The sequence below is a fragment of the Brassica napus genome, chromosome C8 (genome assembly GCF_020379485.1).
Source record: "Brassica napus cultivar Da-Ae chromosome C8, Da-Ae, whole genome shotgun sequence".
Classification (NCBI taxonomy): Eukaryota; Viridiplantae; Streptophyta; class Magnoliopsida; order Brassicales; family Brassicaceae; genus Brassica; species Brassica napus.
The window spans coordinates 35,745,367-35,889,545 of record NC_063451.1 but is presented as its reverse complement, the minus strand read 5'-3'; the positions used below and the strand labels follow the sequence as shown (position 1 = coordinate 35,889,545).

Genomic DNA, 144,179 nt, shown 5'->3' with positions numbered 1-144,179 from the left:
ATTTTTATTACCAAAGGTGCACCTATGAATTAAATGGTCTAGTTTGCCTCTGTATAAAAGACGTTGAACAGGAGAAAAAAGACCCTATAAAAGACCTATAACTTGCTTAGAAGCTCAATTCGTTATGTTGCATCAAGGTCAGCTCAAGCATTAACACTCGGGGTGGATCTTATATTCATATGGTTACTAGATATAACTTCGATACTTTCTTTTGGTTATAGTTAGATAATATCATAAAATGCATTCAAGGTATGCGAGAAGTTAATTTTTTTTTTATTTTGCTAACTTATGCGAAAAATTACTTCTTCAAACATTTTCCCTTTTGATTAAATTTGCTGCTACGTCTTCAAACTTTACATGATTAATGTTTCAGACATATACAAGGACGCTTATAAAATCCAATGATATTTTACTTTTCACTCTTAAATAGAATTTACAATAAATATGTTCCAGTGATATTCTATTTTCATTTTATAATAGAGAGAAAATTGAATTTACTATATATTTTCTTTCTGTTCATCATTATATTTTTTTCTTTAAAATAAAGTGTCCCTGAATATAATTCAATTCTATTATAAAATTAATCTATTTTAAAATCACAATACTAGAAGCACAATATACTCAATGGTGAGGCTGCTACGTCCTCAAAAAAAAATTAGCCAATGAAGAACATTTAAATGGACACGTCAGACAGGTCTTCGATTTTTTTAATAATGAGGGGGCCCACGTTTTTCGGTCTGGCTGGTCATTAAGTGTGTTTGGTTTGACAATTTACGCCACCTGATTTCGGTACCCTGATTATTAAGTCAACTTGGTTTTAAAAGAAAGTTGTTTATTAAACTAAACTCTGCGTTTTATCTGAAACCAAACTTTATGTTTTGTGTTTTACTAGATTAGGGCTGATCATTGTTATCGTTCTTGACTATGCAACTTTGCCGCCTCCGCTAATCTTACTCTGCAACACACAATGGTTTTTCCTATCAACGCTTGGTTTTCCCCATCGTTCAACATATTCATCTTAATTCCACCAATAAATGTTATTCTCATTTAACCCAATAACGATGCCGACCTATCGGTTTCCTTCACATCAAACCTATACATAAGAGAGGGTTGAGAGTAGGATGAGTCCTCACAACCCGTCTTTGCCATTGACGAAGGTAAAGACGAAGCTCCTTAATGATGGTGATGATGATCTCGTGGTCTCTGCTCCTCTCGGGTGCGGGAAAACCACATTGGCTACTCAGCTTTGCCATGATGAAGAGATCAAAGGTTTTGAAAGTCTTCTTTTTTTTTCACTATTTCTCTTGAATTTGTATTTCTGGTTTCTCATTTAGTTTCCATTAATTTGCAGAGAAGTTCGTGTATATCTTCTTCTGCGTCGTTTTAAGTGTTCTACCTTTAGGACCATTGTACAGACTTTACTCCATCACGGCGGTTACGAAGCACCAGAAGGATTCTGAAGCAGTTGATGGCTTAAGGAAGCTGATTGTGGAAGTTAAAGAAGATGGCCCTATATTGTTGTGCTGGATGATGTGTGGCTAGGAGCAGATTCCTTTCTTCAGAAGTTTCAGATTAACATACAGGATTTCAAGATTTTGGTGATTTCTAGGTTTGAGTTCCCGAGTTTTGGTCCCGCTTATCATTTTGAAACCTTTGGGAGAGGTGTTAGGTCCCTTCTCATTGAGTGGGCATCTCCACGTTTTTTTTTTTTGCAGGATATCACGTAAGCATGAAGATCTTATACAAAAGGTATAATAACAAACACACTTAGCTGTATCGGCAGATTCGCATCTGCACTATCCAATGTTGTATGAAGAGAAGCAAATCCAAGAGATCCATGATGATGCAGATCCACAACGTCACTATAGTTTTTGCCAAATCTGCACTTAATCCTCCTTAGTCCAATATCATGCCGCACATTTAGACACATAAAAAGAAGGTGGTGCTTCTCTTTCTCTCTGTTTATACACTTGAATATGCAATAGGAGGAATAAAAAATGCCTCTTTGTTTCTATGTTATCAGAAAAGACAGAACCGTGAGCAAGTAGAGGAACAAGATCCACTTATTAGTTGTTGTTCTTCTTTGATGTAGTTGAACACAGTTTTGTATGCTGGAAATGACTTTGACAGCCAGTTTCATATACACAACTTGCAAAGATTATTCACGATTAGTTGCCACCTTGGATCATTGTAAGCTTTTGCTCTTATTCTCTGCCATTGAACCACTCTTCTGGTTAAAATTGTAGATGTTTTTGGCTGTCCACTGAAAGAAATTTATTTTTATTTTGAGGGTTTACTGATTCTCATAACCTTTACAATATCTCTATGTGCTTGATGTTGGTATGTAACAGTGGCATCAAGGCTTTCGATTGCTTAATTTGTCTCTTGATATCGAAATCAAGAAAATGGTTGTTAGTTTGTCGCTATAGAAACGGGTGTATGGTCCAAAGTAGTAGCCATTGAAGAAGGGCCGTCTGCTAAATTTTATGCTGCAGTCGTTTCTTTAGGTTCTTACAAGACTGGTTTTTTTAATTCCGGTGTTGGTGGCTGAAATAAGAATCTAACGCCCTTGGATGACATCTGCTACCTACACATTGGTTTGTTTTGGTTGGTTATAGCAGATTTGCTAATTACTTCCTACTCTTATTTTCTTATGGCTAACAGATGGTGGATACGATGCACAATTTGAACAAACTCCAGGGAGATTGTCTTTAAGAAAAAAAATTGAAGCTCAAATGCGAGTAGAAACTAACTGTGGCCGAAAGCAGAATCAATCAAGGTTTGTTAACACAGAACTCCTAGGATTGTATTGGAATCAAGTAGCATTTATTTTGTAAATATGAAATCACTCAGTTGTTGTATATGGTTTTATTGTAGTAAGAAAGATTATCCATGTGTGCTTTGGCTAGATTGATGCAGGAAAATGGGTCTTCGAAGCCAGGGTTACTGAAAATGTCCTATAGGTTGCACTATAGAAATGATCATTGATGGAAAGGTACGTGGTGGTGTTTTGTTTCTAACAGACAAATCTCTGTTCAAACGGAAGACTCAAGCTTTCGTAGTAGGCAAGTGTGATTATTGTTCTTTTTCTTTTAATTTCTTTGAGGATATAGTTTCTCCTTAAGCTTATTTTTTCTAAAGCATGTTTGATTTATTAATTGTGAGCAGGTAAAGGCCTACTAAGTGGTATTTTAAGCTGATACAATTGATCCTTCTGATGATGCTAACAAGAAGGTTGATTCAAACAATATGAACACACCCACAGTTGCCGCTGCTGATTACAAATAAAATCCCCGCGCTTGCGCGCCAATAGCAGTGTATGAATTGCACCTGAATTACACTTGCTTGACAAGGTCATTGGGACAAAATCAAGTGACAAACTTATAATTGTCGACATTATTCTTATTAGTTATTAACTTATATTTATTATTCTTTTCTTTTGAAAATTTGTATCATGTTTCCATACTAATAAGTTGTAAAAGGGTTTCTTCTGAAAATTTACGTTGGTTAGTCGTATAAACATGTTTTGGCAGCTAACAAACGCTCATGAAAGGAGGAAAATGGAATCTAATGGAATTTTCTTAATCTTTTCTTTCGAATATGTTTTGCTACATGTTAAAAAAAGTATTTGACATAAGAACATATTCATATTAATTTTTTATAACCAAATAATAAATTATCGCAAGTTAAAAATGCTTGTTGATTGATTTTAACGTTAAAACAAAGTTTGAACTATACATTAATTTAACCATATTTTCATATAAAAATCTCAAGTAAAAGAGAAAAGAATAACAGAACTTTAAATAAGAATTAATTTACTTTTTTTTATAAACTTGCTTACCAGTTTATATGTCTTTTTAATTTTGAAAAGAAAAACTGTGAATTTTAATAATTTCTAATTTGTAGTCGCCAAAAACAACACAAAAGTACAATAATATCTAATAATTTAGATAGTATTATCAGTCTAAGTATAAAATATATAAACTCAAATATAAATTCTAAACTAACCTAAATTTAATTAAAATATATAGGAAAAACCCGGGCGTAGTCCGGAAAAATCTCTAGTAAATATAATAAACCATCGGAGATGGTGACTCATGCCATTATTCCAAATTTTGTCAAGTTTCTACTAATAAATATGGAGATATTGTGAAATTAAATTCGGAGATCTATTGTTGCATCCATATTGTAATTATAGTATTGGTCTGTCGACAGGCTTTTGAAGAATACACAACTGACAACACAAATTGTGGTAGACACGGTTATAATTGTGTTTACCAGAACTACTATAATGGACCTAATGGTTAATGAATGTATACATCCACGCCTACCTAAACTATTTAAGACCGAACTTAAGTACTTCACATTTTCAATGTGATTTATGGATAGGTAAGCAATCCAATACCTAAACGAAATTATGAACTTAATTTTTTATGATAAAAACATTATAAGTTCTCATTTTTAATCCTTACTTTATGGCAATATCTTTTATTCTGTCAAAAGAAGAAAATAAGATATATCTCGAACCATTGTAATTTCTTTTACCTGGAATCTAAGAACACGATTAGTGAGAGTCTCTTCCATAACTTTTCAACATAAAAATGAAACAAATAAAAACTGATGAAAGAGATAGAGAAAATGGAAAAGACGGATTTCAAATAATAGATATTTCTTTAAAAGTGAAAAACGGTCATTACATTTGCCATGCTTTAAGTGGCTAAAGTTTTTTTTATATTTAATATTTAGTTATGATATTTAGTGATATTAATAAAATAAATTCATATACTTTTGTAAGAGTATCTTTTCGTTGATGATGCTCTAAGTTTCTTATAGCAACGTAAAACTAGACAAGTGACATGGATATGGTGTATCTGACCTGTAATGAAAACTAGATAATATCTTTTGGAATAGTCACAAATATACATTGAATATATTTATAATATTTGGGATGATTTCAAATGATTTTAGTTTTGATGAATTTATGATTTTGGTGAATTAAGAAAGAGCTGCCAGAATTTCAATTAAAATACTGTAAAATTTTATTCAAAATTATCAGATTTATGAAAGAAAAAAAAATTAAGGAATTTCATCAAACACAATAACTTTATTAAAATTCAATACTTAATATATTTCTAATAACAATGTATTTTAAAAGCACAAGTTAAATAATATTGAATTTAAAAAAAAAACTTCTTAAAATTTCATGTTTAACAAAAAGAAAATTTATTATTCAGTAGAAATCAGTCCATGTCTCAGAATGAATGCATCCTGTAATGTATTGGATTTAAGCTATCCCATTAGTTTGAATTTTCTAGAATAAATAATCTATTTTAAAAGAAACATGTACGTATCATTATATGTAGATACCGGAGGATAACCAAATATCCAAAGACCCAAATATTCTAAGAGCATTTAACGCTAAACCGTTTCACGGTTTCTTAGTTTTAATTTATTTTTTTGGTCTGAAAAAAAAAAGAAAAAAAAAAAGAAAACTGATCGCAGGCCGTCACGTATCGGTAGGGCCCGCAAACAGTGCAAAAACCCAACCAATATTTTCATTACTTTTGTGATCGGTTTTTATGGTTTTTGTGGAACCCCAGGTTAAGAAACCTCCTAATAACCCGAAATAAAAATGGTATAAGGTTGTGACTGAGAAATTTAGAATAAATAGGTGGAAAATAAAAAAAGTGAGAATAGGAGGAAAAATAAAAGTGGAAGAAAGAATACAGTGAAGTAAATGTATTTACTCTTGTTTTAGTTAGAGTAAAATTGTATGTATTTTTTTCTCTTTATTAACCGTGTTTAGATAAAGCGAGAAGAAAATGATTTTCATTTGATTGGTTAAAAAGTAGAATAACTCAGCTGAAATAATATTTACTCTACTACATTATCGCTAATAATACTTGTCAGTCAAAACCTAATTGTATAAAAAAATCCACATGCTTTCTTTACATAACCAGAACTTTCAGAATATCTAATGCTTGGTCAATTTCAATCAACATCATTCTTTTTAGGTAAAACAATAAGTCAATATATATATAAAAAGGTCGATATAATAGGAAGTTTTCGGAACATATCCCACAGCCCAACCCTAGACCCTTATACATCCCCTAATTAATTTCTCAATCTGACTCCAATCCAAAACAAAACCAGAAGAAAAAAAACAAAGAACAAAATGGATGTCCCGTTTCTAAACAAGAATTTTTCATCTTCATCTTCTTCAAATTCAAATTCATCATCATGGGGGCCTTCTTATCACCAAAACCCTAGAACCATATCTTTCAGAGCCACCAGTATCGCAAACAACTATTACGACGTTGACGAGGAAGAGGAAGAGGAAGAGGAAGAGGAAGAAGAAGAGGAAGAGAAGCCACTTTCTGCCATCATCTTATCCTCCTCATTCTCCTCCACATCATTCACGGCTGACGGCATAGAAGAGCTGCCAGAGACCGAGTCCATAGAGAATGTGATCAAAGGTATTAAACCATCAGAAAGACTCATTTTCGAACGAACAGGAAAATCCAAATCGATACTCGAAGAGATGAGGAACAAGGATTCATGCTCTTATACTTGGAATCAATCCACCTTTTCTACAATTTCAAATGATTCATGGTGGAGATGGTTGAGGTACACACCCATCATCACAGCTAGAGAAGCCTCAAAATGTATCATGAAGACGACCAAATAGATAAATGACATGTACAAGCTTGATACGTCGTAATCTTGCATGCACAATTGACGTTTGTGTGAGAATCTACAAGAGTTGCGTCTAGAGAGATTGCATATACGGACCCAATAGATCTTTTCGGAGGTTTCATCTCATGCCATATGAACAGTTAGTATACTCGTGAGCTCTTCTTCTTTATTTGCTTCCAGTGCGTGTGACTCATGCTGGTAATATATTTTTAAATTGATCTATGTATTTGTCCATTTGTCAATACAAAAAATTAAAACTCTTTCCGAAAGCAAGACAAAAACCATTAGTTTTGTAATGGATTAGTACCAAGGATGTCATTAACGATAGTAATGAAAGTGTAACAGTAATATACTTATATGATAATTAGCATAGAAGGTGGTAGGATCCATGTACGGTATATATATATATATATATATATAAAATATTGATAAGCCTCGTAGGGGAGTACCATGCATGCATGTGTTGATATGGTGCACAATATTATTCAATAGGAAGGTCGGAATATTTATTTTTTGAGTCCATCCGTAATTACTTCCATTTTATTTTGTATCCTAATAGAGAGAGGGACAGGGTATTTTGTTTGTGGATCATACCCAAGCATGGCATCAACATATGACCCATCAAAGTTTTGGTCTCAGGAACTTTAATAATCAACGTAATTAGATATGTTCTTCGGCTGAAATTTTTGTAATACCTCTCTTTATATAATAAAGTAGTGGTGTAAGTATAATTTCATTGTTTTTGAGCAACAACTTTATTTTTGTTTTATTTTTTCATAAAGAATGTCATTTTGTATTTTTTTTAGTGTAAATGTTCAACAAATTCCAGTTATATATTAGTATTAATTTATTAGTTAGATAAATTTATTAAAAATTATAAGAAAATTAGTGAAGGGTATAATAGAAACTTGAACACTACTAACATGTATAAAATATCAACGACACTGATAAAATTTGTAATTATTATTATATACATGTAAAATCTTCTAAATAAAAATCAAATATAAGGTCATATCCGAAAGTTACTACATTTCAAACTGCTTTAAAAGATTCGGGATATAGCATTATGTTTGTGGGTGCCAAAGCCTGCCACATGAGGAAATACGTGAAGGTAAGCACTAAGCATATAGACTGTTGCTTTTCTCATTTTTTTTGTCAAGTATGTGAATTCATTTAGGTGAAATGGCAAAAAGATACAAAAACTTTTGTCCCTTCACGTTTTTCCCTCCTTTACATTTGTCTTCTCACGTTACAACTTTAAACTTGATCAGTACCAAAACTAAACCATATTATGTTTGGACTCAGACGGCCAAGACTAAAATTTCTAAGCTAAAACTTTCGTGAACCAGATCAATCCAAATTTATTGTAGATATGTTCGTATTTAAGCCGGGCCATCCAAGCCGATGGCTTTAACTATTAAGGTCCTAGCATTAAAACTGTATCAGATTCTGGAAAGAGATGTGAATTAATTGTAATTAATGTTTGGGAAATGTTTCAGCTGAAGCTACTGCTTAGTCTGCTACGGAACTTAAATTTTTTTTAGCATCGACGTCATATCTTTTGAATCTTTGATAGTTAGTTGGTTAGTTCGACTGTTAGTTGAGTTTTACTTTCGGTTTCTTCTATTTTAATTCATTTGTGCCATATGTAAAGTCTGAGATACGTACACATGCATGCCTATTGTAAATTTTTATATTCGTTTCGCATTTAATTTAAAATTTTATATCTTTTTACTATAATATCTTATGCACTACTTCCTGTTTTAACACTAAACATTTATCAAAAGGTTCGCCGTTCATTTAACCTTTAATAAAACGACCACCAAGCATAGAACATAGCTCGAATCATTTTACTTAACTAATACGATCTATAAGAGATGATTACTGTATATATAATAGAAGCTTAGCAAATAATTGGTATAATCGTTTAGAATTTAGTTATCAGCGGATAATTTGATGTATCTAGGGGGTCTGGAGATAATTGTACTGATCATGTGTTCAAATTATTTGGTTTTGTTACCGAATAAGTGCATCTTCTTTAATATTGCAAATTCTTAGTCTATTTTAAGAAATAATTAGAATATTATGATCATGTTGGATATTGTCTGCAAGTACAGCTATCAAGTTTCAACTAATTATTTCGGTGATGTTGTACAGTTGATAAGCGAACACACACTGACTACGTAGCTTTTGGCTTTTGCAGACACTAATTCATTGCCTAGTTATGCTGCATATACTATAAATAATTATTTCTATTTTCTTCTTGTAATTTCATATAACATAGTTTTTTGCTCACTTTAGAAATTGAGAGATTGATTCGTACGTAGTGTTTGTGGGTCATAGTAGTTATTGGTGTTTGATAGCAATTATAAAAAATTACAGTTTTGTGCTGCTTCAAACTTTTCAAATCAAAATTGTTTTCTGAATATTTACAATTACATGTTTATACAAATTCTCGCATTCACAACCACATCTGCCTTTAAATTAGTCAAATCTTAAAAGTATATTCATCCATCTATTTTGATCTAACTTCAACCTGTTTAATTAAGAAAGCTAGAGTGCTGATCAACAAATATAGTTTCTGAAAAGACTTAATCAATTACAGAAAAAGACTTAATCAAAGTGGTCACTGCAACTAGGGCGAATTAGTTTTATGTATTTTTCTATTATTAATAATCAAAATTAAAAATTTATTAAAAGCGATATTAGATAAAACAAAGATAAAAGCTTAAATTAAATAAAACTTAAATGTACTATATGCATGTACTTATATCGTGCATGTGACTTGCATTTTTTTATTTTTGAAAAGATGTGACTTGCACTTTCATCGACAAGTTAACCTAATATTTTTTTTAGAAAGTAAATTCATGTACTATTAGACTATTAACGGAAATGTAGTTCATGTAGCGAATAAATTATATTAATGTATTATTCTTATATTTGAATTTTTGATATTCAAATAAGGACATTTTAGCTAATACGAAAAAATCTTAACCGGGGTAAGCACTCAGATAAAATGAATGATCCCCAACCAAACAATAAATATGGAGCCAATAATTAAATACCATTAAAAAAGACAACAAATCTTGAAACAAAGCAAATAAAGCCTCTCTACAGAAAAAGACCCACCCATCCTTTCGTGCAGCCTCTCCTTTTTTTAAGCTTTCCAAAAGCCTTAAATATTCCTTCCCTGTCTCACACATTAAGCCACATTCTAAATCCAACTCCAAAAAGAAAAGAGAAAACCTATACTCTTCTGTAGTCTTATTTTCTCAACAATCAAACAAAATACAAGAAAATGGGGAAGAAAATGAAGCTCCCATTTCTGAACAAGATCATTTCATATTCATCATCTTCTTCCTCTTCATGGCCATCACCTTCTTGTCATCAACAAAACCCTAAGAAAATATTTTTCAGAGCTTTCTTCACCGTTAACAAACCTAAAAATGTCAACAAACCCGAGCCACCTTCACGCAGCTTCTCCTCCTCCTCTACCACCACCAACATCATGGAAAAGCCACGGGAGATAGAGTGTATAGAGAATGTGATTAGGGGACTAAAATCATCAAAAAGACTTATCTTCGAACGTAGAGGAAGATCAAACTCCATACTCGAAGAAGTTACTAAGGAAGAAGAAGAAGAAGATGCTCCTGAGGAAGAAGATTCTATAGAAGGCTTCATGCTCTTGTCCGTAGAATCAAACGACCCTTACTTGGATTTCAAGAAATCCATGGAAAAGATGGTTGAACTACACGCTCTTCATCATGATTGGAGAAGGCTCGAGAAGCTTCTTTTCTTGTTATTGAAAGTCAACGTTAAGACAAGCCACGAATACATCTGCGCCGCGTTTGTCGACTTGCTCTTAAACTTAGCAGTAGAAACTTCTAAAGACATCGCCCAAGAACCTCGTCCTGTCCACGTCGAGGAATCTCCATCGTCGCCATTATCATTCTACACGTCGTACTCGTCCTCATATGATACCTCGTCGACGTCTGTCCGGGGATTACCGGATAATTTGATAGGTGAGAATAGAAGGGACGTTGTTTGTTGTTTATCGTCGTTGTTTGAGATGGAGGAGAAGATTATAGACAATATTTATTAGTGGTTATGTTACTTCTTAAATGTTGTTTACATAATTACATACATAAATCATATGTCATGTTTTAAATTTATAATACTAGACACAACTCTAGTGAAGCAGTGGTATAAAACGGAAATTGAAGTCGAACCAATTCATTTTCGCGCGATCAGTATAACCAATGTGATTTCTTTTTGTTTGTCAACCATAGTAATCGTTGTGAAAAAAAATTGCTCAGAATAGTATACAGAGGAAACTCATTTGCTCGACTGACACTTTTTTCAGGCATTTTTATAGCATTTTAGAAGCTTAGTAATGCTTATACAACTTTGTTCTTCCACGTAAATTTATCTCAATACCGAATAATGGTTTAGTGGCAAAAACTCTTAAATACAAACCCAATAAAAGTTGTTACGGCTGCACTAGGATGTGGCTGACCGAAAGTGGGGCAGTGTATTAGCCAAGATGCAGCTGGATCTCCTGCACAGAAACTAGTCCGAAAAAATAGAGAATAAGTGTCCAAGGTTTCAGACCATGACCGTTGACCAATTCAACAGTTTCAGCGAATCTGAACAGACTTTCTGGTAGGAACTTTCTTTTTCAAATTGCACAACATGTTTATGCATGGAAGCATTAAAGATTAATGAAAATATTTTTAATTCAAATGCAAAACAAAGTCCATAATGTTTTCGTTGCGGACAAAGGAGGTCATCGCTAGGGGTGTCAAAATGAGCTAACTCGCTCAACTCATAGTGAGCTCGACCTTTTCATGAGCTAGCTCAGCTCAGCTCATTTATTATATGAGCTTCAATATGTAAACTCGAACTCAAATCATCTAGATCATGAGTTAAATGAGCTAACTCGTGATTTAAATAAAAATAATAATTATAAAATAAAATAGAATAGTGATAGAATAACTTCTATAATATTGTTCAAAATTTAAATATTAAAAAATACTAAATAAAAACCAATACATGACAAAAATTAAAAAACAACACCTAATATAAATTAAATTAAAGCAAAACCAATGATCCAAATCCTTATTGTTCATGAGAGTCTTGAGACAATTCATTTTCAATGTCTTGTATGTATGTTTTACATTTTAATTTTAGAAGATAAATATGATTAATATAGATATTTATCTTTTAAGAAGATTTGGTTTGACATTTTAATTTTAGAAGATAAATATGATAAATATAGAAATTATTTATTTTTTACATAAAAAAAGTTATCCAAATATAATATATATATATAATATTATATATAATTGTAAGTATAAAAATGAACAAGCTCATGAGACAGCTCATGAGACAGCTCATGTTCATTAAATATCGTTCATATAATTCGTGATCTAATTTAAATTCGATCATTAAACTCATTAATTAAATGAAATTAAAATATAGAGATCATGCTCATGAAAAAGTGAGCTGAACTGAACAAGATCATGAGATATAGCTCATTTTGACATCCCTAGTCATCGCCAGAAATTTAGAATGTTCATTTGGTAGAAGCTTTATATAGTCCAACGGCTCAAATACATAGTTAATCGCGCTCCTTGTGGGCTCTAACGCATAAATATTGGGCTTCTATTAATTTGTTAGCTCGTCTCGCGCAGGATGCGAAACGACTTATTGTGACTGATGTTGAATGTTTTTTGTTGGGGCAAACAAAATTAGTTGAGTTTGAGTAGAGGAAAAATGTTTCATTGGGTGTGCCGGAAGAAACCATCTGTATTCCGTTGCTTTCTTTCAAAGCACTTTGGATCTCAGATGATTTTTGTCTCAGCTTTGTATTTCTTTTAGTTCTAAGCTCATAAACAAAGCAAAATACTCCGGTGAGAGCAAGTCCACTGGTAAGAGTCCTTAATGGATTCTTATGAATAAATTAGTAGTTAATTTGGTGATTTGAAAAGTTAAGAACCTTAAAATATATATATATATATATATATATTTATTTTAAAATTGAATGATTTGAAAAAAAAAAATACATAAAAATTTAAATAAAAATGACATAAAAACATATTAAAAATACAAATACAAATCGTAAACCAAAAAAACCGATTAGTTGAAATATTTATTTGTTCCAAATTTTTGCCATATATTCTCAACCAAATCAGCTTTCAATTGTTGATGTATTGTTTTATCACGAACTCGATTCCGAATGCTCATCATATTGCCGATATTTAAAGGCATATCTATAGAATACGTGAAATCCACTTGTGAACTTCGGTTTGATTCTGGTTGTGTGAAAACTGAAACATCAAACTGAGTGTACCCATCTCGTTCATCTTCTACTATCATATTATGCATAATGATACATGCTCTCATTATCTTTCCAATTTTTATTTTATCTCACAAAAGAGTTGGATTTTTGACTATGGCAAATCGAGCTTGCAAGACCCCAAAAGCACGCACGTCATCTTTACGTACAGCTTCTTGATGTGTATCGAATAAGGATGCTTTCGGACGTTGTGGAAGTGGAATAGATTGGACAAAAGTAGCCCATTTTGGATAAATACCATCTGTGAGATAGTAAGCCAAATGGTACTCGTGTCCGTTGACAATGTAATTCACTTTTGGAGCTCGACCTTGTAATATATCATCAAAAACTGGTGATCGATCAAAAATATTAACATCATTTAATTTACCTGGAGGTCCGAAAAACGCATGACATATCCAGAGATCTTGTGAAGCCACAACCTCTAAAACAATTGTTGGCTTTCCTGATACACGTGTATATTGACCTTTCCATGCGGTCGGACAATTCTTCCACTCACAATGTATACAATCAATGCTTCCTATTCATCCCGGGAAATCCGTGTATCTCTCCAATATCGAATAGTCGTTGAAGATCTTCTGGCGTGGGTTTTCTTAGATACTCATCTCCAAATAAATTTATGATTCCTTGAACAAAATGTTCCAAGCATAAAAGCGCAGTGGTCTCACCAATTTAGAGGTATTCGTCGACCGCATCAGCTGGGTAACCATATGCCATCATACGAATTGTTGCCGTTGCTTTTTGTAAAGGAGAGTGACATAACCTTCCAGTAGCATCTCTTCTTTGTTGAAAGTATGAGATATCAGCGGAGAGTCGATCAACAATACACATGAACAAGGGCTTGTTCATTCGAAAACGGCGTCGAAACATGTGAGAAGGATATGTTGCATCTTCAATAAAATAATCATTCCATAACTGCATGTGTCCTTGTTCTCGTTCTCTTTCGACGTAGGCTCGTTTTTTTTACTTTGATGCTTCTTAATGCTGACCATGATGAATGAGAAGATTTTCGAATTGTTGATCGAAAATTTGGTCGAATCTTTCCTCTATTTTTTCGAAATTATTAGAAGAAGAAGATGTCATTTAAGAAAGAAATGTGAAGAAAGATGTGAAGAACAAAATCTTAAAGATTTGGAAATACTTAAAGATGTGAAGAAATGTGAAGAAAGATGCCATTTGCTCTCTCTCGTGTTGTTGTTGTTTTGTTTTGGTCGGTACAACTTATAAAGAAAACATGAAGGTTCGGAACCACTTATAAAGAAAGCGTATCACACAAGTTGTCTACTCACGAGATACACAATACATATACCAAGACAACACGACAACAACTGGTTACAACAAAAGATACATCAGATATCTTCTTATGTCACATGTACAACAAAAGATACATCATATGTCCTCTATTGTCTTCTTATGTCCCATGTATACTGCTTTTTATACAACAACAAAGGACCCTCTATTGTCCTCTTATGTCACATGTACAACACAAGCCACACCCTCTATTGTCTTCTTATGTCACATGAACCGGTACTTTTTTTCTTGCCTTCACCTGAAACAAAAGCAAGAAGATACAATAAGCAAGCGAGAGAAGAAGTGAAACCATCATGAAACAAAAGACCATATTATAATGACAAGTAGACACAACTCTTTCTACTTTATATCGATCATGAATGGTGGAACACAAGCAGACACAACTCTAAACATTTAACAACATTAAAACTGATCAGGTTTGAACTTACTTCAACTGCAAAGTGGTTAGCATTAATATTTTTGCATTAATTAAGAAAGACCACAATGTTACACAGAAACAAACTCAGACACAAACCAAAAGCATTAAGAGAAACAAAGGAAAACACAAAGCATAAGCATTACAGAGAAACAAACCCAGACACTGAAACTAAGCCATCATGTCATTAATAAGCTTATTTTTCAAAGCAATTTCTAGTTCACTAAGTGGCTCTGTATTGGCAATTAGGCTGTAAAGCAATTTCTGCTTGTTAAGCTTTTTCTTCAGAGCATAGTCCTTCTGCCGAATCTCCCACATGCTCTGAAACTCCCTTCTTTCTTCTTCCAAAGTTGCTGGCTTGCTCATAGACTTTTTTCCTTTGGCCTTTGCTGCTTTAACACCAACTGGTCGAGCCATTCCTTCATCCCCTCCATGGCTTCCTGCAACAGAGGTTGAAGACTGTGCGGATTGGTCATCTAACTTCCTTCTTTTTGACTGAACTTTATCTTTAGTAGAAGAGGCTCCACACCATTTCTGATCATGGCGAAGCTCCAACCATGCATGCTCCCGTGTGAACTTCACCTTGTAATCATTGTAGAAAATCTCGTGAGCCATCTTTAAAACGTCATTCTCGTTCTGTCCACTCGATCTCTGTTTCGTTGCAGCTTCATAACAGCCAACAAACTTGCACACGCGCTCATTAATATTCCCCCACCTTTGTTTACAGTGCGTCAGCTCTCTCTTCTGCAAACCAGCCAGCTTTGGACTCGCAGCAAAATAAGCAGCAATTTGTTTCCAAAATGCAATTGCTTTCTGCTCATTCCCAACCACTGGATCTTTGGAGGTGTTCAACCAAGCACTTATGAGCACACCATCTTCTGTTGGTGACCATTTACGTCTCTCTTTACGGTCAGACACAGTCTCTGCATCTTCGTTGCCATCTTCAGTCCATTGTGAACCGAACACAGAGGCATCAGACGCAGAGAGTTCTATACTAGGCTCACGAGGGACAGACTGATAAGGGTGTTGGGTGTTTTGATGTTGACTGTTTAAGTGGCTTTGAAAGCTACAAGTTTGACTAAATGGATCCATGGCTAAGGAGAATGAAATAACAAAGGAGAAGGAAAGCTTCTTTGTTTTTATGTGTGTGTTGTTCAGATTTTAAAGTTGTTTAAAGTTTTTAGTTGTTGAAGTTTCAATGGTTATGTTTTTAATGGCAATCAATGCCTTAACTTAAAACTATAACAACCAAGAAAACTAAATGTAAATCACTCCAACCAAATCAATATCTAACACGCAACTAACAACTACCGGCATACAATCAAGTCCATTTGATTCAACCTAATCAATCGAACACGCATTAAAAGAAAAGTGTACTTACCTCTTGCTTTGATGATGTTGAATCCGTTTCTGAGAGAGAGTGGGTTCCGTAATGAATGAAACACTCAGCAACTCCCACACAACAGCAATCTTTACACAACCATCAAAGAAAGAACAGAGCAAAATGTATGAGAAAACCGAGCAAAATGTATGAGAAAACAATATCGAGTAAAGCATATACTAAGAACAGAGCAAAATGTATGAGAAAACTATATCCATAATTCCAAAATAATATCGAATCATGTGTAAATCATGAATGATGTTTGAGACAAAACAATCAGATCACATTCATCAATCTCAAGAACATAAACAAGGATCAAACAGACACAAGATTCTAAAACATGAACCTGATCTAAAATTCTAAAATACATCTCAAAAAGATTCCACCTTTGTCGACTAAACGATGAAATCACAACAATTTCACAAAATTGAATTTTTATGAATAAGAAAGACACATACACTCAGGATGAGAGACGTCGGCGAAAAGATACGTGAAAGTGTAGGACTCTTTCTCGAGAAGCTGGCGGAAGAGAAGCTTCGGTGAGGAAGTGGAAGCGAAACCTATCACGGATCTGATTAGAGGATGACGGAGCGAGAGAGAAAACAGAGCGACAGAGAAGGCGGACCGATCGACAGAGAACACGGATTGAGAGAGAAGACGGAGTGAGACAGACGACAGAGTCATCGACAGAGACAACAGAGCGAGAGAGACGACGGACTGACAGAGATGATGGAGCGACAAAGACGATGGAGTGAGGTAGAAGACGGAGTCGTCGAGTGAGAGAGAAGACGGAGTCGTCGAGTGAGAGAGAGGACAGAGTGTCCGAGAGAGAAGAGAGACAATAATGGACGGTCCAATGAGTCACTGACACATAAGGGTTTCTTAGCATTTCTTAAATGCTCATATTAAGCACCTGTTCTTTTTTTTTAATCTTTTTCATTTATTTTTTTCCTTTTTTTTTAAAACCCCTCCTTAAAGACCACCCATGGAAGTGGTCTGACTAAGTTTTGAAAATCTGATGCAAAATATTCTGTTATTTTTGCAAAAGGCCAAATTCTTTAAAAGTTGATAGCGACATTAATTAAATTTTAGCAAGTGTGGTTGAGAGACGGGTTAATTTCACATTCTGTTCTTCTCGTAAGCGCAAGTGTTTTAGAATCATCTGGGGTCTGACTGGAGATTAACTCCATATACCCCATACCCCCTTAAATGAATTCTTACTGCCCCCTCTCTATTCTTCCTACCCTTTTATCCTTGCACTCCCCAAACTAGCCTTTCATTTATTCTCCAATTAAATAAACCAACCATAATTCAACAACCTACATGGCCCACAAAACAATCTTAACCAATCAGATTTCTCCTAACCCACATGTCTCCTCCTTCATCGTACAAGCTTCTTCCTCTCATCCTCCATTAGCGTTTTTTGAAGCTCAAAAAATAGGCAATTCAGGTTCGTTTTCGATGATTTTTTTTTGTGATATTACATTTAAAAATCGTGTATATGATGGGTAACGTTAAGAAAGTAAGATTTGATGAAAATTTGAGAGATTTAAAACGATTTCAAAAACTGTGTTTAGGGCTATCGGGTATTTTTAACGTCCGTTTTGGGTGAATTTTTTGCTGAAATGTTATTAAAACAAGTGTATATCTCGGCTAGTGTAAAATACTAACAATAGGGTCCTAAAAGCGAATTAGTTAGTACAAGGATAAGTTCTGGGTATTACTGGTATAACTAGTTTTACTAAAGAAAAAAAGTTTACTGGAAATACTAGGATTACTATATTGATATTTCTTACTGTGATTTCTAGTATTACTATGTATAGTACTGAATTAAATTAGTATTAGTAAGAGAAGATTGTACGGTGTGATAATTAATTCTAAACATCTTAATAATGAGAATTCTAATGATATTCTATTTTATTTCAGGAAAATGCAAAATCTGAATTGCACAATCATTTGTTTTGATTATGGGGGATATTATATGAAAGATGGGGCTGAAATAAAATGGATCTCGGGAGGTGGTGAAGGAGAAGATGAAATCCACACGATTGTGTTGAGGAAATCAATGGAGGATATCACTTACTATGCTTTGGTTGAGCGTATTTGCAGAAAGATAAGGGTAGATGAATCTAAGGTGCAAGTGAAGATTAGTTACTTTCCAATGGTATTGTATTCGTACAAGCCATCATACATCTGGAATGATGAAGACGTTTTTGGTTATCTACTGCAAGTAAATCATGAGAAGTGTAGAAGTGTTCTACATGTGGAGTTCATCAATGAAGAAGTGCAACTTTCAGAAGAGGATGAGGATGGTACTGAGAATGATGAAACTGATGTCTATGTCGGTCTATCTGATAGAGAGGCTATAAAGGCTGGTGATGAAGATGGTAATGGTGGTGTGCTCACTTTTCACGAAGACATTGAGATGCATGATGGTGTCAATCAGAGACGGGATGATGGTATGGATTTGGTTATAGGTCAAGAATTTATAACCAAGGAGGCAGCAAAAGTTCTTATTCAAGCAGCGTCGTATCAGAAATCTTTTAAATTTGATATAATTAAGTCGGATACTAAGAGATTTGTGGTTAAATGTCGAGGAGCCAAAGATGGGTGCAATTGGTTTGTGCGAGTTGCAATGTTAAAGAAGTCAAATATTTGGACGGTTAGAAGTTTCATCAAGCAGCATACATGTTCTGTCGTTACAAGAACACTGCCTGATAGAGAGGTTGGTGATGAAGATGGTACTGAGAATGATGCAACTGGTAATGAAGGTACTGGTGGTGTGCTCACTTTTCACGGAGAGATTGAGATGGGTGAGAATGTCACGGAAAGAGATGAGCATGTGTTTGAAGATACAGAAGTAAGACCAGTAGTTGTCTATCAGCCACGGGATGATGGTACATGCTTGGTTTTAGGTCAAGAATTTAGAACCAAGGAGGAAGCAAAAGTCCATATTCAGACGGCTTCACATAAGAAATGTTTTGAGTTTGATATAACTAAGTCGGATACTCAGAGATTTGTCGTTAAATGCCGAGGAGCCAAAGACGGGTGCAAGTGGTTTGTGCGAGTTGCAAAGCTAAAGAATACAGATCTTTGGACGGTTAGAAGTTACATCAAGCAACATACATGTTCTGTTGTTACTACAAGAACACTGCCTGATAGAAGGAAAGGCACATCACAAATTGTTGCATCTGTTTTGGCTCAAGATTATCCTGGTACATTTGACACACCAGTTCCCAAAGTTCTGATCGATTTGGTTCATCGAAAGGTTGGTGTGCATGTTTCATACACCTCAGCATGGAGAGGAAAAAGAGAAGCTGCTAATGAAGTGCGAGGAAGTCCAGAAGAGAGTTTTACTTTATTATACTGCTATATGCACATGCTGGAGCAGAAAAATATTGGCACAAGAACTCGTGTGGTAGTGGATGAGGCCAACAAATTTAAGTATCTGTTTTTTGCCCTGGGAGCTAGCATAGAAGGGTTCAGTGCGATGAGGAAAGTCCTGATCATTGTGGATGGAACACACCTGAAGAATGTTTATGGTGGAGTTCTCCTCGTTGCGACTGCTCAGGATCCTGATCATCACCACTACCCAATTGCGTTTGGTGTAGCAGATGGTGAGAATGATGAAAGCTGGATATGGTTTATGGAACAGTTGAAATCAGTGATATCCGATGTCCCGGGATTGGTATTTCTTTCAGATAGAAACAAAAGCTTGATCAAGTCAGTACGTCTAGTGTTCCCTGAGGCCGAACATGGGTATTGTATATGGCATTTGTCTGAGAATGTTAAAACCCACGTCCATAACAACAAAGATACTTGTGCGTTCAAATTTAGAGAATGCGCACACGCTTATACGGAGGCTGAGTTCAAGTACCTTTATCATGCTTTTCGCCGGAAGTATCCTAGTGCAGCAGCGTATCTTGACAAAAGTGTTGAAGAGAAGAAGTGGGCTAGATGTTACTTCAGAGGAGATAGGTACAATGTTGACACCACCAATTCAGTAGAATCTTTTAATGGTGTTATTAAGGAAGCGAGAAAGTATACCTTACTACCAATGTTTGATGTTATCATTGCGAAAATGTCTGAATGGTTTAACAACCATAGGAAGGAGGCAGCTGAAATACCATACACACTGAAGCTTGTGCCTATTTTGGAAACCGAAATGTCTAAAAGATGTGTTGATGCGGGGTTTCTTACAATTGACGAATTAAACAGCTTCCATCTTGAGTACAGTGTGCATGGTACTGACGGCAAGGTTTATACTGTTGATATGGCTAGGAATACTTGCAGTTGTGAACAATTTGATAAAGACAAATACCCTTGTGTGCATGGAGTGGCTGCTGCCACATTCATGTCTAAGGCAGCGAGAAGGGAACTCCATCTATCAGAGTATTGTTCAAAATACTATTTGGTGGAGCAATGGGCTTTGGCTTATCACAGGACCATATATCCTGTTCCTCATATGTCTGATTGGGTTATACCAGAAGATGTTAAAGCAAAGAAAATATTTCCTCCAGATTTTGACAAGAAGAAAGGAAAACCACAACAAACAAGATTTGCATCAGTAGGAGAATCCCGTGGAAGAGGAAAAAGAGGCAGAGGAGGAGCTAGAAGAGCCAGAGGAAGAGGCAAAGGAGAAGGTATGGCATCGTATTTTGAATGTGGGAGTGGTTCAGGTACTACCTAGGTTTTACTGGAGATTACTGGGCTTATTATGTGAAATTTGGATTACTGGGTTTTACTGGTATTATTATGTGCAATTTGGATTACTGGGTTTTACTGGTATTATTATGTGCAATTTGGATTACTGGGTTTTACTGGTATTATTATGTGCAATTTGGATTACTTGGTTTTACAAGTATTATTATGTGCAATTCGAAACCAATGTGTATCACTACGTTATGTGTAATTTAGACTATCTTTATATGATTATTTTCAATTCGTAGGCTACGTATATAATAAATATATAGATTAGACTATTTTTGTTAATTATTTTCAATAGTTTAAGAAAATCTTAACGGTTTTCCAAAAAACTTCCTTAACTTTCATTGTTAGTATGTGAATGATTAACAATATAGTAAGTAGAATTTTACAAAATACATATTTCTCGTAAATTGCTTATGTAAATGTCTTCTTTGACGATAATAATAGGGTAAAATCATTGGTTCTACTACCAAACATTCTTTTTTGAGATGGATTTACTACAAAAACGTAAAAAATGCCAAAGTATTACTACGTGTATGGTGGTATTACTATTACCTTGAAGATTACCATAGGTATTACTAAGTGTTAAAAATAATATTAAAATATTTATGACGGCTGCACGTTTTAAATGTGAAATGCATTTTTCAATTCGTTTTTTAATAATATATATATATATATATATATATTTTAGTGTTTTACATGTGTTTACTAACTTTTTGTATATTTTTTATAGTGTTTTTTTTGGCGTAATAAACCCAGTAAATCTAGTTATCCATCTTACTCATTTTTGGGCATGGTAACACCTGTAAACTTAGTTTTCCAAACCTGTTGCAACACACCAAGATTTAAACATTCAGAAGCATTCTACTACCAAGTTTTAAACATCCAAAATACTTAACATTCTACTACCAAGTTTTAAACATAGATTCCTAATAAATACATAAGCCTAAGGCTTTGTTTTACGCTTCTTCCCCTCCGTGAAAGGAGTCTGCACCCACTGTGATTTCCTCTTTGGCCTGCCACTCTTCTTAGGTATAGCAACAGCGGCATTCTCCTTGCACCTATGCATGATCCAAGGACTCGGTGCTTCCTTGTAAACAACCATGATCAACCTTTGCTTTTCTTCCTCAGTATATTCCTCAACAATTTCCCCAGCCTGTTCCTCGACAACTTCCCCAGTCTGTTCTTCAACAACTTTCACAGCCTCTTCCTCTTTTTTCTCTTCTTCTGCAACTTTCTTCCTGCTTTTTCCCTCTGTTTCCCCAGCCTATTCCTCGACAACTTCCCCAGCCTGTTCTTCAACAACTTTCACAGCCTCTTCCTCTTTTTTCTCTTCTTCTGCAACTTTCTTCCTGCTTTTTCCCTCTGTTTCCACTGCCTCTTCCGCAACAACTTCAACACCTTTTCCAGGTTCTCCCTCCATAGTCCTTGTCACTAGTCTCCTCGCAGCCATTGCCTTAGTCCTACCACGTGGTGGTGTGGGAGTTCCCTCCGTCTGATTCCCACGTGGTGGTGTCGGAGTTCCTTTTTCTATCTCTGCCTCCCGAGCCTCAGATTCCACCTCATCAGTCTCACTTTTCTCCTTATCTTGCTCCCTGGTTTCAGACTCTTTCCCTTCAACTTCTTCTTCTTGATCCTCTTTCCCTTCAACCTCTGCTTGATCATCTTCGCCTTCAACCTCAGATTCCACCACTTTTTCTTCAACTTTCTCATCATCCTCACTGTTCTCTTTCGCTTCGTCACTGGTTTCAGCCTCTTTCTCTTCACCTTCTTCTTCATCTTGTTTCCCTCCAACCTCTTCTTCTTCCGCTTCAATTTCTTTCCACAGTTTATCAGCTTGTACTCTACATATCTCCTTCAATTGCTTCAACTCATCAGTCTCACTCTCACTCTCACTCTCACTGTCTTCCTTGTCTTGCTCATCAGCCTCACTATTTTCCTTCTCTTTCTCATCCTCTTGCTGAGCATTGTCATCAGCCTCTTTCTCTTCCCCTTCTTCATCATTTTTTCTCTCAGCCTCTTGCTCAGTATTCTCGATGTTATCGTTCTCTTTCCCAGCCTCTTGCTCAGCATTAGCTTTGTCCTTCTCAGAATTAGCTTTCTCCTTCTCTTCATATGTACCATAGTCCCACTGTCGAAAATCCATGTCTTCACCATGACTCGGCTCCACCTTACTCTCAATAGAAGTTAGCTTGTCTTCCATTTTCTTAGCCCTTCTTTTCAAAATCCGCTGGTTCTTTTCAATATGACTCATCCTTGAGCCTAGAGCCTCTAGCTTTGTCTCCACCGTTACGTGAAGTCCAACAAATCCTTCTCCCATGAACTCCAAAATCCTCTCTTCCAGACCTTGCAACCTCGAATCTAAACCAGAATTAGAGGATGATCCTTCTGCAAACGTCACCTTTTCTTTGTCTTTATTTTTTGGCAACACTCCTCGTGCAGCTTGATCTAACTCATATAGCTCTTTCCACCAAATATTCTTCTGCTTCACATTTAACCAGTAGTTCCAAGTATCACTTGGGCTGCCCTGACGGTCATACTCTCGCTCCTCATCAATGATACGAGCCAGCATAATTTGCTCACCAATAGTTGGAACTAACACACTGTTGATAACCTGAAAATAAAACAATAAGTTAGATCAGTTAAATTTTATGTTCATCTAGCTTCTACTATAACTATATACATGTACCTATGTGTCTCCAACTACAGCATATATGTCTTCCAAAGGATAACCCTTAAGACTGGACTTTGTAAATCGGCTCTTGCACATCCTTGGACAGTCTTCACTACAGTCGTCTGAATAGATTCTAAACGTTTTCTCCAAATCCGGAGTACACTCAAAAGCCAAAACCTAGTACATCCATTGTCACAGTGTTAGATTTCAATTATATAACAACTAAAAATTTACAAAACTATATGATTTACCTCTAAAGGGATAATGAATCCAGGAAAGGCGCATGCCTCTTTCACTTCACCCTTCAGATTGTTCATCACGTGCTTAATCTCCTTTATTGCATCCTCTAATGTTAGACGACCCCAGGGAAATGATCTGCAAGCATCTAAATCGTCAATCATCCTTAATATGAAGAGGTCTAAATGTCCAGAATCCTTCGGCTTTCCTCTGATAACCCGACCAAGAAAAAACAAGACAGTCATCTTCAATCTATCTGGACACGGTGGCATAGACAACATCTTCTGCTGCACATCGCTGATGGTGATCTTCTTTCTGTCATGGAAGTAATAATCCACAAACTTATAACCCCCCAACTTCTCGTAGTTTGGTGGATAATCACCGCAGTCTAAGCCAGAGATGAGGGCATGCTCCCTCATAGAATAGCGGATGGGTACACCATTAACCGTAAACCATGCAACATCATCTTCTGGAGTACAAATGGTGCGCAAGAGTAACATCCACATCCCCTGGAGCTTCAGGTTATCTTCGTCTGGCATGTGGAAGAAATGTTGAAACTGAGGATGGCTTGTGAACCATTCAGCCTCAGGCTTACCCTTGATGAGCTTTACTGTCTTGGTTACAAAGCACTTAGTTTGTATCTTGGAACTCTTGGGGAACTCACTGCTTTTGAAGTAGAACTCAAGGGGTTGCATTGGTTACATTTCCTGCAATCAAAATACATATATACATGTTAGTAATGCTAGTAATACAAGAAGTACTAGTAGTACTGCTAATTACTACTCAGCATTTTTCACTAAAAATAACAATGAATAGAAAATATATACCTCTCTTTCGGACCCCTCCCTTTCGGACTCATCTGAGGCTGAGAGCGATTCTACACTCTGTGCTCTCACTGGCTCTCTCACTGGCCTACTCTTCTTACTCTTCTTACTGCTCTTGTGAACTCTCGGCTCCGGCCTTTTTGCAATTGAATCCGGTTTTTGGATTCTAAGAGATTGACGACGCCTTTCATTGGGGACTCCTTTTTGATTTCCCTTCATAACTTCCCTGTACAAGACATTACAACACTCAATGAAACAGACATTACAACACTCAATGAAACTAAATTCAAACCGCAAAACAACAACACAACATCAACTAAGTTTCCCCAATACAATTTTATTAACAAAAATTAAATACAATTTATCACTCAAATCGGAAACACACAAAAAAAACGCATCAGTCTACATACAGATTCGATGTAAACATAAGACACATTCAAAGTTTTCCCCAAATTTGTTTTCAAATCTACATACAAATTCGACCAAATAACAACCAAATAAAGGGAAACTAATCACTTACCACAAGGAACGAAGATGGAGCTTCGATTTCGACAAAGAAGGAAGAAGAAACGAAGCGGTCTCGACTTTAGGGTTTCAGACAAGAGAGACAAAGAGATAGTTGAGACACAAACGAACAAGGAAGAACGAAGATGGATTTTCGAATTAGATGGAGAATGAACAAGGAAGAACGAAGATGGATACTCTAGGGTTTCAATCTCCGATTTCGCAATAGAGAGTGTCGCAAGGGGAAGGTTGGGGGGAGAGACAGACCTGATGATTGAAATTTTTTGAGAAGAGAATGTTGAGTAATTCAAAACGACATCGTTTTGGTTTAGATGGGTCGGGTTTTAGGGTTTGTATTGTATGGGTCGGATCTTTCTGGTTGGATCTTGGAAATAACTAAATTATTTTAGGGCAATTCGTCTTTAGTCACGTTTTCTATTTAAAAAAAATGAAAAAGAAATTATATTATAATAAAGGGATAAATGAGGATTTTTTGGGGGGTAGAGGGCATATGGAGTTATGCTCCGGTCCGACTGTCTGATCCTTGTTAAAACATTCAAATTCGACTATTGTGGTCATAATTTCTAGAAAAGACTGGTTATGCAAATATTTTTTTCCTATCTTTGGTGGTATAGAGTTTGAATCTTTAGTTAGGGGAAAGGAAGTTTGCTAATTTTTATTAAAGGAGAAACGGGTTGATTGGGTGTACCTGAAGCAACCATCTATATTTCTCTGCTCTCATAATTCAAAACACTTTTGCATTCAAATGATTTTGATCTCCCTTTGGAACTCTTAATAAACAAAGCCACTTCCTTCCTTTTTCCTGTCTTAAACGCAGAGAGCAAGAGCTATTGCATTCACCAACATCCGCCGTGCCTCTACTCTTTCGGTTCTCTTTGTTTCATGGCTTCTCGTTTTCTCTCCTACATGGAACCCTATGGCTGCTCCGATGGAGTTAGTTCTGTGGGATTTCGTCTCGTCCGCCGTTCGTTACTCTGCTTACCACCGCCCCTTTCGCTGCGCCACGTCTCGAGGTCACGCCTTCGGTGCCGCCTCTACTGCTCACCCATTCGTCACCGCATCCTCTGTTCAACCCTCCGTCGCTGTGTTTTCTCTTGGAGCGTGTAAATTCGCCGAAGCTTCTCAACTCGAAGGAGGGCAAACCGGATCTGATCCTTCTCACCTCCTCGATTATGTGCTTCACCCACGAGATCTGTTGCCGTCTACGCCGCCGCCTCCTGAACTACAGAAACTCGGATCTGAGACTGTCTTTCCGCCGCTGCCGCCTCTCCTACGCCCCCTTTTTACATCTCGGTTTCCACTGCTCCTCCACCGTGGGTTTCAAAAGGTGAACTGTCACCTAAGCCTATCCAACAAACTGGGCCCTTTGACTTCATCACGTTAAGGTCGGACGTTCTCGATTGGTGTGAATGCTCCTCCACGGTTCCATCTACTTCAGCGTCAATTTCATATAAGGAACCAGAGCCCATGCTTACCAATATTTTTGAGATTCACCAAGGTCTCTATGGAGCTAAGCTACATCGGTCAAATTGATGTCGCCTAGTGACCGCTGGACCTATTGTGCAAGAGTGTTGTTTCGCTAGATTTGTTCATGACTATCTCACCGCTGCGTCTCTATCACACTACGCCGTCTCAAGCATCGACGGTTCTTCACAAAACCGGATTTGTGGCCTTCTCGATCTCTTCGTCGCTGACCTTTTGTGCAAGAGTGTGGACTCGCCAGATTTACTAACTACATCACTGCTGCGCGTCCATCACAGTACGCCGTCTCAAACATCGACAGTTCTTCACAGAATCAGCTAGGCGACATCCAAATCGGAGTTGTTGCACGGAGATCCAACCATCCCAAAGCTTTTTACCTCTTACCCGATGTTTGCTCACACATGTTTTGTTTGAACGAGTGCGATGACTGTATGCTTAGTTTTTTTTGGTCACAAATTATTGGGCTCGACACGGTAATGTTGAGTTCCAAGGTTTGGACCCAATTAAACCATCAGCTCTGTCATCAAACTTTATCATAAGCGCCTCTTTGGAGGCAAAGCTAGAGCTTGAGATTCACGTAGTCTCTTCGGTAAGCCTTGTTGGGTTTAAAGCTGATGGTGCTGGTCTCAGCGGTATATCAAGTCAGATAGGACTTCATACTCCCAATGTTGCCTATGGTTTTAGAGCTTCTCACCTAAAATTCTTGACATTCAACATTTCAACTTTTTATAGGTGTATCAACGTCGTTTTCGACTATCAATTGTTCTTTCGAACAATCGCCATGGGAACAAAAATGGAGCTTCCTTTTGGGTTTCTTCATTTCGCTGAGCATGACTCGCCCCTAGAGAGTTTTATGTTTAGTTGCATCGTAATGTTTTCTAGTTTCATTCTATCGGGATCTTCTGCTTCAGTTGTTAACTTTCATGTTGTTTGAACATTTTTAATATAAGTTGGTGTTACAAAAAAAACGCAGACAGCAAGGATAAAATAATTGATGAATTTGTGTTTATTCCGTTGCTATTGGTCTGTGTATTATACATAAGCGGGTTTAAGATATTTTGTTATATATGTTAGCATTTTCATGATAATAGAAGAAATCAAAGCTCTCTAGCGAATAGTGACCTATCCTTCAAAATATTTATGTATCGTCCTCTTATTTTCAAGAAACATATGATTGTAGGATCATTTCTCTCTTTATTTTATGGCACAACATATTCTCATTTCTTAAGTTAATAATATATAAATGCATGGGTAAATGATGCTTTAGCTTCTTTTGTAGAAGCATTGAGAGGGGACGTGAGTGTGATAGTACTTGTTGCAGGGAATAGTGGCTTTCAGGTGAAGGTGTACATAAAAACAAGTAAAAAGCTGTAGAAAAGATGATTGTGGAATGAAAGGAAAATTTCTTCTTTCTTATGAGGATTTTGTAATGCAATATTCTTCTTCTTCACAAGAAAATATAGTTGATTTATTACTATTTTATTAGTCTTTTAGGACATACATATCTATGGTGGGAATTTAGCTTAGATAATTCTCTGCCAAAGTGTATAAATCTTATTGAAGATTCCTAGGCAAGTTGAATGGTGGTGTATTTTTCTATTCTTTCTATGCAGTGGCATGCTACATCTGAGAGAGAGATATGTTTTCATCAAAGTAGAAGTATAATAGGTAAAGCTCCTTGTACCAATTACTGCAATGAAATCATGTTTGAATAATCATACTCGGAATCATTTCTTTTTGTTCTTTGATTTAAACACTTCCTTATCCTTGTCTAAATTATGGGGCCTTCATTAAATTAGTTTGTATTTTTAGTGGATTCTTTAAAGATTTGATAAGATCTGCATATGTTTAGCGTTGTATGCGTATGTATTTATTGTTGTCAAGATAAGATATAAATAGATGACTTAACATTTGATTAGTGGTACGAGAATCAAACTTTTTTACTCTTAAGTTGCAATTATAATAAATGCACAGTTCCGCTTCTATGAGTATACATCTTGATTTCATCTTCTTGTGTTTTTTTTTTCATTCTGTGAGCTCCTGTTACTGACCTGAAACTTTGATTTCGTAAGGCACATGAAAATGATTGGTCATGTTGATAGCGAAACAGAGACTGTCCCCACCAAGATGCTGGCTTGTGTGCTTTCGTTTAATCTTTTTCTTGTTCAAAACACCTTCGTTTCTTCTTCTCTCTCGTTTTTAGAATGAAAATTATGGTCCAAAAGCTACACACTTTTATGAAAGTAACGAAAGCGAATGATGCACTATATACATAAAGTCTGTGATGGGTCAGATGGTTTGAGTTGCTCTTTAGTGTTTTGATCTTTTAGGGGGGTTGAGTTTCTATACTTTGTGAGTAGAGAGAAATTGTCTATCTTGAACAAGTGAGAATTAGAGAAGTTTGAACATTTATATGAACGATTGGTAAGAAGCATCAAAACGCTCCCAAGCTCGACTATCGAGGCCCATCGTTCTACTCTTCTCTCCGGCGCCGGAGGAGCTCGGGCTCGCCGGCGTCGGGACTCTCCGTTACATCTCCGTGTTACTGCCCTCTCTCCTAGCATTTTCATAGTCTGTGTTTTCGCCTGCTGTCTCGCTTCCGTTTCGCTGTGTGCTTTCTCCGTCACCACTCATCTTGCTCGCCGTCTCATCGTCATTTCGTCTGCTCGGATCTGTGTAGCCATTTCTCCTCTCAGGGCGTGGGTAAGAGTCGGATCTGTTCAGTCAGTGAGTAAGCTCACCGGATCTGTTCGACTCTTCGTCACCATGGCTACGCCGTCCCTGATACGAGCCAAGTCTCTTCCTCCACCATCAGATCTATCGCTCACTTCACCTAATCTGGTCTCCTGTCGCCGCGCTTCTCCAACCGGAATCTTTCGCCGACGAGATAGACCCATCACCACCGCCACCACCACGCCGTGTGCTTTGCGTTTGTGCTTCTCTCCTGTTCTTATCCTCAAGCCCGGCTCTCCCTCTATAACACCGTCTCAACCCCCACAAGACAGCAAGTACTCAGTGCTCAGCCTGTTCTCGACTAGACTCACTGGACTCACGATGACAGCTCCCTCCGACGATGCCTCCTGCTCCGACGGCGCATTGGGTGCAATTATTTGCCAAAGGAAAACCCTAATCTTAGTGGACCTTATGGGCTTGGGCCTGGCCACAAGGAGTTCAGCTACCAACCTTTTTTCCAAACGATACATTTGCTTTCACTCGTGGACATGGGCAGTGTGCATAACTAAAATCACCGAATCTATGCTTAGCACCGGTTCACCTAGCCGGCCCCTCCCTCTTGTGTATCGTCCTTTCCCAAACCCAAAGGTACTTTCGTGTGGTCTCCTACCACAATTCCCTCCGTCTGTGTCCATACGCTTTGTAGTGTCAATTTCAATTATGGAACTGGAGATGATGTTAGACCTATCCGGTTCACCGGGCGTTTCACTGGATTTGCTTTCTGATGTATATGAGATTCTCATAGTCTTTTCAGAGATCACTGATGGAGATAGAGCTGTTTGTTTACTGAACTATTTAGCTAGTTCTAGATGTTCTTTGGGCTGTTCAGCCCCCTCACAAACCCATTCGCTTGGGTGTATCAACGTCGTTTACGACTATGGCAAGCTTGTTGGAGCTTTCGTTTCAGGGATACAAGTGAAGATCATCCAAGGATTTCTTCACATTGAGCTAGCCTCTCCCACCAACATTTCTATCTTATGTTTTAGTGTACTCTTTGTTGTTCATCTGACCGTTGAGATTAACTCCGGTTTTATCGTCTTACCGTCGAGCATAGCTCCGGTTGTATCCACTTAACTTTTAAATTTTAATATATTACGTTGAGAAAAAAAAAGGGGGGTTGAGTTTCTAAATACCATGCATAAATAAAAGAAAAGAAAAGATACAAAGACCAAACTGGTGATCATACTTAGTTGGATGAGAGAAACATAGTACTCTTGAACACTTCTCATGCGTCCATATCGGTCAGGCGGATGATCAGTGGACTATATGCATCTCTTGGAACATAATTTGGCATTGCATATTTTTATTATATATTGATAACTTCTGATACTTTAGAATAAGGTAGGAAAACTATTCATACATTTTCTCTTAACTGGTTACATGCAGCACTTATTAAACTATGTTAACTTGAGTAAAACCAAAACTATTCTTAGAAAAATTATGTTTGTGGCTCCTACCTTGTTGCTTAACATGTGATCCTGAGTTGAGATTACTTGACTAGATCTCACTGTTGTTTGAAAAGTGCTGGGACTTGGCTAGTAGTAGCTAGCTTCAAGGTGCCAAAAGGAGAGAGTGATTATATTCCAAATATTTTCTACTAGTGTTATTGGGAAAATTATTAATTATTTATGTATCATATAAGTGAATGATGATTTGCGTCTTTAATTTGGTTATTTTTTGAGTGATACACTTTGAGAGACCCACTAAACTCCAGTACCCATTACATCTTTTTTCTTTTGTGAAATTTGATGAGAAAGAAAAGAATATAAATGCAAAGCTGAGTGTTTTGACGCTGCTTTGTCATCACATGCATTCCACTTTACACTACAAAATTCCTAAAAATTCCTCAAATTTTGTCTCTCACAAGAAAGGCATGCACACATCCTCCTCTTCCTCATATATTGAAGACCTTTCTCTCTACCTGCTCCCTTGATCTCTCTCTCTTTCCTTACCTGCTCTTAGGTTTAAGACAGCCCCACCTTCAAAATCTAAAAACAGTGAATAGACTTTTTTTTCTTTGGGTGCTTTCATTTTCCAAGGTAAATGGAAAGAAGAGAAGAACCTTGAAACCTTTACCGTGGACCTCTCACTTCTCAGTACTAGTACTATTCCCCACCTTGTGTTCCGTTAAGGTGTTTTTGTCACCATGAGAGCTGGAGGCTGCACGGTGGAGCAAGCCCTCACGCCTGAGGCTGCAAACATGGTGAAACAAGCCATGGTCTTAGCTAGAAGGAGAGGACATGCTCAAGTCACACCTCTCCATGTGGCTAGCACCATGCTCTCTGCTCCCACTGGTTTACTCAGAACAGCTTGTCTCCAATCTCACACGCACCCTCTTCAATGCAGAGCCCTAGAACTCTGCTTCAACGTGGCTCTAAACCGTCTCCCGACCTTCACAGGGAGTCCTATGTTAGGGGTTCCAACGTCCCCTTTCCCTTCCATCTCTAACGCTCTCGGTGCCGCTTTCAAACGCGCGCAGGCTCACCAGAGACGTGGATCAATCGAGAGCCAGCAGCAACCGATTATAGCAGTCAAGATTGAAGTGGAGCAGATCATAATATCCATTCTCGATGATCCTAGCGTTAGTAGAGTGATGAGAGAGGCTGGTTTCTCGAGTCCTCAAGTCAAAAACAAGGTCGAACAAGCTGTTTCTTTAGAGGTTTGTTCCAAAACAATTTCTTCGAACAAACTCATGTTAACTCCAGCCAGTAACGAGGATGTCATGACCGTTATAGACAGTCTAGTCGATAAAAAGAGAAGAAACTTCGTGATCGTGGGAGAGTGTTTAGCCACTGCTGACAAAGTTGTGAGAGCGGTGATGGAGAAAGTTGACAAAAAAGACGTGCCCGAAGCTTTAAAAGACGTGAAGTTTATAACTTTGTCGTTCTCATCGTTAGGACAACCAAGTAGATTAGACGTGGACCGTAAGCTAGAGGAGTTGAAGACACTCGTGAAGAGCTGTATTGGAAAAGGAGTGATTCTAAATCTTGGAGATCTAAACTGGTTCGTAGAGTCGAGAACAAATAATAGCAACAACTACGGTGTTGTGGAGCATATGGTAATGGAGATTGGGAAGCTGGCTCGTGGTTTGCTCACGGGAGAGCATGGAAGGTTTTGGTTATTAGGTCTTGCAAATTCAGAGACTTACGTGAGATGCAAGTTTGGTCAACCCTCGCTTGAGTCCCTTTGGTGTCTCACTACTCTCACGATTCCGACAACTAGTAGCCTCCGCTTGAGTCTCGTCTCCGACAGGTAAAGTCTTCTCAACTGTTTTGTCTCTTTTCGAAAAAGATAAATTTACCTATAGTGTTTTTGCTTTATTTTGTACCTTTTTATATTATTTATTGTATAATTTTATCTGCTTTCTTGTGAAAATTATTAAAGAAAAAGTTTGGAGAAAACATGTTATTTCATTTCAGTTTAGATTAAATATTAAATCAAATTTAACAATCTCTGACTAATCACCATGCAGTGAGCTTGAAGTCAAGGAATCAGAGAACTTACCCCTACAGCTGCATGGATTAGAGGAGCAGCTAAACTTATGTGAGGAATGTTCTGTCAAGTTTGAAGCTGAAGCTCGGTTCTTGCAATGCAACAATAGCAATGTAACCTCTCCAGGTTTACCGGCGTGGCTTCAACAATACAAGAAGGATAATCAAAATAGTCACACTGTGAGTTGTATAACAACACCAAATCAAATTCACATTTCTCATTTTCTTCTTTTACGAGCGTCTATGTTTGATTTTTGGACTTGGCAGGATTTAGATTCTTTAAACGGACTTGTAGTTAAGTGGAGCACAATCTGTGATTCAAATCACAAGAATCCATCTATAGAAACACTCACACTCTCTTCCCCTACTTCTACATTTTCTAGTTCCATTCAACCTTTGAGCACTCTCCACCATCTTGATTGGCCCGTGATCAAGACAAACAAGTATCGTCGTCAAGATTCTGTGACCCCTGATGCATCCCACTTAAGACTGTTTATTCCAGAACATGATGAGCAAAACACGATTAACTCTGCAGCTTCTTCGAGCGATGGAATGGAGGTGGAACATGCCTTATCTAGGTTTAAAGAGATGAATGCTGAAAACCTAGCAACACTATGTGATGCCTTGCGGAGCAAGGAACCATGGCAGGAGGATATAATCTCAGAGATAGCAAAAACAGTTTTGAAATGCAGGTCAGGATCTACTAAAAGAAAGATCAACGGAAACAATGATATAAAATAAGATACATGGATGTTATTTCAAGGTCTTGATGTAGATGCTAAAGAGAAGATCGCTAGAGAGTTAGCTAAACTCGTGTTCGGATCTAATGACAGCTTTGTCTCAATCTGTTTACGCAGTTTCTCATCTAAAAGATCACACTCCACAGAAGATGTGAGGAACAAGAGGTCGAGAGATGAACATAACTGGAGTTATATTGAGAGATTGTCGGAAGCTGTTTCGTCTGATCCAAAGAGAGTGTTCTTAGTGGAAGATATAGAGCAAGCTGATTATTTGTCTCAAATGGGGTTCAAGAGAGCTATTGAGAGAGGAATAGTTTGTAACTCGAGTGGTGAAGAAGCATCTCTTAGAGATGCGATTGTGATCTTGAGTTGTGAAAGATTCAGCTCAAGATCAAGAGCTTGTTCCCCTGCGGTTAATCAGAAATCGGACGGTTCAGATCAATCTGAGGACAAGAACGTCGTTACTTGCGTCGCACTTGATCTTAACCTACCTCTTGACGATGACGTTTGTGATGAGATTGGCTTGCTTGAAGCTGTGGATGCACGATTTCATTTTGAGTGTACATCAACATGACGATCATGCATGTGTGCATGCAACGTAGCCCATTTTATGAACATGATCATCGATTTACATCATGCGTTATTTGTTTTCTTTTTTTTTGTAAAAGGCTTTGGTATTAAAATGCATAAGTAAAAATACAAGATATGAGTTTTCTCACCCATAAGTTTGAAAAAGAGAGCAACAAATAGAGAGTGAGAGAACACCCTAGAGAAAGATCAACAACTGAATCTTAAGAGAGAAAGATAAAGAAAAAGACAACCGCTAGTGTACATGGTTCCCTCGGCCGCGAAGACCTTGTTTACCTTTTCCTCTAACATTTATCCATTCCATATCTTGAATTTTTTGAGTCGGTTTAATCAGTCTTCCTCCTCTAGTTATGTTATAACCAGAAGTCTCTCCAACCTCACCTAAACCATCATTTCTCCCATGTGTTAGCGGAGAAAAATCCCGCTCCATATGAAATTGCTGAAGGTTGTTGGCGATGGGAGAGTGATGACCAATTGATTGCTTATCTCCAAAATGATTTATTTTGATATAATTTCTTCCATAACATGTGACTGAGGATGTTATTTTCAATCTTTGAGCAAGAAGTAGATTGTACCTCATGCGAATGGGTGAATGTAGTAGGAGCAGGGACCTCGAGAGGTGCAGTGAGAGAAAAATTTGCAGTGATCTTGTGTGCTTGATGGCCAGGAGTCAAGTGCGAGTCAGGCTCCAGAGCACCCACCAATGTGGATGAGTTTGGTAGCAACTTATCTATCGCCACCAAAGGATCTCTTCATTTGTTACATTAGCTTTCGCAGGAGCGGAATCATGTGGTTTAGGGGGCAGAAGACACCTCTTCTCCTTATGACCAAGTGCTCCATATCTCTCACAAGCACTTGGGATCCAAGTATACTCGACATCCACCAGATAGATATTCCCTTGCTTATCATCTAGAGCAATTCGTTTCGGAAAAGGTTTATCCAACTCAACCTCAACAAATATCTTAGCTTCTCCCATAATTGTTGGGTCTAAACGAGGTATGTGCGTAAGCAATGGATCTCCCAGCCCAAATGCTATATGACTAATTCCTAATCTATAAAAACAAGAGTCTGGGATATTCTTCAGGTTCACCCACACCGGTAAAGTAGAGATTTCAGGAATTTTGAGGGAGTTTACATGACTCGAAAGGGCGACAAAAGAGGAGACAATCATCAACATGCCAAATTTCTCGTTGAATAACCCACTTGCGTATGTTTTCATGAGGTGGAATAAAAATGAAGAGTCCCCCAGCTTCTTACAGGCTATCCTACATTCTCGGCCCCATAGTCTATTCAAGACAGCATGAATAAGACCTCCGGGAGGGCTTGAACACCTATAGAATTGACCAATGATATATTCTTCCTTATTCTCAGGACCTAAGCGAAGAATCTTAGAGGGGATTGTCACCTGAGGAATGCCATCCAGTCGGTAAGTAGGCTCAGCAGCTCGGAAGAGATTTCTCGCGAACTGATTCATACGGGCAGCCCAAGGAAATCGAAGACTTTCGTCATCTTTAAGTACCGGAGGAGGTATTTTTTCAACCGGAAGGTTAGAGATAACTTTCTCTGGAAACATCATTTTTCCCTTCATGTGCTGATGACCAGATTTGTTTTTGAGACAATACTTTGTGGGTTAACCGTGTACTTTCTACAACTTCTTTCTTACTTGGCTAGGAACTTTTTAGAAGCTGCAGAATTTCTTTCATCTTTTTATTTTGTTTTTTCCGACGAAATTAGAACTTTATTAACTTCATGAAATAAAATCTGAATACAGAGTTGGTGTTAACCATGCTGGTAAATTAAAAAAAAAATAACGTTTAGTCTAAGAGATGAGCTTACTAGCTACAACCACCATTTCATGCATATCAATCTTTACTTGCATACAAAATTTCATATTTTTAGTTCAATTCATTGTCATGCAAGTTCCAAATTATAAGGTTAATTCTTCTGTTTTTAATTCTGATAATAACATTTCCTTAAAATAACCCAAACTGGGATCTTTAATAACTTTCTAAAATCAGGTTTGTTACTAACAAAAAGAAAAGTAGATTAACAAAACTTAAGCCAGAAGAAAGCACGCTTAATCTAGAAGAAAGAACATGCAAAATATGTAAAGCTTTTGCCAAAAAAAAAATGTAAAGCAACAATATGCTAATTACATAATACATAATTAATTTTATTACAAAGCAGTTTACTCTCATTTTCACTTCATGAGACCTCCACTTAAGAAAAAAGTTATATATCGTTATCTAGAAGGTATATTAATATAGAAAATATTTATAGGAAAGTAATATATTATTATGGAATTGCATATTATTATAATTTTGGAATTATATATAGTTTATAAATTATAATATATAAAATTTAATTAATTATTTTCAGGATTATTTACTCTATCAGATGTGAGTTTACTATAAAATTATGATTTTTGTATAATATTTTTGAGTGAAGTCCCTAATATCCAAAGTCACACTCTCATAACATACATATATAAGGGGTGTTGCAAATTTCTTCGTAAAATGAATAATTCTACATTCAACGAAAAACTCACATACGGAATATGAACTAGATCCGTAATATTTCTTAGTATAAAGCAGCCAAAATTGGTCATTGTTACCTTTAGAATCCAAGACAACTTGATTGATATTACAGATCTCCACAAACTTTATTGCCCATCTGTTTCATTCCATCTTTTCTTTTATTTTTTCCAAGGAGAAAGGAAGAAACCACCAACTTTATAATCTTAACCTGCTTTTCTCTATTTATACTTTTCCTTTTTACGAGTTTAGTTTTCTTTTGAATCTTACAAGTTTTGTGTAGCTCTATGTACATCTTTTAGATCGAGGATTATAATATGTATGGAACACTTTTGTGAATGATCTCTTTTCACAAAGAAGGATATGCGCTGCGTATGATGTAGAAATAAGGGATACTAGATTTTGATCGGGTTTATTTTCCTTTTTTTTCAATTGACAAATATTTAGCGTCATATTTTATATATTTGTGTTTTATTTTATAAAAGACTTAAATTTTTTATCTTTTTTATCGTGTTTCATTTTAAATGACTATTTATGCTTAAAAATTAAACTTTATTTTTTTAATGAATTAAGTTGGTATAACTCCGATGAATTAATTTTATTATGTGGTTAGTATTTTTAATAAAAATAATTATATACTTTTAATAAAGATTTATACTTTTCAATGAAAAAATAAATTTTTTTTATGAATGCTTAAATTATATTAAGAAAAAAAAATTAATTAAGAATGGTTGAAAAAAAAAATTATTTGAACTTGGACTCAATGGCCCAAAGGAAAAAAAAATGTGAGAATTGGATCTGATTTCTTAATCGGCCCAAATGACCCAAGAGATATCTGATGTGGATAGTGGGCTGGATCCGAAAATAATGGCCTAATATAGATGTGTTATTAATATTACTTGATTGCCCTTAATGAAACATGCAATGTTAATAAAGAAATGGCAGGCTAAGGTAAAAAAAGACAATAGGATCCTGCTTTAATAGTATAGACTAGATTTTGAAAGCGCGGGTTTATTTTCCTTTTTTTTTCAATTGACAAATATTTAGCGTCATATTTCATATATTTGTGTTTTATTTTATAAAAGACTTAAACTTTTTATCTTTCTTTATCGTGTTTCATTTTAAATGACTATTTATGTTTAAAAAATTAAACTTTGTTTTTTTAATGAATTAAGTTGGTATAACTCTGATGAATTAATTTTATTATGTGGTTAATATATTTAATAAAAATAATTATATACTTTTAATAAAGATTTATACTTTTCAATGAAAAAATCAATTTTTTTTATGAATGCTTAAATTATATTAAGAAAAAAAAAATTAATTAAGAATGGTTGAAAAAAAAAATTATTTGAACTTGGACTCAATGGCCCAAAGGAAAAAAAATGTGAGAATTGGATCTGATTTCTTAATCGGCCCAAATGGCCCAAGAGAGATCTGATGTGGATAGTGGGCTGGATCCGAAAATAATGGCCCAATATAGATGTGTTATTAATATTACTTGATTGCCCTTAATGAAACATGCAATGTTAATAAAGAAAGGGCAGACTAAGGTAAAAAGGACAATAGTATCGTGCTTTGATAGTATAGATTCTAAAACAAACTCATTTATAACTTGTATCCGAACGAGTTGTTTATAATATTGGATATCAGCATGAAATTGGAATGCACGTGAATACTTATCCATATCCCATGTAAATTCGTTTCAAATTTTGATTAACATGTTTTTCATTGCATTGTTAACCAAGTAGCTGGTAGTGTAGTGGTAAGGTTAATCTGGTGCACGTATAAATCCGTATGTCCTAAATTTGATTTTATTAATGACAAAATTTTTGTTACTTGGTCAGACTAAATGTAGGTTTCAACCACACGGTTTACATGATAATACAATAATATAATATTTATAGTCGCTATACATTTTAAACATGGTTTAGATAGTATGATAGCTAAGTTATTATGTAGCATTAAGTGTGTTTGTTTTAAGCCGACTGGATCAACTAATAGAACAAACAAATAAAATATATTGCATTGTATTGTTCGAATGTTTATATCTATCTATATATATAAAAAAGAGTTTCATTCTCTCCTAAGAGATCCATACGTCGCCATCCACGTCATCAATTCGGATGCTGTCGACACCTGTCCCATGAGGTCGAAACACGGCGTTTCATTTAATCGTCAGTGTGTTGGGCTTTGCTCGCTTATTGGTGTGATTGGGCTCCGAAGGCTTGATATCTATCAGGCCCGCTTACATGAAGTCGCGTCTAATCCTAATACCTCTGACTCGAACAAAACACGGTCGACTCTCCTCTTCGCCGAACGGTGACTTTTGTGCTTCTTCCCATGACCTGAAACGGTCTGATTTACGACTTCCTCTTTAATCCCATTATCTCGCTCCCTCACGATGTGTCTTCAAAGCATTCTTCGATCTCAAAGGCGCTGTGGTTTCTGTATAAATATATGTGAGTTTTCTCCCTTTCAACTCATCTTCTCTTCTTATCTCTCATAGTTCATACTAATCGATTTTGATATGGCTAATTCGGGGTTTTTTTTCTCCGATTCGAGGGTTTTTTCCATACCTGATGGGTTTATATACTTGAGGGCGAGTCCTGACACTTGCCACAAGCGGATGATGCTTAGGAAACGAGCGGATGAAGGTGGAGTGTCGCTGAAATATCTGCAGGATCTGCACGAGAAGCATGAGAGCTGGCTCCTACCGTTTGAGAGTGGAAACCACAGGGTGCTCTCTTTTAGTAAACTGTCTTTGCAGATGGATAACTCCCTCCATCCTGATATCAAGGACCGTATCCTTACTTGGAAGGGAATCATATGCATTCTAGCATCCAGAAGGTAAAAGTTATCTCATTTTGTTTGTGTGCTAAATCTCTGAAGATAAGAGTTTGCTTATAGACTGGTTAATTTGGTTTTGTAACAGGTCCCTGCTTTGGTTTTGGACTATTAACCAAATATTGACTTCAAGAGAGATATTGAAGCAAAGAGACAATAAGTTCTTACTACTGTTAATGTCATCATAACTTGAGTTACTGATATGTTCTTGATTGGTATTGTTGAAGGTACGCACAACAAGTTGCTGACTTCTTTGAGTTTGTGAAGAAGAAGCAAGAAACGTCGCAAAGAGCGACAGACGCCGTTGCTGATGCCTCCTCATAATGGAGGTCTCTGGATGGGACCAGAAGGGAAGCATGTCCCGGGATTAGAACTCCCATCTCTGGATTTCAGAAAGGCCATGTCGCTCTTAACCAGACTGCGAGAGACTCTCCCCCACTGTTTTGTTTGCTCTGAAGGAGCATTGTCAGGGTTATCATTGAATGTCAATAGGTATGGTCGGCTTTATGTTTCTTTTGTTTTAGGAAACTTCTCTCTACGGCTTTTACACCCTCTCTTAGTTTAGTTATTAACCCTTTTGTGTAAAGAAATATTTGATGATGTCTGGATAATTTTTACTTTTAATGTGTTTTGTTCCTTGAAATCTCTTATGGTCTGGAGTTTCAGTTGTCTCTATATTAGTCCCTATCACGGCCAAGCAAATATACATCAAAGGAATATTTACAGAAAAAAACGAAATGTGTTTGGTCGTACGAACACTGCATTTTCTTCCTATCCAAGTAAGAGGTCCGAGGTGGATCATGGTGTTACCAGCTGCTTCATCTTTGTAATCTCTTAGCGCAAGAAGCTTGAAACCCCTTAAGTGACATCACATGCCCTTTAACAATGTACTTGCCACCTTTTGTCCTGTTGATGTATGAAACACAGTTCCATTTAGGCAATTCGTTACTAATTTTTATAGCAAAACACAAGGAGATAGACAAAGAGGCCTTTGAGCTATGAAAAAAAATTCATCAAAAGTTTTCTATAGTTTGGGTTCATGCTAATTGCTTTAATATGGATAGTGAGTTTCTTTCTTATTAAAACTTCCCCCAAGTGCTTCAAATATTAACTGCTCGACATGAATAATCATATGACTATCTCAAAAAAAAAAGTCTGCCTTCTCCTACACCAGATAGCTGGAAAATCAATTAAATCTTTGCAACTGGCATTGTATTCGGGAGTTATGATGTTGTCCATAATTTGAGTGTCATTCATTAAGTGCCTATTTCTAAAAGCATTTTACATTGCTATGGTTACTGTTTTTGCTTCCTTTAATGTTTTAAACATTATATGATTATTTTGATAGTAAAACAAATAGCACTTTTATAGAAATATATAGATATTTTCAACATCATAGAAAGAAGATAAATCCAATAACAAATAGAATGTATATAGATATCAAATTATCTTATCATTTTAATAATTTAAATATATATTAAAATTAATCAGTATCATTTATTTTGAAACCCTAATTATTAATTAGGATAACATGATTTATTTGATTTTAAAAATAATAACATATAAAATTCAAATAAATAAGATACTGATTTAAAAATTTATAGTTTTTTTCCTTTACCTACCTATTTAAAGTAATTATTATTATAATTAATAACCTATTTTCACATTGTATCACTTAATAATTCAAAAAAAATGTATAAAAGCAAAAAGGGTCGCCATACATATGCAAACCTAAAACCAAAACTGCAAAATCATACAAAAATAACAATATCACAAGTAAAGTATATCCCGCCCGTAGGGCGGGCCGACCCTAGTATATATATATTCGAATGTTTATTTATATAGCAACATAAAGAATAAAGAACAGCACATCGCATTTACATACAAGAACAAATCTATGGGGATATCAACAAAATATCATTATAAGTAATAGATATGATCATTGTTTTTGATAAAAGCATTAGATGGATATATGGTGTTAATCTCATATGACATTACTCATCTTAATTGAGGTTGAGATACCAAGAAGTTTATAATGTGTGTGACTGGATATCAGATTTTAGACCGGATGTTTAATTTTGATAGTTTGTCCACCTTTGTATTAATATTTCGTGTTAACCAAAATTCAAGGTCTTTTTGTTGGTTATATGTATTTACAATGTTTTAATATTTGGAATATAATGTTGGATTTTACTAAACCCATGATCCTTCTTTTAAACCGGCTTACCTGCTATTTGGGGTGGGCGTTCGGATACTGTCGGATCGGATATTTCGGATGTTCGGGTATTTCGGTATAGACGTATAAAATCCGTTCGGGTATTTCTACACTTCGGATCAGGTTCGGTTATTTTTAGTTCAGGTTCGGGTATTTCAGATATAACCGAAAAAACCAAAGCATTTGATAATTTTTGTTTTTTTTGGGAACCACATAATTATTGCAAAAAAAAAAATCTGTTCCTTCTCTTACGTAACACGATCGAGAGTAACAAGGGAAGCTCCATCGATGGAAACTACCCCTTCGTATGAAGAACGACAAGATGGTTCGAGGTGGCTACGGTTGTTACAGTGATATTTATGGTGGTTATCGTTGATTTACAGCAACAATTAATGTCTCCGAAAAACTTTACATGGATCGTGAGAAAAATAATATTTTAGGAAAAAAGATCTTGTAAGGAGAGAAGATGAGAGATGGGAGATGCAGATGGTGCCATAATCTCTTACGTTTGAGAATGAGATACATATATATATATATATATATATATATATATAAAGTTGGGATTGCTTCTCTCCCAGGATGTCCACCTAGGATTCCATCTCACTAATTCGTGCATCCTAGAGCCGCCACGTGTCCCAGTCTTTAAAACACATCGTTTTGTTTATTTTGGCAAGCAATATTTTTGGGCTTCGATTAGAATTGGGTTTTATGTTTTGCTTAATAAAGCTCATTCACTACAAGAAAAAAAATGATACCCGAAAACCATATTAAATAGAAGTTTATCGGGAACGAGTGTTTCCTATAATTTTTCGACAATCCTAGTTTCATCGGAGTTTGAGTCTAGAAAATCACCATTTGTTGGAACATTCTCGGTAAGTTACGATAACATATATTGTCATAAATTTTCATCGCAAAATCATCTGAATGCACCGATGACTTTTTGAGTAATCCACCTCCGATTAATTTCCCGCAGGTGAAAATATTTATACAAAAAAATAATTATTTTAATTAAATTATAACAAATATTAAAAATCTTCATATATTTCATTGCATAATAAATGCAAAAATTCAATAACAAAAAAATCAAAAGGAAAGAACATATCTCCTGTTGGCAATAAATTTGATAAAATTGGTGTTGTATGATGCAACGGTGGTGATAGCGGGTGAGAAATGAACGGAATGGAAGTAGTGGTAAACAGAGTTGTAGTGGTGGTCGTGCAAGGAGTTACGGTGGCTGGATGCAAAGAAAGAGGCGTGGCGGCGCAAGGAGTTGCGGCAGTGGCGGTGAAGAAGTTGCGGTAGCAGCGGTGAAGGAGTTGCGGCAGTGGCGGTGCCCGGAGTTGGGGCAGAGGCCATGAAGGAGTTGCAGCAGTGGCGGTGAAAGATGTGCGGACAGTGGTGGTGCAAGGATTTGCGGTGGAACCAGGAATGTCACGGTGGTCCTTTTGCACAAGAAAGTAGATCTAAGAAGAAAAGAGAGAAAAATTGGGAAGAAGCAAAAAAAAAAAATGAAATTAAAGAGATAATGCTGATAACTCTTAGTTTGATATATAGATAAAATTAAAGACGATTAATAAAAAAAATAGTTTTATGCTAAAACACAATCATTTTGTCCAGAATCTTTTTTCCATTACACGTTTCAGTTTGATCAAATTAAAAAAAAAATATATATATATATATATATTGATTGCAAAACTATAAATATGGTTAGATTGATAAATCTATTTAATCACTAAACCAAAAAACTATTTATATGTCTGTTTGTTTTTAAGATTGGAGACGATAAACCAAAAAAAAATCAATTGTAAATTAAATTAATTTTTACATAAAAAATTTGAATGAACAAGATAAAGACTATTTTGATCATATCCAACGTTTAATTAACTTTTATTCGTGTAGTTTGTTTTCTTGAATATAATTTTTCAGTTATGGAAATTAAATAATATTAGTACAAATAATTTTAGTTCGTTCATAATAAATAAAACAAAACAAAAATTTTATTTACCTACCATAATATATTTGTGTAACCGGTTCATTGTATATTTAAGGTATATTTTAATTCATATGAAACCAAATCTTAATTTAAAATTATAGAAAACAACAAAACCTCGATTAGTACACTTTAATATAGATTCAAATTTTTGTAGAATGAAACAACATGAAGACCATCTAAAGTGCTCACAGTATATCAATACAACAACTTTATAACATAGGGACAACTATTTTTTTTTAACAACATAAACAAGTATTGTAAACAAGAAAAATATATCTTATTACATATAATCTCTCTTGACCTAAAACTTTCTAAAAGACAAAAAATCATTATTATACACATTTCTTAGAAATGAAATCCTAAAAAAAAACCACAAAATTATACAAAAAAATAATAATCTAGATCACAAGTAAAGTATATCCCGCCCGTAGGGCGGGCCGATCCTAATTTATATTAAAAAATAGTTTATAATAATATGTGCACACGTTTATGTTAAAAAGTAGTAATTTGGTATTGATTTTATATAATATTAATTAAACCAAAATCGGTTAAGAAAACCTATTCATTACATATTGGATGAAAGATGTAGATTTAGGTAAAAGTATACATATGTTCGGATGATTTCGGGTATTACTTTGGATTTCGGATATACCCAATCGGATTCGGGTATCCAAACTTGTTCAATACAAAACCCGTTCGGATATTTTGCTACTTCGGTTCGGATTCGGGTAAATGATTATTTAGCCATGATTATTTGAATCATACGACTTGAAGGAAACACCCATGTGCATATACAACAAAGATATACACATTTATATATCTGCAAATTAGATAAATGAATATGATATGTATGCGCATGTGTGTAAATCTATCCATCAATTCATGCATGGAATCTAAAGTTTAACCTCAAAAGCAGGAAGGGAGATAAAGTTAAGCATGATACTGGAAAAGTATATAGTAAATTTATTTACTAAATTTCCATAAAGTGGGTGACCCTTTTAAAGCACAAAAGAAAAGAGGGTAAAAAGCTAAATTCTACATCTCTGCTTTTGGAGTTTTAAGCTTTTAAGAGCCTTGTGATGGGAATTAAATCATTAGAGACCTAAACTTTTATTTCAACATAATTCGCTTTTTATCTTTAACAAAGCAATAAAACACACTAGCTTTTGTCCTCTTGATAGCTTTTGTTTTGTGTTGACAAGAAAAGGGAGAAAGCACAATACATGAATCCAACTAACTGTAGCTTTAGTTTTATTCAACCAGTGATCTCCAACTAACTGTAGCTTTAGTGTTAATCAACCGGGAGCTGATATGGCCTAAAAGAACTTCATAGTCCACATAGCCTAAGTCCATATCTCTTGATGAGACAAGTGCCCAAAGCCATCAGCATCAGGCAGTTCTCAGCAAGTTTCTTATGATTAAAAACAAAAGAAATTTGTTGTGAAGATCTAATAGAATCTTTTACCAACGGTAATGGCCTAATAACTCTTGTACACATTTCTTAGCGTTCATTTGCCTATATCATAAATGAAGAATTTGAATATTGCAATATTTTTCATTCTAATTAAAAAATATACATAGAAAACAAGAACTAAACTGAATGTCTTTGTTATATAACATAATTCATATATGTATATATTGGTGCACCCTGTATGCATACAAATAAGTTTAATAATTTTCTTATATTTACAATTCAAACTTAAAATTATATGGTAGCTATAATCAAGCAAGCGACACAACAATAATCGACAACAATCAATTACGGAGACAACAAAATAAACAATTTATCTATCTATCTATGAGGAGTGAATTTGCTTATTTATCATATTTTCCATGATTTTAGATAATTTTGCTTATTTTTCATGTTTATACGATATCGCAGGAAATCATCTAGTACAATAATAAACTATATCGACCAATCTAATATCAAACTGGATGAACATCAAAATCTGATTGCTGTTGCTGTTGCTGTTGCTGGTTGCTACCGCTGACGACATCTGAATATAACCTGCCTGTGTACATGAAACAAAAATTGATGGAATTGCAAACCACAACAGCTGACTAAAATGGCCCGTTTAACATGATGATAGACTGATAGTTAACAATTATTTGGGCTTTTTAATAACCAAATAGCCCAAAGCTCTAGATGTTAGAGAATCACATGGTCTGTCTCTTTGAACTTGATTGCTCCCTCTTCTAATTCACGAGCAATTACAGAGCATCTGCTTTGGAAGTCACTATCTGTGTATTATTAACAAAAACAAAACTATAGAAAGTTAGAACGCCAAATGCTTTTGACTATTAATGATCTCTCTAACCGGAAACTACCCGGCAACTCTTTCCCGATGTGACACTTCAACTGTACAAATAAATATTTATAATTTACAAAATTACCCTCTCGAGTTTCTGTTCCTATCTCTAATACACAAACCCATAATCTCGAGTTCTTGTTCTCCTCCTGCTCTGTCTCACGATCACGAAAATGGGTCTAAGCCAAACCGCAACCGCACTCGTAGCTGTATTCGCGTTGTGTCTAACGGCAGTCACGGCCCAGCTCGCCTACGTTTTATGGTGGAAACGGCGGTTTCGCCGTCGGAGTATCTCGGGAGGATCAGAGCTCGACGTGTTTTCCTCCCGCGGTGGAGACCCTACGGCGACACCACCGCCGTCAAAGGAGCTTCTCTACTTCTTCCTCTTTTGTGTAGAAAAGAAACAGTTCCGGATAGGATCCGCCACCGCTCCACCTCTTCCCACCGCTGCACCGCCGGCTGATGACATGGCGTCGAAGTGGTCAACCACGGGAGAGGGTTTACTTTCCGGTCCTTCGGAGACTCTGTTTACCATAGCTGAAGACTCTACCAGCGAGAGTGATCATATGACGGCAGATATGGAGCCACGTGGAAGCGTATCAGTCGACGATCATGTGAGAGACGACGAACTGGAAGAGGGTTCTGTCGTTACGGATCATAACGACGACGAGGTTGACTCTAGTGAATATAATCACGACGAAACTACGCCGTTTTCTACTCCGTGTGCTTCGCCGCCGTTTTACACGCCCTCGCCTTCTCCGGTTCGTGATGATCTCACGAATGAGCTAGGCGAGGAGAGTTGAGATTATGGGGAAATCCAAATCTCTGATTAGTCGGGAATTGACCCGGTCAAAGTGTCAATCAGGGACGAGTTTCGTTTTTATCCGGTTAGGTTTCGTATGGGTCTTAAACCGTAATTTAACTAGTTTCGTAACCGAACCGAGACCCTATTGTGAATTTGTAACATTATTGATGATGAATTAGGCTTTCGTTATGTTTCTGGTTTTCTTTTTTCTTTTTGTTATAATATCCAGAGAAAAGGCTGGTTGACATTAGACAATGGGTTGCACCAAAAGTCAATACAAGGCATTGCCATTCAAATCTTGATTACCATGTAAGTACATCAGAATATACCAGTTCGAATAATCGAATCTAGGCGTCACAACAGTCCGAATCAACAAAGCCATCAAAGAGAACACCGCTGAAATCCATTTAAAACATTATCTTAACTTGCAACGTGTTGTTAGTTGATGGTGGTTTAAGAACCATTATGGCTAGAAACACATACAATCATTGCCATGATTACCCTTGTATTTTGAGATAAAGTTTATGATTCCACTGGTTGTTCTTGGTGCCATTAGCAACACTTTCTATTAGAATATTAATTTGAACATATGGATTACATGCACCAATATCAACTATAGCTTTTTATATCAATATAAACATTTTAACTTCCTTCAACCAATATAAACTCTTTCTATTGGTATAGTATATCAATAACTTGAAGGTTTTGCAGGTTCGATTCGAACACAACAACAACTAACAATATATCTTTCAAATGATTTTATCAATAGAATATATATGTGATTATTTGAAGGTTTTCCATACCCCAAACTTATGTCTTTTATTAAAATGTTAATATGTGATTATTTGAGTTAATAATTGTAAGCAAAAAGAGAGAATTTACCATTTTTATCGATGGTTTACTACGTAATTCACAAATTATTTTAATTAGAGGATGATGATGCTCATGTTATAACAAGCACACATCTGATTAGAGAACTCAAAAAAAAAGAAACCCAAAAGTATACATATAATTCTATTTTAGCTTTCAAGAGAATGTACAATCATAAAAGAGAATTATGATTCTCATGTTATTGAAAAATTAGGATTGCGGTGTAAATTATATAGAGAACTCAAAAATTGAAAAAAAAAAACCAAAATTCTAGTTTAGCTTTCAAGAGAATGTACAATCATAAGAAGATAATAACAAAACATAAATCAAGATTGCACTATGGCTGTACAATACATATGACTGGCTATATACTATGATTATTTGAAGGTTTTCCATACCCCAAACTTATGTCTTTTATTAAAATGTTAATATGTGATTATTTGAGTTAATAATTGTAAGCAAAAAGAGAGAATTTACCATTTTTATCGATGGTTTACTAAGTAATTCACAAATTATTTTAATTAGAGGATTATGATGCTCATGTTATAACAAGCACACATCTGTTTAGAGAACTAAAAACAAAAGAAACCCAAAAGTATACATATAATTCTATTTTAGCTTTCAAGAGAATGTAAAATCATAAAAGAGAATTATGATTCTCATGTTATTGAAAAATTAGGATTGCGGTGTAAATTATATAGAGAACTCAAAAATTAAAAAAAAAAACCAAAATTCTAGTTTAGCTTTCAAGAGAATGTACAATCATAAGAAGATAATAACAAAACATAAATCAAGATTGCACTATGGCTGTACAATACATATGACTGGCTATATATTATGAAACAAAAACCAAAAGAATATCAAAATTCTGGTTTTGGTATTTAAGAGGTTTACAATCACAGAAAAGAAGAATAATGAAATTGAGAAGTTTCATCATCATTGAATCCAAGAATGAGAAACTTTTAAAATAGTTATGTTAGAAAAAAATGAGATCAACCGAATCAACATTTCGGTTACTCTCTCCTTGTTCCATGTGATGCAATTATCAGTGAAATTCACTTTTTCAATGTTAGAATGAAATCTTTGCAGCAATATGAGTTTGATTTGACATGTATCATCATATTTTGACGAGTCTTTTTAATGTCAATGTTTTGAAGATATATAAGAGAGGTGTTTATATTCTATTTTTTATGACATATCTATATTTATAAGAGTTAACATATATTATATTAATCAAGAACAAATCAAGAAAATCTAATGAATTTTTTTATTTCTTAGTTTTGTTTTAGTTAATTAATGTTTAATGATTGTTAACGCTATAAGTGCATCATTATCAATAGTGGAAGAAAATGAACCTATAGTTATTGATGAAACTAATAGCTTTCTGTCTATTATAAGACCAAGGATCAACTCCTAGCCATTGACTTGGTAGAGAGCATTTGGCTCTACGTTGTCATTAGAATAAACATTCTGAGCTATAAGACTTATAAGGATGCTAAAAATGCTTTCATTTCCATGGTTGAAGGTCATATGTGCAATTTGCATGAGTTGATAACCAAGGATATGTGGCATAACAAGTGGAACTACTTTTGGAAAAGTGCAGCCAATATTATCCACATATACTTAAGTACTAAGGACATATATGTTATTCAAGACATGGAAAGCTTGTTGCAAGGATTGACAATTTTGCATATGTTGCTCTTGCTGGTGAACCGGCAATGACTTGTCTTGGTAAACATGAAGAAAATATAAAATGGCGGGCCATAAAGCCTATAAAGCACCTTAAAATACCAATCCATATTGTTGGGCCCAATAATTGGCTAGGCCAGAGCAGGCTTATGACCGAGATAGAATGACAAGTTCGGCTTGGTCAAAAACAATGGAGCCGAGATTCGTGGAGGGAGTTGAGACAATCTCGAAGGAGAGGACTATAAAGGAGGAGGAGGTCAAGAGAGGAGACTTGCATTCTAACCCTAGACATACTACATGCTCGACCTCGACCTCGATCTCACACTCTCTATACTTTTGTCTTAGATCTTAGTCATTGTCATTTCATTCATTTTCAACTCTCATTGTGTTCCCATCAATCATCATTAATAAAGTCCATTTTTGTTAACTATATTCTGTTTACATCGTTTGTATTATGAGGATATCGTTGTCCACATTATTTTATTTTTTAATATTTACTAACAATCACTATCAAATATTTAGTGTGAGTATTAGGATCCACACATACATCAATCGAAAACCCAAAATTTCCAAAATTCACATGATCTTGTGGTAACTGACTGATTGCAAAGAAAGAAAAAAACTGATCAGATCACAACATTTGAATATATATATATATATATACATATTTCCTCTAGTTAATAAGAAATTTAACTCACTAAATACGCTTACATTTTTGTTAACGGGTTGCATCTGACAATATCCGTCAACATCCGTCTTCATTGACCAACCATTACGGTCTGGTCGATTATATCATTTTGTGTTGCAAATTTACGGGCCGAAAAAGCTAAAGGCCCAATTTCGCTATGTTATGGCCTTGTGGTGAAAAGAAATATTATGTTTTTTACTTTTCCGTCCTTTCATTTGTGATAAAACTGCAAATGTTGACAAATCCATTTTCCTATTTATTCAGTAACTTCACAGGCTCGTGTGACTTGATTTGTCAAAAGAGAGATAATTCATAATTGTAGCATATTGTCACGGACCAATTTCTTCACTCGAATGAGGACATGCGGCCTTAGCAGTTTTCTTCCTCAAGAAACGCTAAGTCAGCCTCTTCGATAATGATCAGCACTTAGAGAAAGAAAGTATGGACGTTTTAAAGAGATGTTAGAGCTTTATGAACTGATTTCTTATTAAGTTCATGATGATTTACAAATGAGGAACTTAGCCCATATTTATACAGAATCACTTCAACGTGAAGTAACTTCAGTCCTAAGTACCTTATCCTTAATTGTTCTGCATACTTCCACGCATTTTTTATAATATAAAATACTTAGATATTTTACAAAGGTACTTCACACCTAAGAAACTTAAGTATAGCGGGCTTGGATCTTGTTTCGGCCTGGCCCGATATATAGCTGTCTTCATGGATGTTTTCGACTTCCAAAATGGACCGTGACAATATGCTACTATACATATGGCTAGAGACGACCGTAGCGCCTCGAACACAACAAAAAATTAGTTGTAAAGGAAAAAGTAAAATTCTAAAATTTAGTGGGAACTAAATTGATCGCTTTATTCCATAATATATGTGTGATTTTTAACATTTTCTTATTAATAGAGAAACATTTTTAGAAAACAACCTTAGTTTTGTATATTATTAACAAGTTTGCCATGCTTATATGTCAACACCACAAGCTTTCTAACACTACATATTAAACAACCATTTATTTACTAGAAAAATTACAACTTATGACATCAACCCTCTATTCATTTATCATTTATTATATCATTTATCATATAGTCTTCCTAAATCAATAATTTTTATTACTTACCAACTAATCCTTTTGCTTTTTAGGTTTATTTCAGATACTGAAGAAACTTGCCATCAGTCAATGGCTAGCCGATGGCCCCAAAACCTGGTGCTACGTTTGCTTCTCCGAGTTTCTCTGGCCAAATTGTACGATTTTGATGTACAATGACGTAGCTGTACGTTGTTTTGAGTGCAGGAAAATGGTTGTTGCGATGGAAGATTCCAGTAATCCTTTTAAGGTCAAATATGACCTTAAAAATGTTACAAAAAGCTATTGCATGAAGTTCTGAAATTCTAAATTGACGATAGTGGTAGACAACAAGGTATATGATTTCAGGGTAACACGCTTTGCCTCATGTGCCTTGGAGGAACTGTAATTTATGTATTCTGATTTGGTATCTCACATGATCTATAAATTTGCTTTAAGGTGAAGGATTTTCTGGTACATTTTACAGTCCCAGTTTTTACTTGAAATAGTTCCTGCCCTTCTACTACATATTTGATTTTTGATTGATTATCCGTGTGAATGTTTGTGTATATATGTATTAAAAGTTACAAGATTACACCACATATATATAGTCACTAATCAGTTATAGTAATCTAAATTAATGTCCAATTAAGTGCTTTCAGTTATGATACATAATTGTAGTCTATGGCTTATGAAAACATAATAGTTTAAATATATTTCCATATCAGATTCCCAATTAGTAATAATATATATATATACATATCTATATATATAAAAGAGGGTTTGGATCCTTCCCAGGCTATCCACGTAAGCTGACAAGTCACAAATTCACGTGATACTGTTGCGACACGTATGAAACGCATCGTTTCATTTAAACGTGATTTCTTATGGGCTTTGGTCCTTTAGACGTGATTTCTGTATCGGGCCTGAGTTGAAGGAATTCGCACTCTAGCCCTAAACGAAGAATTTCAGATCTTTTCCTCTCTTCCTACAACAGCGCCGCCTGACGTCTGAACTCCCTTCCTTGGATGAAACAGCTCCTGTAACGGAAGATGTTGTGATTACTCCGTCTTTAATCCCATTAATTCGTAATCTCACTACGAGAGCTTCAGTTGCGTTGTTTCATCGGCGAGTTCTGTATAAATAGGTTAGTATCTCTCTTCAGCTGATCGCGATCTCCACAATCTATCTGCTACTCATCTTTCTCATACTCATCTCTTACTACTCTCTCTTGATGGCTAACACGAGGATGTTTTTTAATTTTCCGACTTGAAGTCCGGTCGGTGTTCATCGGTTGTCGAGGCAAGGCTGCTTCATTATTGGGAGGCGAGGCGAGGCTGCTTCATTATGCGGGTGGATTTGCTCCTGGTGGATGTTAATGTGAGTGATCTTAACCTTTTTCATCTATATATTGATTATTCTGAGTTAGTATTTACCGTCGTCCTGTTTATGATGTCTGATTGTGTTTCCGCTTAACCTGATCATGTTATTCTGTTTTAAAAAATATCTCTTTTTTGGTCTGATCTATTGTTCTCAGCGAACTATATCGTGTTTATTAGCATTTGTAGTGTTTCACGATGATCTTGATCGTGTTGTTTATTATTGTTTTTGATTTTTCTGTTAGGTAGAGTCGATACTGATGATCCGTTGTATCTTCCTCGCCATGTCTTCACTCACGGACAGTTGTACGTTGCCATTTCTAGAGTCACAACTCCGACTGGGCTTATGATATCAGACGAAACTTCTGATGTGGACGGCAAAGATGGAGTAACCAATATTGTCTACAATGAAATCGTCAAAGACGTCCGAGTGACTCAGGTTAGATCTAAATATTTAGATCATGCATCCGTATCAACCTGATTTCCGTCTACAGAGACTAACAATGTATATTTGCCATCGTACGTGGAGGCCTCATTGCTCCCAGTGAAATCAACAAGCGGATATAAAGGGACACGAAGGCGCAGAGATATCATCAAATTGGAAATGTTCTTCTGCTAACTCCGATCCGGATTGTAAAACTTCCTTTATCAGTTTTGTCTCATGAATTACAGCCAGTGTGTTATTGACCAATCTTACGCTTTCTGAAAACATCGTTTACAAAACAATGGAACATAACGTTTTTAGACTCTTTCCCTTTGTTTTGAGATTTACATTTCGAAAACCTACGAAACTGTCGTACCATAAAGTTAACCAAATCTCGGTTAGCTCAATACATCATATTGACACTAACACAAAAGTCAAACTGTCGTACAGAGTCTAAAACACATTTTCTACGTGCTTAAAATGCTTTTATATATCAAATTTATTATAAAGCTACGTAGGAAAACCAAATTAACTGATTAGTACATTCATAATATTGGTAGGTAAAAAAAACGCATCGTCTGATAGAAAGTTATATCTTTATTGTTCAAAAAAAAAAAGTTATATCTATATAATATTTTAAATCTGTTTTCCAAATAAAAAGAAATACGGATTACTGATCACCACACTATGGTTTTGTTGTTCTCGGTTTACATTGATAAAAGGTAACCGACCAATTAATGGATCATTCACATCTATATGATCCTGGTCAATGTTTCCCATATATCACAGAAAATTATGTAAGACCAAAATCAACTTTTAATGTATTCCTCGCATATTCTCAAATAAAGAAATAAATCTCAATAAATTATACTATATTGCCACACATAAATTCAAACCAGCACAGACGTTTAAAATCTCAACTCAATCGATAATTCTGACAAACCAGATCAATTAGCAATATCAACTATCTATAATATAAATAAACGAAATAACTATTTAGTACATCCATAATATTTGATACGTTAAAAAAAAATCCTACACATGTTCTACTATAAAGTTATATATATAAATACAATTAAGTGACCTAATCGTTTTAGTATTCCATATCTGTTCTTTTAGAACTTTAATACAGTTTACTGTTAAAATATCAACTCAGTCAATATTCCTAACAAATCAGATCAACTATCAATATAAACTATCCCTAATTTCAAGCAAACCAACGACAGAGATGTAAACAAAATCTACGCTATAATGCTAACTAGATTATGACCCGCACAGTTGTGCAGGATTACCTATATTTGTATTTATAATTTACATTTTAAAATAAAAACTTATAAAAATTTAATGATATTTTATAAATTTTGATCCACATTAAATTTTACTGTTTTAGTTTTCAGTTTAGTTCCGGTTTAGTTATGGGTTTTGATTTTTCGGTTCAAAAAATATAGTAATAATTTGGTTATTTATGAATTTGAGTTTTGTTATTTTGTTTTTTGGTTTGGTTCATCTAATTTTGTAATTATACTTTATATATAGTGGTTTGTGGGATTGCACGGATTGTTTTTTATTTATAGTTATGAATTTATATTAAAAATATATATGATGTTTGTTGTGTAGTATTACATAATAGTAGTTTTAATTTGGTTTCCTGTTCAGAACCACAAAATTTCGAAAATAGAAGTTATTATCAAAATTACCGTATATTCATTCCAACCCAGGATTATTGCATAAATTTAAAACATTGTAATGTATTGTTTTGATATTGTTACTAATACAAATGTTTGGTATCAATGGAAGCTGGTAATTTAAAATTTAAAAATGCATAGATTTAAGGATATATTTGTTTCAATATGTTTTATACCATGCTATATTTTCTGCTATATTTTCTTAGGAATATACGATCAGGGAATACACGTTGATGTTGTGTTTGAGTATATAATAGAGATTTGGGTATAAAATATGTGACATGGTTTAGAAGAAGAAGTTGATGTTATGTTATAATCTAAACCTACTTCCTATAAGATGGTGTTCATAAAAAAAATAAACCACCGGTCAAACACTCCAATAATTGGTCAAAACAACTTATAGATCTTGATTTTTGAGTTCATATTTAATCCATGGAAGTTGACCATGTTGATCTCTTAACCTATAGGTTTCAAAACGTAGAGCGACACAATAACCAATCTATATGAGAGTTTAATGTTCAATTAATTTCTCTCCAGTTAATGCAAACCATATTTGTTTGGTTCAGATTAAAAGATATGGTTTGTTACTCAAATATTAACCCAAACCATAATTGGTTTAATATAAATATACCAGTTACCATATAAAATTGTATACATAATTTATTTTTATATTTAGTCACAACATGTTTAATAAGTCCAAATTAAATGTATGCCATGGTAAAATTCAAATAGGACTCTATTTTAATACACTACTAGATTTTAATAGAGTAGATATAAACAGATCATGTAATTCAAAACCCCAGTGCTGTATAAACTTCAACCTAAAGAGATACGGCTCACCAATAACACAACTACAAAAAAAAAACTTTGAAAAAAAAAAATGACCCCCTCCCGACCTCCCGAACGCCTATCAAGATTCAAACGACGTCCCCAATGATATGGAATCGGAGCCAGAGATGAACCAAAGCGTGCACACCTTAGATGAAGACACTTCTAACATATCACCAGGATCCTATTTCAATAACCTGGGCCTGAAATATTTTGCATCCGAACCACTAAGGATGGTGTCTAGACACAAACGCTTAATAGAGTCGTGCTTAGAAAACAATAACCCTGAAGCACCCAAACATCTACGCCATTCTGCGCATGGAATATACGATAAGGGTACGTATCTTTGTGTTTGTTATTGCTGTGCAACGGAAAATTGAAATAGGAAAAAAAGATTCTAGATACCCTGGAACGGGAACACACGGCATCAAACGTCCAACTGTTGCTGGAGAAAGGTTAAAAAGTGCTCAGTGATTACAGTATTACTCTAGAGGACATGTATTTAAGCAACATGGAAAGGCTCAAACCCCTAAGAAACTGCGACCTCCACGACAAGAATCATCTATGCAAAAAGTGTTACTTTTGAAGGGTTCAGATGTTTGTCGATTATATTCTTTATAAATAGCAAGATGTTACTATTGTTTACTTTACTTTTTACGTACCAAAATAAATTACATTTTTTCCCATCTTCAGACTCCCAAACATGCCTCACCAATAACAAAATCTAAAAATATATAAAACATTTAAACAAACAATGTTTATTAAACGATATATCATAGTAGCATACATGCCTCACAAGGACAAATGTAAAAATATTTAAAAAAATTAACAAACAATTTTAAATACCATTAACTATAAGCGTTTAAATTATTTTATAATTTACATCCCGCCCGTAGGGCGGGCCGACCCTAGCATATATATATAGAAACCAGCTAATATAGCGTGTAAGCAATTTCTCATTGTTTAAATGTCAATTACATACATTGTTATTGGTTAAACGTATTGCCATATTTACAAAGTGTAACTTTGAACATAAGATATTCTTGTATTTGATTTGTGTAAAGTTTCGCTTGCAAAATATAATAATTTCTTATGTATGAAGTTAAACAAAGTAAATATGAGTTTCGTTTTTTTATTTTTTGCATTTTAATTACTGCTTTTTGTAAATATTTTGTTGTATATATAGCTCATCGCGTGCATGGCACGGATCATTACCTGGTTATTAATTATTTGACTTAAGATGATTTGAATTTATGAGGTTCAAAATGAGGAAGATGTAGACCGTTAGTTTTATGGTTTTGTATCGTATATTGCTCTTCCTAGAATTTTATAGCCTGTTTTCTTCGGATTTCTTTTCCGGTTATGCGAGAGTATTTTCTATGTTGGCTGATGATGCCTTTAGTTGTAGGGGTTGCTAAAAGTTCAAGATATAATAAGAGTTTATATTATTACCGAGCACATACTAGTTTCCAACTTTTTCACCCGCAACAGCATACAGCAGAGGTGGATACACAAACCGGTTAAATAGAGTGGCTAGTTATTGAATGGTTTTGGTTTTAGGCCTCACCAACCATTCCGATTATTTTCAGGCCACCTAACACTTCCCCATTAAAAAGTATATACTTTATCCTATAAAATTATTATGAGCATATATTCGGTTCGTGCAATTTGTATTAGTTTCATTACCATTATTACTCTCCACCAACAATATATTCCTCTTCACATTGCCTTATACAACTTGAAAAAGGTTATGGCTGCTAAAATATTTTATACTTCATAACTCACTAGCGTATCCTACTGAGTTACAGTCTTCTCATGTGGTCACACTATTATTGACGAATACGGAAGTAGTAAAGCTATGAAGTACAAAAAGATGAAACACAAAAGAACCAGTACCAATACATCTTTTCGCTTTAAGTGGATTTACAATAAAATCCAACCACAAACCATCGTGATTGTAAGTACTATTCTATAGTAATCAACACTAATCTTAACAACAACAAGTAGTGAAACAGAAATATTATCTTGCTGGTGGAAGAAGAAGTTTGGTGAATTTGTTCATAAAAAGAAAATGATTGATTATAAATAATTTTATTTTTAAAAAATAGAAAAAAGCAACTTAACGTTGTTCAATGTTCTAAACGTTCACAGTGCATTTAGTAACCAACGTATACTTAACGGCGTTGTCACCGACAATAACACCAGCAGCTTTGTTTCCAAGATTGATGTAAGCCGGACACCGAACATGGATATGATATTTTCCGGTGATCAACGTCCCTACTTTCCACCTCACGCGCCCATCAGCGCGTATCATCAACCCTACGAATCCACGGCCTTGCTCCTCCCCCAACGCGACGGAGTTGTACGGAGCGATGGGAACAGCCGTTCCATAAACGAACGGAGACCAGATGTTGTCCTCTTTGTGGCCTTGGTACGTTGGAGGGATCGCTGTACGGAGAGTTATCTGCTGGTTCCGGTACGTAGCGTAGACGTGGAGACGATCGTAGTAGATACCGATCTTGGAGTTCGGGTTACGAGATGCGAATGTGATCTGGAAGTTTGTGGTGAGGAGGTGTGGTTGCGAGAGGTTGAAGGCGAAGACTGTGGCGTCTTGGAGGACGAATCTTGGCTTGGTGGGTCTAAGTATGGCCCACACTAGGAAGATGGTGATTAGGACTATTATGATGAAGGCTATTACGGCGGTTAAGATTCGCCGGACGGCTGCTTCTTTGCCTCCACCGTGGTTACCGCAGTCTTTGGACATCTTTACCACTGGGCTGCCTCTTTCCCTCTCTCTCTTTGTGATATATTTCTTCCCTTTGTGGGTGGTCGTGACAAGTAATGATGGGAGAAAGATGGTTGTGCGTATTATATTGCAACTGTATGTAATGGCCTATGTGCTATGCGCGTTGTGTTTGGAGTTTAGACTATACTATAGAATATAGATCAATTAACATTTTCTGTATATTTTTTTTTTTTTGAAAAGAACATTTTCTGTATATTTTACAGATACAAAAGCAACGGTTGTTATAACATACGTATGCCCAAAAAAAAAAAATCTTTAACAAACAAAAATAATACAAACAAAATTTGTGGATATGATCATTATTTTTGGGAAATGGTACTTTTGACATTTAGTGGAGTTTATTTATATCATTTTGTTGCGATGATGGAAGAAGTTTCCCTTATGATTGATAATTAGGTTAAAATACAATATGCGTCTATTTTGGTGTTATTGTTTCGGTAGTCGAAACTAGAACATGGCGCATGTGCATATATTCTTATTCTGAAATTTCAATTTTGTAAATCAAGAGAACTCAGATCAAAAATATATTTAATTTCGAAGTTAGAATGTGTCTGCTTATGGTTGGGGATTGGTAGAGTAGTTTTATTTTTCTTTCAAGAAAAGTGTAAAGCCTATCTTTATTGTGTGGTTTATTGTATTGGGAGTAAAATAATTGGCAGTTCCTGTTTATATCGATTTGTCTAAGTCATACTTGATGTCGGTGTTCAAAATTATTCTAAGAAATTGCTACAATATTACATTATTTGTAAAATATTCTTTGATTCAAATGTGAAATTATGGAACAAACACTGTAGCTCGTGGAAGAAACTTGCAAAAACAAAAAGTCAAGGGCTAGAAGCTTAGAAAACAAAAAGAATTTGATGAAATGTATGCAGCAAAACATGGGAGATCTATTAGGATATATATATATATATATATATATATATATATATAACATATATTCCTGTTTAAAAATACAATAGAAAAAGTATAAACTTAATGAAACTTTTAGAGTACTAAAGTATATCATTTATCAATAGCATTGTTTTAATAAAAAAGATAGAAGTGTTTTAAGGTTTGGGAGTGGAAGAAGTGTAGACTAATAAAGTTCAGAAATATTGACAAAGGCAATTAATTACCAGCATCAACATTCTTCTAAATTAAAAATAGGTTTCTTTATTCAAGAATCGAGATATATATACTCATCTCTTTGACGTATTCTTACTCCACTTCATGGAGGATCGAGTAGTTGATCCAAAGAAATTTGGAGTCTTTTTTAGCTACATTCAAAAGAGAAAACTGAATATAGTATGCTTTTCCTTGACGTAGACAAGCAAGGTGATACTTTAAAACAAGGAGAAGTTTCCAACATGATGTTTCATGTCCAGCAAACGTGGTCCGTGTTAATGAGAAGTCAAACCCCATTCAATAAATTTTTATTCTCGGCCATATGCAGAATCATCGAATCAACTTTTTGTACTATAGAGCTCTGACAGCTCTTTTTTTGTTTCAACATATAAAACTTTGAGCAATCAAACAACAATGAAGCTCGAATGAGCCACATGAATTATTTTTCACTGTTGTTTCTTTTATGATTTGGTTCAAGCGTTTAATCCTAATATCCTTGTGAACCAAGACAAAGATTCATATATCACTAGTAGCCTTTCACCAGTAGTCTTCCAGACTGTAGTTACCACTATTCAAAACTAATTTAGCCAAGAAAAATATATATTCTTTAATATTTTCTATCATAACTCTTCCAAAGCGTTTGCGAGTTCACGTTTTCGAACCATTGTTTAAATTTTTTGTTTCCGTGTTAAGAATCAAGAACAAATCAAACCGTCCGTTGATCGATTGACTGAGTCATATAAACACACCCTGAACCAGAGGTTTAAATCAAACATTTGAATTATAGATTGGTTGATATAATAACGATTATAATTCTTTTCACAAGCTAGATCTGCAGTTGAATCGAATAGTTGCTCTTTTAAGCTTCTTATACGAGATTTCTATGGACTTTTTATAATAAACAGTCGAACATTACAAGAGACGTCAAGATAAAAAAAAAAAAATCAGGAAGGATCAAACGTAAACCAAACAAGGAAGAGGCTTAGGCAATAAAACGGCACCGTTTCCAGATCCTCCTTCAAACGCAACTTTCAACTTCCCACAAAACACTTTAAGCCCTCTCTCACGCGCCGACCAACCATCGGTCTTGAAAGTAACCCAAACCAACATTCTCAGATCAAACGACACCATTCCAGTATCTCTCTCTTTCTTCATCTCCTCTCCGACCCAACTCGGTACTTTGGGTTGTTCTTTCCCTCCTGCCGTTAGGGTTTCACCAATGGAAGCTGATTTCTTGGTCTCCACGGAAACTGGCTGGAAGAACGCCATCGCCAAAAAGTCGTCTTCTCCGATCGCGTTTTGGTTGTAGATGAATGCTTGGATTCGATCAAAGTATCCATTCAGTTTCGTGTTCGGATTCTCGACGGTGAGATTAGCCGTCCATTGAGCGGAGAAAACCGGTCCGGTTAGGTTGAAATTGGAGACCGAGAAACTGGTTACGGAGAAAACCGGGATTTGAGGACGGAGGACAAGCCAAGTTATGGTCGTAGAGATGCATAGGAGAACGACTAAAACGATCAAACCGGTTAGAATTCCTCTGAAGAAACCGGATGGAGCTGGTCTTTGGTAAACCGGATTTTGCTGAGCCGGATAAGAAGAGCCGTAATAGGAAGCGGGTGGGGCTTGCGCGTAGGCGTATTGTTGGTGATTATAAGGGACGTTTGGATAATTTGAGTATGGGTCTTGGGAGTACCCTGGATATCCCATCACCGGCGGATATGGCTGCGTTTGCGTTTGTGCTTGCGGCGGTTGAGATTGCGCTGTAGGAGGTGGTGGTTGATTGGTATCACGTTCAGAGGTTTGACCCGGGCCCGAACCCGAATCGGTTTTGGGTTGGGTTCCTTCTTCCGGAGGAGAAGGCATCCTTGTGTTGCACTCCTATCTCTCTCTTTCTGATTTAGAGTTTGAAACTAATGAAAATTTTCGAGGAAAATATTTGGATAAACAAAAGGGAGGTTAGTGGAAAGCACGAAGATTAACCATAACCAAACACTTTTTTTCCTCTCTCTCTCTCTGTTTTTTTTTTTGTTGGTTAAAAGAATGAAACTAATCAAGTTGGATAAAAATAGTAAATCCACCATGGCTGAGCTAAAATTAGTTTAACGAAAACGCAAAAGAAGACCAAACTTTGAAAGTTGACACCTATTCTATATCTTCTTCATCATCATCATCAACTTAAGCTTTTCTTCTAATATACATTTTCTTGAAAATTGGTAATGTGATGGATCTTTCAGATTTTACGTATAATGATGAAGAAGCTAATAATCTAAGAATGTGGTTTACTTCTTATGCCCAATTTTTACTGCCAAGTGAAAGACAAATCTTTCAGCTAACTACTCTTCGGATGCTTTGAGGAGACCGGGCAAGTTAACTTGCGGAGCAAGAGACAAGAGTTAACCTTCTTTTAGTAAGTTCCCAATTGTGTGTTTATTTTAAGTCCAATTGTGAACAAATGGGCCTCGTAGAAACTTCTCTTCTCTTCATAATATATCAGAAATTGCATCTACAGACAAAAAACTCAAATTTACCAATTAACCAAAATCACTTTCTCTCCTATTCTCTCTTCCTATCTTTCTCTACCATCTCTCTAAAAATCTAATTATGTTTTTTATTTGGTTATTTCACAAATAACCCCATAATATATTTAACAGATGTCATGTTTGATTTTCCATTTTTTTATAACCGTATGTACCACAAAAACTAATCTTACGAGACTTTACATCCGTGTACATATTATTCCAATTTAAAATGCAACTAAATTGCCAACACGAATCTAACCCATGTGACAGAAGTTATAGCCGGAACTCCTTTACCATTTGAACCAACGCAGCTTGGTTAGGATTTTCATTGTCTTTCGTTTTTCGAATTACGGTACCTTCTCTTCTATTGGATTTTCATTTTTCGCATTACATTATCTTATTTTCTATTGAATAAAAAAAAATCTTGAAGGTATATGAGTACTATCCTAAAACTAACTAGGAAAAATTATCATTTAAAATGACTTGTGTACTTGACCAAAAAAGGGAAATTTTTGTTTGTAGCTTGAGAGATGAAATAAGTCTTAATACCAATAGTTGTTCCAAACAGCATTTCTCAGATGAAAATCTTTCGAAAAAATCAGTAAAAATTTGAAGATTGTTATGAAAATAACTATGATTTTATAGTATCGCAGTAATTTAAATAAGGGCAAAATTTATACCCGTAGGAGAAGATAACACATATATAGAGAGAGAGTGTTTCTTATTAAAGGGAAGAGAAGAGTTTTTAGTGTGTTTACAAACGAACGCAAACGTTCGTATATATAGAAAGAAATTTACTGTGCAAATAGTGCAGCGGGCCCCACATCTTTTATAATTTCAAACATTACGGCTCCTTCTGTTTTTGTTGACTTTCGTAACACTCCCCCTTGGGGGCCGGTGTCACTATCCGCTCTCGCTTAACGTCTTTGTTGCCTCGTTAAAAACCTTTCCAGGAAAACCCAATGGGAAAAACCATAGTAAGGTAAAAAGAGTACAACTACGTAAGCTCCCCCTCGAATGAACAGTCATAGATCCTTCTGATGGCGCATCCCAATGTTATGGATGTGTTTTCTGAATACCGAGGTAGGGAGTGATTTTGTGAAGAGGTCGGCTGCATTGTCGCATGATCGAACATATCTTACTTCAATCTCTTTCTTCTTCACGAGCTCTTGAGTGTATGAGAAGAACTTCGGATGAATATGCTTCGTTCTATCGCTTTTGATATATCCGTCCTTTGTTTGAGCAACACATGCTGCATTATCTTCATATAAAATAGTTGGCTCTATATTTTCGTCAATTCCACTGCTTGAACAGATGTGTCGGCTTATTGATCTTAGCCATACACATTCTCTACTTGCTTCATGGAGTGCAATGATCTCAGCATGATTTGAAGAAGTAGCCACGAGCGTTTGTTTCTGAGAACGCCAAGATATAGCAGTGCCTCCGATCGTAAAAACGTATCCTGTTTGCGATCGGGCTTTGTGTGGATCTGAAAGATATCCTGCATCTGCAAAACCAACCATTTGACCTTTTGAACTTTTAGGATAAAACAAGCCTAAATCAATGGTCCCTTGGAGGTAACGAAAAACATGTTTGATCCCATTCCAATGTCTTCGGGTTGGAGATGAGCTGAATCTTGCCAAAAGATTCACAGCAAATGATATATCAGGCCGTGTACAATTTGCAAGGTACATCAGCGCTCCAATTGCACTTAGATATGGTACTTCCGGACCAAGTATCTCTTCTTTCTCCTCAGGTGGTCGAAATGGATCACTTTCAATATTAAGTGACCTAACGACCATCGGGGTGCTAAGAGGAGTTGATTTATCCATGTTAAATCGTTTCAACACTCTTTTAGTGTATGTGGATTGATGCACAAATATACCATTTTGTGAATGTTCTATTTGTAGGCCAAGACAATACTGTGTCTGTCCTAGATCTTTCATCTCAAATTCTCCTTTGAGATAGTCTGATGCCTTTTGTATTTCCTTTTGAGTTCCGATGATGTTAAGATCATCAACATATACCGCGATTATTACAAATCCGGATATTGTTTTCTTGATGAAAACACATGGGCATATAGGATCATTCACATATCCTTCTTTTGTTAAATGATCACTGAGACGATTATACCACATACGTCCAGATTGCTTTAACCCATATAATGATCTTTGCAATTTTATTGCACATACATCTTTAGGTTTGGAACTTAATGCTTCTGGCATTTTAAATCCATCAGGAACTTTCATGTAGATATCAGTATCTAATGATCCATATAGATAAGCTGTAACAACATCCATGAGACGCATCTCTAGATTTTTATCAGCTGCTAGACTCATCAGGAATCTAAATGTAATGGCATCCATAACTGGAGAATACGTTTCTTCATAATCGATTCCAGGTCTTTGAGAAAAACCTTGAGCCACTAGACGAGCTTTGTATCTCGTAATCTCATTTTTCTCATTTCGCTTTCGAACGAAAACCCATTTGTACCCAACTGGTCTCACATCTGCAGGTGTGAGCACAATAGATCCAAATACTTTTCGTTTATTAAGCGAATCAAGTTCAGCTTGTATTGCATTTTTCCATTGTTCCCAATCATGTCTCTTTTGACATTCATAGACAGATTTTGGTTCTGGATCATCGATTTCTTCATTTATTTCACTTGACACAATATATGAGAAAGCATCATCAAGGTCATTTTGTTCATTTCTATTCCATATCCTTTTATTATGGATGTAATTAATAGAAATCTCATGATTATCTTTCGATTCATGATGCTCTGATTCATGATGCTCTGATTCATCAGAATCCTTATCATTTATTTCTCCAAAATATTTTCTGCTATTTTGGGTGCATCATATATTTCAGCTTTCTTCTGTTTCCTAGGATTCTTATCCTTAGAACCAACAGGTCTACCACGCTTCAGGCGTGTTTTTGGCTCTCGTGTGTCATCCTCCTTTTCTTGTTCATTTGGCATTTTGATACGAGCAGGAGCATTTGCAGCTGGTATATGAGATTTAGTTACCGTCTTGGTATCTACAAATGCATCAGGTAGCTGGTTAGCTATACTCTGTAAATGCATAATTCGTCGAACTTCTAGTTCTGACTCTTTAGTAGGAGGATCAAGATATAACAATGATGGTACACTCCATTTTATATCACTTCCAACATTTTTGTTTTCTCCCCCTAGAACTGGGAATACATTTTCGTCAAAATGACAATCAGCAAAACGTGCTGTAAAGACGTCACCAGTCTGTGGTTCTAGGTATCTTATAATTGATGGGGAATCACAACCAACATATATTCCCAATCTTCTTTGTGGTCCCATCTTTGTACGTTGTGGTGGTGCTACAGGCACATATACCGCACAACCAAAGATTCTAAAGTGGGAAATGTTTGGTTCTCGACCAAACGCTAACTGTAGTGGGGAATACTTATGGTATGCACTCGGTCTGATCCGAATGAGTGCTTCTGCATGCAAAATGGCATGTCCCCATACAGAGGTTGGAAGTTTTGATCTCATGATCAATGGTCTTGCAATCAATTGCAGACGCTTAATTAAAGATTCAGCCAAACCATTTTGCGTATGAACATGAGCAACCGAATGTTCAACTTCAATTCCCATTACCATACAATAGTCATTGAATGCTTGGGATGTGAATTCACCAGCGTTGTCTAGTCTAACTCTTTTAATAGTATAATCAGGAAACTGTGCTCGCAGTTTGATTATCTGAGTTAGAAATCTCGCAAATGCCACATTTCGAGATGATAATAGACAAACGTGTGACCATCTACTGGATGCGTCAATTAATACCATAAAATAGTGGAATGGTCCACAAGGTGGGTGTATAGGTCCACATATATCGCCTTGAATTCTTTCAAGGAACTTTGGTGATTCTTTATCGATTTTGGTTGGCGATGGCCTTACGATCAATTTTCCTAGAGAACATGCAACACATGTCATTTTATTCCCTTGAGAAATCTCCTGGATTTTCAGTGGATGACCATGTGAACTTTCTATGATTTTACGCATCATTGTAGTTCCTGGGTGGCCAAGGCGATCATGCCATAACGTGAACTCTTCTGGGTTCCGTTCTACTACAAGATTTGATTCGATCTCATCGATATAAGTATGATGTAACCCCGAAGGAAGCTCTGGAAACTTTTCCAATATGTGTTTTCTGCCACATTTCTCAGAAGTTACATACATGTATTTCTTTCCATCCTCAGTTGCAGACTGAGTATCATATCCGTGAAGATATATGTCTTTAAAACTCAACAAATTCCTTTTAGAACTTGGAGAATATAGAGCATTATTTATGGAAAATTTTGTTCCATTCGGTAAAGTAAAGTTTGCTTTACCAGTTCCTTCAATCACGTCTGCAGGACCTGATATTGTATTGACGACAATTCTTGTCGGTTTTATATCAGAGAAATATCTCTTTTGTCTCAGAATAGTGTGCGTTGTTCCACTATCTGGTATGCATATTTCACGAATCCGTTTCTTGGATTTTGCTTCATTAGTATTCTGATCCATTTCTGAAATTGTCATAAATATTAATAAAAGAAAAACATAAAATTCATTCATATAAGGAAACACATAATAATTATACAATAAGATGACGTTAAAAACATCATTATTTGTTTAAAACATGAAATATAATAATTATACATGGTAATACTGAAAACTATTCAATACTCTTATCATAGGCATTTCGATTCTCTTCAGGAGTAATCTAGTCCAGCTCATTAGCGAAGTCGGAGGATTCAAGGTATGAGGTCCCTTCAACATTTTCCGTGAGGTTCACCTCTTTAGCCTTTCCTTTTATGGACTCTTGATATAACTTGCACAAATGTGGGGGAGTACGACAGGTACGGGACCAATGTCCTTTACATCCACATCTGTAACATACAGTCTCACTTTTCTTTGTGGTATCCTCTTCGGTTTCTTTGCCTTTAGGAGGTTATTCAGATCTAACCCATTTGTTAGATCTAATACTTTTAGGATAGTAAGGCTTTCCACGTTTGTTGTTGAAACGCCGACCACGACCTCGGTTGGTATGGTTTCTCCTTCCCGAATATTCTACCGCCGTAGCATTCACTTCGGGAAATGCCTTGGCTCCCGTAGGTCGGGAATTATGGTTTTTGATTAGTAACTCATCGTTCTTTTCAGCCAACATGAGTGTTACCATCATTTCAGAAAATTTGGTGTACCCACATTTTCTGTAAATTCGGGATAAGACGTTGTGTTCTTTGTGGAAAGTATTGTATGTCTTGTCAAGCATTTCTGCTTCGGTGACAGGGTTACCACAATATTTTAATTGTGCAACTATCCTCAAGATAGTGGAATTGTAATCTCTAACCCTTTGGAAATCCTGAAACCTCAGGGTTTTCCACTCTTCAAGAGCGTGAGGGAGATTGATTTCCTTTTGATTATCGAACCTATCTTTCAAGGCTTGCCATAGTACGGCTGGGTCCTCAACGTCTCCATAGTCGTGAGTTAGATTCTCATCTAAATGCTTCTTCAGGAAGATTATCGCTTCGGCTATATGCTCGGGTGGCGATTTGTTACCGACTTCTATCGCTTCAGTTATCTTTTTTATTACAAGATAAGGTTTCACATTTGTGACCCATCTGACATAATTTTCGCCGGTTACTTTCAGAGCCGGGAACTGGAGTTTCTCGATGTTTGCCATTTGTATTTCTAAAACACAAAATAATAATTTTATTAGAACTTCATAATTTAAAAACCGTTTACATTAATCATGCAAGCAATTACAAGGAGAAGTGATGTAAAGAAAATTAAACCGATATTCATCTTAAATTCACTCGGAGTAAATTCTCCAACGAATAAACCATAAATAGAAACACAAATAAAAATGGCACATAAAAACAAAAGTGCGCGAATCATCTTTCTTGAAATGAAAAATCGGAGGAGAGCGATTTGAAATTTTTGAGAGAAGATGAAATGTTTTGGATGATGAAATGGAGTGAAAATGAGTTGTATTTATAGATGAAAATTACTGTTCATGGCCGTTGGAGAAAAGGGAACATTTTTGAAAAAATTTCTTTGTGACTGTTGGGGTCAAATCGAGTGCACTAAAAATCAGTCTGAAAATATCGTATTAAACAGTCAATCAAATCTATAAAATTTCATAAAAGTAAAAAATTATGGCAATGAAATATTTATGTTATGACAACAAATCATGTGACGGCTCAGCCGATCAATGCAGAGTAATAAATAAATTATACGGCGGCTCGGTCGACCAATTAGCAATAAACAAAATATAAGGCGGCTCAGCCCACCAGTTAACAACAAACAGAAAATAAAGGCGGCTCGGCCGTCCAGTTAACAATAAATAGAATATAAGGCGGCTCGGCCGACCAATAAATTAATTAAAATATTAATAAATAATATAGGCGGTATTCCGGCCATTATAACATAATATAAATAATAGTACATGCGGTATACCGACCATTATAGCAGGGTATATATGATACAATAAATTTTACCGAATTGCAGAACGATCGTGCTGATAACGTGTTATGAAAAGAACTATGATTTTATAGTATCCCAGTAATTTAAATAAGGGCAAAATTTATACCCGTAGGAGAAGATAACACAGATATATAGAGAGAGTGTTTCTTATTAAAGGGAAGAGAAGAGTTTTTAGTGTGTTTACAAACGAACGCAAACGTTCGTATATATAGAAGGAAATTTACTGTGCAAATAGTGCAGCGGGCCCCACATCTTTTATAATTTCAAACATTACGGCTCCTTCTGTTTTTGTTGACTTTCGTAACAAAGATATTTTTCCCATCGTATATATTTTTTTTCCTTTTCTCAACAATGCCATGAGATTTAAACCTTCAAGGGACTTGAACATTAGCGTAGCCAACTCTTGCTCCCCCCGCCATGTTATTTTCATTTTTTCCCGTGCTCCATCAAATATTTCGATATTTTTTGTCAACTCTGTGAAGTTTATAACAATTATAAAACTGCAAAAAATTTTGTTAAGTTTTGAAAATATTTTTTTTCCGAATCGATTTACTAGATTGATCCACCGTAATCTTTATCATGTGTACTTTTTAAAACTCTGGGTTGTATAAAAATTTTAAAATTATGAGATGTGAGAATCCACTATGCCCTGATAAAAGACTAAAACTAATCTGCTCTCGCTATCTCGGAAGTCGTGGATTTTTTTTGGATAAGAGCACCATTAACCCAAATACTCTAAATGAGTCTCTTAATTTTAATCTAATATTTTTTAATTGTAAAAGTGGAATAAGAGACCGGATTAAGAGACCCGTTAATTTTCGTGGTTCAATGCATGTCTCTTAATTAAGGTTTCTCAAAAAAAAAAAATTTATTTAACAATAATTTTTTTAATTTTCTTATTAAAATTAAAATTAAAACATAGTAAATGATTACATTTGCAACATAGAATTTTTTTAATAAAACATAAAACATAAAACATAAAAACAAAGTTTATTAAAATAAACGAGAATAATTTGAAAGAAACATCCGAGCTCAGTTATTGTCTTCATCGTGTCCAAATTTACGTCACACATGTTCAACCAAATCAGCTTTCAGTTGTTCATGCATTTGTCTATCACGAATTCTAGTTCGAACACCCATCATATTTGCGATATTTGAAGGAATATCTGTAGAATACGTGAGATCGACATGTTAATTTCCAGTTTCATCTTCTTGTTGGAACTCCGAAACATCAAACAGAGTGTATCCATCGCGCTCGTTTTCTACGATCATATTATGGAGTATGATACATGCTCTCATAATCTTCCCAATTTTGGCTTTATCCCAAAAAAGTGCCGGATTTTTAACAATGGCAAAGCGAGCTTGCAAGACTCCGAAAGCACGCTCGACATCTTTTCTGACAGCTTCTTGACGTTGAGCAAATAAAACTGCTTTCGGCTCTTGTGGCATTGTAATATATTGGATAAAAGTTGCCAATTTCGGGTAAATACCATCGGTGAGATAGTAAGCCATATGATACTCTCTTCCATTGACGGAGTAAGTGACTTGGGGAGCTTGACCGTTTATTACGTCATCGAAAACAGGTGAGCGATCAAGAACATTAATATCATTTAAGGTACCTGGAGGTCCAAAAAATGCATGCCATATCCAGAGATCATATGAAGCAACCGCCTCTAAAACGATTGTTGGTTTACCCGAACCACGAGAATATTGTTCTTTCCAAGCGGTGGGACAATTCTTCCTCTCCCAATGCATACAATCGATGCTTCCTATCATCCCGGGAAATCCACGATACTCTCCAATATCAAGTAGACGTTGAAGATCAGCCGGTGTTGGTCTTCTTAGGTACTCATCGCCGAAAAAATATATTATACCTTCCACAAAATTTTCCACACATGACCGAGCTGTTGTTTCACCGAGCCGGAGATATTCGTCGACCATATCAGCGGCAGAACCATACGCCAAGATACGAATTGCTGCGGTACACTTTTGAAGAGGAGAGAGACTATTCCGTCCGAGCCCATCGTGCTTCTGTTGAAAAAAAGGAACTTCGTTGGAAAGTCGATGAACAATGTGCATGAACAATGACTTGTTCATTCTAAAACGTCGTCGGAAATAATTTCCGGGATACGTTGGAGTTTCACTGAAATAATCATTCCATAAACGTATATTGCCCTCCTCACGATTTCTTTCGATATAAGCTCGTTTTTTTTCTTTTTTTCTTTCGTTCTTCTTGATCAACTTCAATGGTAAAATTCTCAAAGGCTTGATCAAAATGTTGATCAAAATATTGATCAAAATGTTGATCAAAGACCTCCTCAGATGATTCGTCGAAATTGTTTTGAGAAGAAGAAGTCATATTTTTAAAGAAAGAAAATGAGTTGTTTATTTTAGCGAACTTGAGAAGGGAATATTAAAAATATGATATCAACGCGAGAAGTTGAAAAGAAAATATCACTTGTGATTAGAATTTCACTTGTGATTAGAAAGAGAAGGAACAAAGAAGATGGAATGTGATATCAACGAGAGAACTTGAGATGGAAGAAAGGAGTTGAAAAGGAAGACCGAACTTGTTTTGCAATGAGAGAACTAGAGAAGGAATGTGTGCTCAAAGAGAGAACTTGTGGTGATTTTACGAAGTCTGTGATGTCTCTTTTATACACTTATACAAGGTTTGTTTTTACATGACCCGTGATCAAATACAAATAATATTACAAAATGAAAGAGTAGACAAGGTGTGTCTTTACATGGCCCGTGACAGGAGAGTAAAACACACAACAACGAGACAACAATATGTGACAGAAGTACTAACAACCCGTGACACACGAGTACAATGAGTTCTGTTTTTACATGGCCTGTGATTCATCTTAAGAGCCTCTAGTGCTTCCTTTACATGGCCTGTGACACACGGAAAAGACAACAATATATTACTCCACATACAGAACAAAGAAGCTTACATTAAAAACCGCTAAGAACAACAGAACAACAACACCTTTCTTGAACCACTTATTAATAGATAAAGAAGCTTACATTAAACATAACTCCATGACATAACAGACCAAGCACAAGAACACAAGAACTCCATGACAATAACCCAAACGACCAAGAACAAGAACCAAGATACTTAAACTAAGTAGGACTCCATGACAATAACTCAAACGACCAAGCAACACAAACTGAAAACATAACAAGATTCTTAAACTAAGGAGAGATCAACTCATCAACGAGTTTCTTCTTCAGAACTTCTTCATAATCTGCAAGCTCTTGTTTTGCAATGAGACTCTCGAGAAGCTTAAACTTCAAGAGCCTTTCTTTGGATGCGATGTCCTGCTGCCTGATGACCCACATTGTCTGATACTCAGACAGATCCTTTCCATCAACCATCTTCTTCTTCCCACGAGCTTTTGCAGCCTTGACACCAGGGGGACGCTTGCTGCCTTGCTCATCTACAGCAGTGTCGGTTTCAAATGCCTGAGAGGTTGCTGAATGAGAACCGTCGTCGACCTTCCTCCTTTTGCTGCTTCCGTCGAGTTTAGGGGTTGAGAGTTCACACCACTTCTGGTCATTACGAAGCTCCTTCCAACAATGGTCGAGGGTGAATTTTTTTTTTAAGGTTGTTGAAGAAGATTTCGTGGGCATGCTGGAGCACATCAGTCTCGTTTTGACCAGAAGATTTCGCTCTGTTTGCAGCTTCGAAAGCACCACAGAACTTGCAGACTAGATCGTTGATCTTATGCCACCTTTGCTTACATGTTGAGGCCTCTCTTTTGTCACACTCTGCGATCTTAGGACTGGCGGAATAGTACGCAGCTATCCGCTTCCAGAAAGCAACAGAGCGTTGCTCATTCCCTACCACCGGATCCTTGCTCGTGTGTAACCACGCGCTGATGAGGACAGCATCATGAGTAGGCGTCCATGTCCGTCGTTCCTTACGCTCTGCAGCCGCTGGACTATCTTGCTCGAAGTTAGAACCTTCGGTAGCTTGAGTGCCAAATAGAGGAAAAGAAGAAGACTCTAAACCGAACCCACTTTCTTGTTGACTTTGAAGAAGATCAACAAAATTAAAATTTGGATTTGGATAGGAATCCATATCAGAAGAAGAGAATAAAAAAGTAAAGGAAACCGAGTTTGATAGATGAAAGAAGAGGAGGACTGTAATTTTTATAGAAGAAGGAAAGAAAGAACTTTTTATCACCTTCATCACACCCTCAACCAATCGGACAAGACATATAGCTAAATCCATTTATTACTGACACACATTTATCACACTTGAACATCCTTTTCTATCTAACACCATTAAATCCTTTTATTACTAACAACCATATCACAGTAATTCCATTTCACACGAAACAAAATTCACAACAAGTTCAGTTCAAACCCTAAACCTACAAACATCTATCTCACACAAGGATAAACTACCTACGACTACATCCACAACTTTTATTCAAACGTGCAATCAATTTTACGGATCAGAGAGTTACGTTTTACCTGTATTGTAAACCAAAGTCCTCTTCTTTCACGTCATTTCATGTTTGTTCATCCGTCCATCCTAAGCAAAAAGACAGAGACATTATCAAATTTAATCAGACCACGTTCAACTAATGTTATAGTCACCACAGAGACAGATTAAAAACAATCAAAGACAGACTCAAAATACGTTTGTTAGAACCAAAATCAATCAGAGACAGAGACATAATCAAGATCAACCGGACATAGCTGAATCAAAATCTTTCAGGGACAGAGACAGAATCAAAAACAATCGTACATACCAAAATCAAAATCAATCAGAGACCGGATTAAGAATCAAAATCAATCGAACATAGCTTTACCTCGAAATGAATTCGTCGAGGAGAGCCACCGTCCGGAGATAGTGGTCGCCGTCAAGAGACTCATCTTCGATGTGAGGGCAATAGAGATGCCGAATACTCGACAGACTCCGGTAGGAGACCCAGAGAGATGCCGAGACGATGATTCGTCGAGACTAGCGAGGGCGAAGAGGAGTCCACCAAGAGAGACGCCGAGATGATGATTCGTCGAGACGAGCGAGGGCGAGGAGGAGTCCACCAAGAGAGATGCCGATTGATGGGCTTCGCCGAGGGATCATCGATTGATTCTGTCGGTGAAACATCTTTGTCGACTAGAGATCACGAGGGCGAGAGGGAAGTTCGACAGAGAGAGTTGCGGAGTCGTCGAGGTAGAGGGAAAGATACAAGAGAGAGACGACGAGTCGTCTTGCTAAGGAGAGAGAGAAATGGTTTAAAGGGTGACACGTATCTCAGTGAATATGTTTCTTCTGCTTCCTAATTAAGCGACGTATGCAACCTTAATGCTTAATTTTTATTTTTTTTAATCCTAAATTCACTAAAGACCCATGCTAACAAACCGCGTTAATGGTGCTCCAAGTCGTGGATATGCCTTGGCTATATACGAACCCTTTGATCAAAGAGAGGTTATATGTATAATTCATATATGTTTCTCCATATTGAAGATCGTCTATAGTTTTAACGTTTTGATACTCTTAGCAAAAAAAACAAACGTTTTGATATCACAAGTCACAGAATAACAAAACTAAAAATGAATTCACAACACACATTTATGCCGTTTTCGTAAAAAAAAAAAATTAACTGATACTATACGCATGTATATACATAACTATAAATATATGTTATTTAACCAATCAAGTTGCATGAATCTGGCAAAATTCAACTCCTACATTTTTTCTGTAGGAACAATTAAAACAGAGAAATAAAAGAATTGTTGGTTATATGTCCAAGAAGATGTAGAATAGCCAATAATGTGAGACCCATGTGGTAGCCTGTATGAAGCTGTCTATTTTCTGACCAATTCTGCGGGTTTTAGCTGTATACACTTCCTTTTCAATTTGGTCCCATGTCAAATAACTTATCTCTAGGCTATGCATTCCTATTTAAAATATTTATAGGTACCACTTACATATTCCACCGTGGCAAAATCTATGTCATGGGATGAGATAAGACTTGAATTACCTATCAACTTGTATAAGACTAGCTCAATTTGTATTATCCAACGTAAAAGCATCTCCAACACCACTTCATAATTTACTGCAAAATGGAGTGAGAAATAGAGTAATGAACAAACAAAAAAATGATTACTCCATAGGATAAATCAACCAAGAAAACAAGACCATGCTTTCCATTTCACAACTTGACATACGTTTGAATATTTATATTGTCTATGATAATACTTAATAGACTTGATGTTGTTCTATATGTCTGCACGGTTTTGTTTTACCACTGGCCCATATCATGGTTATACTTATTTGACCAAGAGTATAATCTTAGATTTTCTCAAAAGACAAGTCATCGATTTCTATAAATCAAAACTTTTTTCTGGCATAAAGGACAAAGTCATTTTTTAATAACTAGTTTTAAAACGGCCGCTTGTTTTCTATACGTATTGGTCATTTTTTGACCGTCTTGTAGGAGTTAGTTAATTAATTAATTAAAGTAAGTTGATCAAGTACTTGTTCACATTCGTCCTCATCTGGAAGTTAAAATTCACGTTAGTGGTGGGACGAATTTGATACCTTGATCATTAAATATAAGTTTAACGTTTTAAAAAGGATAATTAAACATAATTTTTAGTAACGATATTAGGTTTGAGATGTCTGAAAATTTTATTTTAGATTAAAAAATCTTTTATCGCATAAAAACTTAACGTTTAGGCCGAAGAATCTCAGACCTACTATTTGGTTACAATGAAACTATGTCAGTTTGATTTTATATCATGATTTAACAATTTAAAAGTTAATTATGGTTATGATAAGTTTACGTTCACGTGCTAATTCTATAAATTTTTATTTTTTTTTCATTTTTGTGTCGATTTTTCATTTTGGTTATTGTTCGATATAAATATTGATTTTGAGTTTATTCTCATTTCGTTATTTTGTTTTGGCATGAGATTTAAAAAATGTTTAAGATTTAAAATTATTAAAGAGATACACACTTAGGTTAGGATCTGCGCCTTGTGCATAATAAGTATTTTATATTTATTACTTATTTTATGTTTTTATGAAATAATTATATAATAATTATATATTAAATAACTAAGAAACCAGTTACTATTATGTAATAAATTGACGTGCATATAAATCAAATGACTGCTCTTGTTTATTCGCAATCATTTTAGGGTAAATAAATAAAAAAAAATCAATATTATCTATCGTATATGATATATAATTAAATTTAAATGATATTAACATATATAATTAGTATATTTTTAGTATGGATATTTATTAAATGAGGTTTCTACTCATATGATTTTATGATTATTTGCATACATGTGTAACAAAATTTTACACCAATTATTTTTTTATAATGTGGAATGTTTAGTGGTTTCAATAATTTATAATCATTTTAAAAAAACAATGAAAATTTCAAAATTAAAATATTAACTTTTCAATATATGTTCAACGCAGATATCAAAATATAAATATGTATTTTCATATGATGTTTAAATTAACGATATGAAATATATATATAATACCTATTAAAATAAAATTATTTATTCATATGATTTTATAATCATTGTATCTTATTATAGAAAAAAATTTAAACCTTAATCACAAATTTTTATGTGAGACTTTTAACAGTTTTAGTCATTTATACACGTTTTGAAAAATTCAAAATATAACATATACAAAAAAATCTAAAATTTTATTATATGATTAATGTAATTGTGCACTTTATTTTAATAATAAATAATTAAACAAAAATGATAGAAAGTATACCGATTGTTAGCAAATCTTTATTATTTAAAATCATTAATTGCAATATACTCCATTCGTTCCTAAAAGATCCATGTTTTAGAAAGAAAAAAATTGTTTCAAAAGATACATTTTTTTTTGACATCAATTTCAAAAAGATACATTTTTTTTACATTTTCGATACATTAATTAATGAAAATTGTATTTTTCAAAAAATACAATTGTGTTTAATAAAATCTCATTGGTTAAAAATTATTGGAAATAATTAATTAAGAAAAACAATGTATTGGAAAATACAATTTTATATGTTTTCTTAATAAGTGTGAAAAAACTATAACATGGATCTTTTAGGAACATAGGAAGTATATCTTAATCACATTAGGTAATTCCGTAAGATTTATTTAAGAAAATAATATATAATAATTTTATTGATAATGAAAGATCCATAATTAACATACTATATAATATAACATTCCCTATCAATTTAATTTTGGACTGACAAAATTCTCAATTGATTCTCAAGTCGCCGCGTAAGTAAAATTAATATTCTAATTACGTGACAACTCAGCATGATATTTTTTTAATTAGTACAAACTACGTGTTATAACTTTTTAAATGTTTTTTCTATAAATATACATGGGATGTGTGGATCTAGACTCATAACTCGTTACAAGAAAATAAACAATTTAGGTGAAGTCTGTAATGGTTTTAAGATAATAAATATTTACAAAGGAAAGAAATGTTATTATTTACAAACATTTGATTTTTGTTCATTCATCAACTGAAAAAAAATTCCTTAAGTAGCTTAAATATATAAATATCAAGTATTTTGAAATTGTGTATGAAATTCTTCTGTAGAATTAACATCTTTTACTTGTATCTTAGCAATTCTTTCTTCACATATTCTAACTTACTGATTACGTCATAGTATTGGAATTTTCGTTAAAAGATGTGGGCGAGGCTAACTGATTGGAACGAACATCTATTAAATAAACATCCTTAGACTTGAATCAAGGAATTAACAATTTAGCTAAATCAAATACATCAATTTTATGTATATACGTATATGTTCATATGTGTTTTGTTTGGTCAACATACGTATATTAATACATTTTAGTTCATTGGATGTAATGTATGACCACCACTCAAAGAACGGAAAAGAGCTATATGCACATATATCAAATAGAGTATTTGCATCTCGTACCTTAATATTATCTCAGAATTAGCTATATACCCTCAAGATTGAAAACCATTGTCTATTTAGATAAATAAAATCTATTAATTTAAAGTCATTTTTTATCTATTATTAACAAGTCATAGTAGGACTATTTAAAAAATTAGTTAATATAAAATATCGATTATTTATATTAATAAGAAACTAACTATAAATTTGAATTTTATTTTTTTAATTATAACAAAATCAGTTGAGAAAGAATCTAACAAAATCTTACTTAAAATTTTAAATATTTTTTTATATAAAATCACACATTAATAAATTTCGTAATTAGTAATATAATATTATTATAAATAAACGTAACTAAAATTTTATTATAAAACAAGAAAATAAAATTTTATACTATTTTTCTATAAATTCTATAATTATATTATGAATTATATAAAAATAACAGTGCTATATGAATTAAATATGAAAAATTATATTAAATAAGGACATTAAAAAAATTATATTTTTAAAATTTTTCATTTAAATAAATTATCACTCATCATTAAAACGGGTTAAAATTCATAAAATGTATAATATTTTTATACAAAAATAAATGTATTAACATAGGTTAAACTTGTATATCTACAACTATATATTATCGTTTTTTATTATATTGAAACTCTCAATAATATAATATATTTTTTAAAAATCTTTATATACAAAAATATAATAGTATATAATAACCTTTAGTTCATATACTATTTAAAAAATATGTTATTAGAAAGCTAGGAAATTTTAGTAATTCATTTAAAATCTTATTGACAAATAAAATTATAATTACATATTTGTTTTTATTTTAGTTATAAAAAAATCTGTTGAGAAAAAAATAAAAAAAATTACCAAATATTCAAATATTTCTTAAAATATTATATTAATGTAGTAACAAAACAAATTCAAAATTCATGTAATGTTTCAAACTCAAAAATAGTTGTGTAGTTTTCCAAATTTTTCTTGACAAAATACAAAATTTTGAAAATACATATTCAAACTCAAAATGAAAATATTTCAAATTTTACAAAAGATATAATCATAGATAATAAAGAATAACTTTTTGAAATGAACCACGAAAAAACTAACTATATATGTTGTAAAAATTAATGCAATCTAACATTTTGATGTCTTAATTTAAAAAAAAAATTAATATCATAACATCCAAAATATACTATATCAATTAAATTTACTAAAGTAATATAATAGATACTACTATGTATAAGATTTACTAAAATAAAAGGACTATATTATTAAATTAAACAGTGTTTTTACATATAAATCCTGTAAAATGCTAAAATGATATATGTTAAAGTTTTTTTTCTTGAACACATTAAGTAAATATAAATTACCTTAAGCATATTTATTTTCTAAAATATAAATAAATAAATTTTAAAATATATTATATGTAAATGTATAAATTAAAGAAAAATAATATTTTGAAGGAAGTTCTCTATTTTATTATTTCATATTGTTAATTTATTGTACTTAACTCGAAAATATATTAATAAGTAATAAAAATTAATAACAAAGTAAAATGTAGTAAACAAATCACTATATACTAATAATGCCGAATAAGAAATATAAACAACAATATTATAGAGTTACACAATATATAACACTAAAATGAAAATTATATATATATAATATTTATAATAATATCAAATACATTTATAAAATGAAAAAATATCCGTACGAACGTGCATGTTAAAATTTAGTTACTATTTTGTAATTGAATCCCTGATTAGTAGCATTGTTGCAACTTGCTAATGATTCTTGGTCGCGCTTATGAGTTGCCTAAGTTATTCCTAATTTCCAATAATATATAGAACAATAAAACGAAAATAATTTGCTTATACTATAGTTTTAATTATATCCTTTTAAAATTTTCAAAATCATGAAACGACTTTCTATGCTCACATAAGCTAGAAATAAACAAAACATATATCGAAGATCATTTTTTTGGGTATAGAAGACCAGGTACAAAAAGAAGAAATATGGCTTAAATCAATAATCAAATACTCAGAAGGAACTCAAGTTTAGATGTATTGAGCATAACGTACTAAATTCGTTAGCCTTCAAAAAATTAAAAAAAAACGTACTAATTTCGTCAAAACAATGGATGGAATTCTTCATATATTTCTCTTCTAAAAAGCGTACCACTTTAATTAGAAACTTTTATCCCATTACTTTACTTCTTTAAACTTCTTTTAAAACTTTTCTTTGAAAATTAAGGAAATGAAACATTTTGTTGAGATTACAGTTTAAGGATTTGTATTTAGAGGTTGAAGGTTAGGGCTTATGGTTTTGTTTTTAACCAAGATTTAAAGCTTAGTTTTTTTTTTGTCAAAGCACTTAGAACTTTAAAATTTATGCATTAGGGATTAGATTTTTTAAAATAATTGAAATTATTTGAGATAGGGATTTCTCTCTTGTTTCTCTCACCTCAAACTCTCCCTTGGCCTCTCTTTTGTCTCCTTCGTTTTCTCCGGCGGCGTTTTGCCGTCAGAGGCTCTCCTCCTTCCTCTTTTGTCATTTGCTTATCGTCAGCCTCCTCTCTATCTCTCCCGATATGTCTTTGGCTCTGAAACGGAGCGCTCCGGGCTAGATCAGTTCGTCGTCTACGCTCCGGCGGTTCTCCAGTTCGTTTTGGAGTCCGGACGAGGGGGGGATGGTGGTGTGCCGTCGTGGAGTCGGCTTTTAGGGTTTCAGTGTTGGTGTGGTGGATCAAGTTTTCTCCTTTCCGATCTGCTCCGTCACTGGTGGTGAGAGCACGTGACCGAGCGTGGCGTCTTCCATCTTTAGATCCGGTGGCTTGGCGTCAAGCTTCTGGTTCAAGGTGGAGCTTTCTGGTGTTGTGGTGGTCTCACTTCCTTAGTGTCGAGTTGTGAGCTCTCCTCTTTCCTCCGGTCTAGTTGGGCTTCGGATTTGTTTCCGGAGGCGCGTGCACGGCGGTGAAGGTTGCTGTGTGGTAGTTGTATTGAAATGGACTTTTCAAGGGTCCAATAATCAAATCACGTAGTATTTAAGATGTTAATCCATTTCTAAGTATTTTGATGCAAAGAGAATGCATGTTCAAACTTCATCTAAGTGCAATCAAGTGATAAGGTGATTCAATCAAGCTAACAAGGTTCTAACACACTACTAACTAACAACTTTCAATCAATTGGAATAAGGAAGAATCATGGACATACGATTTTGATTTCAGATGACTAAGATTAAATCTAAAATGGCAAGGTTTCAATCAACACATTCCCCTAAGTCTAGATATCAATTCTAAGCAAGTTCTCTTCCAAGATAAAAGTTCATTTACTCTCATGATCAAACATCAAATTCCTTTGGTTTGTGTCAATCAAACAATCATTAAGGATATATCATTCAACTTTCCTAACTCCCCTAACATCAAATCCCTTTGGTAGGGTAAGCTAAGAGCTTGATGAGTTGGCTCAGACATTTCATCGAACACCTTCCGAGCAATGAAATGTCTAGAGTTTTAAACCAGAATGGCCAACTCAAGCTTAGCATTAAGATCACTCAATCAAGCAAGGAAACACATTAATCTACTCTAAACATTCTAGATCATCACTTAATCATCCTAAATCATCCTAACCCATATGAATCCAAAGATGACTACTCACTCATAATCATGGTAGACACTAGATCATTAGTTGATCCAAATCTAAACATGATTAATGGTCAAAGTAATCAAGTAAAGATAAGAAATTATGATCAAGATTAGATCTTTCACCCAAAAGTGGCTTTTGATTAGATAGAAAACAAGATAAGATCCTAACATTAGGCTTAGAGAGTATGTATATGACTTCTAAAACCTAGTGGGCTCAGTCAACAACCTGAGAGGCCCAAATAAAACATAAATTTTCGATAAAAAGAAAAGAAACGCCGCGGGTACGTTAGGTCGCTCCGCCAGGCCGCTCCCCATCTAGAGCGGGTTCGTCACCTCGCTCCGGAATGTCGCTCCAATATGCTTGCTTCAATTCTTCAAATCGCGCGAGGGTTCATGACGTCGCTCCACCAGGTCGCTCTGCCTCTAGAGAATTGTCGACGAGAAGTTGAGCTCGGAGCGGGTGCCTCACCCCGCTGCGGGACGTCGCTCTAAATGCCAACTTCACGTCTTTAAATTGCGCGCAGGTTGCGGACCTCGCTCCGTCTTGGTCGCTCTGACTCTCGAGAGTTGTAGATGGGGTGTTGGTTCGGAGCGGGTGCCGAACCCCGCTGCGTCTCCCCGCGCTGCCTTCGTTTGGTCTGGAGCGGGTGTCGTAGGTCGCTCACATTGTCCGCTCCGGTGCTCTACTCGCTCAAACAACACTTTCCACTCTCTTTTTGATCCCAAATGCTTCCAAGTACCTCCAAGAACTCCAAAGGACACTCCAACACCTGATAAAGACTTATGTAATGCAAAAAGGAAACTAAAATGCATAATCCCTAATCTAAATGACCAAAACATGCAAGAATGAAGAGTTAAAACAATGCAAATGTGCAAGATATCATGTATCTGTTGTGTGTTCGTGTGTAGCTGCTGGTTTCTGATCGAAGGCGGGCCGTCTATAACCTGTCCCTTCATCTCCTCCGTGTAGTCGCTCCGTCTCAGCCTTCTCGGTTGTCGCCGCTTTTGTTGTTGTCTACCTCGTTTGTTCCTTGGTGGTGCTCTTCCTCTCTGGCTCGTCGGGATGCTCTCCGGTTCTCCCCCGTGAGCGCAGCTTTGGCGAGGCTTTATAGAGCTAACTCTGGTTCTCAGTGTTAGCGCGAGGCGGGGTTTCGAATCTCCTTTGGATCATTGGAGTTGACGGTTCTCCGAGGGAGACTCGCGTGAAGCTTGGTCATCCCAGCTCCACTGTCGGGCTCTTTGGCTCACTGTGGTGGGCTGAGCTTTGGTCTATTTGGTAGGTTAGGAAGATCGATGACAAGATGTGGCTCTCTCTGCGCCCGCTGTTCTGCTTGGCTCGTATTACATTCCGAAGTCGAGCCTAATAAGTGTGATTCTATTTATCTTAGGACTAGCCAGGTGGCGCCATAAAGGGTTTGTAGAGGCGAGTTGTAGTTGGATGCTCTCGGTGTTCTGTGTCTACCTCTACCGGTGGTGGAGTTGAGACTTGGGCTCCAGTGACTAGGTTTTGGTGAAGCTGTGCAAGATAGGGACCAATCATCTGGAGTAGCGCTGCGGGCAAGCCAATTTCTACCAAAGCGTGGTCTCATGGTATATCAAAGGTTTCGTTCTCATGTGGCAACGCTAACCACTCCGTCAAGCTCCTACTGTGCTTAACTCTACTTGTTCTTTATTTACTACTTTTATAATTGTCCTTAGATGTTTACGAGTTGCTTTTTCTTCTCTTCTTTGTCGTTGCTTTAGGTTTAATTTCTTCTGCTACTAGTTTTCTACTTTTGATATAAGGTAAATTTATTTCATTATTAAAAAAAGAAGCTATTTCATTGTTCGTAACTCTCCCTTAAAATGTAATAAACGTTTTAATAACCAATATCATAATTTTATTAAGTATCTGATCTATTAAAATATAAATCATGACTTTTTTCATGTGTGATATTTTATTTGGACCATCATTTAGAAATTTTATTAAATGTATTTCCTTAATGCTAATAATATATAATATTTTTAACTACTCAAATCATAATATTTTAATTTAATATATATATATATATATATATATATATATATATATATATTTAAAAATTCTAAGAAATCTGTTGAAAAAGATTATAACAAGATCTTAATTTTCAAGAACTGTATATAAATATTTTCACTAATTTCGTAATTAGTAATGAAATGTTATTATACATATATATATATTCAGTTATCTTTTATAAAATGAAAAAAAATTCTATCCTATTTTATCTATTTTATAATAATATATATTGTTTTAAAAGAAAACCATTATATTGAACTAAATATGATAAAATTATTTTAAATTGATAAGTTATTATATTTTATTTCCATAAATATAAAACATTTATGCTAAAAATATAATATGTTGGTAGAACGGTTAACATTAGTAAAATATACAATACATGTACACAAAATTAACCTATCTTAAAAAAAATTATATACAATAATTTATTATTTAAAATGAATAAACATAAAAATTGCTTAAGGAAATCTACCGCTTTGAATTACGGGTCATGATCATAATAAATTAAATAAAAAATATGTTTTAAATATTTTTTTCATGCATAAAAAAATTTGTTTAATAACCAAACACAAATTCAATAGAACAAATATATAATAAGAAGCAACATATATATGTAATGATTTGAAATAATTAATTAATTTACAGCATGAAAACTATAAAATTATTTTATTTGAAATATTATATAAACATTTAAATATATGAGTAACATTAAAAATATATACTAATTATGTAAAACAAATATCTATATATGCAAATATGAAAATAAATACCCGCACGAATCTAGTTTAAGTTATAAAGCATATTGTTTGACTTTTAAAATTAATGTAAGCAAAATTGTTTTATCACAAAGCTAGCAAGTTGAATTCTCACTGAAACGCTGACAAAAAGAAAAGAATTCTCACTGAAACAATATACATCATCGAAACACAAGTGGTATGCAAGTTGGTTTCTCACCGAAACAATACAAAAATCCTACTTTCGGTACTTTTTCATGAGGACACATGTTAAATGCTTTCGAGTTTCATATGGACAAAAACAAAAATCATGTACATGAAATCCGTGGTGGCTAGAGCAACTTGAATTTTTTTGTTCTTTTTTGTTTTGCTAAAATTTTGGTGTAGAGCAACTTGAAATTGAGTTGGAATTCATTACTTAAGACTAATATAACTTCTTTATTTTAGAGCATTTGCACTATATATAAATATGGCCATAGTTTTCACCAAAAAAATGGCCATAGTTAAAAAAATCAATTTTTTTACCAACTTTCGAAGAGAGTTCTATCACCTATATGTTATGAACGGCGAGATTTGTGTTTATGTAGATGCAAATAGTTATACATGTAGACAATCGGTCCTAAATTTTTTAAGGCCACAAGGCCAAAACAGAAAAAAATGGCTGAAAAATTGAAAAAAGAATTTTTTTTTTTTTTTGTCACCAAATTGAAAAAAGAATTATGCACATAATAATGGTATTTGAACCCTGCATCTAATGTAGATGTATTGAACAACTAACTGACCACTAAACAATTGACACGTTTGAAAACTTTGCGGCCGGTTATATACTTAATAAATGGCAGCCGCAAGCCCATGCTTTATCCGTTTCATGCCAGGGGCGGCTCATGTATGTAGAGGAATAGAAGTTGGTTAAATTCATCTAAACATTTACTATTTTGATGATGTAAGAGTTAATGGATCATTAAACATTTTCCTAAATTTATCATCTGAGTTGAAAATATAGAAAACAATTCAACTCATTCACTTTAAAACTGACATTTAACTGGTTAAATATAGGTTTTCTATCATTTAGCTTCTGTGGAACAATCCATTTTATTTTTTGAAACACGAACGGTTCATTTTGTTTGAAACACGAACGGTTCATTTTTTCATACTATGAAATATGTTCACGAAGAAATCTACATCGAATAGATCCTTTTTTCTGCTTAATATATCGAATAGACTTCCAATTCACTCATATAAATATGTGATCTATTATACCGAATTATAGTACTTTTTACTTGAGACGAAAATAACCAATATGTCCATTTATTAGATAACAACTAAATGAGTATGGTTTTTAAAGTACACTGAATGCTAAATTTCAAAAAAAAGAATGTTGTTATTACCTTTTGTTTAGTTTAATAGTAATTCATTTAAAACAAAAATTCATCATAACCATTTACCAGATCAAGAAAATATAAATATATAAATAAAGTTTTTCCCTCAAGAAGAATATTTTTAAAATGTTTTTAGGAATAAGGCAGTATATTGTGGAAGGATGATCCAGAAAAGAAACAAAGTTGAGCATAACAAGGCAGCATGAGTCTAAAATTGTACCATCAGATTTGCAGCCTCAAACAACGGACCGATGATGGCAATTTAGGTTTTGTCGGCACCAAGAAAATAACTACATCACCAAAATAAAACGATAATCGTGTGTTTGTTGACGAAAAACAGTAATCTTCCACCATCTTTCGGTTAAAACTTAAAAAAAAAAAAAAAAAAAAAAAACTTAAATTTTTTTTAAGAATAAGACACTCATACGTAAAATTTTGAAATATGCCTGCTGTTGAGATTTTTTTTTTTAAGAAGTCAAACAAGTGATGGCAAAAAAAGAGGCGAGGAATCAGCAGTTATGGCATGTGCGTTAAAAAAGAAAACACAAAGCAGACAAACTATTTATCAACACCGCCACACGACCAATCTGCCAATGACTTCGCAACTATTTACACTTTCCTCGCCGTAATCGCATCTTTTTGACAAGTCAACACTCTTCATACGTTACCTTTTTACACAAAAGCATTCATTATAACACCACCCAAAAAGTCAAATCTAAATACGTTCCTCGTTCGTTCTATAAACGCCTTTCTTTTTTTTTTTGTACACAAACGCCTTTCAATAATGAATAGGTACAGCTATCCAAAAAGAGTTACAAATATTTGTATTTTCCGTGTTGACTTTTGTAATAATTCTGAATATTTCCCCAATCCGTTATATTTAAAACCCAACCATCTTCTCTTCAAACCAATTCACATCTCCTAAATCTCAACTACTACACTTTGAAGCAAAACTTTCATTTTAAAGATTCTTTCGTTGGTCGATTTGTTCATAGTTTTTTAATATTTTCCGGCGAGTAAATGGATCAAGAGATAGAGATTCCTACTTTCTTTCTATGTCCGATCTCTCTAGATATCATGAAGGACCCGGTGATAGTTTCCACCGGAATAACCTACGACAGAGACAGCATCGAGAAGTGGCTCTTCACCGGTAAGAAAAACACATGTCCGGTCACAAAACAAGTTATAACCGAAACTGATCTCACACCAAACCATACTCTACGCCGTTTAATCCAATCTTGGTGTACTCTCAACGCATCCCACGGCATCGAGAGGATCCCAACCCCAAAACCTCCTATCTCTAAATCCGAGATCGAAAAGCTCATCAAAGATTCATCATCTTCACATCAAAACCAAGTCAAATGCCTCAAAAGACTTCGTCAAATAGTGTCCGAGAATACAACGAACAAGCGGTGCTTAGAAGCTGCAAATGTTCCAGAGTTCTTGGCCAAGATCGTCAGCAACTCGGTAGATAGTTACAACTCTCCTTCTCCTTCACTTTCTTCGTCGAATCTCAACGATCTTTGTCAGTCAAACATGCTAGAGAATCGGTTTGATTCTTCTAGGAGCTTAATGGACGAAGCTTTAAGCTTGCTCTATCATCTCGACACATCGGAGACGGCCCGGAAGAGTCTTTTAAACAACAAGAAGGGAACAAATCTTGTGAAAACGTTGACTAAGATTATGCAACGGGGGATCTACGAGTCAAGAGCCTATGCGACTTTTCTTCTCAAGAAGATTCTTGAAGTTGCGGATCCAATGCAGATCATATTGTTGGAACGTGAGCTTTTCAACGAGGTGGTTCAGATCTTGCATGACCAGATCTCTCACAAGGCAACGAAATCAGCAATGCAGATCTTGGTGATTATATGTCCATGGGGAAGGAATAGACACAAGGCTGTGGAAGCTGGAGCGATCTCGATGATTATTGAGCTCTTGATGGATGAGACTTTCTCATCTGAGAGAAGGACTTTGGAGATGGCTATGGTGGTTCTTGATATGTTATGTCAGTGTGCAGAAGGAAGAGCTGAGTTCTTGAATCATTGTGCGGCTATTGCGGTTGTGTCTAAGAAGATACTTAGGGTCTCTCAGATAACTAGTGAAAGGGCGGTTAGGGTTTTGCTTTCTATTGGGAGGTTTTGTGCGACGCCTTCTCTATTGCAGGATATGTTGCAACTGGGAGTTGTGGCGAAGATGTGTCTTGTACTTCAAGTGAGTTGCGGGAACAAGACTAAAGAAAAGGCTAAAGAATTGCTCAAGCTTCACGCTAGGGTTTGGAGGGAGTCACCTTGTGTCCCAAGAAACTTGTATGCTTCGTATCCAGCTTGAACATCAAGATAGAAGAACCTACTTATATGTTTGATTAATTCTCATCAGATACAAACAATTCTTTGGGAGTTAGTATAAGTTCATTTAAAAGCAAACAAAATAGTGGTTTATTTTTACCCAAGTTCAGAATTTCTTTTGCTTTTGTAATATCATTCAATTGTAGATAATAGTCGGGTGTTATATGAAATTATTAGAGACTGCAAAGAAATAAATGGAATCACAAGTTGCATGGCTACAGGTTCCCACCAGGGCCCGTGCACACCATGTAATAAAAAAAGACTTTTGCCTTAGGCCCCTAAATAAGTATAGTTTTTTTGGGGTTCCAATTTACAAAATGTTTGTTACAAAATGTTTATGTGTGATGAAAGGCCCCTTGTTTAATTCTCCCTCACTACAATTACTCGGGATCGTTACCCGCGTCAAGGCGCGGAGTTTTTGCATTTTAATCTATTTTTGTCTTTTGTTTACTAATCTAGCATTCAGTTTTTCAATGCATTTTATTTTCACCATCTCCTCTTGTCTTGTTTACATTTGTTTTCACGTTCTGTCGTTTGATTTGTCTTAGTTTTGGCTTGTGTAATAACTTAACTCTGCTCATTATTCTTTCATTCTTTATTGATTGATATTTTTATCTCACTTAGCTCTGTGTTGCCACTAATTTGCTCGAATCATTTTTCATCATCTGCTTCGTATTCTTTTTCATATTCATTAACTATTATCTCCAATCTCTTTAAATCCTAAAAATCCTACATGTTCTTTTGTTTATTAAATCACATATTAAATATTGTTGAAACTGTTTATTTATTTTAATAAATCCTTACGATTATAACTAAGATGATATGGATAAAAGACTGATTATAATTTAGTTGAAATTAAAGTCTAAAGTAGAAGTTATTAAACTTGTAATCCTTCTTTTTGTCATCCAAGATAGCTTTAGTCAAATCAATTATATAGATTTAGAAAACCCATAAGCTATTTCAATCCCAAACAACCAAAAAACAGACGCATTTGTTATTGACGCTGCGGCGGGTTTCTTTTACTATAAACATAATTGCTTGTCACAACTGTTAATAAACCCAAATGTGTTTACAAAAGCTACCCATATAAGAGTTTCATACTCATTTCTCTTTCTCTAGTCATCTCCTATGTTAGTAGCTATCATAATACAATCATCAAACAAAAGACATATCTCTTGGTTCCATATAGAATATGCAAAAGGACTGTTTTCTGCAGACTCCATGATCACTGAGTATTATAAATATCAAACTCTGTCTATGGTCTATTTATATGTTGAGAAAATGCCTCGAAATGTAGCTTCCAAATAATGATTTCCAGGTCAACACATTGCATGTTAACCTCCACAGTGGGATCAGCGGATCTGGAGATACCGCTACATGTCGAGTCGAACGCAGCTACACATATGTTCTCTGCTTGTGCCTTTCATTCACAATCTGCAATTCTCCCAAGAACCAGAATCAATGTTAAATGAGGTAAAAGTTTTAGAGTCACAACATACTTTGTATAGCCAAGCCCAATAAACCAAGCACCCAACGTAACATCCCCACTTGCCTATTTGTGCAGAAAATGACTTGATTATTATATAGTAGCACCGAGAAGTTAGATGGAGAATGAGGTATGAATGCAAAGTAGACAAAACAGTTAAAATCTTACTGATTATGGGAAATATAAGAAATCAATTCTCTTGAAATGGCGTATAACTGTCCAATAGTGTGACAGAAGTACTTGTTCCTGTTCTCACCAAACTTCCAATTCTAAATGTATATATAAATCTATTAGAGTTATTGCCAGCGGTCTGTTGCGATATTTGTTAGCTAAAATAATCCATCCAACATAATAGGAAAAAGAAACCAACAAAATTGTAAAGCTAACCATCAGCTGAGATGCTTTTGCTGTCCTGACACATTGCAAGCTTAGTGATTTCACTATCAAAAGCAATAAACTAAGCAGTCATATACATCCGAGACATTTATTTACAAACGGTTCATAGCACAGAAAAAGCATATTATTATGTTACGGATGATAAGTTTGATGCATAAATACAATTTAGAATTTTTTTCAACTGAACATTTGTACCTACTGAATTACCTTACAACACCCACTGCATTGTGATTTTGGCATGTTAAAGCTGAGAATCAACATTGGAGTTTACGTTAGCATTTGGAACATGAAATATAGAACCATCAATTTCCAGTGTTAATTCCATTGACAATAGCTGTGCAAAAGAACTCTGCTAGTAAGGTAATCGTGATTAGTAATTCTTTACATCTTAGTGTCGTACAACTTCAAAACGATAGACACTTACAATCGATGGCTCTCAAAGATGGACCGCAAACCATCTAATGATATGCTTACCTCGTCGTATAAGTAATTCATGTCACTTCCCTCCCACGGGTAACGTTGCTGGTGCAGATCAATTCCCTCCACCTCTTCCTCATTATGTCGCTAGAATTATCAGAGAAAGAAATATAAAGTACCCTCCAAATCTTCAAGAGCATCGACATTTTCTTTATTCAATGATCTTCATTCAACCTAACAACCATCAAAATAAAAAGAATGTGAGGTACATAATCTTCAAAATCCAAGTTTAATGAATGGAAAAAAACTCAGGAAGACAGAAAATGTGAAACACTCATTGGCTTCTTCTTCTTTTACTTCGCGGGAAAAAAGATTAAACAAAGCAACTGATGAAAAGAAACAAATATGTTTCACAGTACATAAACTCTTCTTGAACAATCAGGCAACAGATAGTATGTCTCCCGTGTGACTCAGCTGAGTCCTCGATGACATCCTGAACGACAAATATCTTCTTCTTCTTCTTGGTTAGATCAAAGGGTGCAAGCTAAGGATGACCAAAGAAAATTAAAACCACACAATCATGATTTATCAGGCAAAATAAAAGAACCGATGATGAATTTATTAAAGATGGGGAGATGTAGAGACTAAAGAAGAAAAACTGATTCATGAAACTCAAAGAGCCAATATGTGTTTCTTAGATGAGTCATGAACCGATGATTAAAAATTGAAAGCCCTAAACTTCCATTGAAGAGAACGCTTACAGACCAAAGAGGTTTATTGGGTTTTTTTTTTAACGAATCCCATTTCAAAACGTGAGTTACAAAGTATTTATTAAATCATTAGATAAAATAAATAAGTGTGGGTCCCACAGAGAAAACTGAAGAAGCAAAAGTTTCCGACCTTCATAAATATATATATTTGTTTCTGCTATCAATGTACAAAGAATCCTTTAGCTCAGTGGTATAAGTGTTGTTGTTTAAATCTTAATAACCCGGGTTCGAGTCACAGACTTGACACTTTTTCACACTTTTTAAAAGTGGGACCCACATATCGCTGACGTCTCGCATCAGGAGTGATGCAACTGTCCTATTATAATGTAGATTTTCTTTCAAGATTTTGCCTTAGGCCTCATCTAACCTTAGCACGCTCCCACTTGCTTCTTCATTATTGTTAAAGGATCTATATTTCATTAGTTGTATTCTCTTTTGTTCATTTCCACAAAAATAATGGAGACCATCTCTTTCAACTTCTCATTTTTGTTGAGTAGATAACCTAAAAGATTACAGCTTAAGAGATACGTATGCTTCATGTGTAACGTTTCTGACCATTTATGTTTGTGGAGCTAACAATGCGATTGCTTATGTCCCTATGATCAACATTTTTAAGTCTCTAACCCCATTAATGTATGGGTTCCATTATATATATGGAATTCGTCGACATGGCATTCATTCCATGACTAATTTTTTATTTCAAGATACTCTTAAGATTTGTTGTTTGTTTGTAGATACCAAAATCCGTGATATGCGTGTTGGCTTTCACTCGCCATGTTATATATACTGAAATCATTTTATTTTCAGGTCATTCAGTTTGAAATTATTTTAGACTAAACATGAAATATTTTGGAAAACTAACTTAAAATATACAATTCAACGATCTATATATAGACATATCAACATCGGTATAGATGAAAGGCAAAGAGAATGTGCATTCAGAATATTGTGTTTTAGGAGATCAATATATATAAATCCAAAGCACGTTATTGCAATTCTAAATAGCATATCATCCCACGATGGAAGTCTTCCATTTCATCCCACGATGCAAGTTGACCCGCACATCCTCTAATTCGGATCACCATAACTTAAACGTAACCTGACTGAGAAAGCCAATCCAACGGATATTCAGCTGGGACGAAGTTAGTTCCAACTTCCCAAACTTGCCGCAAGATTGTTAAAAATAGGAATTGAATTCATCGAGAAGTGAATGTGTTACAGTTACGACTACGCCACTTCGCGCGGCTAATTTGTAAGGTTCGACATAAGAATCCCAAAGTTAATTTTTATTTGGATTACATTTTTCCTTTATTATTCTTTAAGGATATTTGTAGTTGTATAATTGATACGAGTAAACTTTGAGAACATGGAAAACGTATAAGAGATAAAACAATGTAAAGGGGATAGCTTTACGTACGCATATAAAACAACAGCATATGTTAAATTTGAATAAAAGTCTAAAAGAGTAACACACATATGACAAGTAACGGTCGTGGTCCATGTACAGTGTTTTCGTTGTTAAAGATTGTTTCACTCGAGTCCAAATTAAATATCAAACAGTATCATGGCGATACCTTATTGATGCCTCTTATTCAGTTCTTTTAAATGAATTAAGCACCAGGTATATTTAATCCGTTTATAATTACCCGATTAAAAAAACAGGAGCAGCTGACTATTCACCGCCATTTGTACTATACGTCTATCACGTTAAATATAGGGGACTTGCATAGCCGATCAAGACATATGTATGGATAGAAGCAGATAAAAAAAATTTGATCCTGCAAAAACAAATCTGTGCTATCAAAGGTACAATATTGAACCTGAGATACAAACTCCTCACCTCTGAGCACTATATCAACCAAATTTTACCATCTGAAGTAGTAGATCATCAATGAAATACCTCCCCCCCCCTCCCTAAATTGTTTTAAACCAACCGGGCCCCTAAGCTGATGCTTGATCACCTTCTGTTGAGAACCGGCTCTTGAGACTTGCATATACTATATGATAAACCTGCATTGTTTTTGTAAATATTTCTATCAATTGTACATAATAAATGTAATAAATCAAAAGTCAGATCTGACAAACAACCACGTCGCAATCTAAAAGGAGTTAAAACTACGAATCTAGGTGGTCCTCCAACGACCACCACTTGCAGTTGTAGTTAAACGTTATGGACAGAATACCCAAAAAAAAAAAATACAATTTACATTTCTAGAAATATACACGAGTGACGCATCTGTGTTTACTGTTTACATATAAATGTAAACGTGGAGGACTGAATAATAATACAGTGTGAGTTCTATAAATTAATTTTTAATAAGTTAATATTTTTGTTTTAAATTGAATATTTGTTTAATTAGTTTCAACAGATTAGTAAAAATTGTAAAATTTATTTTATGTTTATAAGATTTAGATTAAAATTCGAGCTTTCAATAATTAGCTTGAGCTAAAAATAAAAAAAAACATCTATATATAAAATTGAAATATCTGTCATTTTCTGCATCCACGTCGATCTGGAGGGTGGGGGCTTTCATGCCACGTGTCGTCGCGCTGATTGGTTTGTGTAAGTCACGCGTAAAAAGTTGATATAGATATAGAAAAATAAACAAAAACATAGATATAGAAAAGTAGTCATGTGTAAAAAGATATGGCTTAAATCAGCAATCAAAGATCATACTTTAGTTCACATGCGGCGATTAGTATTTTAATTCAGAGTTTATGCACATATAAACATCAGTTCATTTGTTTTAACATTTACACACTTAAGTTTTATTTTTTTTGTCAATACCTTATTTGACAAAGTTGTATGAATTTAAAACCATAAGATTTTTTTTGTTTTACGCTAAATTTGTTGTTTCGAAAATAAACTATTTCCTAACCCCAGTTATATGAATGTTGGTGTAAAGTGTAAACCTTCAGGAATAGCGTAGATGCGAAAGTATATATATCTTACAAGTCTATGACTAGCTAGCCAAATTACGACTTTGGTGTGAACGCGTAACCTCACCCTTCTTTTTTTTTTTTGAACACCCTTCATTCTCAATGTTTCTACGGTAACTTAACTATCTATTTTACGGAGAAAAAAATATTAAGAATAAGACATGAAAATCTAATTTAACGTGTCTTCGCTATGTATGAAAAGCGAAGCCTCGACTTAGAGACTTTTCAATAATTTCTTTTTATGTACTACTATTACTGGTTATTAATTTGATCTTTAAAATCTCAGAAGTATTACAACATATATAAAATTCAGAAGTAAAATCTTTTATCAAAAAAAAATCAGAAGTGTTACAGCATATATGAGAACATGTTATACAATTTAATGGTGATTAGTTCTACTTATCGTTTGATATGAATATTACTGGTTATATAGTTTTCTTGATATAATATTAAATTATGTTTCATATTTAATTATGTATTTTTGTGAAAACGATCATCATTTTATACCATCTATAAAGTTCAATTCTTCAATAGGACATCTCCTATACTATATTTGAGAAGTGATTTGTATATGTGTCATCACTACATTAACTTTCACAAAAAAATGATGACATGGCTTAAAAGAAATATGACATGGCATAAATCTAATTGTGACATGTAAAATTTACTATATTTAGATTTATGTTTTTGGTAAGATTTCTTAAATATAATAATAATGATTTTCTATATACGGCTTTAAATTTTTGGAAAAGTTTCATAATATAGTAATAACTAATAAATTTTATATCAAAAATATTTTTTCTCAGTAAATATTCATTTCGGTAAGATTTTATGATACCTAATAAATTTTCTATATCAATTAAAATAATATGTTTTTATATATAAATAATAATTACGAATATTAAAATTTTACATCAATATATGAATCATATTTTTATTATTAAAATAAGTGTAGTTTAAAATATATTTTATCAACGTATATAAGTTATTTTTATTTAATGTATATATTATTAGAAATAATTTACATATTTACAAATAGACATATTTAAAAATGGTAATTAAATAAATAATAATATAATAAAGTAAATTTATAAATTTCAATTATTTTTATCAAAAGTTAAATAATGTAAAATTAAAAGGTCAAAGTAAACTTGAATAAATCCAACTAAAAACAATTACATTATGGTTTTATTTTTTAAACTAATAAAACTAAAATATAAAAATAGAAAATTTTATTTATATATAACATTTTTAAATATTTTATATCTGCGCATGGCGCAGGAAAACTCCTAGTTTACTACATAGATACAAAGTTTATTAGAGTTACTAATGTGTTGATCAGATCTGGTGTATGATGAATAGATTTAATGTGTAGGTAAAACTGTAAAACTGTTAAGCATAATTTTTATTACAGTAAAAGTTCCATTTCCCATGAACTCATATGTAGTAGCTAGTTAGATTGTATAATAGATTATTACATAGAATCAGGCCCGGCCCTGATAGGAAGCTGCAGAAGCATGGGCTTCCGGCCTTTGAACAATATAGATTATTTTCGGCCCCAATTTGATTAATATCTCTTTAGTCTAGTGGTAAAAAAATAAAGCTATATTCCCCAAGGTCATGAGTTCGACCTATGCCTATGGTAACTGCAGCCTTTTCTTGCCAAATAGCTTCTGGTTCTTTAAAAGTCAGGGCCACTACTGCATATAATATGATAAGATCATGATATGATCAGATGAAAGGTCAAATGTTTCTTATGAATATGGTAAATCAAATGATAAAAAGATGTTATCTTTTTAACTAAAATATCCTTTCGATGCTTACTATTTATATACAGATAACAAGAACTCTTCTCTCACTTTGAGCAGGCATGGTCAGTTGGTAGGCAATATTTGATAATATCGTTTATCGTCTAAAAATAAATTTAAACGTATGACTCTTTTTCATAGTCATAAGAGTTTACTATTTTCTTGGATCAAGTGGAGATGTATGAGAACGTGTGTGACGCAAGAAGCTCAACATTAAACAACTTTCCTCTGAAGACAACTTTCCAAGTTAACTTATTTACCTCTTAATACAACTTGCGTAATTTCCTCTACTATTGTTCACCAAATCTATAAATTCTCTTCTTCTTTTCTCTCTTTTAAATTTATTTCTTCTTTTAATTTCCCTACGTACGTACTCATATGAGTTATCGCATGATAAGAGCAATAAAATTTCCAATCCCTATAGGATTAGATCTCACATGTAGACGACGGACTAATATCCTTGATAAATCACGAGTTAGCTAGTCGGGCCAACTTGTGATAAGTGACAAGTCACATGTTGAATAAGATTATCTGACTAGTCACGACTAGGGTAACGAGTTGGTTATGGTGTTACATTTTACATTATCAACATAGATGTGTTGGATCTCCATATACATGACACATCTCGAAAAATATGTTAGCAATAATATATTTCAATGAATATGTTTGTAAGGTTAAAAATCGTATGAATCATGCACATTAATCTTTTCAATGGATGGCATTGACTTAAAGCCGAAATAATAATATAAGATTAGGATAAGTAGGAACATATATGCTCTTTCTCTGACACTCTCTTTTAGAGAAGGATCTACAAGGACACACACAAAGGCCAGAGATACTACAAGTCTCACACGTGCGTCTCACTTTCAGTGAATTATAAGTTTAAGTAACAAGCAAATCTCAGTCGAATCCAAAGATTAGGACCTCCCACGTGGGCTTCTTGGGCAAATCTTGATAACGACTAATTATAGCATCATATACATAGGTCGAGAATCACAGCACAAAAAAGGATAGCCTATGTATACATATTACCCCTTAAATTTGTACTTAAATTATGGACTTTCTTATTTACATAAATGATCCATAATATATTCATATAATTGTGTATGTATGTATAATAAGTACAATACAAACTTTTATGTAAATAAAGATCATCCATCGACTGAGAAATCAAAACGGCTCCAACTTCCAAACAAGAGGTTGGTGGAGTCACTGGATTCGTCAGCAAAATGAACCACCGGATCCTGAACAATCTGAGCCGGAGTCACACCACCAACGTCTACATGGTTATGACCATTCAATAAAGCATCAGACCAAACACCACTAGTGTCAATAGACATAAGCTCTTCACCAGGAAATGGAGGCAACCCATTGTAACCACATTCCTCCACAATGCGTTCCACCTGATGTTCATAGTGATGATGATGATGTCCATGATCGATGTCCATACTCCATAAGGGTTCCATCGAAGCGCCGGCAGGTTCATCGACTAGAAAATCTGTGTCGCAGTTTTCTTGAAGTTTGTGTTCGTCAGGCTTTGGGTTCAAGAAATTGGCGTAAACAAGAGCAAGATCTATGTTTGGTGCGCCACCACCGGAATTGTAAGAGTTAGCGGTTAGGCCGGTTTTAGTGTTACCCGAGGAGGATTTGGGACGGCGGGATTTGCGGCAGCCACCGCCTACGGGCACGTTCCGGAGGGAGCCACCTTTGGTCCAATATCTGCGGCAGCCTTTGCAGAAGTAGCGTGGCTGAGTGAGGCTATAGTTGTTGTAGTAACAAAACTTCGTGTTGGAGGATCCACATCTTGGACAGCTCAGAGTTATCTCTGCGTTTGCGTTTGGCCTCCATATAAACGATGACGTCAAGGCTTCTGTTCTCTCCATATCTCTCTCTTCTTTCCTCTAAGGCTCTAACAATAAGAATGTATTATATACGCATGCATGAATTTGTGTGTGAGTTTGTGCATGTGGAAAGGGTGTGACACGTGTAGGTTGGAGAGTGGAGGAAGTGTGGGGGAGCAACTGCCTCGTAAGCGTGCACTCACTGTTGCTTCTTGGGGGAGACAGGTTTAAGGGTTTTGAATCTTTGATAGGATAAAATCATAAGATGAGAACTATAAAACTGGTAATTTAATACTTAGCCTTGGTCCTCTTGGAGATAGTTTCGAGGCGAAGTAAGATGGCTTCTTGGGAGAGAAGGGTTATTTGGTGTACATTTAGCTATATGTACGGCTTAGTTAATGGAGGCTGCACGATTACTAAACTGCTAGGTAATAACACGCGTCTCGCGTAGAATGAGATTATTAATTTTATTATTTTAAGATAAGAAGACATGAAATCTATTTAATCTGGATATCGGTTTGATTTTAGGTTGTTTTTGTTTTTAATCTCTTAAAATTATAACCACCATTCTAAATCCATATTTATTTTGGTTTGTTCGGTTAAAATGATTGAGGATTTTAATTTTTCCGGTGATAACCAAAAACTATTATTATTTGTTTGATTTCATGTTAGATGAATTTTAGAGAGTTCTGATGTCGAACCAATGGTTTTATATTATAATTTCTAAACGCATGCAAAATCAAATCAAATCTAGATATTAGTTGAAGAAATTTTTTTATTTATGTACAATTTGGTCGATGGTGAAAGGAAGTATTAAAAATAATATTTCAACTTTCAAGAAATTTAGAATCCTCACATGTAGCGAAGATTTAGTTATATATGTGCTTACGTCAATGTGCACATATATGTATATGTAAAAGTATATAAATGTGGTTGATAGATATATAAAGATACCGTTAATTAACATTAAAAGACATTTTTATTCAAAATAACACATAAAAAATAAAAAATTTAAAATAAAATTAAGTAAAAATAAAATTGGCTAAACATTAGTGATTTTTTTGCAAATTGTCCTTCTATATAGAGCCTTTGTATAATCTGTGGAATCCGGTATGTGAGTTTTATATTAAAAACTCATAAAATAGTATATAATGTGAACATATTTATATAGAATTTGGCCGTAACACGTCAGTGTGCTTATTTTCGAGTCGTTGTACTCATAAATAAACGTTATGTTGATGAGTTGTCTATGGCGTCGTCTCAGACATCTGTTTATTACCCTTTCTGGTCCTGAAAGAAGGATTTTCTAGAGTATTCACGCATATTAAGAAAACAATTAACTTTTTACAATTGAATTTTTTATTTATTTTACTATACATTTCCAATAAATATCAACCAATAGTATTCAACCAATTCAAATATTTTCAATTAATGTTTCTTAAAAGTATACAACTTTTCAACATTAACTACTAAAAATACCTTAAAATTTTAGAAAATCTATCATTTTGGAACAAAAAATAAATCTAGAAAATTCTACTTTCAAGAATAGAGGGAGTATCTTCTTACTTTACTTTGAATCCCTTTCCTTTAATTGGATCCCTAGATATCAAAATGTTGAAGCCGATAAATTGGCAAAAGACGCTCTGTTTGTAGGTGAACCTTTTATGGCTCCCACCTAACACTTTTTTATTTAATGAAAGTTTGTGATAAAAAAAAAAACGTTAATTCGCGAGGACGTTGAAGACGTTAAGAATGGGAACTTGTGTATGTGCGGGTCATATTAAAAAAAGTACGAAAACGTTAAGGTATGCATAACTATCTATGAATAAAAATTAAAGGTGAGAGGATATAAGTGAAAATATTCGTATACTTTTGACTTTCATTTATTTGATACACACAAAAAGGTTATTTGGAAAGGAAAATCTGAATGGGGAAAAGAGTTTCTTGGATCATGTGTTTTTGCCTTTTGGCAATCTCCAAGAATCATATGTGGGTCGTAACGTTTTTTTTTTTTTCCATCTGAATATTTCATTAAAGCCAAAGGCTGGTAAAGTACAGAAGCAGAAACATTACAAGAGAGCTAACTTCACACACGAAAAGCCTCCCTATCAAAAAAAAAATTTGAAAGCCAATAGGGGTAAGTTACCTTGTGCAATATAAGACTGAAACCACCTATCTTCATGCCACTCTTTGCAATGAGTCTAGCGCCCCTATTAGCTTCAAACGGTTCGGCATATACCTTTCCACACCAAAAAATTCTCCAGTATTGCTCTGATTTGTGTCACTTTAGATTTGAAGGAAGGCCACGCCTTTGGCCTATTGATAGCATTCACCAATTCTGGTCTTTCAAATGAAAAGTGAACCTTCAGACATCTATGACTTGCCATACTTTCCATAGCCCACACAACACTGATAAAGAACGCCTCGTCCTTAATTAGTCCCCACCAATCCAAAGGAGCAACGACTATGAAGCAGCACCACACCCCGATGATCCCTAACAACCCAAGACGCACCCAAGATCTTCGTCTTTTTTGACCAAAAGACTCCGATGTTACACTTAACAACATCCCAAGGTGGAGCCATCCAAGTCGTATCCCTAATACATAACCCACCATTACCTCTCCCTTCATCATCATTCTCCAAATCTTGAGCTAAGTACCAAAGCTCAGATGCCTCTCTTGCTTTCCCAAAAACTTGTTCCCCTTCATATGTGAAACCATCAAATAGAAGGGAATTTCTATTTTTCCACAGATACCACAGAATCCATGGAAACACTCTCGTTAAACCAACGTCACATCTTTGGTCTTTCCACACTCTTAATAAGTAGCTTACATTTTGAAACACTGAGTCCACATCAAAACCCCCAGGTGGAGAAGGAAACCCCGAAATTGCCCATATTTTTCTAGCCAAAGTGCACGCAAACAGAACGTGGTTGATCGACTCGCCATCCATACCACAGATTTGGCATAAATTATCACACCGCATTCCACGTGCATTCAGCCCATCATTAACCGCAATCGCTCCTGACAACGATTTCCATATAAACACCTTAATCTTCGAAGGAGCTTTAACATTCCAAACCTGAGCTTTAAGCGGATTCAGAGAAGGTCTGGCATTCTGATCTTCTAGCAACTCTTGATTGTGTAACAAGAAAGCAAGGTCGTACCCTGACTTCACAGAGTATACCTCGTTCCTAGTAAGCTTCCAGATCCATGAGTCTTGATCAGATACCACTGGTTGATTCTTTCTGAGGATATGAATGTCTCCAGGCACAAAGATCTCCCGCATCATCCTTTCATCCCATCTTCTGGTCTGCAGATCAATCAGGTCCGAGACTTTCAAGTTAACATTAAAAGATCTTTGTCTTCTGAAAGGTGGTCTGCAGGCTCCATCCTCATCTTCCAACCAACAATCTGTCCAAACCATAAGACTTCTCCCATTACCCACCGAGCGTTTAAGGCCTTTCTCCAGAAGTTCCCTACCATGAAGTATGCTCCTCCAGGCGTATGACGGTTTAGCACCCAAAGGAGCATTCATGATATCAGTATTCTCAAAATATTTCGCCTTCAATACCTTGGCCATAAGACAATCCTCAAAATGAATTAGCCTCCATGATTGCTTGGCCAGCAAAAGCTTGGTTTAGACACTCTAAGTTTTTAAATCCCATTCCTTCACTCTCTTTAGGCAAACACATTTTGTCCCAACTTAACCAATGTATTTTCCTTTTGTGTTCAACAGAGCTCCACCAGAAGTTTGCAATTGCACTGACAAGATTGGAGCAAATTGTCTTAGGCAATTTATAACAAGACATTGCTGACACCGGAAGAACAGAAGCAACAGACTTAATCATCACCTCCTTGCCTCCTTGAGAAAGCGTTCTTGCATGCCATCCAGAGATCTTCTTACTCATTCTCTCCTTGATGTATGAGAACAAAGGTATCTTTGAGCCCTTTAAACTCTCTGGTAATCCCAACTATTTGGAGTCTCCACCTTCTGCGAGGATGCCCAGCTTCTGTTTAACACGAGTTCTTTTCTCTTGAGGGACCTTCTTCCCAAAAGTGATTGAGGACTTTACCTTATTGATCATCTACCCTGTAACTTGCCCATATCTCTGCAGTAGACACCCTAATGCATCACTCTGATCATCGTTAGCTTTGCAAGCAAACAAGCAATCATCTGCAAACAGCAAGTGGTGCACTGAAGGTCCTCTCTCACCGAACTTCATTCCTGTTATTCTTCCATCATCCTGCGCCTTATTGAGTAGGTGAGCCAAGCCTTCCGCACAGAGAACAAAGAGAAAGGGAGACAAGGGATCTCCCTGACGTAATCCCCTCTGCGGAGTTACAAGGCCATGCGGTTGATCATTTATTAAGATATAGTATGTGACGGAGAAACACAGCTGATAACTCAATTTATCCATCTTACATCGAACCCCATTGCCTCCATCAGCGCTCTTAGATAACTCCATTCTACACGATCGTACGCTTTCGACATATCAGTCTTAACCACCATGTACTCCGAAGCAAACTGATATGAGGATTGCAGTGAATGAAGCAGTTCATGAGCAATGGTAATATTGTCTGAAATCAACCTCTCTGAAACAAACGCAGATTGGGTCGAGAAAACCAACTCAGGCATCCAATGCTTTAACCTTCTCACCATGATCTTAGAGACAGCCTTGTATATTACCGAGAATAAGCTGATTGGTCTCAAATCAGAGATTGTTTTTGGATCAGGGATTTTCGGAATAAGGCATAAATGCGTATAATTCCACTCCTTCGGAAGCACTCCAGAAACAAAGAACTCCTGAACCTCCATTACCACCTGCTTCTCAATATTAGGCCAGAACTTTTGAAAGAAAAAGGCGGACATCCAATCAGGTCTAGACACTTTCGCTGGGTTGATTGAAAAAACAGCTTCTTTCACCTCTGTTGCGGAGACCGGTTGCGTAAGCTGATCATTCATATGAGCTGTCACTCGAGGCGCCATCCCTTGAAACCATGTACTGAACGGTGGAGGATTAGAAGATTTGAACAAATTTGTATAGAACTCCACCGCAACTTCTCCCTTAGCAGCCTCTGAAAACACATCTACACCATTTGCATTCGCCAGCTTCTCAATACCATTCCTAGCCTTGGATGCTCTAACAGAATTGTGGAAGAACCTTGTGTTCTTGTCACCTCCATGGAGCCATTTTTCTTTACTCTTCTACCACCAATACGTTTCCTCATCTCTATATGCTCTCACCAACTCTCTCTTGAGAAAGTTAATACGCCAAGTAGATGGGGAGTTTGATGATTGCTCCTGCTCAAAAGCATATTCCGCTTGAGAAATCCTGTCCCGAGCATTAGGGTTGACTTGTTTCTTGAGGACACTCAGAGACTTCCTACAAGCATTGAGACGAACGAAGATCGTTCCATTACCAGTAGAGCCCCCAAAATCCCAGGCATTGATCACGTTGTCTCTAACACCTTCCACCTCCAAGAGCCTCCTATCAAACTTGAACCAACCTCTATATGCCTCTTGAGACTCGATGAGGTTAATGAAAACAGGCCGGTGATCTGATCCTCTCTTATCCAAAAAGAACTGATTAGAGCAAGGGAACTGATCAAACCAAGCCTTGTTACCAAAGCACCGATCCAGTCTAGATTGTATCTAGTGGTTGTACCTTTGTCCTCCCCAAGTGAATACATTATCATGACTAGGTAGCTCCTCCAGTTTACAAGCTTCCACCATTTGATTAAACGGAACAAATGACTCATCTGATCTCCAAACCCCTCCTTTTTTCCCATTGTGCAATATGTCATTAAAATCCCCAAACACACACCAACTATCCCTTCTATTTACACCAATCCGACTCAAACGTTCCCATAAAACCAACCTGCTCTTGAGATCAGAGGGACCATATACACAAGAAGCACAAAAGGACACATCCTCATACTGTATTATACAATCTATCAAGTTCTTGCTTACAAGCTTAAAGTCAATATTTACAGACTTCTTCCAAAAAACTGCAAGACCTCCCGCATGACCCACTGGTTCTACAGTAACGACCCGGTCATACCCTAACCAAACTTGTAAGTCTACTAATACATTTCTACTATTCATAGTCTCCATAAAAAACAACACCTCAGGGAAATGTTTTTTACGCAATTCCCTGAGGCGAGAAATTGTCAGGTCTTGAGGGAGTCCCAATCCCTGACAATTCCAGCTTATTATGCTCATTAAGACATCGGCGATCCCACATGGGGGATCACCCTTGCTTCCTTACGCCTTGCGATTTCTTCCTCCGAGAAAACCTCCCCCACTCCCTTTCTCTTAACTCCACTCCTCTCCTTCGCTGCTTCGCTCCCATAAAGTTCACGAAGAATGTTAGCTGAGGGCTTCTTCTGCTCTTGTCTTTTGCGAATATAAGGTCTTCTTCGAATCTTAGTACTATTTTGGGGCCCCCCGGATGGTCTAGCTTCAGAAGAAGTGGAACCATATTCCGTAGAGTGGCCAACCAAAAGAGAACTAGTCTGCTTCTGGACGGTTTTGACAGGCACGATCATTTTAGGGTCAGACGTAGTCGAAAAAGATCCCTCCAATCTGCTCCTGCTCAATGCTTCCCTTAGATCCCGTTCTTCACACTGCTGGAACGAATTAGCCATCTTGTTAGCTCTAATGGCTGATCCCATGAGTTTCTCTTTTCCTCCATCATTATCTTTTGTTTGAGCCTCTGAATTCAGGTCAAAGTCAAACACCACACCTTTCCCTTTGTCTAGATCCTTCGTAAATTTTGGCATCGCCTCCAGTCTTAGGACCGTCTTCGGCTTGATAGGGTCCTTCTCTGCATCCAGAACTGATGATCTAACCCTATCAATATGGACAGATTTATCGTCATCACTAGCCATCGTTATATATCTTCTCATTGATATCTTGCACATTTGCATTGTTTTAACTCTTCATTCTAGCATGTTTAGGTCATTTAGATTAGGGATTATGCACTTTAGTTTCCTTTTTGCATTGCATAAGTCTTTATCAGGTGTTGGAGTGTCCATTGGAGTTCTTGGATGTACTTGGAAGCATTTGGGATCAAAAAAGGGAGTGGAAAGTGTTGTTTGAGCGAGTAGAGCACCGGAGCGGGCAATGGGAGCGACCTACGACACCCGCTCCAGACGAAACAAAGGCAGCACGACATCCCACAACAGGGTTCGGCACCCGCTCTGAGCGATGCATCTTGGTCGACGAACTTTGAAGCTGGAGCGGGCAGTGGAGCGACCTCAGTAACCCGCGCGCCATATGGAGTTGCGGACAAAGCGATTGGAGCGACGTCCCAGAGCGAGGTGAGGTACCCGCTCCGAACTCAACCTCTCGTCGACAATTTTCGAGAGCCGGAGCGACCAAGACGGAGCGAGGTCATCAACCCGCGCGCAATATGAAGAAATGAAGCAGAGAGCCGAAGCGACCTCTCGGAGCGAGGTGAGGCACCCGCTCTGGAAGCAGAGCGAGCTGGTGGAGTGACTTCATCAACCCGCACGCGTTTCTCTTCTTCTGATCAAAAATTTATGTTTTATTTGGGCCTTTCAGGTTGTTGACTGAGCCCACTAGGTTTTAGAAGTCATATAAATACTCTCTAAACCTAATGTTAGGATCTGATCTTGTTTTCTATCTATTCAAAAGCCACTTTTGGGTGAAAGATCTAATCTTGATCATAATTTCTTATCTTTGCTTGATTACTTTGACCATTAATCATGTTTAAATTTAGATCAACTAATGATCTAGTGTTTACCATGATTATGAGTGAGTAGTCATCTTTGGATTCATGGGTTAGGATGATTTAGGATGATTAACTGATGATCTAGAATGTTTAGAGTAGATTAATGTGTTTCCTTGCTTGATTGAGTGATCTTAATGCTAAGCTTGAGTTGGCCATTCTGGTTTAGAACTCTAGACATTTCATTGTCCGGAAGGTATTCGATGAAATGTTTGAGCCAACTCGTCAAGCTCTTAGCTTACCCTACCAAAGGGATTTGATGCTAGGGGAGTTAGGAAAGTTGAATGATCTATCCTTAATGATTGCTTGATTGACACAAACCAAAGGAATTTGATGTTTGATCATGAGAGTAAATGAGCTTTTATCTTGGAAGAGAACTTGCTTAGAATTGATATCTAGACTTAGGGGAATGTGTTGATTGAAACCTTGCCATTTTAGATTTAATCTTAGTCATCTGAAATCAAAATCCCATGCCCATGATTCCTCCTTATTCCAATTGATTGAAAGTTGTTGTTTAGTTGCTTTAGAAACCTGTTAGATTGATTGAAACCACTCATCTTATTGATTGCATTTAGCTTAATTGAAAACCTGAATTCTCTTTGATTCAAAACTCTTAGAAATAGATTGACATCTTAATTACTATGATGATTTGATTATTGGACCCTTGAAAAGTCCATTTCAAATTTGGCGCCGTTGCCAATTCTAAGTTGATTTTGACATTGAGATTTTGTTCTTGCTTGAGACTAAATCTTATTTTCTTATATATAGTTACTTATTCTCTTTCCTAGCCTTTTGTATCTCAGGTGCATGAACTTGCGGAGCAGAGGCCCAACAGACGTAGTTCCAAGAGTTGAAGACATTAAAGCACTTGAAAGGGAGATTGCAAGGAGTAGAAGAGAAGAAGAGCAACATGCTCACTTAGACAGATTGGGGTTTGTGATGGATCAACATCAGAATCAACCTCAAGATGGAGAAGGTAATGGCCAAGGAGCTGACAACCTTAGGCCACAACACCAACATCGCCAAGCTAGAGCTATTGGAACCGATGATGAGCCCAATATCCATGGGCATAGAGCTGGCATTAGAGCACCAGCTGTGGAAAACAACAACTTTGAGATCAAATCAAGCTTGATAAACATGATCCAGAGCAACAAGTATCATGGTCTTGCCTTAGAGGATCCACTAGACCACTTGGATAACTTTGATAAGCTGTGTGGAACTACAAAGATCAATGGTGTCTCTGAAGATGCATTCAAGCTAAGGTTGTTTCCATTCTCTTTGGGAGACAAAGCTCACACATGGGAGAAGAGCCTTTCAAGAGATTTAATCACCACATGGGATGAGTGCAAGAAAGCTTTCCTCACCAAGTTCTTCTCTACTTCAAGAACTGCTAAGCTAAGGAATGAAATCTTTGGATTTCATCAAAGTAATCTTGAAGGCTTTGGAGAAGCATGGGAAAGGTTCAACTGCTATATCTCTCAATGTCCTCATCATGGCTTCAATATGTAGAGTTTGCATAGTACTTTCTACAGAGGTGCTTTGCCCAAGTTTAAAAGCCAGCTTGATACTGCTAGCAATGGATTCTTTTTGGGGAGAAGTGAAGCAGATGCTTTGGAGCTTGTAGAGAATATGGCTAAGAGTGATTCAGTCTATAGTGATGAGCATGATAGAAGCAACAGAGGCAGTGGAGGTGATGATACAAACACCAAGAGAGAGTTAAAGGCTCTACAAGAAAAGATGGATATGCTTCTCTTGGATAGAGCTAAACAAGAGAAGGTGAACTTTGTTGGTGAGCAGAAACAAGAAGGGATTGTTGTGCTTAATGAAGTTGATGGTCTAGAAGGTCAAGAAGAACTTTGTTTTGTGAATGCTAATGGGACATGGTACAAAAAGGAGCCTAATTTTCAGTACAACAATTACCAACAAAAGCCCTTCTACAACAACCAACAGGGTGGTTACCAAGCTAGGGAAAACTACTCTCAAGGCTTCTCCTCCAAAGGAAATCAGTCTACACAAGGCCAAGCCCGATCTCCTACCTCTGCTCCACAAGAGAGTAGCACTGATGAAATGTTGAAACAGATCTTGGAGTCCCAAACTAGAAGTGAGAAGCACATTGGATATGAGCTGAAGAACCTTCACACCAAAGTTGATGGAAAGCTACACTGACCTCAACAAGAAGTTCCTACAACTCTCCTCTCACTTCAAGACTTTGGAGAATCAGTTTGCCTCTATGCCTTCAACCTCCAAGAGCCTAATGGGATCTCTACCAGGAAAATCAGAGCAAAATCCCAAATAGTATTGCATTATCCTCTCTACTACTTCTGAAATTGAGTTGAGTGATCATGAGAAAGAGGAAGATCAAATTGAAAGACTCATATATGGAACAAAAGTTGTTGCCAAGGCTGAAGCACAGATTGTGGAGAAGATTGAACACAAGATTGTGGAAAGGGTTGAGATACAAACTGTAAAGAAGGTTGAGGGAAAGTTTTTGCAACCAGTTAGACGTAAAGCTGAGAAACCGGTTATTAGGAAAGCTGTCACGCAATTGAAAGAGGTTCAGCTAGAAGAAGCTCATGTGGTTGAGCAATCACCTTACGACAAGCTCCCATTTCCACAAAGATTCCTCACTAAAGCTCAAAAGAAGGTGATCTCCAAGTTCAGAAAGGACATGGGAGATGTAGGAGTCAAGCTTCCACAGATATCAAATATGCATGATGCTCATGTCCAAATGATGCTCATCAAGGACATTCTAGCTCACAAAGAATAAGTAGGAGAGCTCCTAAACATCTCTACTATGCAGCTTGATCCACCAGTCACACCAAAGTCCCTTCCCAAACTAGAAACCCAAGGGAAGTTCACCTTGTCTTGCTCCCTTGGTAAGTTCACACTTGATGATGCTCTTGTTGATTCTGGTGCAAGTGTGAATGTGATCTCAATGGAGATGGTGAAGAGTCTTGGGATTAAGATAATGGAGCCAAACACATCTTCACTCATGTTTGGAGACTCTTCTTCAACAACTCCATTAGGCTTAATCAAAGACTACCCTATGAAGATTGGAGACTGCACCATCCCTATTGATCTCACTGTTTTGAAGATGGCAACTGAGAAGAGAGTCTCATTGATCCTTGGCACACCATTTCTCACAACAGTAGGAGCTTGCATTGACTTTGAAAACAAGAAGGTCACACTCCTCAATGTGAACAAAGCCGTCTGCTACCCAATCAAGTCTCCAATGATGAATTTTGAGTATTGTGGAACCATTACTTATGGAGAACCTTCCATTGAGAAGCTCAAGGATGAAGTGATTGTTAGTGAGCAAGAAGGTTTTGATGGAGACTCCTCTAAAGAGATGTGTGATGAGCACTTGGAAAGTGCTACAAAGGAGGGGGTGAGTAGAGCCATAGAGGCTACTCATGACAAGAAGAAGATGATGAAAGAACCTCACCCTACTTCTGTTGAAAAATCTTCATACATTCTCACTCTTCACCCAATAAAGTTCAAAGATGGAGTGATTGAGTACAAGATCAAGTGCAAGGGAAGGTCTAAGTCATTCTCAAGTGCAAAGGCCATCATCACTCCAGCTCCAAGATGATCCAATCAAGCTTCAAGAGCTTCTCTCTCAAGTCCTCACCATCCCTCTTGAAAGTGGGAAGGATCCTCCTTCTCCACTCTCCGCTTAAGGTACCACTCCAACCTTTCCATTGTATATACCAGTTTTTCTTTGCATTTATTCTTTCTTTTGGGTATCTCTTTCAACTTACTAACACAGAGACTATGTGAACTTAGTTTGGGGGAGGTACCAAGTATTTGATCATGTTTGCTTTGATGATATTGCATTGAGTCTTGCATTGTACATACATATTTGCATAGAAAAACCAAAAAAATTTGAAAAACACAAAAATAAGCATGTAGTTGCATCACTTGCATTTTTAGGATTGAGTCTAGAGTATATAGGTTGCATTCATGAATAGAGAGAAACCTTGTAAAGAACACATGTCTAGAACTCAATTTGACATCCTAGCTAAACATATCAAGTAGCTTAAGCATCTCTTGAAAAATCTTGTAAGCTTCGAGCCTTGAAAACTCTTCTTGAAACATGTTGCTTGCTTGATGATTGACATTGTTCTTGAAACAAACTCCAAATGAACTAAGGCTTAAGGAACTTAATTTCTCTTGCATATGGACATTTGCATATTTGATCATGGATATTATACACATTTGGGTTATCTTTCTCTCTTTGTACCAATATTTGTTAACCCAAATGGCATTCCATACCCATTAACCCTCACCATTCTTTGAAGCCAACATTAATTTGCTTGAGTGAGACCTTTTATTGATAGCATGTCATGTGCAAAATCTTGAGAGTATTAGGAGCGACAATGGGGTTGTTCTCATCTTTGGCTAGCATTAGGACTTCATTTAAGCTAGCCTCTAGGATGGTTTTTGGATTTGTGAGCTTAAATTCTTTTGATCTTGGGAATGAGAGAGATTGAGTGAAAGAAATGAACCAAAAAGAGTGCTTAAAGAAAAGAAACCCCTAGGGACAAAGAAAGTTAGAAAAGAGAAGCTATAGAGTATAAATAGAACCCCCTCCCAAATAAAAAAAAGAAGAAGGGAAATGAAAAGAGCTGAGCCAAAAAGATTGAGTCCCTAGTCGGTTTAAATCAAAGGAGAGAAAAGAGTGTTCATTGGGTGAGAGATGAAAGTGAGTGTATTTTGGGTTTGGGTATGAAGAAAAAGATGGGTAAAACTTGATACTACTTAAGAAAAGAGTAGAATGATGAGAACAAGGCATTGTATGCACGAATTGCTCATTTTCTTAGATAAATTTTGCATAATGATCTTGTTCTTATTCTTGAGTGTGAGCCACTATAAATAATGCAATTGAAACCCATTTTTCTTCACATTAGACCACATTTTCTCACCAAACCAAATGATTGAGATCAAATATACATTTGCAAGAATTCAACTTGTGTGTGTGTGTGTGAATGAATGTGAGAGTTGGTTAAGGAACTTGTTGGTTGAATGACAACGTGGCTTGTGTATAGATAAAAGAGTCTTGATAGGCCTTGAGAAGCTAGAGTGCACTAAAAAAGTTGCTCATGCTATTTGCTATGTTTTCCTTAGGTTGTTAGGTTGATGGCTAGAAAGTGTTCTTTTGGTTATGAGTTCCCATTTTCAAACCTCTCTCCCTTTGGCTCTTGAAAGTTTACTTGTGGACAAGTAAAGGACTAGTGTGGGGGAGTTGATATCTTGCACATTTGCATTGTTTTAACTCTTCATTCTTGCATGTTTTGGTCATTTAGATTAGGGATTATGCATTTTAGTTTCCTTTTTGCATTGCATAAGTCTTTATCAGGTGTTGGAGTGTCCATTGGAGTTCTTGGAGGTACTTGGAAGCATTTGGGATAAAAAAAGGGAGTGGAAAGTGTTGTTTGAGCGAGTAGAGAACCGGAGCGGGCAATGGGAGCGACCTACGACACCCGCTCCAGACGAAACGAAGGCAGCAGGACATCCCACAGCGGGGTTCGGCACCTGCTCTGAGCGATGCATCTTGGTCGACGAACTTTGAAGCTGGAGCGGGCTGTGGGAGCGACCTCAGTAACCCGCACGCCATATGGAGTTGCGGACAAAGCGATTGGAGCGACGTCCCGGAGCGAGGTGAGGTACCCGCTCCGAACTCAACCTCTCGTCGACGACTTTCGAGAGTCGGAGCGACCAAGATGGAACGAGGTCATCAACCCGCGTGCAATATGAAGAAATGAAGCAGAGAGCCAGAGCGACCTCTCGGAGCGAGGTGAGGCACCCGCTCTGGAAGCAGAGCGACCTGGTGGAGCGACTTCATCAACCCGCGCACGTTTCTCTTCTTCTGATCGAAAATTTATGTTTTATTTGGGCCTTTCAGGTTGTTGACTGAGCCCACTAGGTTTTAGAAGTCATATAAATCCTCTCTAAACCTAATGTTAGGATCTGATCTTGTTTTCTATCTAATCAAAAACCACTTTTGGGTGAAAGATCTAATCTTGATCATAATTTCTTATCTTTGCTTGATTACTTTGACCATTAATCATGTTTAGATTTGGATCAACTAATGATCTAGTGTCTACCATGATTATGAGTGAGTAGTCATCTTTGGATTCATGGGTTAGGATGATTTAGGATGATTAAGTGATGATCTAGAATGTTTAGAGTAGATTAATGTGTTTCCTTGCTTGATTGAGTGATCTTAATGCTAAGCTTGAGTTGGCCATTCTGGTTTAGAACTCTAGACATTTCATTTCCCGGAAGGTGTTCGATGAAATGTCTGAGCCAACTCATCAAGCTCTTAGCTTACCCTACCAAAGGGATTTGATATTAGGGGAGTTAGGAAAGTTGAATGATTTATCCTTAATGATTGCTTGATTGACAAAAACCAAAGGAATTTGATGTTTGATCATGAGAGTAAATGAGCTTTTATCTTGGAAGAGAACTTGCTTAGAATTGATATCTAGACTTAGGAGAATGTGTTGATTGAAACCTTGCCATTTTAGATTTAATCTTAGTCATCTGAAATCAAAATTCTATGCCCATGAATCCTCCTTATTCCAATTGATTGAAAGTTGCTGTTTAGTTGCTTTAGAAACCTGTTAGATTGATTGAAACCACTCATCTTATTGATTGCATTTAGCTTAATTGAAAACCTGAATTCTCTTTGATTCAAAACACTTAGAAATGGGTTGACATCTTAATTACTATGATGATTTGATTATTGGACCCTTGAAAATTCCATTTCACTCATCTCCTCTAAGACTTCTGGAGCAATCTTTCTTCTTCCAGTCTCTTTACAAATACCAACTTGTTCCTCAGTCAGAACTCCAAACAAAGGGTCATCAATCGCTATGAGCTTCTCAACTAAACCCTTCTCCATCAAGATCCTCTGCCTCCTGTCAGACGCTAAGCTTGCCTCTTTCTCACTAACAGAGGGCACTTATCCTTCTCATGATTGAGACGTTGACACTCATAGCACCTTTTTTGGATTCGCTCGTAATTGAAACGCACAGTCGAGGAACCTCCCTCAGGAAGATTAACAACCTTAGTCTTCCTCAGAGGTCTTGAAAAGTCAAAGCGAACCAAAACCCTTACATACTCTTGGCACTGCGGCTTCTCCGGGTCAAAGGCCACTTCAATTGTCTTCCCAATCAAATCCCCCAAGGCAGTGTTAGCTTCTTCCATATAGTAGTTTATAGGAAGATTTCGGATCTGAACCCAAATCGGGATATACTGAAGATAATCCGGCGGCGGGTTCTCCACCCAACGATCAATAGCCATCGTCCAATCATTAAAGGTATGAACACCTTTCTCTAGAATATCCTCCAGATCGTGTTCATGATTTAAGATGAACTGGAAACGCTCCTTCGACAGCGCCACCCCTATGACTTCCCATCCTTTTGCCACTTTCGCGGCATGTTCCGAATCAGATTCGCCATCTTCTGACACTCCGGATTTAAGATTCTACCAATTAGGCTTCTTGAGTTTCTTTCGCATGGTTTGAACTGAGGTAAATCCGGCATATTGAACGGTTCGTCTTCTTCATCAAGCGAAAGCTCCATCATCGCTTTATCCATGGCAAACGACATCACGAAAATCAAACCAGAATCTGAGATTTTTCTTCTTCCGCCGACTGAAGCTCTTGAACAAACCCTAGAAATCTTGAAGATTGAACGGAAAAAGTATTTTTTTAAAAGAAAGCGGTGGGTTATGAGTCACCGGTGGTACTACCAAAGCTCCACTCACAAAAGAAAGATTACTTTTCGCGAGAGAGAAACTTAGCCCATAAAAGGGAAATTTTTTAGATTAGCTTATATTATAATAAATTTTCATTTTGGATTATGCTTAATTATATGTTCCAATCATTTATCCATTTTAGAAAATCCCAAATTGTATCTAATTTATAGAGTTTTATCTAGAAGTACTATAAAAGTTTTCCACCTCTTAAAATGTTTTAGACAATTTATAAAATACTCCATCCGAACAAAGAGTGTCACTTAGAAAATTTTCACACATATTAAAAAACTGATTGAAATGCATTTATGTTTTCATTAATGTCATCTATTTAACCAATACTATCTTTGTTTCTAAATATAAGATGTTTAGGAAAAAAAACGCATATTAAGAAAATTATTTTTTGTCTAGAAAGTATCACTAAAACTATAAAATAATTGTATTCAACCAATTACAAAATAGATTATTAAATATGATTGGTTACACAGTTTTTAATAAATTAAAAATTACCTAGAAAGTTGAAAACATCTTATATATTGGAACATCAATTTTTTTTTGAAACATCCTACATTTAAGAACAGAAGGAGTAGTATTTTGGATAAATAGATTTATTTATAAAATCAATGCATTTTGTAATTAATATTGAGGTAAAAGTTAGTATAAATTATATTTGAATTGTAGAACGACACTTTTTATATAACAAGAAGAAAATGCTAAAATGACACTTAATATGAAACAGAAGGAGTAATTTTTTAGATACTAGTATAAGAACATATAGACGTCTGTGTAAAAATTAAAATATTGTATTAGAAAACTGTAGAGATTAAAATATCTAAAACATTAAAAAATTACAGTAGGATAATCTAAATTTTGTAAAACCTTTGACGGATTATAAGTACCTCTTCCTCTATTATATTAACCAGAGGTTTGCCCACCCTACGGGCTGATGAATTTACTCTAAAACTATTTTATATTTTAATTTTATAAAACATTTGAAAATTTACTTCATATAAAAAATAATATATAATTTGTTTTTATTTTAAGATCAAATTGTAAATGTTATTAAATTTGTTAATTTGAGTTAAAAATACTACTAACATAAGTTACAAAAAGAGATGGTCAATAACATTATTTTTTGTTAGAGAACTCAAAATTATTAAATTAAAAATTATGGAAAATGTAATCATTTATATTTTTCCTATTTGATTTTTATTTCAATTTGACATTGATGAAAATCTAAAGTAAGAATAACTAATATTTTTTTTATACTGTTGTTAATTATTTTTCCTATTGATTTGGTTTTCATGTGTTTTTCTTTTTGTAAAGTTGGTACAATGATTTAGTGTATTTTATTTTATAATATTGTCATGTTTGTTTGATTGTTATGTATATACGATGTGTCTATTTTAGGTTTGTAGTGTTTGATTTACTTGAGTCTGGTGCTTTCAAGCCAATTGGCCCGAGGAGGCTTCTTCACCATGGCGTTGGGTGTAGGTACGTCTAATAGCAAGCTCTTCTTCACCTTGTTAGGGTGCGTGCAAATGAGTACGTTCTTAAGTGAGGCTGAGAGTTTCTTAAGAGTCAAGGGAAGAGTTAAGAGGCGAAGAGGCAAGGTAGCAACCGTTACGTAATTATAACCTGAAAACTTAAAGCCTTTTGCTATTGTTTGTTACGTTACTGTAATAAGAACAACTCCAGACACTCTAAACATGGTGAAAAGAGTAATAATAGTGAGGCCCTCATTATTGGGCGTGAAAGTCAAAAAGTGTATTCATATTTTTTAGTTACGGATTAACAAAATTATGGCAAATTTAATTATGGGTATGAATACTTGTTGGAAAATACAACGTTTTAAACCTAAATCAGACAAAGGCTGCCTTTGTAAGATACTGGCTTGGTTTGCTTGCGTCTTTAATTCCTCGAAGACAATCTCCTTCCCATTGACAATATCGCCACCTCCTCCATCTGGTTTGCTTATTGTTTTCATAACACCATGAGAATGGTAACGTTATTGAGAGCTTATATTTTTTTTTGGTAAAATATTGAGAGCTCATATTTGATCACATGAAATAAAACAAAACTCGCACTACATAAAAAAAGTGTGTGTTTGAATCACTTATTTTAAATATTTGTATTAGTTATAATTGATGTAAACAGATTTTACATCATTTAAGAAAGTGACTCTGAAAGTGATGATGCAAATAATTCTCATTAGTTTAAATAGAAGTGATGCAAATATTATTTTTATGTATCAAGTGCTTTGTATTTGATGTTTTGTTATTAATAAATTTGGGTTTTATATATCACTGAGATGCTTTGTATCCATCTTCTTTTTTTCTTTTTCTATCCTATTATAGAAAATGAGTCTATTAAGCATGTGAAAATATAAATCGTTTACTAATGACTATCTCATGAAGCTAACTTGCATATTTTACGATTTTGAAAATCTTTTACATATCTTGCTAGTATGTTCTTATTTCTTCATTGCCACCTAAATGTTCACAATGTTTCCTATCCATTGAATTTTGGTTGTAACTGAACCTATTTGCAGCTAAATCATCCATAGTTAGTGGGAAGTATATCTAGACTTACATAATCGTTTCGCTAAGGAAGCTGGCATTTGCTTAAGTTTATGCCGGGATTTTTTTTAAATATTTTATGTTTTAGCCACATTTATATTTTACTTGACAATTCCTTTTGTTTATTTATGTTCTTTTTGGCTTTTCAGATTTGTATATTGTAATGACGGAGATGTATCCGTTCACATCAGAGAAGGCGATCATTTGTTGTTCTATTAGCATAGTAAGTTTTTTCTATTAACACGGGTAGCTGGTCGGGTCATTTCCCTTGTAAGGTTTCTTTGGACTAACTGTTAACATTGTGCATGCATTATAAATTTAGTAAAAAAGGTTATATAAATGTCACTGAGCTACTCAAGTGACCTCCTAAATCTTCTTTCGTGAAACAAATGAGTATAAGTGGAGAAGCCAAAAATATAAATAGATGAATACAAATACAAAAAAACGGTAATTTCGGTCAGCTTTGTCTTCGAAAATATCGTTATTTCGCCGGCTTTGCTTCCTGTTTTGAGATTTTGTAAAATCATCTGTTTAAATAGCACTAATAGTCTTTTTTTAACACAAAATATGACTAATAGTTCTATATGACCAAAAAAACACATCTCCTATCTTTCTCTTAGATTTTTTTTTTAATTATAAATCAAACGTTCACCAAATAAACATAGGGAGAGAAGTCTGAGACATTTATCAACTTTCTGAAAATCTGTCTACATATTATAAGAGAACCTCTTGCTTGACTATGCTTAAGAGATATCCAAAAAGTAATGTCTTCCTAAAGAAAATAGAAAATGGCTGAAGCAAATTAAAAATAGGTCAAATATATAAACCTGCAATCATGGGCCATGATTCATGGCGTAGATTGCAAACCAAAACTCTTGTCGAGAAGTCCTGGCTAGGGACTCCATAGCTACCTCATTTAGGGCTTGGATTTACGCCTCCTCCAATAACCCCATCGTGGTGATGGAGTGTTGGTTCTTCTCCTCATATAAGGAAAGCTTCAACTCTATATCAGTTAATCAACAAAAATTGGGTCATAATGTATACCATGAATTCTTATACTTAAAATAAATTAAGACAAAACAAATGCAAGAATTATTAGCATGGACGTCAAGAGAACATCAAAGAAGCATTCAGACTGGTATGAAATTATCTTGCCCTGCAATCTGCCAAATCACATCAATAGATGAAATACCTTTTTTGACAATTCCTTCATTACAAACAATAACAAAAGTGAGATAGATTGAGATTCTAAATTACACAGTTTCAAATTTTGAGCACAACATAGCTGGAGGTAGAGGATACATATTAAGCTTACATGTCAATACGGAGCCGAGCCACAAATTAACCATTACGCAAATCCTAGAAGCGGAGAAGTCCGACCAAGTCAGAGAGCCTCGAAGGATGGCTGATTGAGCAAAATTAGTAGCAGAGGAAGACATTCTCGAGGGTTAAATGAAATCTACGCTGGTTCAAAGAGGATGAGAGTAGATATGAGATATTAGTCTCCGGCGTGTAACATGAACTATATATAAGAGGAACTTCGAGTCGGTTATGAAAACCACCATTAATGAGAGTCTGAGTTAAGACTGGAAGATGTAGAGACAGAAGAAGATGAAGAGTTCATGAATTTAGTGGAGGAAGTGGAAAGGGATATGTATGTGAGGTGAGTCGCTATAATACAGAAACCTAGATCTAAGATGAAGATGAAGATTAGGCGACTTAGAGACTTATTGGGGCCATAGAAGAGTTTTAATAAACTTGGGTCTCAACTATATTTTGAATAAAACGTATAAGCGTTACGAATGGCCCACTGAATGAATAACTTAATGGGCTAAAAATAGTTGGCAAACGATTTTTTAAGGTCTCGGAAGTTTATTGAAAATGGTGGGACCCACTAAATAGAAAACTGCTTACGTGTACACTCTAAGAGGAGAGAACAAACAGGCCGAAAATAAAGGAAGCCCAAAACAAAATAAATCGAAGATGACGTGGATGATTGTTGCAATATTACTGGCTGATTTTTTCAGCTGACGTGGACGCGCTCAGATGTGGCCAAACAGATTACCGGTGATGAACTGTAAAGGCGTGACGGAGGTGACCGTCATCAGGGTGTCACGTCATCAATTCGGATGCCCACAGCGCGACACCTGCCCCCTTCACCGAAAACGTACCGTTTCAATTAAAGCTGTATGAATGTTTATGGGCTTTGTTTTTGGCATGTCACGCGTCCCGTTCTTCAGTTCCAGTGGCCGCAGAACTACCGTTCTCTGAGCGATGCGATCCATTTCTAGGGTTTTCTGATTCTTCGATCTAAAGGAGACGAATTTGCTTAAATTGGCGTGACGATTCGGTTCGTTGAGGGTTTTGATCACGTCCTTACACCTTTTTCCATCAATCGAAACAAATTCTTCCAGATCCATCGCACTAAGCATGTTCTTAACTCCTTTAGCCACGATTTACACTTCAATGTGTGTTAATCTTCTGATAGGTGGTGTTTCTACAGGTATAAAAAGGTATGCTTTCCTCCTCTCCAGACCATCTACATCTTTGAATCAATTTTTTTTTTGCGAAGCATAAAGAATCAATATTAAGGAAGATCTTCGAAGGATTCTGACATGGTGGAGATCGTTCCTCTTACGTTTGCTTCGGGTTCGACAACTCTAGAAATCCAGAAAGGTTGAATCTTTGTATCCTTTTATGTAGTTTATGTACCCATTTTCGTTGACTCCATAGATGTCTTACCTTGAGATTAAAAGTCTTTGAGAGATTTAAGAAACAATTCGAGAGTTCTCTGTATATGTACGAATAATGTTTCTTAGTTAAAACCTTTAATTGTTTGTTTTTGTTGTGTTCTGCTCAGGTTTAGTGTTCAACATGTTCTTTTTTTTCCTTACAGAACAGGACAGAGACCATGAATAATAAAGTAGAAGAGAAACTCTCCACAATGCGCCACGTCATCCCTCATACCACCATTTTGCGATACGTGTCGAGCAGAGAAAGAGTTTCTTCATTTTCCTTTTGCTTCTAATTCGGAGAGCTTTTTTTTTGTATTTCTAACTTGCGGAGGAGTAGCTGAGCTTTCGGTTTATTCATTGGGCTTTAATACTTTCATCTTTCTGGCTCGCCTTGTGTTTAGGTTTAGTTGTACGCTCTTCTACAGTTTGACGGCGTAACTCATCGTTAGCCATCTTCTCCAATGACATTTTCTGGAACGTTTCTCCCTTTCTTAAATTCTTGCTTTAATTCAATCATTAAACTCCACTCACCTCTCCTCCCACTCCGTCTCATTTATTCAGATTCACATCTATAACAGATACAAGCTCGACCTATAAATAAATGTTCTGGATGTGATGAAGACCTACACTGTTTTAATCTCCTATAGCCTAAACCATCTTTAAAATAGGGCAAGAGCCAATCACCTAATATCTTTCATGACTTGCTATCATATTCGTATCACTTCTTTTTCTTCTACCGCCTGAATTAACTCCAATCCTCCACTCCTTGGCAATTAAATAGTTTTTTTTAATGATGGCATCAGTCATAGCAGATTAGCAATCGACGAATTTCACCTCTCCGCTTCTAGGATTTGCGTAACGCTTATTGGGGCCATAGAAGAGTTTTAATAAACTTGGGTCTCAGCTATATTTTGAATAAAACGTATAAGCGTTACGAATGGCCCACTGAATGAATAACTTAATGGCTAAAAATAGTTGGCAAACGATTTTTTAAGGTTTCGGAAGTTTATTGAAAATGGTGGGACCCACTAAATAGAAAACTGCTTACGTGTACACTCTAAGAGGAGAGAACAAACAGGCCGAAAACAAACGAAGCCCAAAACAAAATAAATCGAAGATGACGTGGATGATTGTTGCAATATTACTGGCTGATTTTTTCAGCTGACGTGGATGCACTTAGAGGACTTGATATCTTCATTTTAGTATTGTTACTAGATCGTTTTTCCGCGCTACGCGCTGATAATTGTTTTAAAAATTTTACAATAAATTTTGTGGTGTGAAAATAAAATAATGCATAATTTTTATGTATATAAGCTATGTATTATGTAGGGCATAGTATATGAAGGTAGATATGCTCTGCTTTTTTTTTTTTGTTTGAATGTTGCATATATTTTTTCTTGCATTTTTTTGTAATGATTTTTTTTATTAGTTTACTAAAATATCAAAACTGAGTTTAGAATACAAAAACAGCACATATGATGTCGCGAAGTTGTTTTTAGCTGTGTTTCCTTGATTATTATCTTCTCAGCCGTAGATAGAAGGTGTAGTTCTAACTCATGTATTGAACTTGACACTTATCTTTCCTTTGAAGTTGTTCATAATGTTAAAGAGTTAATTAAGATTTTGAGTATTATGTTTGAACCTAATAAAATTTTTATGATTACATATCCAATTTATACGTGTATGTAAATTTTGTTTCATAAATGGCATTGGTTGATATTTTTATTCTTATTACACAAATTATGTCATTTTCTAATTTCAATATAATTTTAAAGGTTTTACCTATTTTAACCTTAGTATTTATTGTAAAAAATGATTGTAATCTTAAAAATACTTTAATATCTCAATGAATATTAGTTAAACAGAAGTAATTATTAGGGATAAACATGAATTTAAATCATATTTTAATTTGTGTGGAAAATGTGAATGAAAATTTTGTAAGAAAGAAATATAGTATTTTATTTTATTTTAAAAGTTATCTGTTTGACCAATTTTAACTGATTTTCTTTTACTGTTTGTGCTTAAATTATTAATATAAATGGATAATTTTAGACAGTTAAAAAATGGATAATTTTAGTTTTAAAATTTTTTCCATTATATCTTGGAGATAAAGTTTTTGTAAAATAAATTTTAGCTATATGAAACTAAAAATAGAGAAGGTAATTTGTTGTTATTTTTATTTCATGATTTTTTTTAAGTGTTGATCATGTAATATAATTTTATTTAAAATTTCTATTTTAATTAATCATAATTTTATAAATTAAATGTAAATATTAGATATAATATTGTTTTTTGGTTCAAAACTATCGCCTAACCATAGTTTCAATATTTTAATTTAGGGCTTTTTGCAGAATTGACCTATAACTTAAAGTCAAACACAAAACTAACCTCTTTTTTTTTTGAAAATTAGTTTTGCCCTATTCAACCCACAAGTTCATATAATTTACGAAAATGCCATCAATTTTTTTTTCTTTTTTTTTCGAAAATGACATTTTTACTCTCTCACCCTCATCATTTTCAAGTAATTACAAGATTGCCATTGTCATCAATACCACAACCACCATGAACAACCAACTTGAAGCTCTTAATGCTCCCAAAATTGATTTACCCTTCTTCTTTTTCTATTCTTGTGAACTAAGCACAACATATCTCTCACTTTCTCTCCACAATGAGCTAAAAAAACCCAAGATTTTGATTCTAAGTTTTTTATGGTTCATAGAGTCATAGAAGCTAACGATTCTGGGTGGGTTACTTTCGTTTGTGATTCTGTGTGCTTGGAGAAGCCTTATGTATGCTAAGGAACTTATCTCACCAATTTAAGGTATGACATCGAGTTTTTTTCCAGATCTGTTCGTCAGACGACTTACTTGGGAAGTCGTCTGGCTGTAGACAACTTACTTGGAAGTCGTCTGGTCAACGCAGAGGTTATTTTTGCAATTGACTTTGAAATCTGTAACCTGAGACGACTGAAAGTTAAATCACCTGTTTTTGTTTTGTTTCAAAAAAATTTCCAAAGAACCTAGACGACTTACATTTCAGTCGTCATAGGTTAGTTTTACATTTGACTGGATAATTTCAGAAGTTTGACTTCCCCAGACGACTTACATTTCAGTCGTCTGGCGAAAATTAAAATAATAATATTTTTTTAAAAGTAGACGACTTACAGTTAAGTCGTCATAGGTTTGTTTTGCAATTGAAAAAAAAGCTTCAAAATTTAATTATACACAGACGACTTATAATTCAGTCGTCCACGAGACGACTTACTTGTAAGTCATCCAGGATTTTTTTCCGAGATTCTGGTCAAACCTCGTAAATCCTGGACGACTTACATTTCAGTCGTCTCGTGGACGACTGAATTATAAGTCGTCTGTATATAATTAAATCTTGAAGTTTTTTTTTTCAATTGCAAAACTAACCTATGACGACTTAACTGTAAGTCGTATACTTTTTAAAAAATATTATTATTTTAATTTTCACTAGACAACTGAAATGTAAGTCGTCCAGAAAAGTCAAACTTCTGAAATAATCCAGTCAAATGCAAAACTAACCTATGACGACTGAAATGTAAGTCGTCTAGCTTTTTTGGAGTTTTTTTTTAGCCAAACAATAGTAGACGACTTATTTTTCAGTCGTCCGAAATAACAGATTTCAAAGTCAATTGCAAAAATAACCTCTGCGTTGACCAGACGACGTATAGTTTAGTCGTCTGGACAACTTAGATTGAAGTCGTCTGCGTCTTCTCCGCTAGTTTTTAAGTCTTCTACGTTAGTTTTTGAATAACTTGTATTTTTAAGAGTGATAAGTAACTTCAAGATATGTAAAACTCATATTTACAAAATATGTTCTCTCCCTTAGTTTTACTAAATTTGACTAAGTTTTTCAACGTAAACTTATAATAAAATATGATATGCTTTGACTAGTTACTATTGTTTGTTTCCATCTCTTAAGTATTATTGTTATAGACAATAATGATGACTATTGTTATGAGTTGGAAGAAGGGTTAAAATGCTTCTTAAAATGTTGTATCAATATAAAGCTACCAACATTCTTGTTTATTAAGATGAGAAAAAGGCCATTGGATTTTATTATTGCATATGAGAGATCCAAAGATAAGAAAAAGGCTACTGACGTCTATTATTTCATTGATTTGTAAATGTGTAAACACATTGTTAGCACATTTAATACATCTTGGAAAACATTATTACTGATTTTACAAAAAATTCACAACTAAAAGAGTAGACATGCAATTCACAAAACAGACCACAAACAAAACTATTATAGATCATTACTCTACAAAGAAAAGCTTGGATTCCACTTGAGTAGACAAGACCACACGACTTTTAAGAAGTCCAGACGACTTCTAAGAAGTCCAGAAGACTTCTAAGAAGTCCAGAAGACTTCCAGGAAGTTCAGACGACTTTGTCAGAAGACTTTTAGGAAGTTCAGACGACTTCCAGACGACTTTACAGGAAGTCCAGACGACTTTGTCAGAAGACTTCCAAGAAGTCATGACGACTTCCAGACGACTAACAGGTAAGTCGTCCCAGAAGTCTTCCAGATCTGAAAAACCTGCATATCCAAAAACGTTCAAATGGCTTAAAAACAGAAAAAATGAGTGAAAGATTAGATAGATCTACCTTTACAGAACACACAAAAATACATATCTAAAAATAATAGATCTACCTTTAAATTAGTGGAAGATGAGTACCATCTAATTAAAAACCTGCAAAAAAAATAGATTAGTAAGAAAGACATGAGACAAAACTGGAAAATTCATATAAAGTTTGGTGTTTTCAAGTCAAAGAGATTAGAGTGGGTTTGGAGAGTTTTAGTTTGGGAAAAAAGTAAGAACTTTATACAACAAGAAGTTACCAAATAAAGAAAAATCAGACATAAGAACTTACCAAAACGCTCAGATCTATTATGAAAGGGAGACTTCGTCAGAAGACTTCCATGAAGTCCAGACGACTTCCTGGAAGTCCAGACGACTTCCTGGAAGTCCAGACGACTTCATGGAAGTCCAGACGACTTTGTCAGAAGACTTCCAAGAAGTCCAGACGACTTCCAGACGACTAACAGGTAAGTCGTCCAAGAAGTCTTCCAGATCTGAAAAACCTGCATATCAAATCCAGATCTGAAAAACCTGCATATCCAAAAACGTTCAAATGACTTAAAAATAGAGAAAATGAGTGGAAGATTAGATAAATCTACATTTATAGAACACACAAAAATACATATCTAAAATTAATAGATTTACCTTTAAATTAGTGGAAGATGAGTACCATTTGATTAAAAACCTGCAAAAGAGATAGATTAGTAAGAAATATATGAGACAAAACTGAAAAATTCATATAAAGTTTGGTGTTTTCAAGTCAAAGAGATTAGAGAGAGGTTGGAGAGTTTTAGAATGATGAACATTACATTTTTGTTGCAGCCATTTGAGAGGAGGAGAGAGAATGTGTAAATTTTTCTTTATATAGGGAGACAAAAAATCCAATTAGGTTAAATATTTTTGACTCAGACGACTTCCTGGACGACTTACATTTCAGTCGTCTGGTGAAGAAATTAAAACAGACGACTTACATGTAAGTCGTCCAGAAGAGTTTAATATTTTTAGCGGGAAATTAAATATTTTTAGCGGGAAACTAAAATAGAAGACTTTCCTGACGACTTACAAGTAAGTCGTCTGGTTTAAATTATTTAAGCGGGAAAATAATTTTTTTAAAAAAATTTAGGCGGGAATATTTGGACGACTTACATGTAAGTCATCTGTTTTAATTTCTTCACCAGACGACTGAAATGTAAGTCGTCCGAGTAAATTATTCAACAGACGACTGAAATATACGTCGTCCGAGTAAATTATTCAACAGACGACTGAAATATAAGTCGTCCACACCCTAAACATAACCCCTAAACTTAATTATCTAATTAAAGACTTCATAAAATCAAATCAAACTTGAAAAGTGTTTACTATACACATAAATAAACACATATAGGTGAAAACTAATTTTTGAAAAAAACATTTTAGTTTTCCAAAATCTAACCCTAACAATACATGCAATACTACAACATATGTTTGCCAAACTCCTAAACCAAAGTATTTCATGATTCACTACTTCCACTCATCTATCTTCAAAACAAATCAATTTTATCATATCTTAATTTATATCACTTAAAACTGTTTATAATTACTTGATTTTTATTTTTCACGCATCAAAATATTTTTTTACAAGATTTATAAATTATTTTTAAAATAAATCGGTACCAGACGACTTACACTTCAGTCGTCCAGACGACTTCCAACATCTCAGACGACTCAGATGATTTACTAGGGCTATATTCGTAAAAATGGCTTCTGTTTTTTTGTTTGGTCACAAGGGGCCGAGCTGTAATTTCACTAGGCTTTTAGGTTAGTTTTGCATTTGATTCAAGTTTGGGTATAGGTTTGGGGTTAAAATCAAGTTGTGGGTTAGTTTTGGCAAAAAACCCTTTAATTTAAATGTATATAGTTTACGATTTTAGGGTAAGGGGCATTTACTTGTTATAAGAACTAAACATAAATATTTGGAGTAAAGTCAAATTAATTTTTTTATTATTATATCTACAATCATAATAAACGGGTTTGTAATTATATATTTTTGTCAATAGAAACACAACTTTTAGATTCATTTTTTTTAAAACCAACTTTAGATTCTTATATTTGAAGAAAAGATTCATGACATATGCCATATTTTCAAATATGTAGATTTCATGGAATATTGGTAGTAGAAATTTTCAATTGATAATTTAATACCATTTGTTGTTTAGCGTAGTATCATTTGTTGTTTTAGTAAAACCCAAAGTAATAATAATTTAAAATCGCTTTACATTTATAAAACCAAAATTTATTATAGTAGCATGACTAAATAATAAAGATAACAAAAGTAGGTTGGAGTTGTTATTTTTTTTTTGTTGATTTTTTTCTTATAGGTGGATACTGTTTTCGTATATTGATTTTCCCTTAACTTTTATAATATTTCTAATAATGTCTATAGGTTTAGTTCTAATTACTATATAAGAAATATAATATGAAAATGCTTGAATTTTAATAGATAAAAACTAATTATTTAACGTAAGAAAATTACTACTTTAAATATTGCTCATTTTGTTTTATAAATATTGTCAATTAAAAAAAGTATGCACACCTGCGTATATAATTAAATTCGAGTATATCTTATAACATACATAAGTTTACATAAAACATAAATAAAGCTAAACACAACTCTTCTTTAAGATGTGTAAGTTTAACTACAACACATATATATATGTAGTCTTTGTTAACATTAAGCAAGTTTTAGATCAATAATAATAGGTTTTACAGAAACTATATAGCCTGCTTGTGACAGTAATACGCATGAATACAGATAACCATAAACACACAAAAACAAAAGCCAAACTGATCAAAATCTTTTATTCCCATTCAATCATTGAAGTAGCTTTTTGATGCAAGTCTTGATCCACACGGTGCTAGGTGGTGTTATGATGTATTAGCATTTGGGGATAGTCTTTACGAAATATGGAACACCAAGCAAAAGAAAGGTTCCTCAAATAAAAAAAAATCATGAAGGTCAAGAAGCATACATAAAACCGATACTTTCCTGAGATACCGCACAAGGTACTAACTATGAATGTTAAGGCTAGGAGCGAGAGACTCTGGAGTGTTGTATTTTTGACCAAGTGCATCACCATTTTTTCACCACTTGAACACCAAGCGTTGCATGAATCATAGACGGATACACATCTCCCATTTCCAAGACGCATGATTAACCGAGATGAATCCCATCACAAAATCTGAATGAGCCTCTGTGATTTTCCCTACTGCTGCAGTGTAGTCTCATGTAGAAAGGTTACCAGCAGACCGTTGCAAGTCTGTTCGTTCCTTCCTGCCGAAGAAAATCAAAACCAAGAGAAGTCGTTCAAATTTAGTTAACTATTCCGAAGATACTCAAAATTATCTGCAGAAAACAAATAAGATCATCACTCTGCGTATGGTTTATTAAGACAGTTTGCGACTGTTTCTAAAGCTCTGTACCTATTAGACCATTCTTCAAGACACTCGTTGTCCTTGTGGTGATCAAACTCGTGAGTCATTCTTCCTAAAAGACCTCCTTTAGTACACAAAAATTCGATTGTCTCTAGTGTCTACACAAAACAAAGTAAGCATACATGTGGCCTGGGAAACATAAGTGGTGTTGAGTGATCATGTCTGCAGTCATAGTCAAAGAAAGAATCAGAAAATATCAGCATAGTGTTTGAAACATAAGAAATTCCAATTTATAATGCATAAGGATGATCTGTCTTAACCTTAAATGATGTATCCAAGATAAGCAGATCTAGTTGTCTACCACCAGATTTTGATATAACTGTATGCTCCAAAAACAATAGCGTCTGAGATATCTTCTTTGAGAGTAAAAGAAAAACAACACCCACTAAGCAATCTGTTACACTTACTATACTCAGTGCAGGGAGGAAAGCGTGAAACATCGAATATATAAGCCACTTTTGATTTTTCTCCAAAAAGGAAACCAAGACGGACATAGTCTTCTCCATACATTACTGATGGCATAACTAATGATGGAGATTCCACATAGATGCAGCAGGGAGACATGAAAGAGGCTTTGATTAACTTGCTGGAAGTGGCCTGAATGATAAGTTTGCAGCTAAAAATGGCTTCTCATAATCTTCTTTGATTACTCTCCAACCCAGCTGTTCTACTCGCCTAGCTTGTTGGCCTTTTTAAGTTTCACTTGAACTAAATACGGAAACTTCACAGCAAGGCTGTTTTCAGAAAAGTATGAGATTAAACGTCTAAAATGTCAGACATAAATTTCCAATGGCCATAAATATGTCATTATTGCCTATCCATAGCATATTGGCTTACGAAAATTGGAGTAAGATCTATATCATTGGTAGGACTGAACGGTTGCACGGTACATATATCATCTAAGCAAAGGACACTGTCATTTTATTGTCTCTAGCGTCTACAAAAAAAAGTAAGCATATATAAACAATAGAAGAAGAAAAAACTCATAATCTTTCAAAATAAAGCTAACCGGGGTGTTGTGGGATCTTGTTGCAGTCACAATGAAAGAAAGAATTTGAAAACATCAGCATACAGTAACACAAGAAAATTCAAACGTATAATGAATAAGGATGATCTGTGCTACCTTCTATAATGTATCCAAGATAAGCATATCCAATTGTCAACCACTTCCACCAGATTTTGATATTGCTGTGTGATCCAAAGGCAATAGAATCTGAGATATCATCTTTGAGAATATCAAACACACACGCACTAAGAAATTAGTAACATTTACCATACTCGGTGCTTGGAGGAAAGGAAACAAAGACAGACATAGTCTTCTCCATTTATCACCTACATCATAAATAAAGATTGAAACTCTACATAGATCAAGCAGGGATCACTATTTCTGAAGAGGCTTAGAGTAACATACTGGAAGTGGCGTGAATGAGAAGTCTGAAGCTACATATGGATTCTCACAATCTTCTCTGATTGGTAATTGCTTTCCAGTAATGAAACGGAATCGCAACTCAGACTATTTAATCCAGAGGTGTCATCGAAGAACAGAGCCGCCGGTGCCTTCCCTGTTGATCTGGACGTTTCCTTGCCATGTACCGAAGGGATTATTGAATTAGAATCTAAGGGAAACTATCAGTATCGTTAGAATAATATTTCATACCTGTATTTCTCGTATGAGAACGATGAAGGTGAAGAGGAGTCGGTTTTGGAGGGCTTGCTGCTGCTAAATTGATTAGGTTGGCGTTTCTAAGAAGTGTTTTAGAGAAAGGGATTATATAGGAGAAAAACAAAAGGGAGGTGGAAAGATACATCTCGTATAAATGAAGGTGTAAAGAGCAGGAATCAATCATTTACAGTGGGTGATTATTTCATAGTAACGGAGATTTGGAGAGAGTGGAAACGATGGCGATGGAGAGAAGAGTCAGAGACGAAGAAAGAGTAAGAAAGGTTTCAAATGGACCACAGCCAAATTTTATAAACCCAAAATATTAGGCCTATTTGCAATTCAATGTCGAGAAAGAAGGATGTGAAGTGGCATAAACAAAGCTTATGATTGGTTGATTTTTTTAGCTGAGGTGGACACCCTCTCTATTGAGGATATGCAATTTTTAGTGTTGTTACTAGATCGTTTTCCGCGCTACGCGCGGATAATTGGTTTTAAATCTAACAGTAGATTATGGTGTATGGACACTAATTTTTTGAAAGCATGCGGTGACTTTAGTTGTTTAAATGTTACATGAAGATTCTTAAATCCTTAAAAAAAAATCATAGTCTACATTTTATTTTACTTGAAAATAGTGTTTTTTAATTCATATGCGGATATTATGTACTATATTATTTTAGTTTATTTTTACTTATAAAAGATTTTATTGAATATTAAACAGATTAAAACAATAATAGAGAAAAATAGCTCTCCATTGCTGTGTGAGTTTAAAACAATATTTTAGCTTGTTTCTTCATTTTGTTGTGTTAGGTTTTTTTTCTTGACTTTTATATATTTACTCTATTAAAATAGAGTCATTCTTTTTATCTACTGGTTGTCATTTAAATTAGGACTATTTCTAGAGTTTTACAAATAATAGACACCATATAGTTGATTGAACCACATTAATTAAATTAAACCAACACGATTAGTATGTGTAAATTAAATTAAAAAATGGTGGTTATCTATGGGATAAGTCTTAGGCTTACTTTTGCTTTTAGGACAAATTATATGGTTTGATTTTTGGGCTTAGTATTAAGGAGAAAATTCAAAAAAATTGAATAAACTTTCCACCTTAATGAATCAAAAAATCAATTACTATTTTCAGGCCCAAAGGTGTTTAATATTTTTAACAAAACAAAATTATCCATTATTAATCACTTATTTAAATCATATACTCTAAAATATGTTAATGTATTTTTTATTTTAAGTTACAATCACTCTGTTTTGATAATTTTCAAAGTTAACTTTAAATAATTTATTGTTTTTTCTTAAATAATTTACTGAATTAAAAAAAACTTAAACGTAAAGCAAAACCAAAAACCAAATCTAAAAACTAAAAACCAAAATCTGAAAACTCGGGTTATTTTTTTATTTACAAAATAAACTATTGCAATTTTTTAAAACAAATTTGTCATTTTTTCAGTTTTAAATTATATGTTCGATTATTTGAGATTTGCTTGTTGGTAATATCAGTTCAAACTAACTCAGCAGATCTAAAAACTAAAACCCAAAAGCAAAATTCGAAAATAAAAAATAGAAACTTAAAAACTAAAAACCAAAAATCTAAATCTAAAACCAAATCTAAAAAAAAAATGAAACTAAAAACTAATGCAAAACAATCATCACCACAAATTTTGGAATTCTGATTTTGTACCAAAACATACTTTAAATGAAGACAAAAATTAATTATATAAATTTTTAATCAAAAAAAATTTTGCTCTTGAAAAGCGCAGATCAAAATCTAGTTTTTAATTAAAGCTTTACTAACTTTTCCGGTTTTTTATGGCCTCTAATTGTCTGAAGTTAGTGGGAACAGTTTTAAGATGGAAAGGTCATTATAATTGTTTATACTTTTTATTTTATTGTGTTTACGTGTTTCACAGAAAGAAACGTATCAGAAATTTTATTTTTCTGCGTTCATATCATTTGGATGTACATAAAATTTGAGACTTCAAAAATTTCATCCTCCAATTTTTACGTGTTGGTGGTCTAAATTTATTTTATGTATTCATTGTTGTCCAATGAATTCAAAATGGTTAAAACTCACAATTTGTTGTGTATTTTTTAGGAAATTGTATGGCACACACCATAGGAAATATAATACCAAGCTGAGCCACCGAAAACATGATTTATAGTTGTTGTGCACTCAAACCAAGCAATCTACAACAATATATTAAAAATTATCAGAAGTACCCATGAATATCATAATAAATTAGTAAAAAAAAGGCAACTCTTGTACCTTCGCATTCTCATGTTTGCATTCTCATGTTTGATGTAGGAGAATAGTTCAGCTATAGTGACTGCCACAGGCTTAGTCACAATCTCTGCATTAATCTTCCAAGCAATATCCTAGTTGGAGCCCAACCTGAAAAAATGAGAAAGCCTTAATCATGTCAGTACTTGAGTTGGAAGAAAATATATCTCAAAACATAAATACATACCAGCTAAGATAATCTCTTGTTGGTTGGACATCAGTGTCCATAAAAACCCGTGAAGATGACATAGTAGTCGAGCAAGGGTTCCTGATGTTTACACATGAATGTATCAGTAATCAGATTCAGAAAACGATAACAAACTCTATATATCACAAAATGATAAAATTAAAGCTGGATATGCTAACCTCCAATCCGTTTTGGATTCAATGTGGTGACTAAAATAGCACTTGGAGTCCTCCCATATGACTTGTACTTCAGGCAGAAATCTGCTGCAGCTTTGTCCCATATGTATAGTTTCATCAATGGTCCGCTATAATATTTAAACTCAAATGTTAAGATAAACACACATACAAAATGTCGATATTAATGGGCAAACTTACCTACGTGTCTGCACATGAACCCTCAGATGCCGCTTCTTTGCTATATCAACTCCGTTAAGGATGGGACAGTCCGTCAGAGGCTGCTCATTGACCAACTTCATGTGTCCAAGATAATCTGAAATAGTAAGAGTTGAGTTTGGTAATTATCGAACTTATACTCTTTAAAAATAACAAATGTATGTCTATATAGGTTAAGTTCGGTGAATATCCAAGTTATACAATAATAATAACATCAAAACGTATGTATACTATACTAAAACTTAACCCACAGATTCATGACTAAATAAATTCATCAGTTGTTCACAGACTGAAGACTTAACCTCAAGATTTAAGAGTAAACCCCAACTGTAGCTCAATTGACTCCTACTTGCGAACGACAATTAGATAGAGGACTTACCATAAAGGTCAACCTTGAGGTCACAATTAGCTTCAAACTCCTCGTGGCTACGGAACCTGAACCAGTCTTCCTGAAAAGGAACCGGACTGTCCTAAAGAACCGAGAGGACAAAGTTCAAAGCTAACGAAATGGTGACACTATGATCAGCGACACTGGACTGATCTTTGCTTCTGGACCCGTAAAACTTGTTCAGTAAATAAACAGAACCTGCTTTCAAGTGAGGCATATACGTCTCAACCGTCCTGCTAAGATAAAACCTTGAATAACCGTTTCCTGACAACCAAACAAAATAGAAGATTAAAAGTGTTACTATGACAACCATTATCATGAGATGGAACAACTTGATGCATTCGTTGATTTAATAAAAAGTAATAAAATTTCGAATGGAATCAGTTGCTCAGACCATCATATGAAAGGCTTAAAACGAAACTAAGATCAGATAAAAAAACCACATCCTGGCCATTAGCTGGAGTAGGACGATGAGAACGTGCTTATCTACAAAACAGAGAGATCGATGAACCTGTGCTATCTACAAAACAGAAAGCTCTCTATAAAAAAAACTGCTTGCGAGCTGTAGCTTCTATTGTGACTTGAAGATATACGTTCACTCCAGGAACGAACAAACTTCAGGAATTTACCAAATCAGTTGCCAAAGGTTCGTCAGCGAAATAAGTGAACAGAATTTCCATGGAATTCCCAAGTTCTTTTCAATGATCCAACAAACCTGAGAAAGAATGGATTAATAGAAACTATATGTCACTAAACAACTCAGTTGGCATTATACTTTAGATAAATCAAACCAAAGTTAATAAGATCAAGCATCCAAGTATTCATATGAGGTTGAAATATAAAAGAAAGTACTGTTATTTTTATGTAGGAGTATGATAAATAGAAATCACTCTATAGAAGTACATCTTGCCGAGATGGATTGCAATATGATTCATATATTTCATAGCTCTCTTATCATTACGTAAATGTTACTATATCAACCGATCAATAGAAGACGGACCTGCTCGTCAATGAGGAGCATCTCCACGCCAGTGAGTGTCTTCGTGTTTGGGTTTCGAGCCTCCCAAAAATGTATCAGACGAAACCGTAACTCCTCTTGATGTGGGCGCATTGTGACATCTCTGAAGAACATCACATCGTCACCGTGCGCGGAGGAAGATTGCGATCTCGGAATGGCAGAGGAAACAGCGGTTTTGCCGTTTGGTTTGATTGCAATCTCGGAAGCTGCAACGGACTTCCCGGTAGGTGTCTTCGAAATCGCGGAGGAGGAAAGGATCTTCCGTTTTGGCTTCCGATAGCTGGATACTGGAGATTTGCCGGTGGATTCCATTGCCGTAGATTTTTGAGAGGATATTATCGATTTTAATCGGAGCAAAATATGAGAAAAGTGTTTTATAGAGAGATTGATAGAGGGGAAGACGAAAGAGAACCTTTGAATGAGCTGTGATTACACGAAGGTTTGATTAGAGAAGATAGTGGAGAGGTGGTTCGTCTGATCTACGAAACGGTTTTGGGGAGATGAGGAATGGAAAATGAGAAGTAGGATTCGGCGATTATGTTCAACATGCCTAAATGATGAGTTTATGTTTGACAGGCCAAAATATTAAACAGACCGAATTAAAAATTGAAGCCCACAACCACAATAATTCGTATCTGACGTGGACAATTAATAGAACATGAGTGGATGAATATAATTGTCGACGTGGACAGGCTAAGAGGGGTTTATTAAGCACTTTTAGTATAGTATAGATTATTATATTTGTACCGTATGCAAGGAATAAAATAAGGGATACAAAAATAACTTTAAATAAAATGTGTTTATCATAGGTTATTCTGTTTTCTCTAAGAGTCTTCCAATACTGTTGTTCAGTGTTCACTGAAATATTTTTCATATATTACTTAGATAAGGTTTATTTTCTTGGATGTTTCAGATAGATATTACAATATTGAAGTAGTGCTAAGCACTATTAGTGATTTCTTTACGATATAGCAGAGGAATATTATATTAAAAACTCTTGTATCAACTTATTGAACATAAAGATAAACATCGTCTTAGAATATAGTAGCATACATGAGAAAATATTACATAAACATGAACAGCAATTGATAAAGGTTGTTATATAGCATATCATGTTAGATTTGCTATTAATCCTACTAAGTCTCCATTGCGTCACTCTCATCAACAACTCCATTACTCATTTTTAACTTGTTGAACTCTCTTAGTTTCTCCACCCACACAGTGTAACTCGAGTTCGTCGCCAAGACATCTTTCGAAACTTCCTTCATCTTCACCAATGTAGCGGAGTATCTCTCAAACTCATAAATCTTTTTCCATAACAAAGTTTGCTTCTGTGCATCACTACTCTCGCAGGTCAGATCATCCAAACACTCTTTTGCTTCCTCAAGCTTAGCCCAAAAGCAAGTATCCTGCGTAGTGCTAGCGTATCGAGTCCTCGCACGCTTCTCTTTATGAGGCTCTCCTCTTGCTTTCCACCACTTATCAATCACTTCATACCTTTTGGGTCTATTCCCACTCTTCATGTAATGACCACTCGTCCTTGAGTATTTGTACTTGTAGAAGTACGCAATGTCGAGTGGTTCGAATAAGAGTTGGTAAAGCTTTGATGTGTATACCCATTTCTTTGCCAGATAAAAATCAAAAGGTAACTCATTCTTCTCCACCATTTCAAACACGCCATCCCAAAACTTAGCTAGCTTTGCCCGACTCATGTTCACCCTTATCTCTCTTGTATTTGAGAATTGTCTAAAGTTATCGTAGTAACCGAACTGCTTTGTTGACACGTCGCAATTATGTTTGTACCATTCAATGTGCTTTGGTAACTCACTCGTTCTCAAAATCGGAGCACGATTTTTCTTTGTAGCTGTTTCTATGCACTCTTTCACCAACACACCAATTTCTTGATCATTAGAGAATCCTAGAGACTCAACAGCTAATGCAGCACCAGCTTCGTAGCTATTGTCTGAGATACGTCCACCACGAAAGCTTCTAGATATAAGAAACTGGTAAGAGAGTGTGGACACGTAATATCCGTACCCTTGATGTTCCTCAATGTTTGGAGTTCCTGTCGAGTTGAGTATACGAAACATCCCACAAACTGAATCAGCATTTTCTAAGCAAAGACCTCCACTGTCGGAGCAGAAGAGATAGGTTCCGAAGGGCCAGAATCGATCAGCATTTCCTCTAGGAACGAGGTCGTGGATGGACACCACGTGGCAGAACTTGTAGGCTAAACGTGATCGGGACACTGAGAAAGAGAAAGATTGGTTTCCGAGCAGAGGAGAGCCGAAGGTGATGCAGAGGAGGCGGAATGGCGGCGGAGAAGGTTGTGAGAGAAGCCAAAGTGCGGTGAGTGCCGCCAACGCGCCGCCAGTTGAATGTCCGGTAATTACCACTTGTTTAGTTTCTTCCAGTTCCAATCCTTTTGTGATCTGTTATGTTTTAAAAAAGTTGGAAGAAACTAGGGTTGATAAGGATTATCAATGGACAAATGAATGCCTATATAGATATGTAAATATCTTCTTCTTCTTTTTTGCTTCTATGCCATTTTAGCATCTAGCTTTATACAAATTTGAATAATGTAATTATTTATTGCATTAATCGATGCAAGGAATCAATGGACCAAACAAAAGCATGTTGAATACAATAGGTGTCAGTAATCGGCCATACGTGTATTTTGTTGACCCTTATAAATTATGTGAGCTTAAACTTTTAGAACTGGCACCATGATAAAAAAAGTTTTCTCATGTTCACCCCTTAGGACGAATCTGTTCACTACCAAAATGATATCCAGTTAAATTTTGTCAAGTTATATTCAGTTTATGTTTGACCAAAAAAAATATCCAGTTTTTGAAAATAAAAAATAAAAATAATCAGTAAATTGTATTATATCCAAACTCTTAACCTATATCCTAAGCTTTAAACCCTAAAGCCTAAATTCTAGGGTTTAGAGTTCTTACGATTTAGGGTTTTTAGGGTTTTTTGACGGCTAAAGTTTAGCATTAAAAGTTTTGCTGACAGCGTTAAAATGTTTAAGTTTATTTTTTTCGGTAGTTAATACTATTTCTAATTTAAAATAAAATTATAAATAGAATATAACTTAACAAATTTTTACTGGTTATCATTTTTTGGTAAACGCACAGATTCACTCTAGGAAATGAACAGAGGAAAAATTTATAAAATAATTCTAATGATAAAACAATTCTAGGGGTTTCCTTGCAAACAAATTACACAAAAAAACATAAAGATATCGGTAAAATAAATATTTTTTTGGAAGTTAGTAATGCCACATTGCCATATATGAATTTGAATAAGTAATTGGCCAAATAAGTAATCAGGGCAAACTGACCACTGGTTCTCTTTCTCGAATTGTCTCATATCTAACGAAAACGATTTTTATAATATGCACAAATTAAATAGATCAAACAAAAAACAAAAGTTTACAACAAATAACAGGCAGTTTAATTCCAATAACAAATAAATCACATTCCGCGCTGACAGACCACTAGTTATTATGATATACTAGATCAGTGAAAATGAAATGTTTTAGAATCTTTCAGGGATTTCTTCTAAGAAAATATTACTCTATATTATTTATTTATCTATTGTCTGTTTTGTTTATAGCCTGATAGGGATTAGTGGTGATATTGTGAAAAAGACACTTTGTCTATCTGGTTAAAGACGAAAGACCGAGATAACAAATAATGAACAAAAGAGTGATGCTATAATATTGCTATCATCTCTTTGCTTTACCATTTTGACACTAGAGTTAATTTAAGAAAACATCGTTTTCCATAAATAAAATAAAATAAAATACAATCAATTTCTGATGGAAAGTAGCTAAGAACATCAGCATCATTGAAGATTTTTTTTTACTGAATTCTAATGAATATATATATATATATATATGATATAAAAAAATAGACAAAAATCATACAAGATTAATTTTATTTTATTAGCAAAATATTATTCTGTCCTTTTCTAGAATTATTATTCTGTTTTATTTATCTATTGTGTAGCTTTATAGAGGCACTTTTCGATTTACTTTACCATTTTGACGCTAAAGATAATTTAAGAAAATTTCGGTCTTTTACGAATCAATTCAAATTAGTTTCTGATAGAACCTTGTTAAAAGCATCAGCATAATTGGATTTTTAATTTTAACTAAATTTATAATGGATGAAAAGTCTAAATATTAGAAAAGGAAAAGAGAGACAAAATCATCTTTGGTTTCAAAAACTTTTAGAGAATTCATAAGAATCTCCTAATATACATGATATATTATAAATGGTTGTCAAATTTATTAGAAAATCTAATACAATGGTTATTTTGAAAATGGTTAACAAGTTTTAAATATTAATAAAATGTTTATAAAATTTTAAAAGAGAAGGACAATATGCTTTTATGTTTTATCCCTTTTAAATAGAAGTTGTCATAATTAGACATGAGCGTTCGGGTAGACTCTGGGGTTCGGGTCGGATATTTTGGATTTCGGTTCTAATTTTCATGACACCCTAGGTCCCATTTGATGCGCCCTTGAGTAGCGCACCGGGAAAAATAAACATTCGGGTCGGATATTTTGGATTTCGGTTCTAATTTTCATGACACCCTAGGTCCCATTTGATGCGCCCTTGAGTAGCGCACAGGGCAAAATAAACATGCATGGCTTGGTCATGAAAAGCAGTAATGATATATGTTCATTGTTTGACTCATATCTTCCAAACCACGAGGCTTCTATGCATGAAATCACTTGCAGAATGTGCTCAACTCAGTTACGGAGCTCCTCGAAGAAGAATCAGATCAAATGGAATTCGGATGTGGGAGTTATGCAATTTGCAAATCAGGTGATCTCCAGTTATCGCGAATTTGGACTGTACGGATCATCCAGCCCACGTCTTGACCCTTACCACCATGGACCATAACGACCAGAATGAACCTGGACAGTAGTCGAAGGGTCTTCTTGACCAGTCCATCTCAAACTCAACAACTTTGACTCATTTATTATTTTCTAGTCAAATTTCTCATTTCCAAAATGTGTGATTCCCACAAATAATTATGTCTTTCTTTGACCACATCTAGTATAAATATGTAAACTCTTCTATGAATAAAATCAGTCTAAGTTTGAGTTTATTTTGGTTTTCTTCTTTTCTCTGAGTGAGAGAGAGAGAGTTCTTTAGCTAGTTCATTGGTGTGAACCGGCTTGTTGATTTGGTTGTCAACCAATTCATCTTTATGCGTTGTTTGGTGGTTAGCCAACGCACTACATTCTTTCTTAGGTGGTTAGCCTTAGATCGTGGGTATATCAAGAGTCATGCCGCATCTCTTGACGATCCTTTCATTCCATCTCAGTTCCAGAAGTGTCATTTGCCTTCTCGGATCATATCCAACACCCAGCTAAAGTGATCCTTCAGTTTAGGGCGTATCAAGTGGTATCAGAGCCACTTTTGCTGGTTTATTTTTATTTCATATTTTCATCTTCTCATCTCTCTACGATTTTCTTTTCTTATTTCTTGTTGGATCCGGGCTGTTCCTTTACTCCCTTGTGATCGCCAGTTATTAAAAAAAAAGATAAAAAAAAAAGAGTAAAAGTTTTGGCTTGAATCATTTCTGAAGAGAAATCCAGGGGGAGTGGTGGAAGAGAAACCCTGCTGACTGAAGAGAAACCCAGCCTTAGGACAGTTAAGGCAAATCCATATAAAAATCTCTTCATCTTCCTTTCTCTTTTTTTTTTTACCCGTAAAAGGTTGTTTTGGTTTTTGATTGCTGATTTTTTACTGCCTATCATCCTTTGGACCAGTGGAAAGAACTCTGAGTGATCACCTAAAAATCGAGAGCTAAACACTTTGAAAGTTTGAGGATTTTAATTTGCTAACTCTTTTGTTAAATGTTTTCAGGATGTTTGGACTTCACAAGAAATCAAATCAGGCTTCAAAACACAAGATGTTTATTATCCTTTTAAAACCGTGCTTGAAAGAAAGCAATTGATTTTTGGAGATAACAAACATTTTGCTTCTACTGGGTTTGATTTTGTGCAGAAAAAAAAGAAATCAAAGGAAGATGCAAAATAGGTTCGATGATGATGAGAAGAGGGTCGGAAATGGTGATCGTCCCTTCACCAAAACCAAGAGAAGCAACCGTGATATGCTTGATCAGAACGAGATTCAGACTTATGCTAGTTTGGAGAAGATGTTGCATAAGGCAATTTTTGCTATTCAGCAACTCAAAAAGAAGGGAAACACCAACACTTCTTCTGCACCAAAGCAGCAAGATCTAAAACGATGTAATTTCTCTTCTCTTTCAAATTCTGATTTGAAAACTAATGAGTTTTCTTTTGATAAAAACAAAGCTGTGAAAACCACAAGCAAAGCTCATTCTATCAGGTGCTTCAAATGTCATAGGATCGGTCATTATGCTAACAAGTGCCAAAACCAGAAACCGTTGGTGACTTTGGAGAATGACAAAGTTGAAACCGAACCAGAAAAAGAAGAATTTCCAGACCCATTGCCAATTTTCGATGACTACACACATGAGCCAATGGAAGGTTTGAAATATTGTGAATATAAGAACTTATTTTCTTCTCAATCTGAATCAATTCCTGATGAATCTTGTTTGCAATTAACCGTTTTACAACCAGAGAATCCAAGTAGTCTTGAATTAATTTCTCAGTTTGAAAAGGATTATGAAAACATTTTGAACAAGGATGAATTTTCTAGTCCTTTGAAAGCTCTTGATATGGTACATATGACCTTGGTTTTGGAAGCTTTGTGTCAATATAGGAAGAGCCAGATGAAGAACAAAACCGTGGTCATCAAACAAACCAAGAAAGATCTTCCATTCAAAAATCAGACCAAACTCAAGGTGAGCAATGTTCTGATTATGATTCCTTTGCTTATAACCCTTTTTGTTTTAATGTTCCAGATTTGAGGACAAATATTTTTGAAGAGGAAGAGAATGATGCACCTTTGAGTAGCGCACCAGACAAAACAAACATGCATGGCTTGATCATGGAAAGAAGTAATGATATATATTCATTGTTTGACTCATATCTTCTAAACCACGGGGCCTCTATGCATGAAATCACTTGGATAATGTGCTCAACTCAATTACGGAGCTCCTCGAAGAAGAATCAGATCAAACGGAGTTCATATGTGGGAGTTATGCAATTTGCAAATCATCTGATCTCCAGTTCTCGCGAATTTGGGCCGTACGGATCATCCAGCCCACGTCTTGATCCTTACCACCATGGACCAGAACGATCAGAATTAACCTGGACAGTAGCCGAAGAGTCTCCTTGACCAATCCACCTCAAACTCATCAACTTTGACTCATTTATTATTTTCAAGTCAAATTTCTCATTTCCTAGATGTGTGATTCCCACAAATAATTATGTCTTTCTTTGACCACATCTAGTATAAATATGTAAACTCTTATATGAATAAAATCAGTCTAAGTTTGAGTTTATTTTAGTTTTCTTCTTTTCTCTGAGTGAGAGAGAGAGTTCTTTAGCTAGTTCATTGGTGTGAACCGGCTTGTTGATTTGGTGGTCAGCCAATTCATCTTTGTATGTTGTTTGGTGGTTAGCCAACGCACTACATTTTTTCCTAGGTGGTTAGCCTTAGATCGTGGGAATATCAAGAACCATTCCGCATCTCTTGACGATCCTTTCATTCCATCTCAGTTCTAGAAGTGCCATTTTCCTTCTCGGATCATATCCAACACCCAACTAAAGTGATCCTTCAGTTTATGGCGTATCACCATTTTAGTAAATTTGTAAGTACATGGTCGGGTTCAGATATATATCATATCGGTTTTGGTTATAATTCGTATCACATTCTATAACTCATAAGTTAACCATATATCGTTCGGATTATGGTTATATCGGATCAGTTTGGATAACCCGAAGTAAAATCTAAAATTTAAAAGCAAAATATAAGAAATATATACTTATTTCTATAGAATTGTGTATTTAAGATACTTATTTAAAATTTAAATACTTTTTTAGATATCATACCAAAATAAGTATGAAATTGAATATTTGAAGTACATATTTATGTTCCAAATATTTGTATTGCATACTAATTTAAACATTCGGATCGGTTGCTTCAGATATTATTACGGGGTTTTTTAGTTTTTCGAAGTTATTCGTTTGGGTTCGGTTAATAACACTTCGACTTCGGGTATTTTCTGTAACACCCTACAAGACTCATTGAGATGTTTTTTTATATTTATTTTGGACTACGTACGGATCAATTTTTCGGTTCAGATTCAGTTCGTGCGGGTTACAGATTTTATGCCGAGACATACTCATAATAGTAGCATAAATTGAATTTGTTTTTACATCAACGCATTAACTAACCCCAATTTGTATGGAGGATAACAGATACTAGGTAATAGGTAATAACTCGCGCCTTGCACGAGATGTAATGATTAGTTTCCTTATTTTTAATAAAAACACATTAAATCTGTTTAATCTGGATATCGGTTCGGTTTTAAGTTATTTTTGGTTTTTAATCTCCTAAAATATAACTATTATTTTAAATTAATATTTATTTTGGTTTATTCGGTTAGAATGTTTGATTTTTTTTAGTTTTTTTCAGTACAAACCAAAAATTACTATTATTTGTTAATTTTTATGTTATAAATTTTAGATAGTCGTCATGTCAAACCAATAGTTTCATATCATAGTTTGTAAACGGATAATAGTTCAAGAAAAATAAAAGAAAATTATTAAAACAAATCATTTCACTACAATTTGGTCAGTAGTTAAACAAGCATTAAGAAAATAAATATTTCAACTTCCAAAAAAAAAAATAGATACTTTAGTTGTGGTAAATACTTAGTTACAAGGTGCTCACATCAAAGTGCACATGTATATGTATGTAAAAGTATATAAAAATAGTTGACAAATATATAAAGATATTGTTAATTAATATATTTTTTTTCTTTTTTTTTGGAACAAATTGTTAGTTAATATTATATGACATTTTTGTTCAAAATAATATATGAAAGATAAAATTAAAATTAATTAAAAATTAAAAAGGCATTGACATTAGTGAATTTTTTTCATATAAAGAAAAATAAATTATATCTGTAAATAGAGGTGGGCACAGATCGAATATCCGGGTATTTGGAGGCATTCATGTCGATTCAATCTTTAGCCACCTACAAGGAGGGTATGCATTCACCTATGAGATATGGAGAGAAAGAAACTGTCCGGCTGCTTAAGGGTATAATTCGCTCCTTTAAAAGTGCCTCCCCCCCCCCCCCCCCCCCCCCAAATGTTTGGCACTATGTTAGGTTGAAAGCTAGGCATCCCCCTTACTTATTCCTCACTCTTACCATCAGTTTGTTGGTTTCTCTTCCTCTTTTTGGTTTGTTTAGGTGCTTGCTTGCTTTATGTAAGCTCAATTAATTCATTAAAGAAAACCTTTTGTCAGAAAAACTGTGAAGTAGGGGGCATAGTGTAAACAGCGAAAGTTCCATCACTGTCTTTCTGTCATTGTTTGGGCTCAGATCCGTGAAGGACAACACAAAATGCAAATCATAGCTTTCTTAAGAGAACATGTGCATCTATGGTGAATACAATGATGTCTAGACAAATAAATGTTTTCCTATGTGGGTGTTAACTTTTATCTATACACTTTTTTCCAAGTTCCCTTGAAAATTAGCTTAGCTTACACTAAATGTATTAAAATAAATTTTAATTTTGGACTATGCTTGTTATTTGTTCATGATCCATTTATCCATTTTAGACTAAATCCAAAAGTAAAAGTGTATCTAATTTATTGAGTTTATCTATAAGTACTCTATAAGATTTCCACCTCTTTAAATGTTTTAGACAATTTTATAAAATATTTTTTAGATATTAGTATAAGAACATCTAGACGAATGTGTTAAAAATATCTAAAAGGTAAGAAAATTACAGTAGAATAATCTAAATTTTGTAAAAATCTTTGACAGATTATAAGCATCTATTCCTCTATTAATTTGTACCGTATACAAAAAATAAAATAAGCGAAAAAAAACTTTACATAAAACGTGTTCATCATAGGTTAATTTTTTTTCTCTAAGAGTCTTCCAATACTATTCGCTAAAGTATTTTTTTTTAGATTGGTTTAGATAGAAATTGCGCTCTATTAGTGATTTCTTTACAATATAGCAGAGGAATCAACACAATAATTAGGCTTGGTTCTCTCCAGAGCATGACACATCAGACTTTAAAATGCATGAGGAACTGACATGTCATTAACTGAAAAAACTTGGAGAACCAATTAACTTATTTCGTTTCTACACGTCATTTTTTCTTCTCCATTGAAATCAAAATCATATCATCAAAGATGGTGGAGTGAACAGATTCGTGGGTCTCTTGATTCATCTTTAGTTCACTTTCTCTGTCACCGGATTTCATAGTTCGACTCATCTCTTCCAGCCTTGTGGCCAGCTTCATCTCCTCATAATTCACCTCTGTCTCGAGCTTCCTCTTCTCCGTCGCAGTTCGTCGTCTGTCTCGGGCCTGAATCGTGACCTCCATCTTCTTCTTCTTCTCAGGCTTGGCTCGTGGTGGTGGTTCGGTTCGTGGTCCAGCCAGCAGCACCGTACTCGTCTTCTGCAACTCCGGTTATCACTCCGTCGTGGCTGAGCTTCCGATTGAGAAGCTCGACAACTCCTCCAATGGGTCTCTCTTCCAAATCGCCTACTCCGTCGTACTCTCAGCCATCGCAATCGTCGGAAACAGCCGTGGTAATCGCCGGAATTGTCGAGATCGAAGTGAAGAAGAACGACAATGGTGATCTTTAGCTGTTTTGCACATATAGTCCTTAACGTTTTCGACTATTCACGATTTGACCCCAAAACTCTTGATATTGCAGATACACCCTCTCAAATCAACCTCTGTACTTTCGATTGTGAAATTTAACCCAACCAAGAATTGTGAATTTGCAGCGCTGGTCCCTGAACTTTTGTTAAAATCACATTGGGCCCAAGACTTCCATAATGTGCAATTTAACCCATGATTTTCGCCATAAACTTCCAAATGTTCATTCCAAACCCTATCAAATGCAATTATGTATGAAAATGCAATATAAAGACCTAAATACAACCTAGAATGATTAGAATGAGCTAAATGATATCCTAAATACCATTAAAATCATGTTATATCATAGATGAGAGAACACGATCCTCCTCCATCTTCTTTCTCGGAGAGTGAAGAGATCCGTGAATAAGTGTAGAGAGTTTTGGGTGGGAGTTCTAGGGTTTATGGTAACGGTGCAGATCTCTGGTGGATTGTGAAGATTCCAGCATCCAGTGATGGTGAAGACCGGCAGCTCTGACGTCGCTCTCCTCCACGTCTCGGTTCCGCTACATAATACCAACAAGAGTAAAGATGAGATGACTCTATCACTCTAAGGACAACAGTGGTGGTGACGATCAGAGATGAACACAACGTTTTTTCGCATACATGAACGGAGAGGAGGATTTGAGGGATGAACCAAGAACCATACGAAGTCTGAAGGAGGGGAAGAAGAGAAGATAAGAAAAAGAGGTGCTGGTGAAAAGCATCAGTGTTTACAATATAAAGAAGATGATAACTTGGCTTTAGGTAGAAGGAAATATATATGCTTACAGAAATATACGGGTTAGAAAGTGAATAAAATAATTGAGTTTTGGTTTGATAAAAATAAATATAATAAGACAAACCAAACAAATTATAACAAAACCAAGTTATTACAATTTATTACTAAATTAGTGAAATCGAAGACCATATAACAATCGAAGACCATATAACATAAGTAACATTCAAACATGAAGAAGACCACAAATTCACAATCCGTAATTTCATCGGGTGAAGAAGCCACAAACAATCAAACCGATGATGGATTATTTGATGAGTTGTTAAGCTTAAACTAAGCTGAGATTTCCTCAAGAATAATTTTTTTTGAAACTCAAGAAGAGTCGAAAAAGCTAGCTTTGGTTCTAACTGCTAAGAAGAGTCGATCATACTAGCTCTGGTCTAATTCTGATGCAGATGGTCGGTCTCATTCTCAAAGTTGGTTGCCAAGTTCATCAAAATGAAGGAGCAACTACATTAACAAATAAATAATGCACAAACATTTATGTGACAAATTTTATCAAAAATATCACATAATATATTCTATGT

The 144,179-nt window shown here is 35.1% G+C and overlaps 13 protein-coding genes, 2 long non-coding RNA genes, 1 other non-coding gene and 1 pseudogene across 17 annotated transcripts; 7 read left to right on the top strand and 10 right to left on the bottom strand.

The window, feature by feature from the left end:
• Positions 1-4,929: 4,929 nt before the first annotated feature.
• On the top strand, positions 4,930-6,994 carry LOC106364918 (transcription repressor OFP18-like). Its single transcript, XM_013804398.3, has one exon. The coding sequence runs from the start codon at positions 6,176-6,178 to the stop codon at positions 6,686-6,688; it is 513 nt and encodes a 170-aa protein (XP_013659852.2). The 5' UTR covers positions 4,930-6,175; the 3' UTR covers positions 6,689-6,994.
• Positions 6,995-8,453: 1,459 nt separating this feature from the next.
• LOC106364871 (transcription repressor OFP18) lies at positions 8,454-10,934 on the top strand. The gene has a single exon (XM_013804355.3). It carries the CDS (start codon positions 9,995-9,997, stop codon positions 10,796-10,798), a length of 804 nt encoding a protein of 267 aa, XP_013659809.1. The 5' UTR covers positions 8,454-9,994; the 3' UTR covers positions 10,799-10,934.
• A 1,903-nt stretch (positions 10,935-12,837) lies between these two features.
• On the bottom strand, positions 12,838-15,897 carry LOC106363468 (glutathione S-transferase T3-like). The gene has a single exon (XM_048764583.1). The coding sequence runs from the start codon at positions 15,867-15,869 to the stop codon at positions 14,949-14,951; it is 921 nt and encodes a 306-aa protein (XP_048620540.1). The 5' UTR covers positions 15,870-15,897; the 3' UTR covers positions 12,838-14,948.
• Positions 15,898-30,929: 15,032 nt separating this feature from the next.
• On the top strand, positions 30,930-34,289 carry LOC106367824 (annotated as a pseudogene).
• A 4,625-nt stretch (positions 34,290-38,914) lies between these two features.
• LOC106367825 (deoxycytidine kinase-like) lies at positions 38,915-40,183 on the top strand. Of its 2 annotated transcripts, XM_013807685.3 has the most exons (3): positions 38,915-39,155; positions 39,259-39,543; positions 39,629-40,183. In XM_013807685.3, coding segments are annotated over exons 1-3 (387 nt in total). In that variant the 5' UTR covers positions 38,915-39,153; the 3' UTR covers positions 39,729-40,183. The 2 variants fall into 2 exon arrangements, with proteins under 2 accessions (XP_013663139.1, XP_013663138.1); XM_013807684.3 differs by having other exon boundaries at positions 38,916-39,543.
• A 5,388-nt stretch (positions 40,184-45,571) lies between these two features.
• On the top strand, positions 45,572-47,051 carry BNAC08G23710D. The gene has a single exon (XM_013807686.3). The coding sequence runs from the start codon at positions 46,231-46,233 to the stop codon at positions 46,858-46,860; it is 630 nt and encodes a 209-aa protein (XP_013663140.1). The 5' UTR covers positions 45,572-46,230; the 3' UTR covers positions 46,861-47,051.
• A 4,511-nt stretch (positions 47,052-51,562) lies between these two features.
• Positions 51,563-53,311, top strand: LOC111208715. Its single transcript, XR_002660631.2, has 4 exons — positions 51,563-52,331; positions 52,460-52,564; positions 52,809-53,002; positions 53,093-53,311. It is a non-coding gene; the product is annotated as an uncharacterized LOC111208715 (long non-coding RNA).
• A 4,063-nt stretch (positions 53,312-57,374) lies between these two features.
• LOC106364874 (NDR1/HIN1-like protein 12) lies at positions 57,375-58,415 on the bottom strand. Its single transcript, XM_048764582.1, has one exon. It carries the CDS (start codon positions 58,262-58,264, stop codon positions 57,638-57,640), a length of 627 nt encoding a protein of 208 aa, XP_048620539.1. The 5' UTR covers positions 58,265-58,415; the 3' UTR covers positions 57,375-57,637.
• Positions 58,416-60,187: 1,772 nt separating this feature from the next.
• On the bottom strand, positions 60,188-61,439 carry LOC106364876 (NDR1/HIN1-like protein 10). Its single transcript, XM_013804360.3, has one exon. The coding sequence runs from the start codon at positions 61,274-61,276 to the stop codon at positions 60,368-60,370; it is 909 nt and encodes a 302-aa protein (XP_013659814.1). The 5' UTR covers positions 61,277-61,439; the 3' UTR covers positions 60,188-60,367.
• Positions 61,440-68,567: 7,128 nt separating this feature from the next.
• On the bottom strand, positions 68,568-74,072 carry LOC111208466 (putative nuclease HARBI1). Its single transcript, XM_048764581.1, has 2 exons — positions 73,264-74,072; positions 68,568-72,983 (listed from the first exon to the last, which is right to left on the bottom strand). Exon 2 carries the CDS (start codon positions 70,529-70,531, stop codon positions 69,626-69,628), a length of 906 nt encoding a protein of 301 aa, XP_048620538.1. The 5' UTR covers positions 70,532-72,983; positions 73,264-74,072; the 3' UTR covers positions 68,568-69,625.
• On the bottom strand, positions 71,636-72,524 carry LOC125591988 (glutathione S-transferase T3-like). The gene is made up of 2 exons (XM_048766950.1): positions 72,084-72,524; positions 71,636-72,010 (listed from the first exon to the last, which is right to left on the bottom strand). Exons 1-2 carry the CDS (start codon positions 72,522-72,524, stop codon positions 71,636-71,638), a joined length of 816 nt encoding a protein of 271 aa, XP_048622907.1.
• An 11,901-nt stretch (positions 74,073-85,973) lies between the features above and the next one.
• Positions 85,974-87,729, top strand: LOC106367827 (E3 ubiquitin-protein ligase PUB22). Its single transcript, XM_013807687.3, has one exon. The coding sequence runs from the start codon at positions 86,185-86,187 to the stop codon at positions 87,490-87,492; it is 1,308 nt and encodes a 435-aa protein (XP_013663141.1). The 5' UTR covers positions 85,974-86,184; the 3' UTR covers positions 87,493-87,729.
• A 6,894-nt stretch (positions 87,730-94,623) lies between these two features.
• LOC106424906 (dof zinc finger protein DOF3.5-like) lies at positions 94,624-98,671 on the bottom strand. The gene has a single exon (XM_048764580.1). The coding sequence runs from the start codon at positions 97,207-97,209 to the stop codon at positions 96,478-96,480; it is 732 nt and encodes a 243-aa protein (XP_048620537.1). The 5' UTR covers positions 97,210-98,671; the 3' UTR covers positions 94,624-96,477.
• Positions 98,672-103,391: 4,720 nt separating this feature from the next.
• LOC106363472 lies at positions 103,392-104,060 on the bottom strand. The gene has a single exon (XM_048766949.1). It carries the CDS (start codon positions 104,058-104,060, stop codon positions 103,392-103,394), a length of 669 nt encoding a protein of 222 aa, XP_048622906.1.
• A 2,255-nt stretch (positions 104,061-106,315) lies between these two features.
• Positions 106,316-106,422, bottom strand: LOC125592108. The gene has a single exon (XR_007327958.1). It is a non-coding gene; the product is annotated as a small nucleolar RNA R71 (small nucleolar RNA).
• Positions 106,423-115,925: 9,503 nt separating this feature from the next.
• LOC106367829 lies at positions 115,926-120,392 on the bottom strand. Its single transcript, XR_001273942.3, has 2 exons — positions 116,579-120,392; positions 115,926-116,266 (listed from the first exon to the last, which is right to left on the bottom strand). It is a non-coding gene; the product is annotated as an uncharacterized LOC106367829 (long non-coding RNA).
• Positions 120,393-133,019: 12,627 nt separating this feature from the next.
• On the bottom strand, positions 133,020-136,995 carry LOC106363474 (lipase-like PAD4). Its single transcript, XM_013803206.3, has 2 exons — positions 136,930-136,995; positions 133,020-134,454 (listed from the first exon to the last, which is right to left on the bottom strand). The coding sequence occupies exons 1-2, from the start codon at positions 136,993-136,995 to the stop codon at positions 133,159-133,161; spliced, it is 1,362 nt and encodes a 453-aa protein (XP_013658660.1). The 3' UTR covers positions 133,020-133,158.
• Between the last annotated feature and the right edge of the window lie 7,184 nt (positions 136,996-144,179).

Coding starts and splice junctions, on each gene's coding strand:
- LOC106363468 (XM_048764583.1), bottom strand. CDS start 15,869: ATGGATCCATTTAGTCAAACTTGTAGCTTTCAAAGCCACTTAAACAGT.
- LOC106363472 (XM_048766949.1), bottom strand. CDS start 104,060: ATGGCTAGTGATGACGATAAATCTGTCCATATTGATAGGGTTAGATCA.
- LOC106367827 (XM_013807687.3), top strand. CDS start 86,185: ATGGATCAAGAGATAGAGATTCCTACTTTCTTTCTATGTCCGATCTCT.
- LOC106363474 (XM_013803206.3), bottom strand. CDS start 136,995: ATGGACTGGTCAAGAAGACCCTTCGACTACTGTCCAGGTTCATTCTGG. Junction 134,455..136,929: donor GGTCGTTATGGTCCATGGTG/GTAAGGGTCAAG, acceptor AAAACATAACAG/ATCACAAAAGGATTGGAACT.
- LOC106367825 (XM_013807684.3), top strand. CDS start 39,224: ATGGCTAATTCGGGGTTTTTTTTCTCCGATTCGAGGGTTTTTTCCATA. Junction 39,544..39,628: donor TGCATTCTAGCATCCAGAAG/GTAAAAGTTATC, acceptor GTTTTGTAACAG/GTCCCTGCTTTGGTTTTGGA.
- LOC111208466 (XM_048764581.1), bottom strand. CDS start 70,531: ATGAACAAGTCATTGTTCATGCACATTGTTCATCGACTTTCCAACGAA.
- BNAC08G23710D (XM_013807686.3), top strand. CDS start 46,231: ATGGGTCTAAGCCAAACCGCAACCGCACTCGTAGCTGTATTCGCGTTG.
- LOC106364918 (XM_013804398.3), top strand. CDS start 6,176: ATGGATGTCCCGTTTCTAAACAAGAATTTTTCATCTTCATCTTCTTCA.
- LOC106364874 (XM_048764582.1), bottom strand. CDS start 58,264: ATGTCCAAAGACTGCGGTAACCACGGTGGAGGCAAAGAAGCAGCCGTC.
- LOC125591988 (XM_048766950.1), bottom strand. CDS start 72,524: ATGGATTCCTATCCAAATCCAAATTTTAATTTTGTTGATCTTCTTCAA. Junction 72,011..72,083: donor CTGGTCAAAACGAGACTGAT/GTGCTCCAGCAT, acceptor CATTGTTGGAAG/GAGCTTCGTAATGACCAGAA.
- LOC106364876 (XM_013804360.3), bottom strand. CDS start 61,276: ATGCCTTCTCCTCCGGAAGAAGGAACCCAACCCAAAACCGATTCGGGT.
- LOC106424906 (XM_048764580.1), bottom strand. CDS start 97,209: ATGGAGAGAACAGAAGCCTTGACGTCATCGTTTATATGGAGGCCAAAC.
- LOC106364871 (XM_013804355.3), top strand. CDS start 9,995: ATGGGGAAGAAAATGAAGCTCCCATTTCTGAACAAGATCATTTCATAT.